The sequence below is a fragment of the Furipterus horrens genome, unplaced genomic scaffold, assembly GCF_987537825.1.
Source record: "Furipterus horrens unplaced genomic scaffold, mFurHor1.1.pri manual_scaffold_1, whole genome shotgun sequence".
In the NCBI taxonomy this organism is placed as follows: Eukaryota; Metazoa; Chordata; class Mammalia; order Chiroptera; family Furipteridae; genus Furipterus; species Furipterus horrens.
Window position 1 is genome coordinate 33,071,078 of NW_028327171.1, and position 144,179 is coordinate 33,215,256.

A 144,179-nucleotide genomic window follows, 5' to 3' on the forward strand; every position below is an offset into this window, starting at 1 on the left:
CTGCGCCTCCTTATAAAGGAGTGGTTGCGGCCTGCACCCATTGGCTGAGGCCCATCCGCCACAGCTCTCGCGAGATGCGGCCTCGTGGAAAAAAAAAAAAATTTTTTTTTTTTCAGAAGTTCTACTTCCGGCAAAGAAGTCAATCACGCCCTTCCTTCCCCCTTGTCCGGTTAAGGGAAGGACGCTTTGGGTCTTTTCTTCAGATGTACTTTAAAGGTGAAAACTGATTTGTACTTCAGAGTGCCGTTTCCCATCCGCTGCGGACGAGGCGCTATGCACCTGACTACCTTAAAAAGAGTTCACAGAAAAATTGAAAGGCGGGAGATAGGAGAACAGTGATTCTCAATGCAGATCGTGTCATTTAGAGAACTTTGATTCTCAGGCAGCACTGATTAAATCACAATCTTGATTGACTTCGTGGGTTGGCTCCAACTTCCTGCCCTGGTCCCTTCTCCTAAGAATTATCTTCAACATCTTGAGCAGAGAACGGGTTTTATTCAGTATAACTACTTTGTTCTTACAGTAAGGACTAAATCTACCTTTTGTCCGGAAGGGCTTTCAAACATTGGTTTTGCTTGTAACATTTTGTAAGAACGATCCACCATAAACAGTGGTGGGAGTTTTATAATGGTCGGTATAATAATGTTTTACATGTAACTGGCTGATCTTAATTTTTGAACTTCTGTTCAGTTGGGTGAAATCCGTGGAGTTTGCTACCGGTGCCTCAATCTGAGAAGAAAAGTAAAATGTTAAAGGGGGTCGATTCCAAATGATTGTAAGGGCAGGGGAAATATAAACAGAAATTTAACATTTTACTCCCTATTCCTAGATTACCTGATAAGGAGCACTTGTGACGTGTTAGAAGCTGGAGTCTACATAATATTCCAGGCTGGTTGTTGCATTAACTACATAGACTCCAGGATTAAGGACTGTGTGCCTGCCTAACCTGGCAAGCTACTTGAGGATCACTTTAAACTTAAATCTCTTAACTTGTTTAAATCTCAATTTCTTGATTTCATAAAATAGGAATGATACTTGTATATCTTTCTGGGATGTTGAAGTTTAAATTAGGTAAATTATGATTATTCCTATTTTAGAAAAAAAAGCACTTTAAGAATTCTAAAGTGAGTGGTTGTGATCAATCTCTCTTGAATGCTTGTTAATCTGTTGAGTGCAGCATTAGTTGTTTAAACTGCCCTCAATTTCTGTACCTTATCCCATCTAGTGTTGCTTACAATTACTAAAATGGGAGACACATACCAAAAATTTAAATGCACCTCCTCACAAATCCTTAACTCTAGCCAAACTGAGTTACTGCTTCTTCACATGCCTATTATTTTTATATCTTGGAGCCTTTGCCCTAGTGTTCCCTCTGCCAGGAGTGCACTTCTGGTTAATTCACTACATCTGTATACCTACTTGGAGTCCACCATAGAAGGCATTAGGGAAGGGAACAGAGATGAAAAGGGGAAGTCCTCAATCCCTGTCTTCTAAGAACATACCTAATGAGGAAGAAAGACAAGCAAACCAAATAAGACTGCATAAGTAAAATGGTCAATATACATATCATACGTGTAATATAATGTGCTGAAGGATGCAATCAATTTAGGCTCTGGAGAGGAAGTAGCATCTGAACTGGACCTATTCATTCACTAATTCTATGAGTAAAAAAATTCCTTTAGGGACATTATTTTATTGGAACCTCACAACAGCCCTGTGAGAGATTGGGATTAGCAACCCCACTTTATGGATGAGGAACTTGATTTTCAAGATGTTTAAGCAATTTGCTTAAGTTGTACAGTTGGTAGGTAGGTGGCAGGGCCTAGACTCAACCCCACATATACTACCCCTAAATTTAGAGGGAAGGGCACTCCATTGCATTTAAATTCCAGCTGTCCTTCAAGCCCAGCCCCAAAGCCAAATCTACTAGAATGTCTTCCTTCAGTCCTCAAGGTATTTTCCTTTCTATGAAACCCCAGAGTATTTTATACTCCTCTTAGGACACCAAATCACTTTCTATCTTGTATTATCATAATTAAGGTACAGATTCTTCTGTTATAGTAGACTACTGACTTCCTTGGGACAGGATCTGACTCCAGATTTAGTACACTGATTTGCATAGAGCAGATACTAAATACTTTGTCAATACTGCCATCGTTCTTTCCACTACACAGGTCATTTCAGACCTTTCTTTCCCCTTTAGACCTATCTAATTAGACACCAAGACTTGTCCATTTTTCATAAATTTCTTCTTTTAAATTCCTATTGCCTATAATCTTGAGTATAAGGCTAAACTACTTTTTCTCTAGTTTTTAGCTGCATCAAATCCCCAGGGCCTTCTCAATACAATTTATCCTCCAAATTATTGCCACATTCATCTAATTTCCTTATATCTCCTGCTTCTAAATCTTTGTTACCTTTTGCTTATAGGACATTAAACACAAGCCTTCCAGTCCCTGGTTTTAATTTATCTTCCTAGTATTGCTCTTAGTCTGCTCCATATGAGCTTTCTTCATTTTAACAAAACCATTCTGTTGCACATGCCTTGAATATGCTTTGTTCGTTTTCATCTCTAGGCCCTTGCTCATTTCCATTATACTTTTCTGGATATCTGCCCTCTTCTCCTCTCTCCCTACCCATCCTAAAGGCACCCCATCCACGATGGCATATCTCTGCTATGAAATTTTTTCTCATAGAAACCTTTCCTGAAACTTCATCGAACTTAAATCTGTGTCATTCATTTAGCACATAGCATGTTGCATCGCAAATTGCTCTGTCTCCAAGGGAAATGTAAGACCTCCAAAGTCAAGAATAATTATTTCCAAGCCCTGGTTGGGTAGCTCAATTGATTAGAGCATCATCCTGTTATACGAATGTTATAGGGTTTGATCCCCCTTCGGAGCACATATGAGACTCAATCAATGAATGAATCAATAAGTGGAACAGCAATCCAATGTTCCCCCCTCTCAAATCAATATATAAAAATGTTAAGAAAAGAAAAAGAATGTTTCCTCTAGCATTTAATTTGGTCCATTTGTTGTTTAACTGTTTCACCATTATTTTACCCCATTACAGAAATGCAACAGAGACATGGACATTCCAATAACTGAAATATTTTCTCTTCTCCCAGAAACATAATATCCAAAGTTTTCTGTCCCACACACTGAAAACATTTTCTTCTAGCCATTTTACCTGTATTTAGAAGCATCTCTGATGTACTATGTTGGGACCAACTTCTTTAAATTCTGCAGCACTGATCCACATGTCCTGGAAGGCAGACAAAGATGCAAGAATAGAGCCTCCAATCCATACTGATAATTTCCTTTCTGGGGGAGCTATAACTTGCACAGGAGTATTGGCAGGTGCCACATTTGCTATATCTTTAACTAGCCGTTTGTCTAAACCAGGGAACAAGGTTGATCCCCCAGCAAGGATAATGTTGGAAAAAAAGGAGTTCCTCAAATCTGAATCGCATTTCATTATGCTGCTGAAGCACATCTTATCAATGCTAGGAGTCTCAAGGTTCATGAGAGATGGAGAGAAGAGGGCCTCTGGACATTTAAAGAGCTGGTCATGGAGCCTGATCATCTTCCCATCAGGTAGTTGGTAAATTTTCTCTATACAACCAGGTTTCTTGGCTATTTCCTCTTCATAGTTCATTGCCACATAACAAGCGGTTTCCTTAATGTCTGCGACAATCTTTCTGTCTGCAGCACTAAGCAGGATAATGCCATGGTCCTTCAACAGCATCATGAGGTAGTTAATGAGGTCAAGGCCAGCCAGGTGTAGCTGCTGGACACCATGAGGCAGGCAGTAACCTTCAAAAATGGGGACACACTCGGTAATCCCAGCACCTGAATTCATCACAAAGCCAGTTGTGAAGCCAGCAGCAAAGAGAGCCAGTACCCCCTGAATAGACATATAGAAGGCAGGAACTCCAAGATGCTCAAAAAACACTTCAGTGATCTGTTGTCGTTTGGCCAGTGGGTTCAGTGCTGGCTCAGTAATCAAGACTGGAACATCACAGGGCTTTAGCTTCAGGTTATGGTCATAGATATGCTTCCATGTGATCTCCATGTCCCCCCACGAAGTAATGAGACCACGCTCCACTGGGTAGCTGTAGGAAGAACAATAGCATAAATGGCAGTTTCTACCATATGGGCATTTCCCCATATTTTTCACCAATCTCCCTTTATGGACAGTGACTGCCAGAGCCTCTCAGAAAAGGTAACTACCAGCAAAAGTAGAGCTACCTTCCTCTGCAATTTCTGTTGTTTTCCATTCTCCCTACCCACTTTGGAAGACCTTTTGTGGCTTTTAAAAAGTTGGGGGGGGTCATCTTAACAAAATAGTTAATTGAAAAAATAACCCAAATGACAAAAGTACCGTGAATTAACATTCTTAAATGAATTTGTATTTTATGGATAAGTTTATATGTTTGGGTGCATTTGTATAGCTACATAAAGCAAGTAATATTCACTCATTAGATAATTGGTATCCTCGGAGATTGGTGACCTACGCATCTCCAATAACGCAGGCTCGCTGAGACTCTACTAGCTTGCTTACCTTGTCTCTCACCCTTACGCACCCCACCAAGGTTCTCGCTCCTTCCCCTCTGTGGGTCCTGCCAGTCAGAAAAAGGCGGTACCTGATGGACAGCGAGCTTCTCCTTTCCTGCGCTTGCTCACCCACGTACAGCTCCAGCGCGCCCTCAGCCGCCCAGCTCCGTCCTTTGACGCGGCCGATAATGTTCGGGTAGATAAACTGAGGCACCCGGGATCCAGCCAGGCCCGCCTTGATCACTCCCGAGCCGTTGTCGATCACCACCGGTAGCGGGTAGTTGCTCATGCTGCCCACACCAACGCCACCTCCGCCGCCTCCTCCGGTTGCCCGGCCGGGCCGCTCCAGCTGCCCTGGCTGCGGACAGAGCCAGGAGGATGGAAAGTGCAGAGCGCAGCCCCTAGGCGGCCTTACAAGGTGCCAGTGATGCGCGGGAGCAGACGACCTGGAACGCGGTGTCACAAAGGCCCCCACAAAGACCTTAGCGCCCAGGACTATAGACTGTCCGAACACACAGTGCGCTCCAAAGGACCGCTCACCATTGGGTCTCATGGTGGCTTCACTCCCTCACCCCTGGAATCCCGGAATACCCTTATCAGGAAAACCCGATTTTCCTCCCCAAAGATATAATCCAACCCTTCACAGGTGGCTTTCTCTAATTGCTCGATGAGCTATAAAAATAGTTTTATTTCCCCAAACCATTGAATTCTGGTTACTAAGTGTCGAACCAGGGGCCTGAGGAAAGCTCTGGAGTACGCTGTTGAAACTGGGAAAAGATGGAGAGATTAGACAAAGGAAAGTTGTCTCAGCAGTGGAGGTACCCTGTTTCCCCGAAAATAAGACATCGCCCGAAAATAGACCTAGTGCAATTTTTTTTCAAGCTCAGAAATATAAGACCTCCTCTGAAAATAAAACCTAGCGGCAGTCATTGCTACAGCTCCCCCCAAATTCTTGATGGAATTCAGAGTTTGGCTGGTTATGCTGATGTTTATGATGACATGACTGCAGTATATTAATACATGTTGATTTTTTGTTCAACAATAAATGTGAATTCTTGTTCATGGAAAAATAAGACATCCCCTGAAATTAAGACCTAGCGCATCGTTAGGAGCAAAAAATAATATAAGACACTGTCTTATTTTCGGGGAAACACGGTAGGTCCCTGATTTTGAAAGCTTGTCGACTTCTGAAAAGAGAAGGGGGGGGAGGGAAATGCTAGGACTTAAAGTGAATTTAAAAAAATTTTTTTTTCCCCTATATACTGGGCAATAGTTGGTTGTTTCTTTCCTGGGGTTTGTGAGCAAAATGTACTCAAAACTAAAATGGTAGAATCTCACATTTATTTATTTGTTTGTTTGTTTGTTTGTTTAAGCAATCTCATCGGGTTATATCCTGAGGTAATTAACTCTTATTCCGAAAATTTCTGGATTTTTAACCTAAAGGTGTGTCTGTCTCTTTGCAGGAAAAGTAATATTCCTTAAGTCATATGAAGCTCAGGTTTAAAAACACTGTGTGCCAAAAAATGCATCTTGGTGTCTGCGCCATCCAAACGCCCCTCCCCTCAACTTTGCACACCCTGTAGAGAGGATTTTAAAATCAGTCCGCAACTTAGAAGCTCTGGTAAAGAAACTCAAAAGCTATTTACACGTCCCTCCACTAGGGGCTTGGAAGAGTCGCTTTCTCGCTGGCTGCGTCCCAGCTTCGGGATTTGGTGACGCGCGCCATTGAAGAATCAGGGACTGAAGTGTTCCTTGAGGATTGCACCGTTTCAGGGTGGCGAAGCCCAGACACTTGTTTGGCACTTTCAAGCAGCCCAACCGCAGGGAAAAGATAGGTAATAACCACGTCTCTCCCACTGAAGAATGTTCTCCCACAAGAAGGGGAACTAGCGGGTGGGTAGGTGTAGGTGGGGGCTTTAAAAAAAAGTACACAGAAATTACAACTTTTGAAATAGTAGCACTGTTCCATTAAACATACGGTTATTTTTCCTTTTCCTGTTTTATTATTTTCTTTCTGTTAAAAGTTACGTTAATGGTACACGGTTTTAACACCAACTGAAATGCAAGTTACAATATCTATATCTAGGACTTTCTGAACTGCAGCTTACAGCCAGGTTTCCGTAGTGTAGTGGTTATCACGTTCGCCTAACACGCGAAAGGTCCCCGGTTCGAAACCGGGCGGAAACAGTGCTTTTTTTGTTTTTTTTTTTTCTTTACGTTTTAGTCCCTCTTAGCAAGGCTTTTAAAAAGCCAGTAACTTGCAGAGATGGCTTGCCATGCGCAAGAAAGGAAGGACTCCAGACTTAATTTTTTTTAAAAATTCAACTGACAACTTGATACTGGGAAAATAATTTAATATACAGCTTAGAAGGGGAGATCATTATGCTACCTAGTTTTCCCCCTAAGACTGCAGATCTTTATAAATGCCGGAGACCATGCTTTATTCGTATTCTATATACAAATTGTCGTGCTTGACACCTAGGAAAGGCTCAGATATTTCTGAATTAATAACTCATCAAAAGTAGTTCAGGCAAAAATTAAAGTGGAATCAGAAAATTATACTCAGGAAGATAAAATTGTTAGATCAAGGGCCTCAAGGTCTGGATCATCCTTACTGTTATTCTTGCTAAATGTTAAATTGTAGCTCAGTATTTTACATACCAGCTGTAAACAGGATGAGCTTGACAGGAACACAACTGGTAAGTGTAGCCAACTGCAAAGAAGAAATCAGCGTGTAATTGACCGAACTGTATATAGGCAATGTGCTGGAGACAGAGCTTTGGATATGAATCCCGTCTTCTTTATTTGCCGGAAGAAAATAAAACTGCCAGGCAGTTTTATTAATTTTTTAATATAGCACCCCAAGCAGCCAATCCCTTGAGTTCAGCAACACAGTTAAGAACCATCCTCAATTTTGTTCCTTACAAACATAACAGTTGTGATTTTATACACAAATACGATTCTGAGTAGAGAGAAATAAGTTATGGAAACAGCAAACAGAATCTGGCTGGAAAAATCTTGGAGAGAAGAAACGAATAAATTCAAGTTGAGATTGTCCTTTAAAATCAAGTTGCGAGTACATTTCCTATGGTTCTGACATAATTTTTAATAATTAATGTTGAAGTTTTGGTTTTCTGATATTTATGATGTCCGCGGGTACTAGGGAAGAATCCGCCTTAACATAACATGACTGATCTTACTGTTTCTGCTCTTTTTGTATATTATGGAAACTGGCTTCCCCTTCCTTCACCAAACAAAATCTGAATTCGATGTAAATAATTGTATTAAAATGTTCCTAGCCCATACTCAGAACCTTTTCCGGTATAACGCCCACCTTCCTCCAATGTTGCGCATGCCCAGTGTGCCCTACTGCTTTGCTCCGCTTTCGTGCATCAGACTTCTGTCTCCAGGTAAGGGTATCCTGGAAACTGGGCTACAGTTGGCCGATGCAAACAAAACCCAGGCGGTCGCAAGACCTTTCGGGTATGTAAACTGAGAAGGGGTGATCAGTGTCAGCTCAAAAATTCCCCATGGCCGAGATCCCAGTACACAAAGCAGTTGTTCATGAGGAAGGGAAGGCTGATGGGAGAAGGCAAGCAACTACAAGCCCCAGCATGCAGTGCGCAGTTCGGCTCCTGGAAAGAGGGCTGCGGTCCTGCTATACCAGGCGTTGGGCCAAATTCTGGCAGAGCGCGAGACACCGACTGGCGGCCAGCCAGAATGCTGAGAATGAGGAAGACGGGCGGGGCGCTGTGAGCAAGTCCTGAGGTCTCCTGTATCTGAAGCTATTTTGGGGGGCCCCTGGAATGTAAGGTGTGTGTCTGTAGGCCAGCCAGCTCAGCCCAGGCCGGTATCAGGCCTCCAGGGTCCTAGAGTCTCCAGTGTTACTAAAGGACACCTGGAGCCGGATGTGACGTTACTGTGGAGGAAGAAGAGAGGTGGAGCGTGGCGTGGTGACGTCCCCCCAAGATGGCGGAGAGAGAGTGAAGAAACAAGTGTTCCCGCTTGGTTTGATAGAGGTGAGTTCTCCCTTCATCCCTAACCCACTATCCGCGTTCTCTTAAGATCCTGGGCCACTGGGGAGCAGGCACCTTGGAGTTCGAGCTCAACTGAGGACGAAATCGTTAATGTGGAAAGCTTGGGCGAGGCAGCATGGTGTTGGTCTTGGTTACAATCTGCTGTGGAATTGGGGGTAGTGGGAGCTGGGGAAGGGCGGGCTGCAGAAGTCGTGAGAGACTGGCTTTCATTGTCACTCTACGATGCCACCTTGAGAACTGGGAGAGTGAGGGGGTATGGCCTCTTCCCGGAGGGGGACGGAACCTTTGACAAGTCTTGGCTTTGGCCTTGCTCATTCTCCACCCCCTGGACACACGCCTAGCGTTTTGAAGCAACTCTGCACCTCGAAAACTAACAGGTTTCGGTGACTTGAGAGCAATTTTAAAGCATTCGTACCGTGTCTTTTCCTCATCTGTCCCGTAGAATCATTTCTTAATGGTTAATTTTTTTCTTAACATGTGTGCCTGCTGAGTTTGGAAGTCTGAAGTTTCAACTGGTGCAAAATCGAGAAATTTTGCGGTGCCTTTTTTTTTCAGCTTGTGGAAGTGTTTTTTCGCTCATTGCCATTTATTGGTGTGTCCAAAGGATTGTGTCTGTTGGCCAAGATGAAACAAGGATACAAAGAACTTACCTCTTCAGCATTTCTGACCATTATCCGTTTGATAAGGATTTCTTGGTGGAGGGATAAAATGAGAACTGACTTTATTGCTGTTCCTGTTATGTCCTATGTCCCTTCTCCCCTTACCAATTGCTTGGGTGAAACATTTGATAAAAACTTAGGATTGCTGATTTGCTATTTCTTTTTGTCTTTTAGAACAAGGGTAAAATTCCACTCAGATATCAAAATGCAGTATTCGCACCACTGTGAGCACCTTTTAGAGCGACTGAACAAACAACGGGAAGCAGGTTTTCTTTGTGACTGCACCATAGTGATTGGGGAATTCCAGTTTAAAGCTCATAGGAATGTGCTTGCCTCGTTTAGTGAGTATTTTGGTGCGATCTACAGAAGCACTTCTGAGAACAATGTCATTCTTGATCAGAGTCAGGTGAAGGCAGATGGATTTAAGAAACTGTTGGAGTTTATATACACAGGAACTTTAAACCTTGACAGGTAAAGTACACATTTTATTTCATTTGTAAAAGCTAATCAACAGTCTTAAGAGTAAAAGTAGATTTGTATTTTTTACATTCAATCCCTAAACTCCAAGTCTTTAAATATTGATGTGTACAATTTTGTTTTTTTAAGAAGTTAATATTACTGATTTTGATGAACAGACTACATTTTTAAGCACAAAAAGCACAGATGTTAATATGATTAAAGCCTTGTTTCTGACACATTTGATTTAACTACTGAAACAAAGCCTGTGATTTCAGTTACATAAACTTGAAGATCAAACACAATGAATTCTAAGTGAATTCTAGTCTCCCCTTGCTCTTTGGTCTTTATGTTTCTCTGGTCTTCTCTCTCCCTCACTTTCTGTCCCTATATATTAAGGTGTTTGGGGTGAAAGTGTAGATAAAGACCTGCCTCTGTGTTCATTTAATAGTGTTCCCATTCAACTATAAATAGCAATATGCAGGACCTCTTCCTGATCTTGACTCAGGAAAATGACTTCATTGGAGTATAAATGGCAGTGACTTCTATTATTTCTGTAAAGTTACCGATATTAATGCTTAAGTCAGGTCCAAGGCAGTAGAGTGCTTCCCCATAGGCTGACTGCTGTCACTGCACTAACAAGGAGTAGTTACTGGGGACTTTGAAAACACAGGTACTATGTGTCTCCCATACATAATGATCTATATAATTAGCTTAATAGCAATGCATTTATTAGTTTGTGGGGAAAAAGGTGAAGCAGATTAAAGGAAAGAGAATCCAAATTACTATTTTCCACCTCTTGTGAAAGTGTGAACATGAATGAAATCATAATCTTCTGACAGAAAGAACATGGGCTTTTGAATTAGATCTTGCCTGTCAGTTACTATGTCTCTTGAGCAAGATGCAAACTCTTTGGGCCTCAGTTTTCCCATCTGTTAAAATGAGATGGTAATACTTGCCTTGGTGTTACTGTGAAGGCCCATGTCCCAGTGAACGTTAGTTTCCTTGATTTTTCTCTCCTCCACCCTCTCCCCCTTTAATTCTACATTTCTTTGAAAAAAATTAGAAAAAAAAAAACTAAACACTTGAAATTCTGCCACCCACTGATAACCAGTATTAATATTTTGAAAAGTAGCCTTTTATTCTTTTCCAGATGATCTCTACGGATATATACACATACACATAAAGCTAAATCCTCCCTTCTTTTTTACATTGCAGCTTATCATGGAAATGTATCTCTTTAAAAAGTTAGAATCATGATGTTCCTTAATACTTTTGAAAAAGGAAACATGCTGTTTTGGAATTATTTTTTAAATGTTGGTATAATGAAATCTTTGAGTCAGTTCTGTATAAATTGAATAAAGGAATAGAGCAGTGTCATAGATTAAGGTGTTTGGGGTGATAAATTATTTAAATTTAATGAATAGTTGACTATATAAGTGCCTGTGATTAAAAATTCAAAATACTTAATATAAAATAACCACAAAACCAGTCAATTTTGGTTGCTCTTCAATTTAGTGTTTTCCCTTTCTCAGTTTGCTGGGAAAATCTTCAGTTCTCTGAAGGGCATCTGACTTGGTGCTTTCAAGCAAAGAACCAGAGTAAAGAAGAGCCAGATGTTGCTCAATCTTTTTGGTATATATCTTTCCTGGGGAGCTCATTGTTTTGAGCCCAGCTGCAAATGTAAGAGAAGACTGTACCAAAAGAAAAAGTCTTTGTAATTTAGTGAATAATAGACTATTAAGTGGACTCAGGAGCCAGATTACCTTGGTCAAATTTTAGTTCTAACACTGTTATCTAGGGAAAGTTATTTAATTTTTTTGGACCTCTGATCCTTCATTTGTATGTAAAATGGCAATTATAACTGATTCCATAGCCATATCCTGAGGTTAAACTACTTATAAAGCATTTAGCTAGATACCTGCAAGATGTAATAACTCAATTAATGCTCAAAAAGTAAAGCAAATTTTTAAGTATCGTAACCTCATGCTGGTAAACAAAAGCACATCAGTTATTGGCATAAACAAGTGCTGATTGGTTCTCTTAATTAAGTGAGATAATAGTCTGTCTATGAAATGGATAAGTAATTTGTATGAATTAATGTTTTAATATGTGTCTCAATGTTAGTTCGTATTGGTCTTAAAGACTACCTGACCTTGTCATCTGTTCAGTGGTTCATTTTATGGAGCACTGAACACAATTAGAGTATGAGACCAAAGTATAAAAAGTGATAGAGTAAATTTGGCTTTCATTCTAGTGGTGTCTCTGATTTACCTAGGGGAAAGACTCAATTTGCAAACAGATTATGTTCCAAAAGTGTATTTGTAGTATGTTTAGGAACTTGGAATGGATTTTCCCAGAAAATTAAATGATCCTTAAACTGGTGATTAGGTTTACAAAGTAGATTATAAATCTAGTTGATAATCAGCTGGAAAAAATGACTATATGTATAATAAAAACAAATTTTTAAAAGCCATTTTAATGCTAAATTTAAAAAGAGGGAACATATAGGTGGCATTTGAGGCAAAGCAGGTTTAATTAGATTATGAGAAAATGAGTAGAGATTTGTAGATACTGTATTACATATGCTTTCAATGATCTGAGAGGTTCGTGACACTTTTTATTTCAGTTCAAATTTTCTTTTTTAAAAAGAAAGATTATTAATAGTGCTATATTTACATTATTAACTATGACTAAAACCCTTTTTTAGCTCATACATATAACGAATAGGGAAAATGGTTATTTTTTCCTGGAAAATTAAATAAAATTTTGGGGAAATGGCAAGTAGAAAAGTTACTTGAGGAAGGAGTGAGTGAGTGTGTGTGTGTGTCCCCTCAATTAAAAGGGTCACCTTTTTAGTGTTAATACCAACTCATCTCTGATTTTACAGTTGAGAAAATTGAAGCTAGTACTAGAATAAACAACCTTTCACTACATTGTTAATTCTGGAGGGCAGAGTCTATATCAGATAATTTTTAATGTCCCTCTTAGTACCACACTTGGTGGGGCTCAGTAAATATTGACTGGAATGTTGAACAAGGTGACTTAAGTTTTTCTATATAATTCTAATATGACAAACTCCAGCTAGCTTAGCTTGGTGTCTCACACACACACAAAGTGGAAGGGTTACAAGACAGAGCACATTCTGAAACCTGTTCCTCCAAGTGTCATCCATGGACTAGCAGCATTGGCATCACCAAGGTATATGTTAGAAATGCAGACACTCGGACAACCACAGACCTTCTGGATCTGAATCTGCACTTAACAGGATCCCTTGGTGATTCCCATACATAGGAAAATTTGAAAAACACAGTTAAAGTCCCTCACAGAGGGAGGAGAGCAGAGGAAGATAATAGGAAACAGTTTTTTTTAGACTTTTTCCTATTGTCTATTCAGAAGAGTTGGTTGCAGTGTGAAGAGGGCTTGGGGTGAATGGGAGGAGGCAGTAAATTACCAATAGTTACTTTTATGTTCCAAGTATTATTTGAAACAGGTAGAAATTTTAACACTTTATTTTTCTGTAGTGGTACATAGATAGCTGTGAATAACCACTATTTTTCAACTTTTCAAGTCCTGTAAAGCTGGACATTTTTGCTTAAACATTTCTGAGTGAATGAATCAATTTTGTAGATTTGTTCTCTTAGTTATGCCTTTCTCATATTTGCTTCTTTAGGTCTTTAAAAGACATTGAAATACATATGCAGCTCTGTTTTAAAGTTTTATTTTATCAGAATATTGTCATTTAGCCTTGTTTCCTTACAGTTGGAATGTAAAAGAAATCCATCAGGCTGCAGACTATCTCAAAGTGGAAGAGGTGGTCACTAAATGTAAAATAAAGATGGAAGATTTTGCTTTTATTGCTAATCCCTCTTCTACAGAGATATCTAGTATTACTGGAAACATTGAAATGAATCAACAGACTTGTCTTCTTACTCTACGAGATTATAACAATCGGGAGAAATCAGAAGTGTCTACAGATTTAGTTCGGGCAAATCCTAAACAAGGGGCTTTAGCAAAGAAGTCGTCTCAAACTAAAAAGAAGAAGAAGGCCTTCAACTCCCAGAAAACAGGGCAGAATAAAAGAGTGCAATATCCCAGCGACATTTTAGAGAATGCATCTGTTGAATTATTTCTAGATGCAAATAAGTTGTCCACACCTGTAATAGAACAGGTTGCACAAAGAAATGATAATTCAGAACTTGAGTTGACATCAGTTGTGGAAAATACTTTTCCAGCACAAGATACTGTGCAGACTGTTACAGTGAAACGGAAACGTGGAAAATCACAGCCAAATTGTGCTCTGAAAGAACACTCTATGTCTAACATAGCCAGCGTCAAGAACTCTTATGAGCTGGAGAGCTCTGGGGAAGAGCTGGATCAAAGGTATTCCAAGGCCAAACCAATGTGTAATACATGTGGGAAAATGTTTTCAGAAGCCAGCAGCTTAAGAAGGCACATGAGAATACATAAAGGAGTCAAACCTTATGTTTGCCACTTGTGTGGAAAGGCATTTACCCAGTGTAACCAGCTGAAAACACATGTAAGAACTCATACAGGTAAGACTGGTGTGTAGGAGAAATAATTGTTTTTATAATATGACTGAAATAGTACTTGTTACAGAGAATATATTAATATACAGTGACCAAAGTTTGCTATATACTCATATGCATAAAAGGATTTAGCATGTTAAAATATTGAAAATTTCTTTATTATTGTGAGCAGGTATTTAATGGCTATTTATTTTATTGTAACTGATACTCTCTAGTCCTAATACATGAGCTCTTTCCCCAAGTTAAAGTAAACATAAATTTAGGTCTAGCTTACTAAGTATTTAACACGGACGAAGATATTAAAACTGATAACGAGAAAAAAGTAATTACCACTCCGGCCACGTCTCATTTTGCCCACACATCTCACCACCTGTTTCCTAGACTTTGTCACCTTCTAAACATTTATTGGCATTACACAAGATTCCTCCCTCAGCTTCTACACTTACCTGTTTACACTTAGATTTGTGCTTTTTAAGTTGCAATATGTATTTCTCTAACTGATCACCTTTTACTATTAGGAATTAAGAAACGCTAATATTTTTTAACTCTACTTGTATTTTAAATAGTTAATCTGGAAGAATAGACTCTTATTTGCTTTTTTACTTCTAGCAGCTGACATTTTCAGAATATCGAAACTAGTATTGTTGATGGACTCTTGAAAGTTTATGTGACTTAAGCAACTAAAACAGAATCTTTCTAAATATAGATTATTTCTTTTTTTAGGTGAGAAGCCATACAAATGTGAATTGTGTGATAAAGGATTTGCTCAGAAATGTCAACTAGTCTTCCATAGTCGCATGCATCATGGTGAGGAAAAACCCTATAAATGTGATGTATGCAATTTACAGTTTGCAACTTCTAGCAATCTCAAGATTCATGCAAGGTAAAAAATAAAAACCAAATTGTTTGTTCTTTGAGTCTCAGTCACAATAGTCTTATAAATAGACTACTTGTTAGAATTCAGGACAGTAGAGTTCTAGTTGTGGTTCCATCATATAATATTCTTAGCACAGTCAAGGAACCACAAGAAAGCCGTGGTGGCTGGAGGAAAATAAGTGAGGGAGTGGTACAAGATCAGAATGGTAGTAAGGTGTCCAGATGGTATAAGGTTTTATAGGCCATTATAAACCTTTTATTATTGAGATTGAGAAATAAGTGATGTGATGTTGCTTGCCTTTTAAGAGGATCACTCTGGCTGCTATATTTGGGAAAAATTATAGGATTGTAAGAGTGGAAGCAAATTTACCAGTTAGGAAAGTTATAGGTAAAACACACGTGAGAGTGATGTTGGTTCAGTCAGAGTGGTGTCAGTGAAAAGGATAAGTAGTAGTCAGATTCTGAATATATTTATAAATGTAGGACAAACAATTTGTTGCAGATTGGATGTGGGGTATAAAAGAAAGGAGGGGAGGGAGGGAGGATCAAAGATGATTTTGACATTTTGAGCCTGGCCGCCTGAAAAGATGGAATCACCATTAACTCAAATGGAGAAAATTTGTGTAGAGAGTAGGGTAAGCAGGAGTACAGAAGTTGTTTGAATAGAGTTCTGAACATACTAATTTTAGATGACTGTTAGATATCTGAATGGAGATATACAATACACAGTTGGTTATTTAAGTCTGAAATGTAGGGGATTGGTTTGATCTGAAGATATATATTTGGGAGTCATTAACATACATTGAGTTGGCCAAAAGATTTGTTTAGTTAGCGGTCTTTAACTTCATCCAAAATAATTTTGTTAGATTGTACTGTGACGGCTGTCATATCTGCATGCAATAAAAAAAATCAAAATTGGTGAAATTTTGTGCAGCCATTTTATTAAAGATGGAAGAAAATAAGCAACATTTTTGTCATGTTATGCTTTATTGCTAGAGTTTTGAGGAAAGTTTTGAAGAGTGAATGAATGGACAAACAAAAAATAATTGCATGGCAAGTTAGCAGTGCACTTGAGAACCATATAAAGATGATGGCAAACTTTTGAATTGTTTTAGAACTGATGTTTTGAGAGAAAACATTGAAACTGTTGGTTTTAAATACATATACTTGGTCTGTTAAGATGAAATGAAATAAAAAACTGTATGAAAATTGTATGAAAAACACTTGCTTTATAAGTTGACCTCCAAAGTGTTTTATTTATTAACAGAGAACTCTATGTGTATTTACTAACAGGAAGCATAGTGGAGAGAAGCCATACGTCTGTGATAGGTGTGGACAGAGATTTGCCCAGGCCAGCACACTGACCTATCATGTTCGCAGGCATACTGGGGAAAAGCCTTATGTGTGTGATACTTGTGGGAAGGCATTTGCTGTCTCTAGTTCTCTGATCACTCATTCTCGGAAACATACAGGTAAGAATTTGACATGGAGAGACTGCTTAAAATAAGGAAAGTTGTAAATAAAAGAAAAGGGGAAGTTGAGCCTTTACAGAAAGTAGATTAAACTGTAGTTACATATCTGTTGTGTTTGTGCTTTTTGAAGCTTTTGATGTTTATGATTTTCTGATAAACATTATATATAAAAACCTTTTAATAACATAGAGTGGGTGAAATTTTTTATCATGTAACATATACATTAAAATCAGATATTTTTGATAACTTGAGTTGAAAAACTCCTTAGCCTCTTGAAGTTTCATTTCCCTTGGATAAAACTATAGAGTGAAATTAAAGGGTAAAGGTGGGTTTGGGTAGAACATTGATTTTGTAACTTTTTCTACACAGACATTCTAAGAGTTGCATATTAAGCAGATACAAGTATCTGTTTATCTGTAAATGCAAGTATCAGTTTTCAGACAGATTCTATTGTTCAAAGATTTTCATTTCTTTAGGGTACATTTTAATAAATATTTTCTAAATAATTTTATTCCTCTTAATAATAGATAGCAAGAGTTGAAATATGGATTGATGAATTTACATGTTTTAAATTTCTTGCCCAACTCTAGTCTACTAGAAGGACATTTGCAGAAAGTTTATTATGTGAAAAGCATCCGGTTACATAAAGAGTATAAAATATTTACTAATATTCATTTCAGTTGGATCACACTGAAGATACCTCTAAAATACAATATTATAAGGAAGTTTTAATTTAAATATTTAGAACAGCTTACTTTAGATTATTATAATTGATAAATATTATATTGGTATAGTACACCACTTCGCTATCTTTTATTTTCCATCTAGGTGAAAAACCATACATATGTGGTATTTGTGGGAAAAGTTTTATTTCCTCAGGAGAGCTCAACAAACACTTTCGATCCCATACAGGTCTGTGTTTAGGGGGAACATACTATATTTCTGGTTCTCTCTAATTTCTTTTTATGTAAACCTTGACTTTTAAACCACTGTGGACTCTATGGTATCTATATAGTAATATTTTAATGCACAAATATCAACTTTTCATTTGCTTATTTTTGTTTGTTTTTAGTTGTTAGGAGTATGAATTAAATTTGGTCAAGAATTGTGTAATTTTTAAGAGGTATGCCAGATAATCAATAGTTTTTTAAAATGATTTGGATAAATTGCACAGCTATATCAAGAAATGAAAAAGGAATAAGTTAAGATAATATTAGATTTCCTTATTAAACAGTGTTCATATGCCAGTTTTAGGAATAAATTTTAATATTGACATGTTTATTGTAAAAGGTAGTATGTAAGTAGTATGAAGAAAATATTGAATTAAAAAAAATCTTTAACAAAGGAAAAGGCCACTTTGAAAATGTGGTTTTGACTTTTTCTTTTTAAAAATTATCCCTCATAATTCCTGTCTAGAATAGTGTGAACACCTAGGAGACATTTAATAAATTTATTGTCAACTTCTGTGTTCTCATGCTGTTTGGTTTGCATAATAAAGCATCAAAACAGTTCTTCAAAAGAATTACAATTTTGTAGCACTTCATTATTTTAGTTTTTTAAAGGATTTTTCTAGTAATTTGTAAGCTACCTGAGAACGGAAACCGTAATTATGCTCCTCCCCACCCCCCATATGTCTTAGCCAGGCTCTGGCATATAATTGCACTCACTAAATATGTGATAAAAATTAAAGAGTAAGTTTTCTTTTTCAATTGATCAATTTGAGAGAGAGAGAAACATCTGTTAGTTGTTCTATTCATACATACATTCATTGGTTGATTCTTGTATGTGTCCTGACCAGGAAATCAAACCTTCAACTTTGGTGTATTGGGACAATACTCTAACCCACTGAACTACCAGACCAGGGCTGTTCTTTTTTGTTTTCTTTTTTTTTGTTGTTGGTTTTTTTTTAATTGATTTTAGAGAGAAGTTTTTGGTTTTCCTTTAGTTTAAAATTTCTGTTAATGAAAATGCTCGATTTTCCCTAAAATGGGGATGCTTTATATAAAGTAAAGGAGTACACACACACACACACACACACACACACACACACACACACACACATATGTGTGTGTGTGTATGGATATGTAGAGAGAGAGAGAGAGAGAGGTTTTTATTTCACTATATTAGAACCAAGTGATTAAAATGATAATTTGAAACTAAATTTAAAGTATAGTAATGTTTGCCTTGTGTACATAAACATTGATATTTTTGTCTTAGCTTCTAAAATATTGAGGTTTTAAACTTGTTTTTCAGGAGAAAGACCATTTATCTGCGAATTATGTGGAAATTCTTACACTGATATTAAAAATCTAAAGAAGCACAAAACAAAAGTTCATTCTGGTAAATGCTTATGTTTCTTAAAAACTTGGTGTACTCATATTGGTGATCTTAAAATGCTGAGATACACATTATAGCTGTTTAAATTAGATTTTTTTACAAACTAGATATGTATAAGGAAGGTAGCTTTGGAATTTGCACTCTGAATTTCTCTTCATATTGCTCTTATAATATTGAAATATTTTTTTTAAAAATCTGATTTATGAACAGTTTTAAAAATGAATACATAAGCAAACTGTATCACTATTCCCCATACTAGAGTCTGGGTTGCCTAGAGTTTACTGTAGTTATATGAAGAAAGGGCCATGATGAACACTAATCCAGATATATGTATGGAAATAAGGAAATGAGAAGCTCCCAATTTATAATATAGAAAAATAGGAAGCCAGACAACAAAATTTTAAGTCTTGCTTAAAATGAATCCTTGAAAAAGTTTCACTGACCTTACCATTTTCTTCTGTCTTGATTAGAAACAAAACAAAACACCAGGCTTCTTCAGTAGTAGAAACATTAGCGAATCTTTGATAGTAAATATAAATGTAAGGATTTAGTTAGTAGCATCTGAAAACTGCATTGAGTATAATTCAACAAAAAATTATTAAATACATCTAAAGTACACATAACTGCAGGGTATATGAAATTGAACAAGGCATAGTCTAATCTTCAGAGAACCTAGAGTCTGGTGTGGGAGACCAGAAATCTAAATGAATATATTTATAAGACAAAATGTAGGCTATAACAGAGACACAGAGGTGCTGAAGAAGAGATTAAAGACTTCTCAGGTATTGGAAAGGCTTAGTCCTAGGGAACTTGCAGGACAGAGAAGAGTTCAGAGGATGGAAATGGGAAAGGAAGGGCTCATTCCAGGCAACATTGTGGAGAGAGTTACTGGGACAAGAAAGTGCAGATTATATTCTGGTTGAACTGAAGAGTACTCTGCAAGAACCAAGTTACAATTTTATAAAAGCAAATAGGCAGTTTTGTCTAAAGAGGATAGTGAGATTGAAATCTTGTCAATACTTTGGGCTGTCAGGGAAATGGCGAAGCTAGTGGAGAATTTGAAGGCAAGATGTATCTTTAATCAGTATGATAATTATTCCCTTGAGTAGAGCAGAATTTCTAACCTCTGAAAATGTATGAATGTGCCATACCTCTGAACTTGTATGAATGATTTATTAATATAGTCAGTGGACAATTAAGAGTATTATGTGTATAGCACCATTAGGTACTTCAGTTGAAGATTGAGACATACCTAAGTTGACTGTTAAATATGCACTAAGAGGATGTCACAAGACAGTATATGAAGCATTGAAAAATGATAAAATAGATAAGAAACAGCTCACTCTAGACTAGAATAATTAAGTCCAGTTTTATCATGGAGCTGGTGTTTGAACCTAGTCTTGAAGTCCATATTAGATTCGTATAGATAATGAGAGCAGTTCAGCAAAAGAGAAGTAGCCTGAGTAAAATTTAGTATGGTGGTTGAAATGCAAGTTCTGGGAATGGTAAGGGGTTTTGTAAAGTTAGTATAATTTTTTTCCCCTTCCATTTCAGGGGCAGATAAAATTCTAGATTCTAGTATAGAAGATCATCCCTTAAGCGAACAAGATTCCATGCAAAAAAGCCCTTTATCAGAAACTTTGGATGTGAAACCTTCTGATATGACTTTACCACTAGCCCTTCCACTTGGGACTGAAGACCACCACATGCTTCTGCCTGTCACAGATAATCAGTCTCCTACATCGGATACATTGTTGAGGTCAACTGTGAATGGGTATTCAGAACCACAGTTGATTTTTTTACAACAATTATACTGACTTTGTGAGGAATATGGAATTGCTAAGACATCTCTGGTAGTAAACATAAACGTCTCTGGAAAGGTGCATATATAATGAACTTAAATTACCATTAATGTGAGTTTTGGCCATTATTATTCATTCACTGAAGTAACAGCACCTGGTGCTGCATCGTAACTGCAATGCCTGTTTTGAGTTTTGGCTTTTATGTCTAGATTACACATGCAGCTTTTTAAGAAATGAATTATACTACAGTAGCACTTGTTTTGGGTGGTTAAGTTTCATTTTCTTTTAGAGCTGTCTTAATTCCATTTTTATTTTGCATTTTAGAATTACCTTTCATTTATTGAAGTAGATCCGTCAGTTTATATGACTCAGTTTGACCTGTGGGATTTAAAACTTTTATTCCCCTCAAAATTTAAGCAAAATCCACGATGGCAGTAGCCCAAGAGTGTTGCTGTTACTGAGCCCCATACACCTGTGCATAAACTATAGGGGAAAAAATAAAATTTTATATTTCTGCCTACAAAAATTTAGGTACTAAATAAGAATTGTGCTATTTCTCTATTATAATCCATTGGAGGTAATTTTTCTAATGAAAAGAAAAGTCTTGCTCTTAAAAGCTAGAAAACTGTATATGAATTTTTGTTCATTTTAGAACTCAGTATTCTGGAGAAAACTAATAGTACTTTTGATTTGAGTTACCTGAGACTGCATTTTCAAAATAAGTTTATAATAGATATTTGGTGTTTTTACCTTGTTACAAGATAGCTTCAATATTTGACTCTGGTTGTGTTTTAATAGGTTTCTAGATTACTGAAGATGAGAAAAATATACTGAGTTTAAAACATTTTTAAGCCTCTTGTTACGCACTTTTTAAAATATTAAATTCTAAAAAGAATTTTTTAAATGTAAACTTAATGTATACTATAAATCACTTGGCTTCTGAATATGATTCATTATATTACATAGATTTAAGAAATTCCATTATAAGTAAACATTTGAGTTATCAGAAAGCCAGTGTATTAAACGTTTTATATTTGAGTTTTCTGTAAGTTTGGAGATTTAAAATTTTATAATAAACCACAATATTTGGTGGTGGTTGTAGCCTCACAGTAGCCCTTTTGCTTCCTAATGAACATAGACTATTCAGTATTATTTTATTTGCTACCGTTCTTCCCCATCCTACTTTTCCCACACGTTGGTTTATTTTACTGCCTGATCTTTGGACATTAAATTATCAGTTTCACAAAGTCAGTTCTTACACTGCTGATTGAACACCATGGTGACATTATATTTTATTTCTGCCATGCATTAGTTATGGCTTGTTTTTGATTTTAAACTATACCTGTAATAAAGTTAATGTATTTTCTGTTGTTATTGATTTCTTTAATTGTATTTTCTCTGGGGTCCTGGTCATAGGAACCAACTAGAGGACATAATAAAAACTGATTAATTCTTGTAAACTGTAGAAATCATCACCATTTCACAGCACACTGAGCATTTTCACAATAAATTGCCAGCAATGGGACTGACTTAATTGAATAGAGTTTGAAATATTGCCTTGTAATATATTTCCATCAAACATAGTATTTAATTACTTTTTAAAGAAATCTATGCATGTGTATTAACCAAATATACCAGGTTTAAATACAATTTATAGAGTTATAAAATGTTCAGCTAATTTATTCTGGCTTAAATTCAATAAAAATTTTTTGGAATGTGAAAATTTTAAAGAAAATTAAAAGACTCAGCCTTTTTAAGAAGCCTGCTGGAATGGAGAGGTTATATTTAATTGACATCTTCATTAATCCAAGCATCTAATGAACAGTATTTCTTTTTTAAAAAACTACAGTAATGTCATAATTCTGTGAGGACAGAAGTTACCAAATTTCATCTGATGTGATAATTAGCATTCTGCCTTTGAATGAAATAACTGTTCAAATTTATAATTTTTAGTATTGGATTAGAGTGGCTATGATTGATTTGCTGTGCTTTTTACATTACATTATCTGCTTCTTAAATAATTTTATTTTAAATTGGGATGGCTTGATGCTCTTCCAGAAAGACAGGTAAAGAAAGATTGAAAACTGAATATACTGACTTGACTATCTTCTCATACCACCATTCTATTCTTTATCATAATATGCATATATTTTAGTTGTATCTGGTATCATTCTAACACTTATAATTATCATTTTAGTTTAGTTCACCTTTAAATATATTTATTGTAATGCAATGTGCTGAGAAAGGTCTACTAATTGTTTAAGTATTACCAAGTATTTTGAAAGTGGGATGCTGAAGATCTTACTGAGAAACAAATTATTTTCTAAATTTTGTTTTATATTTGTATTAGATTTTTCTTACTGTAGTGTTAAGAGATTAGACTTTTCAAAAAGAAACCATAGATAATATATAAATGCTTTTTTAAAATAGTACTTGTTTTATGTTTAATTTTATAGGAGGATTTTGATAACTTAGAAAAAATATTTTTTCAAAAAGTTCTGTCAGTTCTGTTGCAACAATAGTTTATCACTTTTCTGTATGTTTTAATTCTACAGAAATTGTGCACACATACTCATATAAAGACGTGTATTTGTTTTAAATATCCAAGAATAATAATTCTAACATTTGATGCATATCAAAAATATATTCATAGAACAATGATATCCAAGCCCTACCCCAATTTAGCCCTACTGAATCAGACAGTCTTTGGGACAAATATATGCTGGCAAAGCCCCATGGATTATTTTAATGTATACTACCCACTGAGAACTATCAACCTATATATTTCTTCACGTTCTTCCTTTGGGAAGCATTTATAAATGAAGCTCTTGATATGACTTTCCATCTTTTTCAGAGATTTGAGTCTGTGGAACTTAGCTAGAAATACTACCAATAAAAAGAAATTGTATTTTAATGCAATATCTGTAAATTTTACCATTTTACTCATTATTTATGAACAGTATTGAGATTTACTTATTGGAGTATTAATTTAAGACAATAATTCTGTAGTCCCTCTATATCACAGTTCACTTATCGCAGCCTCACTGTATCGCAGGATTTTTAAAAATATTATATTTAATTATTTATTGCAGATTTTTCACTATATTGCGGGATTTCGCGGTAATGTATACATATGTTAAAGTTACGTACTTTTAAGAGTGTAGAATATGTTTCAGAATGTAAGTAGTGTTTATAAAAGTGTGGAAAAGGTTAATAAGGGAGTGGCAAAGGTTAATAAGGGACTGGGAACAGTTTTTAAGTGTGTGGGAAGGGTTTATAAAGCCTTAAAAAATATATAAATACTAAAATAAATGTAAGGTTCCTACTTTGAGGATTTTCGTCTATCGTGGGGGGGGGTCTAGAACATAATTCATGTGGTAAGTGAGGGAATACTGTACGGTTTATTCTTTTATCTTCTGCAACTCCTTCCCATTCAAGTGAGATTTGGTATATTTGTTTAAGGAATAAAATAATTATCATAAAGTGTAATCATCCAGAAAGAGTGTATTCAATATCAAGGAGAATAAGCTAAAATAAACACCATGGATGTGAACAAATATTTGGGTTAAAATACCTGGCTAATATTTCAAATGCTGGAAAATTACTCAAATCATAATACATAAAGCTACAAAGATAAATAAGACAAACTCCACCCTTAAGTTTACAGTCAAATGGGAAAGACAAGCTTGGCTATAACTAGCAATAAAATAAGTCAATATCAAGTACTACAGGGGAGGAAAGCAAGAAAGGAAATGCTGAGCAGTCAAAGGGAGTTGACTGGACAAAGAAAGGGTCGTTGCTCCCCTGGATCTGCAAACGAGGAGGTGGCTGATGGGAGCAATTTGCGTACAGCTGAGATAGGCAGACTGGGGAGAAAATATGAAATGGGGAGGAGGTAGAAGTCTAAGACTAGTCCAGCTCTACCTGTACTTTTCTTGCCATAGTCCTCTACCCATAGCCTGTGCTAAAGGAATGAGATTTATAGCTAAGTTTATAACCCGTTTTAACACACACCGAACTATAGTTGACTGCTGAGGGGAGGGGTTAGACAGCCACATTTGTGACACATGATTCCATACTTAACAACAACAGCTGACTGAACACCTTACTAGGGAGAAACAATTATTAGGCCAGACTGAGCTAGTTAGGTTCTTTCTGTGAAATTGAAGCCATTATGTATGCACATAAATTAAAAGATTATAAGTGGCCCAGAGTTGGTAAAGCAAGCCAGTAATTTTTGCCTGTTAAATCCTTAGAGTAAATCCCATTTTTGTTAAAAGAGGCTTGAGTCAGTTTCTGTTCCTTTCAGTTAGCCCGACTTAGACTCCTAAGTTTTGATCCTTAGTGATTGAAATTGTGATACCAAGGACATTTATGAAAGCGAAGACTATTTTGGATGTACTGAATTTCACTGGTAGTGAGCTATGCATGTGAAACTAACAGTAGTTTTAAATGGGGCCTGAGGGGAGAGGTTAAAACTACAGATACAGATCTTGCAGCTTAAGACTGATAATTATTGTGATAGAAATGATTAAGGCAGCGCTGGGAGATGGTACAGAATAACAGAAGATGAGGACAAAATCTCGTGGAAATGCATTTTAAAGAATGAGCAAAAGAAGAAGATGGAAAGTGATAACAGGAAAAAAACGGTGGTGCGGGTTTCACAAAGACAAAAGTGGCTTTGTACTGGTCACATGATAAAAAGAAATTAAGTAGTGTGCCCGTCAAAGGCAACACTGGGTTGGGTAACTGGGAGTAGAAGCCAGGTGGATATGGTTTGAGTAGTGGATAAGACTTAATGAATACTATTTAGTTTGAACAGCAGAGCATGTGGCACAAACAGGATCATTATCAAATACCTAAAAAGTATAAATCACTATTCCTTGCCTTTTTGCTTAAATTTGAAACACTGTAAAATGAACATAATGTAATCTGCAGCACTGTGATAGGAGGCTATATCTATCTGAGCGGGGTTGTAAAGGATTCCTAAGAGGAAAATGGAAGGAAACTTAAAACATATATATGGTTTCAGATTTGCTCATTACAGTGCACATGTGCAGAGGAACTAGTTTTCCTACAGAACTTACATGTCCTTCCTCTTGACCTCCCACCAGTGGAAGATCCGGAAAAAAAATTAACTTTTAGTCCTAACTGCTTTAAAACCTAGCCTTATACTATCTTAAAAGTAATGCTTAAACTCTTGGAATATTGTCTTATTTCTGCCCTTTGCCTTCTCACCAAAAGGGTGTACAGATACATAGAGGAGGGGCCTCTGTGACACAGTGGCATCAAGAAAGTCCATATCTTCAGCTCTTCCGTTCCCCGGGCTTCTTAATGGCCTCTGATGCACTAGGCAACGGCTTAAAAATTTTGTGATCAGCGTTTTCCTCGCCTGGTCAGAACCCCAGTAAGTTGTAGGCTAAACTGGCCTCACCTTGGTTCTGTTAGATATAAACTTCTGCAACTCTGTCTCCTGAGTCTCCTCTTGGGGGAGAGAATATGGGAACCTGTGGGACCCCACAGTAGCACACAGGAACAGAAAGAGGCCTGGAAAGGCAAACCACATTACTAAGGTTTACTTTGATGTGACTGTCCTAGCCTGAGAGGCTATCTTTCCAGAATGCTGTAGGCTCCTCTACTACCCAGCATATTATAGAGTATTTCAAAGCAATAAAAGATGGACTATGGCTACATTAAACAACAAATGAATCACTGATGTTGAACAAAAGAAGTCACACAAAAACATATGCACTGCTTGGTTCCATTTATATAAAATTTGGAAATGCAAAAGTCAGGATAGTGGCTGTCTATTGGAAGAGGGTGGGAGGAGCTTCAGGGAAGTTTGTGGATTAACACGGGTGGCTAGCTTTGTGGTAATTCATCTAGCTATTCACTGAAGATTTTTGTACTTTTCTGCATGATTGTTATCCTTCCATTTAAAAGAGGTATACATATATTTTTTAAAAACCAAAAATTTGACTATAGTGAGATAATTGGTAACCTGGATTGTAAAAATACGGATTCCACAGACTGCCTAGAAATGTTGACTCAGTAGGTCTGACTCTAATAATCTGTATTTTAAACATTTGCCACTGGTGATTTTGATGCTTCACACTTTAAAAAAATGCTAATTTAGTATCTATAGTTTGACAGACTATGCTAACTCTGGACATATTTTTCAAGTATAAGAAGTTTGTTGTATTGTCACTGAAGCTTAAGTTTGTGGAATCTTTAATTGCTAGGAGTAACATTTCCTCACCAGCTTAATGTTTTCCAAATGTAATGACAGTTGTTTAAAATGTTCATATTTTTTCCTATAGCATGGTTTTATTGGACCTATTGAAGTCTGCAGTTTTTCAAATTTGATTAAAAATGTGTATTCAATTCCTATTGTATTAATTATTACAGAGACACTTTGACTTTCTTGGGACATACAGCTTTTTAGATACAGATATTTAGTTCTAGATATATTCAGCATGTAATAATGTGAAAGAACTTTGTAAAAAAACCAACTAGTTTTTATATCTGCAGACATGAGATCTTAAAATGGAAAGAAAAGCTTTGAAACATATAGAGAAGAATATTGCCACTTAAGGTTTGATAAAACTTAATAACAAAGCATAAAATCAGTATAAGTGTCAGGATATATCTTGTGATCTATACAGCTTTATTCCATTGTAAACATTTATTGACAGAAATTATTCAATGTGGATTCTTTTTTTTATCAGTGGAAGGTCATATCTAAAATTCCATCACCAGATATGCTAGTGATTTTTAATATATAAACAATATTTATCTTTTTAAAAAACCTCAAAATCCATTTCACATGTTCTGTTACATGAACTATTGAGTGTATATTTTCAACCAGTTGCAGATGTTTTAAGATTTTGTCTTTCAGCACAGACTCAAGCTGATATCAGCCATCTCTCCTGGATGATTCCAGTTTATCTCTCTGCAAGCATGAGAATGAATTTGTTAAGGTATTTAGGTCTTTTCTGGCTCAGTGACTCTAACATTAAATGAAAATAATGCCTGATACAATTTATTCAAATGTTCTTCCCATTTTATAACCACCACCACCATCCTTGCCCCCTTCTGCAGCACCCCCTTCCCAGGGAGTATGGAAAGGTGCTGAATATAAGGAAAGACCCATTAAACTTTAAAAATAATGAAATAGTGAGTAGGGGATATTTATCTTAATTGTTTAACCTACTAAAGGAATGGACAGTGGCAGATATGTTTTTTTGTTGTTGTTAAATTTTTAGACTACAGCTATGACTTGAATTCACAATACTTTAAATGAACATCAAAACTTTGATAACTATAAGGTTGACCACCGCCTTTATTCCACGTCCTTTCTCAACATTTAGAGATAGACTGTTATTTTCTTTTAGATTGCAGAACCTCAAAGTACCTTTTAAAAATTGTTCACATACTTTTTATACTTTGTCTTAAGATGTAATCATTCAGATTAAGTAGCCTCATCGTATGTATGAATTAATCAACTTGTGAATATAGGTCTCTAATCAAAGGACAGTAGTGTCAATTGCCTCTTCATAGGAATCTTAATTTGAAAACAAGATTGGCCACAGGCAACAGTCATTATTTACCATCACATTTTAAATGTTACTGGCATCCTCCAAAAGAAAGAACTATCTTAGGACTTCCAACCAAGATTGAGGCCTAGACAGACACGCTGCGTCTCCCTCCACAACTAAGAAGGAATATAAGTACCTCAAAACTAGAGACAACCAGAAGTTCTAGAAACTCAAGCTGCATGGAAGTCCAACAAAGATAAAAGGAAGAAATACTCATCCAGACAGGTAGGAGGGGCAGAGCCAGGGTGAAGAGGACACGGTGTGGTGACAGCAGGAGCAGCGGCAGTAGCAGGCCAGTGGAAAGCGCAGTCACATGTTTTAAAAAGTCAGGAGGGACACCTGGGGAGTGCTCCCAGCACCACACCAGACCACACAGCTCACAGTCCCAACACTAGGGAAAATAAAGCCTCATTGCTTTTGACTGTGCAAACTGGTGGGGGTTGGGGCAGAGGAAGAAACTGCTGGTCTCTCAGCAGAGTCTGCTTGTTTAAAGGGTCCCTATAGTCCTAGAACGTCCGCAGATCCACCCACTCTGGGAACGATGGCCAGGGCAAGCTAGAGAAGCGCTAATCCCATACAGAGAGGGAGAAGTGCCTGGAAAGGGGGCAAGTGCTGAGCAAGTGGCATTGTTTCCTCTCAGACCCCTCCCACACACACAGCGCCACAATGTGGTGAAACGGGTCACCCTGTACTAATGAATACCTAAGGCTTTGCCCCTTACGATATAACAGGTGTGACTGCTCTACCTAAGACACAGAGGCAAACAAACACAGGAGCCTGTCAAGATCAGGAGACAGAGAAGTATGGCCCAAAAGGGGGAATGGATCAAGGTTCCAGTGGGAGAACTAAGCAACGAGGAGATAGTCAACACAACAGGTGCAGAGTTCAAAACACTGGTGATAAAGATGCTCACAGGCTTGACAGATATGCTTAAGTACAGCAAACACATAAGGGAAGAAGTGAAGACTATGCTAAATGAAAATCTACACAAAACCAATGGTGAAGGGAAGAAAACCAGGGTTCAAATCAATGATTTGGAACATAAGGAAGAAAAAAACAGTCGACCAGTACAGAATGAGGAAATAAGAATTGAAAGAAATGAAGAGAGGCTTAGGAACCTCTGAGACAACTTTAAACGTGCCAACATCTGAATCATAGGGGTGCCAGAGGAGAAGTGGAAAAGCAAGAAATTGAAAACTTAAGGTGAAAAATAATGAAGGAAAACTCCACAAATTTGGCGAAGGGAACAGACATGCAAGCCCAAAAAGCACAGAGTCCCAAACAAGCTAGACCCATAAAGGACCACACCAAGACACATCATAATTAAAATGCCAAAGGTTCAAGATAAAGAGAGAATCTTAAAAGCAGCAAGAGAAAAGCAGAGCGTTACATACAAAGGGGTGCCTATAAGACTATCAGTTGATTTCTCAAAAGAAACTTTGCAGGCAAGAAGGGACTGGTAAAAAGTATTCAAGGCGATGAAAAGCAAGGACTTACAACCAAGATTACTCTATCCAGCAAAGCTATCATTTAGAATGGAAGGGCAGAGAAAGTGCTTCCTAGACGAGGTAAAGCTAAAGGAGCTCATCATCACCAAGCTATTATTATATGAAATGTCAAAGGGACTTACTTAAGAAAAAGATCAAAATTATGAACATTAAAATGACAACAAACTCACAACTATAAACAACTGAATCTAAAAAATAAGAACAAAATCCCACTAAGCAAACCAGAATAGGAACAGAATCATAGGTATGGGGATCATCTGGAGGGTTATCACCTGGGAGGGGGAAGGGGGAGAAATGGGGAAATGGTGCAGGGATTAAGAAGCATAATTTGTTGGTACAAAAATAGACAGGGGGAAGTTAAGAATACTATAGGAAAGGGTGAAGCCAAAGAACTTATATGCATGACCCATGGACATGAACTAACGGGGGTGGAATTGCTGGAGGGAAGGGGGGTACTGGGCAGAGGGGAGCAAAGGGGAAAAAGTCGGGACTACTGTAACAACATAATAAAATATACTTTAAAAAAACTCACTGGCAGTGCTAACTTGTTTGGAAAGATACTTTTATATATATTTGTATATGTTTATATATATTTGCCTATGTTTGTGAGAATGTATCAACACCCATCTGTAATACCTTAATAGGACATATAAAATACTTCTTCAAACTCTACACCCACTGGAATTCTCTAAGAACCTGCTACCTGAAACCATTTGCTACTTCATAACAACTTTCAGTTAGCAGACCTATAGTGACTTTCCTACTGCTTATTTATATTTTTCTTTCTAAAAATAGTTTAGTTCCTTGATTTTTTTCCTCCAGGGTTAAATTTTATTATCTATTTTGTCAAATCTCTTTTAAAAATTACACTACTCAGTTTTTTATAATGGATAGTTATACAAAGTTTAATATATCTTTACATAATTGACAAAAGTAACTTGTTCAAATTTGTGAAAGAAATTTAATAGGCAATAAAATACTAACCTGTGAATGTAATAAGACAAATGTATGAACATTATTTAAGAGCTGTTTTTCATAACTGTTTACCTACTGGTACAAGACTAAAACCTGCATTAGATGAGAGGCTGCAAGCTTCTCCATAAGCTGGTGTCCAGTAATAGTGCTTTTTAAGGCCATTGGAGACTTCTGCAAGATGCACACGACCGTCAGCCACAAATGGCTCCACATCTGTATTGTCTGGTTTCAGACGGTCCATTTGAATTAAGTCTGAATATGCCTAAGATTTTTAAGAAACGAAAAACTGTATTATTAAGAAAGTAGTGTATTCATTTTACAATGCTTAAATCAGTTGTACTAATTTGAAGTTTATAATAAATACTCTGAATAACATTGATGAATTTTAATATTTTCCAGGTACTTTGGTTAGGTTTTTGTTATTTTTAAAAAATTGTTGTTCTATTGTAGTTGTCCCAATTTCCCCACTCCCATTGCTCTCCCCTGTCCTGCCCACCACCCCCCTTCCCCCACAGTCAGTCCCCACCCTGTTGTTCATGTCCGTGGGCCATTTATATTAGTTTCTTGACTAGGTCCTTCCCCTCCTTTCCCCTCCTCTCCTCTTCCCCCTCCCCTCTGGTAACTGTCAGTCTGCTTTCTGTTTATATGCTTCTGGTTCTATAATATTTTGCTCATTTGTTTGTTTTATTCATTAGGTTCCTTTATTAGGCGAGATCATATGGTATTTGTATTTCGCTGCCTGGCTTATTTCACTAAACATAATACTCTCCAGTTCCACCTATGTTATTGCAAAAGGTAGGAGTTCCTTCCTTCTTCCTGCCACATAGTATTCCATTGTGTAAAGGTATCAATTTTTTGATCCACTCATTTGCTGATGGGCACTTAGGCTGTTTCCAGCACTTGGCTATTGTAAATAGCGCTGCTATGAACATAGGGGTGCATAGATTCTTCTGAATTGGTATTTCAGGATTCTTTGGGTATAATCCCAGCAGTGGAATCACTGGATCCAAAGGCAGTTCCATTTATAGTTTTTTGAGGAAATTCCATACTGTTTTCCATAGTGGCTGCACCAGTCTCCATTCCCAACAGTGCACCAGGGTTCCCATTTCTCCACATCCTCCCCAGCACTTGTTGTTTGTTGATTTGTTAATGATGGCCATTCTGACTGGTGTGAGGTGGTATCTCATTGTGGCTTTAATTTGCATCTCTCTGATGGCTAGTGATGTTGAGCATTCTTTCATATGTCCATGGGCCCTCTGTATGTCCTCCTTGGAGAAGTGTCTGTTCAGGTCTTTTGCCCATTTTTAAATTGGATTGTCTGTCTTCCTGGTGTTGAAGATTTTTATGTATTTAATTTTACACAATGAAATTATTATTTTGTAACAATTCTCTGTTATCAATTATTTTGGATCAAAGATCCCATTGTCAAAATTTTCAAGTCCCACAGAGGTTCTTAAATGAGGAGTTTAGGTGGGGGGCTATTGTATATGTCCTTGAAGATCTGATGATAGAGAGGAAATCATTTCTCAGAAAAGTAAACAAGCACAGATTTTGTCATAGAACTATGTGGAGTTCATGAATCTGCTGAAGCTAATTACAGATTTAGGCCAGGAGAGATAATCCCCATAGTATTAGATGATGACCTGGATGGCTGCCTAATTATTTCTTCATTGTAGAAATTACCTTATATTATCTCTTATGAACCATTGATATCTGTGTAAGGGTGTCATACAAATAGGTTAAACTGTTTTGTCAATAAGATTGCAATTATAGAGAAGGGCAAAACTTTAGACAGTAAAAGATTTAAAGGTCTAGCTGCTTTCTGTTTTAGCTTCTCATTATTAGTTCTAAACTCAGCTTCCAGTGTATAATCTTCATATTCATATGTAGTTTGATATCTTTTGCTATTTCAACCACCAAATTTCCAGTAGCTAATTTTTAGGAGTTAATGTTAAAATTTATCAAAACTGTAGTGTGTCACTCTACTTTGCAATCATTGCTAATGCACTTGTAAACAATGTAAATAATTATAATGCCTGATGTTGTAGAGAATACCCCGGGAAATAAACTTCAGTCAAGAAAAAAAAACTTACCATACATGTAGCTTCATCAAATCTGTTTCCCCAGATGTAGATATTACAGAGTGTGGGGTTTGTTTTCATTGACTGTGAAAGGGCAACAAGTCCTTCTCCCTCTATGCTGTTGCTGACTACTGACAACCTATGGAAAAGCAAAGTAATAACTCTGGAAACCAATATTTCCATAAAAAGAGAATGCATACGTTAGCAAAAACATTTATTACAAACAGGTTACTCTGTAATGTTTTAGCCTTATTCTTAAATTGTTTAATGTAGTACTCAAATTACTGACCATGTAATTCCTAATATCCAAGAAACTTTGTTTCCTAATTATATGCTTCATGTACCTAGTAGGACTAGTTACAATTTGGAAATTGTTTTTATATTATTCAGTGGATTACAGATATATTTTTAAAGATAAAGTCACCCCAGTAAGATTTTCTTTGACACTCGTTCTTCATTGTTAGTCGATCAATATAAATGATTATGATTCTTCTGACAGAATTCAGGATAAATTATATAAGCAATAAGAATTTTCTCATTAATTTTAAGCAATCACAACTAGAATCAAACTATCTAATTTTTAAGAATACTTTTGAAAAAATTGAATAAATTGAAATATTTACTACAAATTTACTATGTCAGTTTCGAAAATGAGTTTACATATTTTATCATGAATCTTAAAGTGGTTTGAAATTACATTTAAGTTTTTATGTTATTTTGATGAAATATAAAACCATACTAACGCTTTAAGACTCCTGTTGTGTGAAGCAAGAGTGTCACTGAGTTTCTTTGCTCCTACATTTTCTATTCTGTTAAAAGAAAGATCTATTACTTCCAAGGTGGTATTGCTTTTCAGTACATCAGCCAAAAACACGATTCCATCACGAGTTATTTTATTGCTGGGAAAGGACAAATATGTAGTTATTTTTGAAAATATGAAGTATTTTATTCATAAGGATAACATGCTTAAAAACTTATATAATGCCCTGACTGGCATGGCTCAGTTGTTGGACACCGTCCTGCAAACTGAAAGGTTGCTGGTTCAATTCCTGATCAGGGCACATGCCCAGGTTGCAGGTTGGGTCTCTGGTTGGGGCATGTATGAGAGGCAACCAATCAGTGTTCCTCACATTAATGTTTCTCTCCCTCTCTTTCTCTTTCCCTTCCAATAAATAAATAAATAGATAGATAGATAGGTAAACAGTACTTCCTAATTTAGTAAAGATTTGTTTTAATTTCCAAAACTAACAAAAATTTGTGATAAAATGTTACTTCCATTATGGTTTACATAATTAAGTTGCTCACTGGAGATATTAGGTGATTAATATCAGTATAAACTAAATTCTAAAGCTTAGGATAAAAACTTGACAACAGTGGTTGTGTTTTCTAACATCTGGAATAAAATAATCTATATACTATGAATATTTACAGATTATTCCCATCACTTAACTTCTGAATTACTTATTGTATAAATTGTCACCTACCAGCTGACATCAAGGTAGCGCAGGCTTTTGTTCTGATACAGGGCGTCACACAACTGTTTTAGACCACAGTTTCTTACATTATGCTTACTCATGTATAGTTCAACAAGGCAGTGGTTTTCTTTTAACATGTGGCCTAGGTGAACTGTAGACTCTTCCTAAAAATCGATAAAATTGTTTTTCTAAAGTATAATTTTGAAGTAGTACATGTTTATTCTGAACATATGCTAAGTTATTTAAATTAGCTTTTTAAAAAGATTATTTCAGTTAAGACTTAGTCCATAATTTGCATTTTGTTTGGCCTGGCTTTTTTTTTTAAAGCCATTTTTGCCATAAATGGTCATTTTTACCATCTTTGCCACAAATGATATCTTTACTGTCTTTGAAACAGGCAGCAGGCACTTGTAAAATGCAGTGACTAAGGGGTGTAAAGGCCAGTTAAAAATCATCATATTCAAAAGAACTCATGCACCCCTATGTTCATTGCAGCACTGTTTACAATAGCTAAGTGCTGGAAACAACCTAAGTGCCCATCTGTAGATGAGTGGATCAAAAAACTGTGGTACATCTACACAATGGAATACTATGTAGCAGAAAGAAAGAAGGAACTCCTGCCATTTGCAACAACATGGATGGAACTGGAGAGAATTATGCTTAGTGAAATAAGCCAGGCAAAGAAAGAAAAATACCATATGATATCACCTAATACAGGAAACTAAAGAACAACACAAACAAAGGAACTAAATAGAACAAAGAGCAGAATAGCAGTCAATAGGGGGGAGGGGGGAGGGAGAGAAGGGGGATAAGTAAGGGAAGGGTTTAGTCAAAGAACCTGCATAAAAGACTCATGGACATGGACAACGGGGAGGGATATGATTGCGGGAGAGGGGGTGGGATGGGTGGGGGAGAGAAATTAGGGGAAAAGGGGACAACTGTAATTGAAAAACCAAAATTAAAAAAAAAATCATCATAGTTATGAAAAATAATTATTTCAGAAGGGAAAAAATCAAAACAATTGCTCCCATGATATATTGAGTTTATAAGCTCTCTCTTACTGCTGTTCTCAAGAATCTCTAAACCATTCTTGACCTTCCATAAGTTCCTAAATTTGTTCTTAACTTCCATGCTTCATATTAGACAAAATACAAAAATATTTCCCAGTCTCGATTCTATTTTAAAATACACTCATTTTAACCAATTGATATATCTGACTCCTCCCTTTTATAAAAATCATCCCAAATGTCTAAGTATGTTTACTCTAGTTTTCTGGTCACTGGAAGACTTTTATTTAATCCCCAAATCTAGCTGCTTCCAGGCAAAAGGTATGTAACCTCAATGAGTATTTGAATACCAAGCACTTCAAAATTTTAACAAAATCAAAATGTGTTTTTAAATGAATGGGCCAAAGTATTTTATGGTCCTCTTTCTTGCTTGATTGTTGTATTTGTAGTAAGAGAGTCACTGGAAATACTGATCATAAATATAGATAATCATATATAGGTCTGCCTGGAAAAAGTCCAGCCATTGTTAATATAAGGAGAGCAGTTTGCACAATATTGATGTAACCTGGCAGCCAGGGAGAGTGGACTGGAATGGGCATGTGTGAACAATGACTTCACTGTACTAGTCAGTGGAGGCAGGAGATGATATTGAGTGAGCATGTGTGGCCATTGCATTCAAAATGACTTGAGTGAGTAGAGCAACCAATCTACACCAGATTTTGCCTTAAGCCTGAACATTCCTCTGCGGAAACTATTCAAATAATTCAGAAGGCCACAGCTATGGGCAACAGGTGACTGGCAGCTTCATTATGACAACATGCCTGCTCATGCATCATGTCAAGTGCAGTGTTCCTTGCAAAACATCAGATCACCCAAGTGATTCAGCCCCTACAGCCCAGATTTGGCGCCCTGCGACTTCTGGCTTTTCCCAAAACTAAAATCAGCATTGAAAGGGAAGAGATTTCAGACTATCGATGATATTCAGAAAAATATGGTGGGGAAACTGATGGTGATTGGGAGAACTGTGTGAGGTCCCAAGGTGCGTGCTTTGAAGGGGACTTTGAAGCATCATTGTCTGACGTACAGTGTTTCTTGTATCTTGTATAATCTTCAATAAATTCCTCTATTTTTCATCGTACATGGTTGATACTTTCTGGATAGACCCCCAGAAAGTACATAAGACAAATTTTAAAAGTTAAATGAAACCACACAGCAATAGCAGATAGTACATGAGCTCTATAATAAAACTGAATGCTAGCTTTACCTTTTATTAGCTATATGACTGAGCATGTTATTTCATCTGTTTCCTTTTCTGTAAAATAGGTGAAATTATACTTCCTACACAGAATTAAAGTACCTACACAAAATGAGTTCTATAGAAAACTACAAAGCATTTATTACTGTTCAGTACTCTATAATCCTATATCTGGTTTAAGTTATTGCTTTGACAATGAAAATATATACTCAAGGGGAAGCTGTAGTCTGTGATCTTAACAAATGCAAACTGATCACTTAGGAAATCCAGTACTGCTCTGTATGGTACCTGGAATGGAGGACATACTCAAAATATATTTGAGTTTTACAACTTGATTGCATTTTTAGGTCAAGAAGTTTAAAAGAAAGAAGTAGTGTCAGAAATAGTAAAGGGTTTTTTGTGTGTTTAGCCCCCTTCACTGAGTTTGTGACTTACTATGTCTAGGGTGGCACCTGGCATTGATAGCTTTCCAAGCTCCCCAAATAATGAACCATAAAACCTTTAAATAGAATAAGTTTGTAGGCTTACATTTCGGAACCGCAAAGCATGAGGAAGCACAAGAGGATTCTATTCCACAAGCTATTTCAGAGAATACTCAGTGATAGAGAGGGTGGAGGCCATCTTGTAGAAAAAGAGAAAGCAGGCTAGAGTTTAGCAAACTTTCCAGAAGCCCCAGACTGAGAGCAAGGGCCTGATTCTGAGAAAGCCCTGGGCTTGTATTAACTCTTCTCGGGTAGATTTGGGCATAATGGATGACACCACTCGATATATTTAAAAGAGTAATTGTGCTTCTAATGTGATTTCATATGGTTTAACGTATTTATTTCCTTAGGGCTTTAATCCAGAAAATGTTTAGCCTTCATATCTGTCATGTCCTCAATCTGAGAACCTTCCCAGCCACCTCTTGTCCCCCTGTATTGTGCCCCTTTCCCCTGCTCCCAAGGCACCCTGAGCATATCACCCTCCAAACTTGATCTCACTCCCCGTAGATGGAAAGCTCTTTGAAGATAAACAGCTATGTGCTTTGTTTGACTTCTTATCTCCAGCACTCAGCACTGTGTCTGGTTTAGGGTTGCATTCAAATACTTAAGTGAATGAATCACGAATGAAGCAATTCTCTGAATTCTTACTTTGAGCCAGGTATTTTGCTGGTCTTTAAAGAAAAGTTGCTTGTATGTGAGGATTCTGGATGACTTGTTGAACAGATTAGATCTATGTACATGAAGCAATTAACATGCATAATTCCAGAAATTTTGATACAGAAAAGGGCAAAGATAATTCAAAGGGAGAGATCTATGTAGGCAAAGAAGGCAAAAACACTTGTGAATATGAAAAATACTTTAAAAATATGATTAATTCTCAGTGACTCATACTAATGGGGAACAGTGGGGTAGATAACTTAAAGACAATATAAAGTACTTTGAACATTTTAGTAGATAATCTGTTTTTGTTTAGATCAAAAGTGCAATGAGTTCTTGTTCCCTAGCTTTTCACAACTGATACGAGAGGAAAGCCACCTACAAGAATGTTAAGGAGCAAGGAGAAACTTTGAAAGTAGGAACCACATTTTTCTTCATCTTTCTGTCTCCAGCATGCAGCTTGCCAAAGGATCAAGTCCAGACTTCCTGGACTACCATTCACATACATTTTGCAATTATTATTCATTATTTCAATATAACAAGAACAGTTCACACCTAGCTTATAATCTAGCCTTTAAATTTTTTAAATCTTTTACTCTTTAGTTGTTACTACTTTGCCTCTCACAAGTTTACTCATTGAGAATTTGAGTTTATGAGAGGGGAAAAAATGGCATGTTACTATTTAAATAAGCAACCTCTAAAACATTTAGTTTTAAAACTCTTATCCAGAATTAATAATTTTCCTTTAAAGTTTTTTTGTAAACAGTTTACAATTCTAAAAATACAATACATTTGTGAACCTTGACGTAACATTTAGTAAGTAGTACCTTCATTTTATTCACATGTGGTAATATCAACTACTATCATTTTGAACACATACCTGTTCACCATACAGTATAGGTCGGTTTAGGTTTATTCCTTTAATTGTTTGGTTTTGAGTCAGAACTGTAGCAAATGCTATCACACTTTGCATTCCCTAAAAACAGGTAAATTCATTAAAAAAACTGACAAAGCATATAAATTAATTTCCCTATAAGTAAATATTTCAAGATTAGTAATCTGGAATCTAATAAATTGAAATCGTAGTTTTAAAAAGTTTAGGCATTTCCTGCTCCTTGAATTCTAAGTTGACCAAATTTAGAAATGAATTGTTACGCTGTTTTCTCCTTGCCCTGACACCTATTGACAACATGCATGGGGAGTTTCAGTATCCTTTTCCTAGGGTGTTTGCCTGCAGGTCTGCTTCTCAGGTTCTATATGATGCAGACCTCAGACACACATACACATACGGATCTCAGCCGGGGCTCCATACTACTGAGGACACACATCCTTGTGGCAGTGTTCCTCTGCATTCATACTCATACTTTTAAGTGTGTGTGTGTGTATGTGTGTGTGTGGCGGGGAAGAGTTACTAATGGCATTGTCACCACTCGCACGGGCCTCCCTCTTGACCTTACTAGGTGGGCCTGATTGTCCCCCATCTCAGTGATGGAACCCCACGCCTACCCAGTGGTTATGCCATGAAACCTGTGTCTCCTCTCGCTCCACCCTCCTGCTGCCCTCCCATCCAGTTAATCAGTAAGTCTTACAGATTCTGCCTCTAAAAAAGGTATCAATTAGTCCATCTCTGTGGCCACAACCCGACCCCCAGTCCTCATCTCCCACGTGGACTCCTGCACTCACTTCCTAAGTGGTCAGTAGGCTTCCTCTTGACACCCTCTAATTCCCCACAGAGAAACCAAGATGATTTTTTGAAAGCATCAATCAGATCATGTCACCCCTCAACTTAAGGCCTTTGCACGCCTTGCATTTACAAAATCCCCTCCCCTTCCCATGGCCCACACCCACAGCCCACACAGCCACTGCTGAAACTGGCCTCTGAACCTCTCCACCCTCACTGTGAGGCGCTGTTTTAACTCCCTCTGTCCAGCCACTGGCTTTTCAGTTCTTAAAACCTGCCAGACTGGATATTTCATCATTCATGTACCTCCCTCCTGATTTTTGCTGTATCTGAACATCAGTTTTACTATTTACCTAATACTTTTCCATGAAATCAACTCACTTTTTCACTTCATTTTAAAACCCTGTATCACTACCACAAATGGAAAACCACAACCCGTTGAAATAAACAAAAGCATCTGCAAAATATGTACATGAGTATTAAAATTACCTCAGTCTGTATCAGTAATAGTACCTATACCACACTTGGAGAAGCACTATCAGAGTCTGTGTATTGGACCCCTTGCCTGGGATGTTCTGCCAGAGACCCTCTCCAGGCAGGTGTTTTTCATCCTTCCTGACTCTTAAGTATTACTTCCTCGGGTCTTAGGCAAGGATCCGATTATGCAAATTACCTCCAGCCCATTATCAAGAGTACCTGGCCATCTTCATAGCATTTTCTCTGCTTATTGATATTTTCCCAACTAAATATGGGCTTTATAAGGGCAGAGATCATATCCAATGCATTCTTGTACCCTTAGAATCTAGAGTTGTGACTGGTATGTGTAGAAGATATATATTGAATTGATGCTTTCCCAGAGCCATACTGACTGCATCTACTACTTTTTAAAGCCCCAGATCCTATCATCCCAAAGTTTCCTGGACCATCTTACTGTTTTCATGTTCCAGTGATTTTCATTAATAGCTACAACAGGTTCTCAACATTAGGCTTCAATGTCTCATTTGAAAGCATGTTGACAAAATGAAGCCTGGAATTTGAAGACATGCAAAAAACACAGTCTTCTCATCAGGCCAGATGAAGGTCCAGAGCAGCTTTTATCATCATCATTTTAGGTTTTTATGCTACAATATAACTATTCACTTCCAAATGTTTTCAGAAGTAAAAATTTATATTACAGTAATAAAGTAGTATTTGTTTAATTAAACTGAACACTGTCTTTTAAAATACCATACAGACTAAGTGGTTATGGATAGAAGTTTAGTAAGATTTTCATTATACTGGGAATTCTTCTATAATATTATACACTACAATCATTTTATTAAGCACTATTATGCCTAGGTTTAAAAAAAAAGGAAGAAGGAGGAGGAGAATAAAGAGGAAAGAAGTTTTTCTCTGATATTCTCTGATACTAGACATTAGGGGCAAGCCTAATTATTTGTAATAGTGTCATTTAGCTGGTCTCTACACTTGCTTCCAGGGAAAATGATCCATTACTTGGGTGATTTTCTCATAACCAATTTACTCACCAGATCACAGTCACCCAGATCTAACTTCTCTATGGATAAATTAATCTGTAGCATTGCAGCAAAACACATTCCACCTTTATTTTCAACCTTGTTTCCAGTCATTCTTAGGTATTTCAGAGTTGTATTCTTCTGAAATGGAAAACAATCAAACCTTTGTTAAGTTTTTTTTAACTGTATTTTTTCTATTACCATTTTAGTCCCCTTATACCTCCATCCCCCCAAAATCACCACACAGGTCTATGAGTCCTTCTTCTTTTTGGGCTCATAAATTTTTCATGGAGATAGCATATATTTCTTAAAGGTAACATGCAGTTTTCCATAATAGGTCAAAATCTAGTTTAATTGTGTAGCAGAAAGAATGCTCAGGAAACAGATGCCAAACAGGGACCCATAAGTGAAGCAGACTTTTAATAAACTCTCCTTTCATTGGAAAATCAAAAGGTTTAACTTCTAAGAAAATTATACCACTTTTTTAAAAAATTGGGGTGAAATTCATGTAACACAAAATTAACCATTTAAAAGTGAAGAATTCACTGGCTTTTAGCATAGTCCCAGTATTGTGCAGCCTTCATCTTTAGCCGGTTTCCAAACATTTTCATCACTCCCAGAGAGACACTGTGCCCATTAAGCAATCACTTCACTGTATTACTTTAAAAAATATAGTTCTCAGACATTTGCAAAGTTTAATTCTCTCTCTCATTTCACTTTTTGGATAAATCTTTCACAAAGAAAATTACAGACATTTTATTGTCCTAATGAATAACTATAAATATCAGGATGTGTAAGTGCACATAATTATCTTTAAAACTAATTCAAACTCCCCTAAGAGCAGGAAGAAGGCAAATAAACCTACTTATCAACTCTATTTAACATTGTACTGAAGGTTCTAGACAGGACCATTAGGCAAGAAAAAGAAATGACAAAGACATCCAAATTGGAATAGAAGTAAAGTTTCTCTGTTTGCATATGACATGATCTTATCAATAGAAAATCCTAAGGAATATACACACACACATGTGCACACACATACACACACACAAAAAAACCTATTAGAATAAATGAGCTCAGCAAGACTGCAGGACACAAGATCAATATATAAAAATCAATCATATTTCTATACCCAATTCAAAGCTGAAATTAAGAAAATTCCATTTACAATAGCATCAAAAAGAATAAAATATTAGGAATAAATTTAACAAAAGAAGGGCAAGACTTGCTCATTGGAAACTACAAAGCATTATTGAAAGAAATTAAAGAAGACCTAAATAAATGGGAACATCCCACATTCATGGATCAGAAGACTTAATGTCATTAAGATGGCAATATTCCCCAAATTGATCTAAACTTTTAAAACAATTTTTCTCAAAACCCAACTGCTTTTCTTGCAGAAATTGACAAATTGACAAACTGACCTTAAAATTCATATGGAAATGCAAGAGACCCAGAAGAGCCAATATGGTCTTGAAAAAGGAACAAAGAACTCACACTTCTTGACTTCAGAACTTACTACAATACTATAGTAGTCATGACAATGCGGGATTGGCACAAGGATAGGCATATAGATTAAAAGAATAGAATAGAGAGTACAGAAATAAACCCTCACGTTTATAATCAACTGATTTTCAACAAGGGTGTCAAGAAAATTCAGTGAGGGAAGAATAGTCTTAACAAATTGCATTGGAACAACTGGATATATCAACAGGCAAAAGAATGAAGTAGGACTTCTAGCTCAAACCACATACAAAAATCAACTCAAAATGGATCAAAGAACTAAATTTAAAAAGCTAAAACATAAACTTGTGAGAAGATAACTATAAATCTTTGTTACTGAGTTAGGCAAAGCCTTCCTAGATATAACACCAAAAGTACAAACAACATGAGAAAAAATAGATAAACTTTATCAAAATTTAAAAATTTTGTGCTTCAAAGAACCCTGTGAAGGAAGTGAAAAGGCAAGCTACAGAATGAAAAATATTTGCAAAATATTTATTTGACAAGGGACTTGTATCCAGAATATATAAAGAACTCTTACAGCTCAAAAGCACAAATAATTCAATTTTAAAACGGGCAAAGAATTTAAATAAACATTTCTCCAAAAAAGATACACAAATGGCTAAAAAGCACATGTAATACATGTAAATATGCTCAATATCACTATTTATTAGAGAAATGTAAGTCAAAACAACCACAAAACCTATTCATACTCACTAGGAGGGCTAAAATCAAAAAGATAATGACGAATGCTGGTGAGGATGTGGAGAAACTGGAACATTCATAGATTGGTGGTGAAATTGTAAAAAGGGACAGCCACGTTGGAAAACAGTTTGGCAGTTCCTCAAAATATTAAACAGTTACCAAATGATCCAGCAATTCCTCTCCTAGGTATATACTCACGAAAAATAAAAACACAGCCAACTGACCTGGAGTCTGCACGATCCTTCCCCATGTGGGAAGGCCACCCTCCCCTCCACACCCCGACTCTTATTAGGGATTTCTGGACCCAAGGGTAGGTAGGACAATGACCATGTCCAGCTTGAAGCAGCTACAGGAGCTTGAGACCTTCGCCCATTGTCCTTTACAAGATTACAAAGGGTCTTAATATCTGAGAGGGAGGGATAGTTATTTTTTACGAACCATGGGTATGGACTTGGGTGGGGGATTGCTGGGGGAGGGAGATGCTGGGTAGAGGGGAGTAAAAGGGAGAAAATTGGAACTATTGTAACAATATAATCAATAAAAAACATTAAAAAAAAACACATGTGCACACAAAATGTGTGCAAATATTCATAGTAACATTTTTCATTAGAGACAAAATGGAAACCCAAATGTCCATCAACAGATGGATGAACAAAATGTGATATACCCATACAATGGAATATTATTTGGCAATAAAAAGAAGGAACCTTCAAAACATTAAGGCAATCACAAAAGGCCACATACTGTATGATTTCATTTATATAAAATGTAAAGAATAGGCAATCTATAGATGGAAAGTAGATTAGTGGCTGGTGAGTAGGGGAGAGAGCATGGAGAGGGATTGCTAATGGGCACAGGACTTCTTGGGATGACAATGTCCTGAAAGCAGTGACACTGGCGACAGTGGCACTACTCTGTGACTATAATGGAAACAAAAAAACAAACACTGAACTGAACACTTTAAAAGGGTAAATTTTATGTATGGGAATTATATTTTAAGCTATTTCTTTAAATGAGTTCAAAAGTGCTCATATAATGTTCACATTTTAGTAAACTGAAGTGTAAAAATACATATTTATATTCCCATCATATTAAAATAATTTAAATCCACATTAACATTTGATTGTTGATTCCAAGATATCAGAAGTTAAAATTCCCAAATACAGTGTTAGTTTGAGGTACCTAAATACTCACATGTAGTGCTTTAGCAATCAGTTCTCCACCTTTGGGCCCAATATCATTAAACATAAGGTTTAAGTAAATGAGATTGTATTGTCTCTATAATAAGAAGAGAAAAGATGCTATTACACATGTATTATTATAAATCAATAATATATAAGTTGCTTTGAGAGTGTTCACTGCTAAAGAAAATCTGAAAGTCTAGCAAATGAAACTACCATTAAGTGAAAAAGATCACTATTCTCACTTAAACATAAATATAATTGCAATATAAGTGAAAGAAAAAGACTAATTTTAGTTTTGACCAATGATTCAAAGTATGGATGTGCTCTATGGAATTTAACCATAGTGTACAAGTTTGTAAAAGATGACTCAGGAGCCCTGCTTATCAGCTTTACTGAGACCAAATGTACAAACACGTTTTTCAACATATTTCAAGTGTTATAAATATACCATAGTCAGGACTTGACATTTTGCAAAACAAGTGTTTTTTGTGTGTGTGTGTGTGTGTGTGTGTGTGTGTGTGCCATTACACTTAGCGACTTCACTGTAAAAAGAACTAAGAACATTTTGATGATTTTGCAGCATTTTTATGTGTGATTGCTGAGAATAACATTTCTTCATCTTTTAATCTTCACTCTGCCCTTATATTGTATGCCATTTTAACTCATTAAAAGCACTTTTAGAACATGAAGTTGGGACAGGTAGTTGCAAAATTAAAAAGCCAATGTAAGGAAAGAATCAAAAAATGATATATGCTGCTTTAAACATTTTTATTTTAACTGAAAATAGAGACGAATACATATTGCTGATCTTCTGAGGTTGAAACAAGGCCTTCTTTTTTTTTTTTTTTTAAAGTGCACCTTCTCTAATTGTTGGACCACACTGTCTTTCTTAGATAAATTGCAACCATAATGCAGCACTTCAGTTCCAGTGTCTCCAAAGTGAATATGCAATAGAGGGTTAATTTAGAAGGCTTAGCTGCTCAAACCCTGCACATTCCAAAGAAATGACTGGTTCTTAATTGGCCTCTGGAAGAAAAAACAAGACATATAACATTTCATAGTAAAACAATACCTGAAGCAGTTTTGCAGCATAGAATGCACCAACATCACTTACGAGGTTATATCTAACATCCAAACCTGAAGAACACAGATGAATAGAAGCTGATATTCCTAATAATGAATACTTAAAATCAGGAAAATAAAAACATGAGTAATGATTCTTAAAGAGGCATACCATTAATATAAGGATTCTTTTCTAAAATTCTGGAAAGAATCCCAAAATCTTCACCTGTTACTCTTTCCACTGGCACTGAGTGATTGTTACCAGCCATGTTTAATGTGATTCCTTCCAATCTGTTAAAATACAAGTAAGAAACTCAGTAAAGAAATCAAAGTATTTTTCTCTTCATGGGCAGCATTTATCTGAACCATATTATGTACTGCAATATAAATTTATACCAAGTAACTTAAAACTATGAATTTTCCAGATTTTGCTAAGCACTTTAATATATACTATATAACCTACTGGGCTGGCCAAACAGTCCATTTAGTTCTTTCCATATGATGGCTCTAGTAGTACTTAGTTGTCTTTAATGTCATTCGAAACAATTTTGTTAGATTGTATTATGACAGCTGTTATATCAGTGTGCATTAAAAAAAACTTATCAGAATTGGTGAATTTTTGTGCAGCCATTTTAATATTGAAGGTGGAAGAAAATATGCAACATTTCTGGCGCAGTATGCTTTATTATTTCAAGAAAGGTAAAAATGCAACTGAAACACAAAAAAAGATTTGTGTATGGAGAAGGTGCTGTGGCTGATCGAACATGTCAAAAGTGGTTTGCAAAGTTTTTTGTTACTATTTACATTGTGACCAAGTAATTCTTTGCTGTGGGGCTGTCTTATGCATTGGAAGATGTTTAGCAGCATCCCTGGCCTCTACCCACTAGAAGCCAATAGCAGGAGATAGCCAACATACTCAAAATATCCCAATCAATAAAGTTATTGGTAATAATAAAAAATGTCTTTTTATTTTACAGAAAAAAAAACTAAATCCAGTAAGTTCTCTCTCACCACAAAAGTATCCCTACTTTATATGTAATAACACTGAAGACTTCAATGAGTTGTAGAAATAACCCAAGCTCACAGGAGTGAAGGACCAATCTGGAGCCCACATGGAGAGAATGCTGGTCTAGCACTGCTCCTCGAATACCACATCCACTACCTCCGAGCCCTGCTAACAGTCTTAGCCAACTTCTTCTCTGAACCAAGAGGTATGTCCACTTTACCAAGCATGTGCAAGTGGCTTTGAATTCACTCAGTATTCCAGGATTTTCAGACAGATGAATAGAATCAAGTATTTGCTTTTCTTACCCTTTCTCAATTTCTTCATCCACTCCTTGGAGTATATGCAATATAAAAGGATTAATTTTCTGGGACTTTTCCACACAAAGCTTATTATAATGTTTCTGGAGACTGCCAATAGGTTCTGGAGCTTTTGAAAAATAAATGCATTATTATTACCCTTCATCACATATAAATTATCCCAGGATCCCCCCTAAAAAAATTACACATCTTTCAAAGATATGAATGTGTGTGCATGTGTATATAGAGTTGGGTGGGGAAGAAAAGGAGACCAAATTAAGAACAGAGAAAGAGGAAAGAAATAGACGTTAGGAATAGGAGAGAATAAAAATGCTGTCTGGAGGACCAGGGCCAGAGAAGCGCCACTGAGGGTGGGCAGTCACTAACTTGGCAGTGACATAAAAGGAGAACTAGCCTCTGTATGTAACAAGGCTGGCAGCTGAGGAAAATAATGTCAGAGAAATTTAATATTTTGTCCAAACTCATGCAGTTTATAAGGGCAGAGTGCAGACCCAAACTGACTCCAAAGCTTCCTTCCACTCTGCTCTATTGGGTTAAGGTAAATCTAGGTTTCTTATGATGGCTTCAAATAAAGACAATTTTATCAGGGAATCCAAATACAAACGAGATTCTGAAAAATCCCCAAGTCCCTTAGGCTTCTTGGATACCCTCTACACCATGCAAGTTGATGGCGTCTTTGAACGTAGGTCTATCAGTTCTTCTTATCACTATATTGAGGCCGGACTTGCAGAAAGAAGCTCTTCATCTACCCTGCCTTCCAGTTCCTCTTTCTAAAGGTGCTTTTCCCCCTGTTCAGTCCTTAGTAAAGAAGACAGAGACAAAGCAGTAGTTGAGACCTCCTTCCTCTGTTATACCTGCAGCTTTCCTTTATGGTCTTATTGTTTTGGATATTACTTTAAAAGCACATTTTTTCAAGGTCCAGGTCTTCTGGGGTACAAGTTACCTATAAATGTCTTTGTTTTCTGTCCTACCTTTTGTGTCAAATCTCTTTTAAAAGTCTGTGCTCAGGGATCTCATTACTCAACGAGGCTGGTGTTTTCAGGAGCCACTTCCCTAAATCTCTACATCTCAAAGATGTCCTTTGCTGAGTGGATTCTGCACTGTGCAAACTAAAGAGTATGCTAAACAAATTTTCAAAACAAAATTTAAGATAAGAAACATTTATATTAAAATCAAAAGCAAGTAAACTATTCTTATAATTTTAAAAATAAGCTTTAAAAAGAAATTAATAACCCACACTTACCAGACAACTTGGAAATTTCAATATCAAAAAGAAGCAGTTCTGGTCAAGATGGTAGTGTAGGTAAACTCTGTGTGCTTTCTGCCACAGCCACATCAAAATTACAACTAAACTACAGAACTACCATCATTGAGAACCACCTGAAATCTAATTGAACAGAAGTCCTGTAACTAAGGATATACAGAAGCCATGTCAAGACTGGAAGGAGGCCCAGAGACACAAACTGGCAGGTTCCACACCCACATGTGATGGTTAAAAAATCAAGAGGGATATCTCAGTTACAGAGGTCCCCCGTGAGGAGCAAGGGGTCCCAGCGCAGGGTTCCAGTGCCAGAATGAGAAATCTCTATGACTTCTGTCTGTGGAAACCAGCAAAGATTGCAGCTGAACTGCTGGGGTCCCGGGTATTCCTCTTAAAGGGCCCCTGTACGCCCTTGCTGACAGACTCACTCACTCTGGGATGGCAGCTCTAAAAGCACCAAGGGTGCATGAGGAGGAATCAAATAGTCTGACTTCAGGGTGAGGGCTGGAGGGGCAGCTTTCTCCCTGACAGAGGTACTGTACCTTTGCTGAGCCCTACCTCTGAAGGCTTAGGAGAGTGCCATAGCTGAGTGCCCATCAACCTAACACCTTTCACCCCACCTTGAGACCTTGCCCCACCTAATTTTCAGGTCCAACTAACCCACTTCAAGAGGGGTTTCCTTCCATACAGATGGCCTGTTTTGGCTCATGCTTTGGAATTCCCTCAAATTTCTGAAAGCCCCACAAACCCAGACAAGCAGCATCTGGCCTTAGTGTGCCCCTAACTCTTACTAAGCAGAGCCAAGCCCAGCACTAGGGGTAACCAGGCTCAATTTGCAGCTTATACTCTCCCAGGCACTGCCCAAGCCCAGCACAAGTGGCAACCATCTGCATACCACTTTATATCTCACATGGGCAAGGAACAGGCAGCAGCTGACCTTGGACTGCACCTCCAGGGAGGTCCCATAGCTAGCGCACCCAGGACAGCTTCAGACCATGCAAGAGAACCACCCAACCACCCTTCAAGCCACACGCTCAAGAGGTGGACTTGGCAGACATCAGAGCCCCAATGAAGTGAGTCCTGTTCCATGGGACTGGCCCCTGCACAGCAGCTCCTCTGCTGTAGCAGCAGCAGATCCTCAAAGCCAATCAGCCCAGGGGTCAATCCCTCTCACTGACATGCCAGCTGCAATCAAAACTCACAACAGGAGGGTGCACATTGCCCACACAGGGTGGGGGGCACATCTGAAGCACCATTCTTAGGTGACTGGGGAGGCTGCACCACTGGGCTCCACAGGACACCTATTACATAAGACCTCTTTAACAAGACAAGGAGACACAGCAGCCCTACCTAATACATAGAACCAAACAGAGGGAGACAACCAAATGAGGGGACAAAGAAACATGTCCCAAATGAAAGAACAGGACAAAACTCCAGAAAAAGAACTAAATAAAATGGAGATAAGCAATCTACTAGATGTGGAATTCAAAACACTGGTTATAAGGATGCTCAACAAACTTAAGGGAAGAATAGATCAGCTCAATGAGAACTTCAACAAAGAGATGGGAAACATAAAAATGTAGATAGAAAACATAAAAGAGAACCAGTCAGAAATGAAGAATACTATAACTGAAATGAAGAATCTGCTAGTAGGAATCAACAGTAGATTAGATGAAGCAGAGGACTGAATCAGTGATTTTGAAGGTCAGGTAGTAGAAAACACCCAATCAGAACAGCAAAAAGAAATTAAAAAAAAAAAAAAAAAAGATAGGTTAAGGGGCCTCTGGAACAACATGAAGCATAGAAACATTCACATTATGGGGATATCAGAAGGAGAAGAGAGAGAAAACAAAGAATTGAAAACATATTTGAAAAAGTAATTGGAAACTACCCTAACTTGGTGAAGGAAATAGACACACAAGTCCAGGAAGCACAGAGAGTCCCAAACAAAATGAACCCAAAGAGGCCCACATCAAGAAACATCATCATTAAAATGCCAAAGGTTAAAGACAGAGAATCTTAAAAGAACTAAGAGAAAAGCAGTAAGTTGCTTACAAGGGAGCTCCCATAAGACTGTCAGCTTATCTTAACAGAAACTTTGCAGGCCGTAAGGGATTGGCAAGAAATATTCAAAGTGATGAAAAGCAGAGACCTACAACGAAGATTACTCTACCCAGCAAAGCTATCATTTAAATCCAAAGGACAAATAAAGAGCTTCCCAGACAATAGAGAGCCAAAGGAGTTTATTGCCACCAAGCCAGCATTACAATAAAAGTTAAAGGGTCTTCTTTAAGAAGAAGGGAGGAAAAATAAAAAATATGAATAATAAAATGGCAATAAATACTTATCTATCAACAACTACTTTAAATACAAATGGATTAAATGCTCCAACCAAAAGACACAGGGTACCTCAATGGATAAGAAAACAAGACCCATACATATGCTGTCTATAAGAGATTCACTTCAAAAGACACACAGACAGACTGAAAGTAAAGCAATGGAAAAAGACAGTTTGTGAAAATAGAAATAAAAAATAAGCTGGGGTAGCAATACTTATATCAGACAAACAGACTTTAATCAAAGGCTATATAACAAGAGACAAAGAAGGGCCCAGAAATTCCACTTTTGGGTATTTATTCCAAAGAAACCCAAAACACTAATTCAAAAAGACATATGCATTTGTATGTTCACTGCAGCATTATGTAAAATAGCCAAGATATGGAAGCAAACTAAGTGCCCTTCAATGGATGAATAGAAAAAGAAGTAGTACTTATATACAATGCAATATTACTTGGCCATAAAAAAGAATAAAATCTTGCCATTTGCTACAACATGGAGGGACCAATAGGGTATTGTGCTGAGTAAAATAAGTCAGACAGAGAAAGGCAAATACTGTATGATTTCACTTATATGAGGCATCTAAATAACTAAATAAGTGAACAAACAAAACAGAAACAGACTTATAGATACAGAGAACATTTTGACAGTTGCCAGAGGGGAAGTGGGTGGGGGGCTGGGTGAAAAAGGTGAAGGGATTAAGAATCACAAACCATAGTTACAAAATAGTCATGAGGATGTTAAGTATAGCATAGGGAATATAGTCAATAATATTGTAATAACTATGTATGATGCCAGGTGGGTACTGGAAACATTGGGTGATCACTTCGTAAATTACATAAATAACTGATCACTGGGTTGTACACCTGAAACTAATATAATATTGTATGTCAGCTGTAATGAAAATGTTAAAAATTATTTTAAAAGAAATAAACATTCATCAGCAATCTCACTGCCAAAGAACCACCACAATTGAGGTCTGGGGCTATTTCCTCTCTATTGTTTTCTTTAATATGTATTTTTAAATAAAACTGGAACATTTAAATATAGTTATATATCCTTTTATTTTCAGTTAATATATTGTGAGTTTTCCCTAGTCATTAGATAGCCTCTGAAAAATTTTAATGTCAACATCTGTTTTGTGGATGGATGTACCTAAGAAATCCTTCCCTTATTTTAGGAAATTTTCATCTATTTAAATAATATTTTAGCACATTATTTCCTAAACTATATTCTGTAGAATACTAATCTTTTACAGGATGATCAAAGATGTTCTAATTACAATGGGTTTTATGGTCAAATAAGTTTGAATTAGAGAAAACTAAACAGACCCTAACTCACACCACTTCTCAGGACACTTAAAACACTCAGGTACACAAAGACTCATCAAGTTTTTGAGCCTGGAGGGGTGGAAAAAAAATGCTCCATTGCCCAGACATGCATGACCACGGTTCACATGAAATCTAGAAAATGCTACTTCATGTCCTAGACAGGAAACAAAGTAAGTAGGTCTCACACAGATTTACTTGGTGAAGCTGGGTTCACACTGGATTTCTTTCCTCCCTTCTGGCTACCACCTTCCTTGATATTAAAATTTGGACAGGATTGCCCTGAGGATCTGAGGATCAGTGCCTGCCCTCAGCTGGCAGCACCGCACCCAGGCCATGAAGAAATGTGTCAGACTTACAACTCATGTTTTTGTGAATGAAGAAATCTTAAATTACAAGCATATTTCTTTATTTAACTGATCATGGATTTAAAGTATTTTCTGCTACTCTCTTTTGTTTAAAATTCACCTAGGCAGTATGTGTGTCAGGACTAAATGGCACTAATAATTTATTTCCTATACTGTGTAAGAAAAATAATAAATCAGTCCTCAAACTGTAAAGCAAAAACTAGGAGTAACCAGCCACACAGGAAAATGTCAAGAATTTAACGCAAATTTCATTTTTCATCCATGCCTAAGCATTGAATTCCAAACAATTTTCGCTTAGCAGCATATTTTAATATTTCTAGAGAAAGAGTTCATTTTGGAGGCGGTTCTGGCCCTCCTATTCTGGAACAGCCAAGTACTGGGAAATCCAAAGGTCAAGAGCAGTCAGATTTGGGTGCCTATCTAATTTGAAAGTTACTTAAATTCTCCGAGCTTAAATTTCCTTTTTATGCTAAAGTCAGAGCATAACAATGCCTGTCTCACATAAGGCTTCTAGCACAGTTCCAAATGTACATGCACACGCTTTAAAACAAGCATCCAAAATGTAAACTGTGAGGGGAAAGGGGCGCGTGCTTACTCTGCTAGATATAATTCATGGACGCATAAGCAAAACGTAGGTGGCATACAGGTACAACGTAAGAACGGTTTCAAGAGCCTCTTACCCACCTGGGCCCTGCTCTCTGGAGCTTGCACAGAAAGGGGACCAAGAAGAGCACCCAGTCACCCGGCCCGGAGATTGTTAAGAGCAAAGTGACAGACGGAAAGACACACCTTCTTTCAGGACAGCCTATCGTGCGAAGGCCGGACTAGCCGCGGAGGCTTGGGGCTCCCCTACCGCCCGCATTTGGAGGTGCCCCGAAGTTCCCGCCAGAGCTGGGGTTCCCGGGGCACCCTCCCACCACGCTGCTTCCGGCCGCAGCCTGCTCGCAGTAACGGGCTGGTACGACCACGCAGCTCGGGCTCTCTCCCTGCTTGCACATTTCGGGCGATGAAGGATACCCTATTTCTTACCCCTACCAAGGGCCTGGGCCATGGCCGGAGTAGTAGGGCTCCGAGTCGGGGGCTGGAGTGGGGAACGGCGACTTGGCCCCCGTGGCCTTCTCCCCGCTGCGCCTCATGCTCCTCTGACCCTGCGGGATGCAACAGCAGTGTTGTCATGACAACCGCGTCTGTGCGCCTGGCCCCAGGGTGCTGTGCGTTCCCGGGGTGGGACCAGAATTCCGCAGGACCCTGAAGGGCGCACTACGTCCAGATGGCTGGGATCCGCAGCCATTACTCACCTGAACCATGAGGCCTGACTAGATAGGCAGTGACTGCCCATGCTCTGGAGGCTCCTTGGTCGCCATGTCTGCGTCCAGATCACTCTCCTTGCCCCTAGAGATTAAAGACACACCGATGGTGGGCTCCCAGCAGCCTTGCAGGGAGACCTTTTCCAGGTTTAGGGGGCACTGCTGTTGGGCTGGGCCTGGACTACAAAGATGATTATGACACAGTCCCCTCCCCAAAGTGTGCACATACCTGCGGAGGCCAGGTGCAGAAGGAGGTGATGGTAGCATGGGCTCGGATAGAATAGGGCAGATAGGACAGGACGCTGAGCTAAGGGAGCATAAAAGGATCAGTCTTGTAGAGGGTTGGGGAGCATCAGGGAGGGCTTCTTGGAGAAGGTAACATCCTGACTTATGGAAAGAATCTGCCAGAGGGTGGAACTGTTTGGTGCATGCTTGAGACGTGCTGGGGACATGCAGGTACTTGGGGTCCCCCAGATGAGTACAGGGGGGTAGGGTGGGGGGACAGGCAGGGCCAGATCCACATGCGGCCCTGTGCACAGCTGTTATAGAGCAGGACACTGGGAGCCCTCAGATCTGGAACAACTGTTGGAGAACGGATTTGACAGAGCCTAAGAGAGATGAGGTCTGAAGCAGCTGCAGTAGCCCAGGAGAAATAATAACACCTCAGCTAAAACTGGACTTGGAGGGAATGAGGAGAAAGGGACAAAACCCAGAGATAGTTACAGGATAACATGATCAGGATTTGGCACTTGGACATGGGAGGGAGAGGAGGAAGGAAGGTAGGAGAGGCCTTCTGTTTGGGGTCGCTATGGACCCAAGAGAAGGAAGGCTAAGGCCCTGTAGAGGACTCCGGAGCCAGACAGTGACCGTCCCAGTGAAACCAGGCTGTTTATGAACATAGTTTGAAGGTGAAAAACAAAATATCTGATTTTTTTCTCCCTCATGCTACCCTACTAGGCAAGTCCAGACCAGCACTCCACTGCCAAGAAATTGTTGAGCTGGGCAAGGCGTAGATCTCTTAAAACCCTGTGTCGTCCACAGATTTTAAACATCATTTGAAATATCATTTCTTCAAGTTAAACACGATGATGATAGAAAACAGGCAATTATGTGTGCATTTACCCTATGTGCGACCAGCGAAGTTGAGAGGTAGCTTGAAACACTCAAGTGTGAGTGCAGGTACAGTTCAGCATCTGCCCTTCCCTACACCTCCCTTAAGGTGTTTTTGAGGTAAGAAGATAGGGGAGAGTAAGAAGAAGTTGAGGATTAGTTAATTGCTGCTCTAGCGGGAGAGAAGGATAGTCTTCCAAGGGAGCAAGAAGTACAGAATCAGATTTTTGTTTTAGAGAGTGACTAATAAATACGGTCAGAATAAAAGAGACAGAAAGGAGCTGTTTTAACCAGATAAATAGCACTATTCTCCCTAGCTGCCCTAACAAAACAGAAACAGTATTTATACAAAAAATACAGCCTGCAATGTCAAAATGCATGTTAAACAGATGGTCAAAAAGATACTGACCACATGCACAACTCATTTCCATCAGTACATTTCTCACTACCCGGCAATGATTTCCAGATGGAGGAGGGATGTATTTGGAGGGAAAACCCCCTCCCCTTGAGAATCACTGAAGGGTAAGGAAGGTCAGGGAGGGAGATGTTGCTGAGCTGGCTTCAAGGAAACTTAAGTGGATTCATTGGGTGCTTGTGTGTCAAGAACCCAGAGTAAAGGTCTAACTTGAGTCTGAGCTTTCTAGAAGCCAGAACCAACGAAAATATGAAGGTATATAGTTCCCTTGCTTCAATAAAAGGCAGTGTCTACATTTCTCTGGCGCCTTCTAGTAGGAAAGTTTAATAGGTATATCTTTATATAAGCAACTTAATAGACATGTCTTTGACTAGTTTTGTAGATGATACAGAAATATTTTTCAAATTATTGTTTCTTTTATTGTACCTCTATTTAGAAAGCCAATAGCATGGTGTTTAATTATGATAATAATTTCTAGGTAAGTTATTTCCTGAAAATATGGAGATAGAACTCAAAGGCTGTGGGGAAATATTTAACATATCCATTAGCTATTTTCACAACTATCATGTGCCTTAACTGAGGTGCTAGCAAGTGCTGGAACAGAATAAATTCCTGGTTGGTATTCTGACAAGTATCTGAAGTGCTGTCTTCTAGAGTTGTTCATGCATGAATGTTTAGGTATGGAATATGCAGATAGAAAAATGAGTACTTTGTTATTTTAAAAATTATTTTGGCCCATGGATAAAAGTGTGAGTTTTATTAAAAGTTTACATTCTTATTTTCTGATGAAATGAAAAACTATGTCACTGATTAATAGTGAAATGGTACCCAAAACTTTCCTGCTTATTATACAAGTAACATTTTGAAAAACTGGATTCTAAAAACAGAAGAAAAATAAAAATAAAGACTTTGTCAATGAGTTATCAGATCTATAGTTTGATGGTAGGGGTAAGGAACTGAGGGTGAAACATTTTTAAAAACAGATAAGACGCAACTTTTGAGTCTATTTAAAGGAAACAAGCCCTGAGAAGCTATTTCAGATCAATAATTTGGTGGCAGTGCAGGTGGAAGCACACCTTCAATTTGCTTGCTTATAAAATGTTTTCCACTGATGTCTGAAGTTTATACGGAACTTCAGTTCAGTATTAGTTGAAAGGAGATAACAGTTTTTTTCAAGGAATTTTGTGGTTTCCAAGAAAATCTTATTAAAGCAAACGGTAGTGTTACCTTTACATAATTTTCTAGTCCTAGGTCAGTTAAAGCTACTTTTAGCTTGTCTGTATTAGAGGAAAAAGAGCTCCAGGTGAAGTTTTAAGCAAAATCTTGAAATAATTTTAACTAAAAATGTAATCAGAAAGAGTCACACACCATATTAACCTCAGGACCCCAATTTTATCTATCCAGTTTGTGTGTAATTAGACATGGAAACAGAAGTGTCAACACTTGATGTAAATTTGAGAGGGTTGATAATTTTCCTTAATTTGACCACTTTCAGGTAGCAATTTCTAGGGGTAAAAATAGCCAATAAGGAATCAATCTTCCCCATTTTTATTAACTGTGGCTGAATTACTGACAACCCTGTTGTAAATCCTGGTAAAGCCAGGTATTTATTTTCAATACTATTTTGTATTAATTTCAGGTGTACAGCATAGTGGTTAGACAATCATACACTTTACAACGTGTTCCCCACACACTCCATTTATTAAGTCCACTCGTCGTAGTCGGCAGCCGTCCGTCTCGAGAGACGATAAGTCCACTAATGATATACTATATATATATATATATATATATCTTTCAGAGGGCCATGAAATTGGTTCTAGACACAAATGGGATATCTGATTAAGGCGAGATAGTATATATACACATACATTCTGATGTTCCAGTCAAGTTTCATCATGGAACAAGACAAATGTTAGGAGAAAGAAGCTCTTTTATGTGTCTGGAAGCCCAGACATATTGTGTTAACCCTAATCAGGATGGCTAGTCCCCATGAATTTCCCCCAGATAACTGTTGGAAAGCTGAGAGAGAAAAATCAAGCCTGAGGCTTCACACCCAAGAATTACTCTAATAAAAATCAGGCTTCTTGTGGATAAATGATGCTAAAAACTTATGTGAGGTTAAGTAAGATTCTCTGCTTCTGCTCGCGTTTCCTACTATGTTGTAAGAAGTGCCCTGTTAGTTATTTACTTTATCTGTAAAACAGGAATCATAAGATACCTCCTTCTTAGGGCTCTGGTGAGGATTACATAGGTTAATTTAAGGTCTAGAGCTCATAAATGTCTTGGTGTTACTGGACTAAAGGGGTCCATTTGCCTACTTGCATCAAAGCCCAATGGAATGCAGAAAGAAGTTTGCAGCCAAGAAAGCAAGGGTTTGTTATTTGAGAAAATGGTACCAAGCCTGCAGTCACAAGTAAGCTAATGTCCAAAGACCTAGCTCCCTGGTGGCTTTCAGGGCATGGATTATATGGGGGTGGGAGTGGGGGGATCACTAATTATGGTGGCTAACAGGATTGGGGTCATAGACTGTACTGATTGGTTGGGTCCAGGGCAGGGGGTAGTTGATCATTGTATCTGGTCCTGATGTCAGCCATGGCAGTGTTCTGTCTGGTTTCATGAGGATGTAGTCCCTAGAACCCTTCTGCTTTCAGGGGCCTGGATCTGAAACACAGCTGAAGTCAAGATGTTACCTTTAGCTTGACTGAAACTCTGTTTCTGTGGTCAACAGACCTGAGTCTTGTTCTTAAGACAGTTTGATGCTGACCAGAATCTGATGTCCTAAGGGCTTAATGACTAAGGAAGGGAGTGGGCAGACAGAAAAGAGAAAGGGTCATGTTAATGAAATTGAGTTTCTGTGTGTTACACTGGATGTTCTTTATTTTCATTTATGTTATCACCTCAGTCTGAATACTGTAGATTATCTAGGAGCCTTCAGCATTTCACTAGTTTGTGTTGAGGAACCTGGAGATTTTATCCTACAGGACAGAATAGTATTAATCTGTCTGATGACCAGAAGACAAAAATGCTGCAGACAGCTAATTTTAGTATATTAATCAATGCTACATCTTTTTCTTTATTTAAACAACAGAGAGAAACACCACCCCAGAGCTCTTTTTGAGGGTATGTGTATAGTAACAAGGATCTGAACCACATACTGATATATTACATGCAGCGGTAATATTAAGTGTGGGGCTGGAAATGCACCCCTTCTGTCTAGGGACTGGGCCTCTGTGCTAGATGAGGGCCAGTACAGTGGTCCCTCTCTATATCATGGTTCACTTATCGCAGCCTCATTGTATCATGGGATTTTAAAAAATATTATATTTAATTATTTATCACGGATTTTTCGCTTTATCGCGGGATTTTGCAATACTGTATAAGTATGTTGTTAAAGTTACAAGGTTTAAGAGTGTAGAATGTTTCAGAACATAAGTAGTGTTTATAAAAGTGTGGAAAAGGTTAATAAGGGAGTGGGAAAGGTTAGTAAGGGACTGGGAACGGTTTATAAGTGTGGGGAGTTTATAAAGCCTTAAAATGTATATAAATACTAAAATAAATGTAAGGTTCCTACTTCGTGGATTTTCACCTACCGCGGGGGAGTCTAGAATGTAATACCTGCTATAAGAGAGGGAATACTGTACTCTAACAGGAAAGCCCTCCACCTCACCCCCCCCCACCCCCACAACACAAGTCAAAGTTGCAACTACAATTAACCTGGCCACCATCATATGTCTTCTCTGTCTTCTCCTTTGCGCTGTGTGTGTGTGTGTGTGTGTATACTAATTATCAAGGACTTAGTCTTCCATAATACAATACTAACAGCTTAGATTTATAGGCCTTATAAATCTAGTAGTGTAAGTCTGCTAATTTAGTTCTTATTATTCAAGATTGTCTTTTGCAATTTTATGTCTTTTGCATTTTAATAGAAATTTTAGAATCAGCTTTTTAACTTCTACAAAAAAAAAAAGAAGAAAGAAAAAAGCTTGTTGAGATTTTGATTGGGAGTGCATTGAAACAATAAAGCAATTTGGACAGTATTGGCATCTTAATGTTACTGAGTGTTCTAATCCAGGGACGTGATTTATCTCTTCATTTAATTTCTTTCTGGGTTGCAGATTAGTTCATTTTAATTCACTGCAATTTCAGATGCATTGCTTAAGGATTTAAGCCTCTCCCCCCAGTCAGGTTTAGGGATATAAGGCCATGGGAGATCAGGATCTCTCTCTGCTTCTTAGTCCAGCCTGCACCCTCCCATAAAGCCACTGAGTTGTCCCGGTCTAATAGGGGACAACTGGCTGGTGGGAAGAACTGACTCTGCACTTGAGGCTCCTCCAGATTCGAATCCACCATGGCTGTTAAAAGTTTGGCTGGCTTCTCCTTGTCCCAAAATGTTCTTTGCTATGGCTCTGGAAGGGTTGCTTCTCTACCTGCCAGTCACCAAACTTGAAAATGCCACCAGGCATAGACGTGCTAACTGGTCTCTACTTATTTATGAAGGACTAGTACCTCTCTCAAATTTAATTCTTTTGACCTTCTTTGTATTCAAAACTCACTGGTGGTCTTAAGAAAAAAATACTACATATGAAAATATTAAATTTTCCTAGTGTTTTCTCAGTGTTTGTGGTAAGACCAATAATCTTTTTCCAACTTGTACTTCCTACCTGGACATAGAATCAAGATAGACATTTTTAAAAACTGAAATTAGATACTCTACTTTTGTTCGTATTAGTCAACTTGTTAGGAGAAAGAGGAGCCTACACTTTAATTCTTCTCCCGACACAAAAACCTACATTTTATGTTGTGTCATAATGTCAAGAACTAAATTTAATCAACTAAATTTTAATTTTGCCTCTCTTAAGGTTACCAAGTCTTGTGGCAGGTAAACTGGTTTTTTCTTTGTGTAATATTTCAGATTTTGAATATTTGAATTTTTCATCAAAATAATGTCAAATGACATAAAATCAGTAAAACAGTCATCTACAATCCATCAGAACTATGACCCACAGCAAATCTCTGATAGAATATTTTTCGTGGATGCTTCTCATCAGAACCTGGCTACCATTCCATCGAAGATCTTAGAATTAAAAGAATTAGAAGAAGTGCATCTGGAAAATAACCAGATTGAAGAAATCCCTCAGGATATTCAGTATTTAAAAAATGTCAAAATCCTTTACCTGAACAAGAACAAGCTGAGGGAGCTGTGCCCCCAGCTGAGAAAGCTGGACAACCTGGAGGGCCTGGACCTGAGCGACAACCCCCTCCTCCCCTCCTCCCTTCAGGTGGTCAGCTGCCTCCGGACACTGCGCCAGCTCCGCCTCTACCGCACCCACCTGAGGGAGATCCCCGTCGAAATCTGCAAACTCCTGCACCATCTCGAGCTGCTCGGCCTGTCCGGAAACCACCTGAAATCTCTGCCCACGGAAATCGTGAACCACACCAAACTGAGGGAGCTCTACCTGAAGCAAAACCAACTCGAAGTCCTCCCGCCGGAACTCTGCGTTCTCTGCAACCTGGAGATCATTGACCTGGATGAGAATAAACTAACGGTCATTCCCGAAGAGATTGGGAACCTGACCAAGCTGCACAAGTTCTATGTGGCTCATAACGGCCTACAATGTCTCCCCGAGTCCATGGGCCAGTGTAGCAAATTGTCGGTGCTGGATTTATCCTACAACCGCCTCCACTCCATCCCACACACCCTGGTGGAGCTCTCGGAGATGACGGACATTGGGCTGAGCGGGAACCCCCTGGAGAAGGTGCCGCGCCTCATCTGCAGGTGGACCTCCCTGCACCTGCTCTACCTGCGGAACACCGGCCTGCGGGTGCTGCGGCGCTCCTTCCGGCGGCTGGTCAACCTGCGCTTCCTGGATCTCAGTCAGAATCATCTGGAAAGCTGTCCATCGCAGATCTGTGCGCTGAAGAACCTGGAGATCCTGGCGCTGGATGATAATAAAATACAGCAGGTACTGATTCCCTTCCTGGCTGTCACTATGCATTCATTAAGGGCCCTTCCTGCCCTAAGCTGGTGTAATTCTGTGTCTAGACAAATTCTAACTGACTTTATGGGCAAAAATCCAGGGTTAACAAATATATCCAGCAAGGTGATCATTTATATCACTTCCCCCAAATAACAATATTAATCATAAATAGTAGCTAGTGTTTATAATATGTATGACAGTCACTGGGCAAAGTGTTTCATGTGGAGTATCTCATTTAATCCTCACAAGGATTTTTGATGTGGGTAATATCCTCAATGATATATGAGGGAAATGAGGCACAGGGAGCTTAACTAACTCGTCATAGCCACACACCTATAAGCAATAGAGGTAGGATTCCCACCCAAAGCTCTGGGCTCCAGGGTCTATATTCCTGACAAAGACCACCTACTAACAGGATTTCCTTAAAGAGCAGATTTTTCTGACTTATACAACCTTAGATCTTAATGATTCCTTAATGGGAGACTGCAAACACAGCTTTATCCCTAGGGAAACTTTCTCCTATATGTGCAGGTTGTTATGTTCAGAAATGTTTATCATAGCATTGTTGATAATCATGAAGTAATGGGAGACAATCTAAATGTCAGTCAGTAGAGGAATGAACAAGTAACTTGTGGGTATATGTATTCACAAAGTACAATACTATAAGACAATTTAAGTAAACTGGAGCTATAGCTGCCAATGTGGATAAATCTCAAAATTGTAATGTTTATTAAAAATTAAAACAACAAATTGCAGAAAAATATGATGCCACTTATAAAATTTTAATTACACAAAAAATGCACATACACATGTGACCAAACACAGGTCTGGCTGCCTGCCACAATGAAAGCCAAATTCATGACACAGGTGCTGGTAGAAGGAAAGTCATTTGTTGAGATGCCAGCAATTTGAGAAGATGGAGAAGTCTCATCTCAAAGCCGATCTTAACATCTCAGTGCAGGCAGAGGTTTTTATAGGGAGGGAGAGGGAAAACAGAATAAAGAGATTGAGGGAGGGGGTTGAAAACTCTCTATGTGCAGACCAGCACAGTCTGTTCTGATAAGGATCTAGGAACGGTCAAGCGATGGTCTGGTGTGTGTCATCCTGGTTTTACATTTGGAGGTCAGCAAATCTCGTGGGGCTGGAATGCCTAAAGTTTGAAGTCTTTATCTTTTGAAGTTAGTTCCTAGGTTTCTTTTACAAGTATGCTCTTTATCTACAAGCTACATATTAGTCAGAGTCAGCATTTATAGAAACAATGTCAAAAAATGGTGAGGTGAGTTACAATTCCCCACTGTTACATTGAGATATATATACACTAGGTCTGTCCAGAAGGTATCCAGCCATGAAATATGAAAAATAGGGACATTTATTGAAAAAGATACAAGGTACAACAAACATTGTATATAGGACACCAACATGTCAGTTCCCTTCAAAGCAGGCACCTTGGGATCTCACACAGTTCTTCCAATCACCATCAGCTGCCCTGTCATATTTTCCTGAATCTCATCGATGGTCTGAAATCTCTCCTCTTTCAAAGGTGACTTTAGTTTGGGGAAAAGCCTGAAGTCTCAGGGCCCCAAATCTGGGCTGTAGGGGGGCTGAATCACTTGGGTGATTTGAAGTTTCACAAAAAAAGAAAACTCTGCATGAGACATGATGCATGAGACATGATGCATGAGTGGGTGCGTTGTTGTTATGAAGCTGCCAATCACCAGTTGCCCATAGCTGTGGCCTTCTGAATCATCTAAATAGCTTCTGCAAAGGAACGTTCAAGCTTAACATAAAATTTGATGCTCTGTTCGCTTGGTCATTTTGAATATGATAACCACACAGTATACATGTTCAGTTAACAGCATCTACTGCCCCAAATGACTTGTACAGCAAAGTCATCCTTGTTCATGTATGCACATTCCAGTCCACTCTCCTTGGCTGTTTACATTGATGCCACACAAACTGTTCTTGTTATATTAAAAATGGCTAGACTTTTTCTGGACAGACTTTGTATAGCTAAGCTTTTGTCTTCCTACAAGAAAATCAGCATCTCTAATGTAACCAATAGGTGAGTGTGTCACACATTTTAAGAATGAGATTTTTCCATGTGGTTCCAGAGGGCCAGAAAAACCAATAGTTAGACATAATAGTGACACTGACTTTGGCTTGAAAAAAGAAGAAAATCTGATAATTAGAGGACTTCATCAAAGGTAATGAGCTTTTCATTCCAGGAGATGGTGTTTAAGTATGGGTTGGATGGTTAGCTATGAAACGTATTCAACCACCATATGAGAAGGTTAGAATAGAGGACCTTCCAACCCTGAAAGTCTGGGAATCTGTAGGAAGCCTACTTAAAACCTGCACAGGGCACACAAACCTTGTATTCCCTGGAGGGAAGAAAAAGGACAAGATACAGAAGTCTTCATTGTTTGTGTCTCACTGAGAATTCAACTGAAGCTTCAAAGTTACTGAGTTACAGCCATAGAAAAAAAGAATGAAATATTCCTATTTGTGAGAGCATGGATGGACATAGAAGGTATCATGCTATGTGAAATAAGTCAGACAGAGAAAGACAAATACCATATTGTTTCATTTGTATGTGGAATCTAAAGAACAAAATATATGAACAAACAAAATAGAAATAGACTCATAGATACAGAGATCAGACTGGTGATTGCCAGAGGGGAATTGGGCTAGGGGACTGGAGTAAAAGGGTAAAGGGATTAAGAAGTACAAATTGGTAGTTACAGAATAATCATGGGGATGTAAAGCACAGAAAAGCAAATATATTCAATAATATTGTAATAACTATTTACAGTGACAGTGGAAGCAAAGTTTCTTGAAATATTGGGGAGACCACTCTGTAAAGTATATTATTGCCTAACCTCTAGGCTGTACACCTGAAACTAATACATAATAATACTGAATGTAAAAGAATGCATAAGTGTAATTGCAGCTACAGGGCTGTTGAATGCCACCATGCCATTTTGCACCCTTGGACTTGAGCAGTGCTCAACCTATATATGACAGGACTATCCAGACACTATTTCCTGATAAAAAGATAATAGTACTTGTAAAAAAATGCTGAGTTAAAGCCTTTTAGTGTGAGATCATGTCACTAAATTTATCAGTTCTAATAACTTAATTATGAATATTATAATTGCAATATTACAATAATAACATTTTCTTTAAGTAGTGTCAAGCATTTGCTACCCTACAGTTCAAAAATTTGCAATAAAGGTTAAAAATTGCCCCAACTTAAAGCAGTGCATAAAAGGGAAGAGCAGAGAAGCTCAGGGAAAAAGTAGGACTCCAGACTTTAGATCTACAAGTATAAATACTATATATGCAAACATATGTGCAAACTTGTCATCAGTCAGAATTACTAAATTGTGCTATTTTTATGTTTAAAAATCTGTCTCAAAACTAAAAGCCCAATTTATTGTCTTACTGTTAAAAATAATCTTGACCTGAAACTTTTCTTTTCTGAATACTTCTAGTTACCTTCAGACTTCGGCTCACTTTCCAAATTGAAGACACTTGGATTAACTGGGAACCAGTTCTTTTCATTTCCAGAAGAAATCTTTTCTTTAGAGTCTTTAGAGAAATTATACATTGGGCAAGATCAGGGAGCCAAGCTCACCTATGTGCCAGAACACATTAGGAAACTACAGGTAAGCATCCCCAAATGAGCAATTAAAGAAATACATACCTATTGATACCTTAAGTTGGCTAATATTGAGAAAATATGGTGATGTCCCTACAGGCTGTGCCTGGAATCAACCATAGTAGGTTTCCAACTCCAAACAAGCAGTCGTTATTACACTTTGAGCCTTCCATTTTCTTCCCAAACAACCCCCAAACTTGTACCCTAAGAACATTTTATTGTGATTGCTACTGGGTATGTTATGCCATATTTCTTTCCACCGTGTGGTTTGTCATGTTTTATTTGCATAAATTGAGTGATACTGCTTTTCACTTGGTTTCCACTTCTTTATAAGTTGCCCCTGAAAATTGTTCTATTTTGTAGTTAAAGCATCATACAGGTGACATGGCTGGGAGCCTGCATTTTGGATGGGGCAATAAGTGCTCTCACCCTACATAGTGGAAGCAAAGTACGATCTATTTCACTGTCGCATGAGATTTGCTAAAGATAGGCCCACAGCACTGTGCCAAATCCTAGCAAGGCAACAAGATAACTTCATTCAAAGTAGCCATACCAGTGTGTCTTAATCTATATACATACTTTAAAGAATTGTTGTTGTTTTTTCATGCTCTTAGTACTGCACTCTTAATACTGATAAAGTAGGTGTGGGCTATGCATTATCCCCGTCACTAAATTGAGCAATGATGTGTATAACAGATACTTCTCACCTGTGACACAGGGTTCCTATTCCTAATTCTCCATTCCTTTGCTCTGTGTTCATAGAACTCCATTCATCATCTTGTTCCTTGTACATGTCATGCCACACTCTTCAAAATCTTAGGGTGAAATACAAACAAATTTTTGCCCAGTGAATTTGGAAGTAGTTAACTTATTATCTGTACATTTGGCTACTTCCACTTGGGCAATGTTGGACTGATATTTGAGGAGATAACACTTCTGAGGCTAATTATCTTCTGAGATAATTAGCTATTGAAAGGGAGCAAATGATGTGTGTAGTTAAATAGTCCAAATTATTTTTCCATTAAGTTCTAATGAAACAAAGTGACACTAGATTCTCATATTCTCTTTTTCTTACATAAATGGGATCCACATCCAATGGCTTAACTCAAAAATAACTTTATCTTTTTATGATGGCCCTTTAATTTTTTTCTCATTATTGTTATGCATAATAACCCTGATTGAAAGAGCATAGGAACTCACAGGTGATTCTAGTTATTATGCCATTTTTCTGTGTAAGGATCATTACGGTGTACTGTCATATTATTTCAGAATCTTAAAGAGCTGTATATAGAGAACAACCATCTGGAGTACTTGCCAGTAGCCTTGGGGTCAATGTCTAACCTGGAAGTTCTTGATTGCCGCCACAATCTGCTTAAGCAGCTTCCAGATGCCATCTGCCAAGCACAAGGTGAAGAATCTTAGTAGATCTGCAGCCTAGTTTGAGGCCAGCATTTCCCATGATGAAGACTTCTTTGCTTTAGTATTTAGAGAGCTGCGACCTTCTTGCAGGGCTCACCAGTGATGTGGGGAAGGTCAGGTGCCTGACTAACACAGCTAAAAGCCTCACAAAGGCAGATTATTTATTGGGAATTGAAAATAAAAGTAAATGGCAACTACTAAGAAAATTAGCATTTATCCATATAGGCATTAGACCACCAACAATAACTTATTGAATATCTACTACATGCCAGAGTTGGGAATTGAAGTGCTGCAGTACATTCACATTAGGTCACTAAGTCATTTGAAGAAAAGGAAAATATTGAATCAGGTGATGAAATCAGCAAGGTGCAGGGGGGCTTTTGGAGTTACATGATTGACATGAAAAGTCATATATGATTCATATTTAAACACTCAAACATTTTCCACCAGGCTAACCCATGATTTGTTCACCCATTAATCCATTCATTCATTTAACAAGCTTTTGCTGAGTTCCAACTGGGGCCAGATTTTTCTTTAAAAAATTTCTCCATAGTGTAGTGAATCTTCAGGTTTATAGATATGTTTTCAGACTATGACTATTCTTCTCTAATGAAAGGAGGATAAGGAAATATGAGTGGAAGCTGTTGCCTACCCACACGATATCCAAAGATTAGAGGCTGGGGGTGGGGGGTATGAAGTACTCCTTAGCAGAGCTCCTGATCATACACCTTTATCCTGCCCTTGGTCCCTGGAGGAGTGAAACATTCTCAAAATATTTTAGTGTTTACTAATTTCCTGTCTCTAACACTTATTTACACTAGCTCCAACAACTTGGAGTTGTTTAAAAGAAGAGAACTTGGGTTTGCCTCATTAGAGCTGATGTCTTTTGTGACATGGCACAGTAGGAAACAACATTTCTAAGTGCCTGGACTAAAAAATTCTTATTTTAATCTTGCCTGTTTTTTAAAGATATATCTATCATTTAAACAAATTGTTTCAGCTCTGAAAGAATTACTGCTTGAGGACAACTTGCTCACCCAGCTTCCAGAGGATTTAGATTGTCTAGTGAATCTAAAGGTTCTGACACTGATGGGCAATCCCATGGAAGATCCCCCAATAGAAGAGTGCACCAAAGGCATAGAGGCTGTGTCCACATACCTTAAGGAGAAAAGAAATATGAAAATCATGGTGACAAAGGTAAAATCAGCAAAATTTCTGGATAATATATTCATAGTTGCTTTGGAGGAGGTTGCTGTTAAACACATTACAGATTATCCAATGAGGCTGCTCTAGACACATCCATACCTTGTCCTTGAGGGTAGAGGCTCATTTCCTTACCCAGGGCTAAGCAAGAGTATTTTGAAGATCATCCTAGCATTTTTTTGTCTTTTATGTTCCTTATCTCCTTGTCAGATTAGAAGCCAAGCATCAGGCAAAAGAACCAAAATTTCAAATCCTAAAATGACCTAAAATTTTTAGACTATTCACTGGAGTGAAAAGCTGATATTAACCAAGTCAGTAAGATAAGTCTGAAAAATCAGAAATTGAGCAGAGGTCTCGAGACCAGAATACTAGGATCAAAATGCTCAGAGCCCTGTTACTGTCCCCCTTGTCTATCAAGCTCATGGAGACATACCAGGACTGCGTCCACTTCAGTTAATATTCAGTATTCTTTATTATTCAACTGATCCAAGCCCTCATCTTCTCACATTTCTACTTCCACATCTGCTCCTTTAAAATATACCTTCCACTCAGCAGTCAGGTTGATGCTGTCAAAACATAGGTCGATGAGCCTTCCTCTACTGAAATTGACCATTTTCCATTTTCCCTGAAATTAAACTCATAGATAATATAACCTACCAAAACCCACATAATTTTAATAAATCAAAGTAGTGCCTGAGCTACAACATAAAGGAAAAAAGAAAAGTAATTTATATTAAGATATTTATGAAAATATTTATTTTAATATGTATATAGTCAGAAATAGCTACACTGGAAGAATAAAAATAACACTTTTTGGAGACTTTCTAAAAAGATTTTTTAAAAACCATATACCCTCTTGCACATTTTAAAATGGTATTTAGATGTTTTTTGCCACTAAGTTTAAATCATTGCAAAGGATTTACTTTCCAGTGAATTTTAAATATTGACATTTTCAAACAGCACTTAGATCAATATTTTGAATGTATCCAATAGAATCTAAATATCATTTTCATTTGATATGTCAGTCAACATCAATTTACAAAATACTTGAACAAGCTCTTAGTTTATAGGCAGAAATTCCATCATATTTTCATATTGAACATGTATTTTCATTCCATTTCCCCTCAAAATTAACCTTAATGTTTTGTGTGTGTGTGTGTGTGTATTTAAGGTTTAGCTTAAGATAAAATATACATTTTATTAGTTGTATATAATTTTAATTCATTTATATATCACCTTTCAAACTTGTAGGCAACAAAAACATTTGTGTAAATTAAATTTTAAAATTAAAATGTTTTCTGTGACCGTAGTGTTTTTAATGTTCTGGGTTATTAATTTTATTAGTCATTATAATTATTACTGGTAAAAAATTAACCAAAACAATATAACATCTCTTACAAATTTTGATGTTTAATTATTGGAGCTAATGGATTTTTGTGAAGCACATTTACAAGTAAGAGAAACTTTCTCACATAGTTTATGTATCCTTACATAAATATTACTTATTACTAGAATGAGACAGGGCTTGGCATCAGTTCTTCTATGACTGTTTCTCATTTTATAGATGAAATGCTGAGAAAACTTGTTCACATAAATAAGTTGATAAGAAGGGAAGAAGTTTTGGCCCACACTGTGTTTTAAATGGCAATGTGTTACACAGCTCTTGAACTTTCCCCAGATTTATACCCCCCCAAATGAGATAGCAGGCTCTTAGCAGACAAATCAACTGATCTACCTCCAATTTTCTTGAAGGCAAAGAGTAGGAAGGCAAAAGGATCAGTTACTCTGTCCTTCAGGCCAACATCAACAATATTATTTTGAATCATCCCTCTTTTTGGTGTCCCTCTTTTTGGAGTCCAGGGCAACACACCCTAGTCAGACGCAGGTGGATGAGAGGTGTGCCAGAGGGACTTGCTGTGAACGGGGAGGTGGGAAGGGAGAGTCAGCAGGTTCCTAGACAGGTTCATTTCAGGAAGGGGCACGTATGGAAGTTGACGTTTTGGAAATGGATTGCCTCCAAACGATCTGAGCCTGTATTCATTCTCTTGGGAAGCGTTGGTGGACCAGGGTGCCTGCCACACAATTGAAGACCACTGAACCTTCAGAATAACCAAAAGCCATGTAATTTTTAAGAATGCCTCTAGAGGGCAATACTGCTCCCCTGAACAATCACCACCCTAACTGATCTACTTTCACTCCCCATCTCATTTTTCCCGTTTTTACTTTACTTGAGTCACAGGCAGGATCGTTGGTATGTTTCCAATGTTCAAGCACGCTCCTCCCTCAGGGTCTTACCACTGGCTCCTCCTGCCCAGAGACACTTCCCCCAGATATGAATGATACTCTGCCCTCATTTAGTTGAGTCTCCGCTCAAATATCCTCATACCTCCCCTTAATCCGTAAAACAATATACCCCCACCGAACTTAATCATTCATTCAAATATTTATTGAGCTTCCACTGTGTGCCAGGTACTGTTCTAGGCACTGGAAATATATCCGTGAACAAAACACAAATATTGCTGTCCTCATATTGCTTAAAGCCTAGTGTGATGGGAATAAAAACATGAAATATAAAACATAAAATTGTATACTGTGTTAGAAAGCGTAAAGTGGTATTGGAAAAAAGTTCAAGCTGAGGGGAACTGAGATTGCCAGAAGTTGTGTGTGTATATGTTGTGGGATTTTAATTTAAATGAGATGGTCAGGGGAGGTCTCAATGGAAAAATGTCTGCCTTAGTTAGCTCAGGCTACCAATACCAACAGACGATAGACTGGGTGGCTTAAACAACAGAAATTTATTTTCTCGCAGTTCTGGGTGCTAAAGGCTTGAAGACTCTTACTACTAGAGGAGGGATGTGCCTCACTAGGTGGGAGGGAATAGGAGCAAGTGAGGGAACAGGGCAGGGCTGGCCATAGGTAGGTAGGGGTCCAGGAAGTCTAGCCACAAGAAGGAGTGCAGGGTAGAGGCACCCCAATTCCCCTTCCTGTGCACTGTCATCTCCAGGGCACTTAACACATTCATGTGCTTGTTGTCTATTGTCTTTTCCCCTCACTGGAATGTGAGCTCCACAGTCAGCGACATTGGTATTTAACTGCTGTTTCCCCAAGATGTAGAACAGTGCTTAGCTCATAAAAGCACTAAATACTTTCTTAAAATTTCGTGGATGACTGGCCAATTGAGAAAGAGAAAATAAGGCTTAAAATTCTAATCACGTTCCATCTACCACATCTTTAAGACCTCGGTCAAAATAAAGAGATGGAACCTTCCCCAGTTCAGAGCAATACCAGCTGATGCTATTTGGATTTATCTCATTTTCAGATTCAGGCATGGTGGCGTGGAATGATGGTACAGAAAGGATTGGGGAGATTTGATGAACTGGTAAAATTACGAAAGAAAGGAAAGAATTCTCCAAAAGATAAGAAAGGAAAGAAGGATGCAAAAGGAAAACCTGTAAAGGAAAAGAAGAAATAATTTTGTGTATTAATGACCTGAGGTAATTAACCCTGATGGATTAAGGCAGCAAAATATATAGGAATTAGATACCTACCACACTAAAATTATTCATAGACTTATGGTTATGTATAAAAATAAAGACCATTACTTCGGCTGAAATATTTGTGATAAAATGATATGAGGCCTGGGAATTGCTTTCTAATAACATCAGAGAGAGGCAAGTGTAGGGGATCCAAATAAAATAAGATTGGCCATAAACTTACCATTACAGAAGAATCTGATAGGCACATGGAGGCTCAATATAGTATTCTGTCTACTTTAAAAAGTTTTTAATTTTGAAATAATTATATATTCAGAGGAAATTCCAAAGAAATGTACAGAGGTCCATGTACCCTTTAGCCTTCCTTAGTGTTGACACCTTGCATAACTATGATACAGTAATAAAATCAGAAAAGCTACATGGTGCCATCAAGAGAACTTATTCAGATTCCATCATTATACACACACTCACTTATATGTCTGTGTAGGTCAATGCAGTTTTGTCACATGGAGCTTCATGTAGACACCACCACAATCAAGATACAGAATTGTTTCATCACCTCAGGTCTTCACTGTGTTATTTTCTTTTTAGTCACATCTGCCACCTACCCCTCTCTCAATCCTTAAGCTGTTCTCCCTCTCTATAATTTTGTTATTCCAAGAATGTTATGTAAATAGAATCATATATGTGACCTTAAGAAATCAGCTTACTGACATCCACCATGGTCAAAGCGAATGCTGCTTCTGTGGTCTTGGTCAAAGCATTCTAGTTCTTCTTCCAGGGGAGGTGGGAGGATCCATCTTTTCATTCCTATTTCTGTGATCTCCGGAAGTCTGGTCACGGCGCATAACAAGTCTCTAAACCATTGTCCACAATCTCGAAAATTTGATGGCCGAAGGCTAATATCCAGCTCAGTTAATTCTTTGAGGAGCCACACGTTTTGGCAGAAGATGGCCCATCCTGCATCACAGACGCTGTCATTATAGCTCAGGTCAAGCTTCTGCAGCCTGGCCAGATGACCTGTCTGTATTATGGATGCTGAAAAACAAAACCACTATCAATGCTAAAATACAAGAATCCTTTCTCTCATGGCTGTTCCCCACTTCCAATAACACAACACAGTAGATCCAATATTAGTAATGGCAAGATTGGTAACTAGTAATGATTTTTTATTAGCTAGCAGCTTTCTTTAGGGCATCTGAAATTGCTTTAGTCACAAATTTCCTCTTTGTGCAGCCCATGTACAACTTGAAAATGCATGTTTTTATCTTAGTAAAGCCCAACACAAAGAATTTTTTTTGGTCAAGTTCCTGCTTTTTACTCCAATGGCAACCCAGCTCTTCCTGCAGACTTTCTCTAATTAAATGCCAGGAATGATGGCTCATTAGCTTCAACTGAGGACCATTAGTAAACAGTCTCCTTGCTGTTTAACACTGTTTAACTGTTCACTGGTCATTCATTCTGTCATTCTTTAGTCAACAATTATTTAATTGAGCGCTTTCCATGTACAAAATATACCTGGATAATTTCTAATCCAACTGAGAGACCTCTAATACACAATTTTCCCTTTGAATAGCACATATCATTGTACTACCTACAATAACACTTTATAAATAATAATGATGAAGCTAAGAGAAGATAACAACTTTCGCCAAGTTAAACAGTACATCCTTTCCTTTTCAGTCAAAGTCAAAATGTATTATAGAGATGAGATGAGTAGTGTAAAATCTCAGAGTTGCAAGGGACCTTGGAGGTCTCCTAATTCAGGATCCAGATCGATGACCAGAGAAGGGTCCCTTTCATAGCTTCTCTATGGTGACCAGCCCAGTTCTGCCTGAAGCACCCATTTAGGTTGCCCCACAGAGTGAAGCAGCTCTCAGCAGGAGGATGCCCTTCCTCTGGGCCCTCATCTGCCTTCTGGTGACTTGCCCCCATCATTCACGTCAGCCTGCCTGAAACCTCAGCTCCTCCTGCTAGCCCCGTGGTGTTGGACAACAGTCAGGTCCCCTCAAATTTTGCCCCTTTGGGATTAAACACGCCTTGTTTTTTTCAATCATTTCTTATACATCATGGCTTCCTGACCGAGTGGGATACTCCATTCCCATTACTTTCCTTTGTGACAGGTTTGATTCCACAGTGCACTTGACAGTTTAGCAGTATGGACACACAACAGTTACACTCAGTCCCTAGATACCCATGTCCATATGTTTCTTCCTTTCTGTCGTTCAGCCTTGCAACATTACTCACCACGCTCTCAAGACATAAGTCAGTGTGAAAAACAACGTGCATGCTTTTTCTCTTTAGAAAAGTTTCTATTGTGGAAATTTTTGAAGCATACTAAAAGTGTACAGATTAGGAGAGTGAATCCCCAAGCCCCTATCATTCAGCCTCAACAGTTACCTTCATTACACCAATCTTGGCTCACCTAGTCCCATCCCCTTTGCTTTTTTCTTTTCTTTTCAGTATTTTAAAGCAAACCCCAAGCATCATTTCACCTTTCCTATATTGTTTGAATGTTCCAATCAGGTGAGTACTGTATTTATTGTATTTTACTATTTTATATTCTTTATGTATTTTTTAATCTGGGTAATTAGATCACAGGCCATGAAACTATTTTTTTCATAGTTTATTATATGAAAAAATTAATGCTGTTATTTATAAAAAACATAAGCTACTAGTGGTTTAAAAATATTAAAGAATGTTTCTGATAGAAATAATAGCAGCAATATAAAAGTGACAATGGTGAAAACCACACATAGTAATACATATTACCAGGTAAAAACTGAAAGGAAAAAATCCCTTGACAAAATGTAAAAGTATAAATTTGATCTAAGAATAAAAACTGGTAGTAAAAATTTTTAAAGCATATAATGGCTGAGCTATGATTAATAAAATTTGATGCAGACAAAATAATTGAAGAAGTAAATTTAATTTATAGACTTTAAATAACATATCTGTTTATTAGTGTCCAAGTCACTCAAAAAATAAAAATAAAAAATAAAACCAAAGGCTGAATCTTTGAGAAGGTTGGTAACATTGATAACCTCTCATGGTAGTCAGAATTCTAAGGTGGCCCCAATATTTTCACTCTAAGCCCCAGGGCAGTAAATATAATGGATTTTACTCCCATGATTAAGTTACGTTATATGGCACAGTCAATTTTAAGAAATGCAGATTATCCAGGTGGGTTTAACTTAATGACATTTCTCCAGCTGACCGCAGAAGAGAAAGGGGGACACAGAAAAGGTCAGAAAGATTTGAACTATGAGAAGCACTGACACCCAATGCTTCTTAGACATCAGGAACCATGTATTGAGGAATGTTGGTGGCCTCTTATAGCTGAGAGCTACCAAGAAAACAGGAACCTTAGTCCTGCAGCTTCAAGGAACTGAATTATGCCAACAATAAGAATGAATTGAGAGTGGATTTGTCCCCAACCTTTAGATGAGAATTCAGCCTGGTTGACAGCTTGATTTCAGCCTTGTGACACCCTAAGTGGAGAACCCAGACAAGTGGTGCCAAACTTCTAACCTACAGAACTGTGAGCAAATAAAGGTATCGTTTTAAGCCACAAATTAGTTTGTTACACAGCAACACAAAACTAATACACCTTTAGGCAGATTAGCCAAGAAAAAAAGAAATATAAAAACATGAATGACCAATATCAGGAATGTGAGAGGGGGTATCATTGCAAACATTAAAAGTATAATAAGAGAATAACTTTATTTCCGTAAATTTAACAAGCTAGGTGAAATGGGCTTTGAGAGATGATGTTCAACCAACTGAGCCACACTGGTCAGGGCAAGACTTATCTTTAATTCATTATAAGACCTCTTGCTAGATTAGGATTCCTTTACCTGATAAGGGCCCATCCATTTAAAAAACAATAGCTAACAATACCCTTAGTGGTGAAAGACTAAATCCTTTCTTCTAATATTGGGAACAAGGCAAAATGTCTGTTCTCCCTACATCCAACATCTGCAGGAAATTCTAGCCCATTAAATAACCAGGAAAAAAGAATAAATGATATGCAGACTGGAAAAGAAGAGGTAAAACTGTCTCTAATTATAGAAGACATGTAGGAAATCCTACAATGTCTACAAAAACAAAACAAAACAAAAAAACCTCCTAGAACTAATAGACGAACTTAGCAAAGCTGCAGTAGAAAATGTAAATACACAAAAATCAATTGCATATCTACATATGTACTACGTCAACGACCAACTGGGAATCAAGGTTCTAAAATAGTACCTTTTATAATAGTATCTTTATAAAAAATGAAATACTCAACAAAATCAAGGAACAGAGTAACAGTTATTAGGGGGGAGGGAGAGAAGGAGGGTAAGTAGGGGAAGGGTTTAGTAAAGGAACTAGTATAAATGACCCATGGACGTGGACAACGAGGTGGGGATTGACTGTGGGAGAAGGGGTGGGCTGGGTGGGGGGGAGCAATGGGGGAAAAATGGGACAACTGTAATAGAAAAACAATAAAAATAAATTTAAAAAGTAAAAAAAATAAATATGTATAGGATCTGTATACCAATGAAAGAAATAAAAAAGGACCTAAATAAAAAGACAGTTGTACTGTGTTCATGGGTTAGAATGCTCATTATAGTAGAGACATAATTTCTCACTGAATTTATCTATAGACTCAGTGCAATCCCAATCAAAATGGCAGCAGGACTTTTTGTAGATGTTAACAAGCTGATTCTAAAATTTATATGGAAATGTCAAGGAACTAGAATAACCAGAACAGTTTTGCAAAAGAACGAAGTCAGAATACTCACACTACCTAATTTCAAGTCTTAATATAAAGCTTCAGTAACATATACACTATATAGCTACTGTATTTACAAAACAGTAGATAAGTAGATGAGTAGAAGAGACTAGACAGACTAGAAATGGGCCCTCACATATATGACCAATTGATTTTTCACAAAGATGCAAAGGGAATACAACAAACAAAAGATAGTCTTTTCAACAAATGTTGCTCATATGCAAAAACAACTTTGGTCCATATCTTACACCTTGTACAAAAATAACTCTAAATGAATAATAAGTCAAAATATAAATATAAAACTTGTAGAAGAAAATATAGAAAAAGTCCTTGAGAACTTGTGTTTTGCAAAAAGCTCTAAGATGCAACACAGAATGCTCTATTCATCAAATTAACAATTTGATAGTCTTCATCAAAACTGTAAGTTTTGCTCTACAGATACTGTTAAGAAAATGAGAAGACAAGCTATAGAATCAGAGAAAACATTTGCAAAGTACAGATCTGATAAAGGACTTGTAAAACCTAAAGAACTCATCAATCCAATTTCTAAACTTAGGAAAAAGATTAGAATATATACTTGACCCCAAAATGCATACAGTTGACAAGTAAGTACATTAAAAAATGCTTACCACCATTAGCCATTAGGGATATGCAAATTAAAGTCACAATGCTTTGTCCCCATCTTCTAATTATAATGTTTTGCCATAGAATTTGTTTTAAAAACAAATTTGTCCCAACTAGATTGAAATATCAGGAAACAATGTGAGTATAATATAAATTTTTTGTTTGCTTATGTGTAATACCTCCATAGAAAACACTAAGTAAATACACAGAACTGTACCCAACTGCGCCAAGTCAGGTCTAGCAATAAAGAAAATCCCCACACCCACACAAACCTCCGAAGGACAATGAGCCTCACCCATCCACATCCAGGTTCAAACTCTCCATCTGACATGAGCTAATCCTTCTTCCACCATTTAAAATAACTCACAAGCTGCAACCCATGGCTGCGCAGCCCTGAGCCTTTGCCTCTTCAATTTCCCCCTTCCTCTCAGCCAGTTTTGTCTTGTTCTTCTCTGTTCTCTTTTTCTTCTTCTTCCCTTTCTCTCTTTGTTCTTTTCCTCTAGTGTACAGGCTGTTAGGTGTGGGACAGAGAAGTAAGCCAGTGAGAGTGCCCACTCCCACAAATCTTAATTCTCTTTCAAGATAAAATGCCTATTTACTGTAAGTATTTATGTATTTCTCAGCCATTTTACACAGATAAAACTGACTAGCATTTTTATTAGTTGCCTATTTTTAAAAATGTGTCACTGATGACGTTTTTGAGTGTTGCGCTTCTAATCATAAGCCCCGTGGTTATTATTGTGTGATTTTTGCATAGTGCGTGATTTTTTAGGCACACATGTCATGTTAGAGCAGAACTGACTGCATGTACACGGAGGACACAGGTACAACTAGCTGAAGTCATTGTTCTGGACCCTTTATCTGGAGGGTTCTCACTGCTTCAGAGACTGGCTGCTGGTGGCTGAGTAGTGATGGGTAGATACCATGTGTAGACGAGGGTAGATGGGAGACAGATGTACTCTCCAATTCACTGTTTCCCAATGGAAGCTGGACACGTAAAGGTGCTTTTAGAGGATATTTGGCTAAGTGTTGAATAGCCTGGAATCTCACAGTGCAAAGATTACTTCTTATTCAATTCTCGTCCTGTCTTTCTAAATTGACATGGAGAAAGTGTCAGACTGGTGCTACAGAATGCCTTCAATCATTACCACCTCTTTTTCTAAAAGAATGAAGGACCCTCTACTCAAAGCCTTCAGCTGGCAACAGTCTAATAATGTCTATCTATGAGTCATGATGATCGGTTTCCTGTTTAAATAAAAGCATTTAAGTTAAAAGAATCAATATAAAGAAAAAGTCAAGTAATAATGCAGGTACCATATGGATAGAGCAAAATTTGTAGAGGTAGAATGTAGATGACTGAAGTTTGGTTAACACTGAGCTGGTTAAGAACACCGAAGGCTCTCATGTATGGGGAGGTGTGGAACTAGTTGCCTGGCAGGAACCTCCCACCACCACATCTATGTCTAGCTCCTTTTATGAAACGTCCTCCACTGTCTTTCTTGTTTTAGAATTGCCTTCATTTGTTTTAATGAGATCTCTCCAAAACAAGTGTTGGGGGAAGGGAAACTGCAAAGAGGGCCACAGGCCCCTCTGCCTTCTCCACCTCCCTGCCCCTGGGCTTGCTGGGCAGGCACATTGGGCTCTGCATACCAGGACTGCTTCGGAACCCACAGATACAAACCCAGGAGAGCCACGTCCTCGGTCACCAGGGAACAGCTGCTTAGCTTAAGCACTTGAAGGGACGTTGAAAGCTTCAGTGTTTCCAGCAGCAGCTTCAGGTTACCACCAACACACTTATTCCAGGAAAGGCTGAACACTTCCAGAGCAGGGAGGTGAATGGAGGCATCAGCTAAAATGAGAGCAATAAGAGCAATAATTTAGGCTTCCATAGAGGTCATAAGCCTTGAATCAGGGGAACCTAGGGTAAAGCAATGTATCAACATAACCAACGTTCTGAAAGTTGTAGAGATTGTTCTCTCCTGCCTGAAATTCATGGCCTCCATTTATGTTGTCTATTTTTATTTGGGAGAAATGTTGGGAATTGTAGAAAAGTAAAAGTTGATTAAATGGAATTCACTGTCACCTGGAATTTCTTTCCTTTACCTCATATTTAAGAAGGAGAAAGAGGCAAAGAGTTTGGGCTGCTGGTCTAGGTTTCCAGCATGTGCTCTGGTTTGACATATTCCACTGTGCAGTTGCTGCTGAAACTCAGAGAGAGGGTCAAAGCTCTCTAGGACTCTGAAACCCCAAATGTGTTTGGGCTTCCTTTACTGTAGTTACAGAGACAAGGAATGGAAATAATATGTTTAGAAAGATTTTTAAAAGAAATTAAAAGAATCTTCTGGCCCTGGCTGGTATGGCTTAGTGGATTGAATGCTGGCCTGTGAAACAAAGGGTCACTGGTTCGATTCCCAGTCAGGTCACATGCCTGGGTTGCAGGCCAGGTCCCTAGATGGGGGCGTACAAGGGGCAACCACACATTTATGTTTCTCTCTCTCCTTTTCTCCCTCCCTTCCCCTCTCTCTGAAAATAAATAAGTAAATTTAAAAAAAATAAAAAAGAAAAAGAATTTTCTGTTTAATTCTTAATTTCCCCTAACATTAAAATTGACCAGAACACCTTATTTACAAGTAAGTAGTTAATTACAGTTTAAAGTTCTTTCTTTCTGCCTTATTTCTAAAAAATAAATTATGTTCAAGAGGAAAATATGTATTCTTTTATAATATCTAGTAAGAAAACCCTTCCAAGACATATGGTACAGAGACCTCTCAGTAAAAAAATGGAATTTTTTCTTCTAAAAGTGACATAGAGAAATATATATTACTTGACTTACTTCTTAATTTATATTGAATTTAATATTGAATGATAAGTTTATGTTAGAAGAGATAGTTTAGTATAATAGTTACTTGATTATGATCTGTTGAATCTGCAGCTGTAATTGGAAAGAGCTGTGTCTTCTATAGAAGATGCAAAATTAAAAACAAAATTCAACATTTTCAAACTAGGAAGAATATTTATAAAATATCATGTTGTCCCCAAATTTATTTGCTGTGGAACTTTTCTAACTGAACATTACTCTTAGAAGTGAAATGTGGTGTGTGTGTGTGTGTATGTATGTATGTATGTGGGTGTGTGTGCTTACCTAACCATTTGACCCCTTTGAGAAGTTAATCTCTCTATCTATATATTTATCTACTTACTTAATATGTAAAAATATCTAAAATATGCTTTGGGTATGCATGAAGAATAAACACAATCCTTGCCTTCAATGTTACAATCTGAGATAACTGCAGACATTAAAAATAAATAAATATATACATACATAATGGTTAATTCTGATAAAGGCTATAAAGAAGATATAGGGGCTTCTGATGTAGATAGTGAGGGGCTGTTAGAAGGGGATGTTTATAAAACCTGAAATCAGAGCTTCCCAGGAAAGAATGGGGGCTAGGGAATTCCAGGGAACAGGAAGGCCTAGAGGCAGGAGAGAACTCAGTGATATGAAGGAACCAAAAGAAGCCAACTGAGGCTGGGTTTGGGGAACAAGAGGGACAGTGGCAGAGCGGTACTGGAGCCACATCACTTGGGTCTTCTAGAGCACATGAAGGAATTTGGATTTTACTGGAGGTTTTTATAAGCAGTATTGGGTAGTGGTAAGATCCATTTTTTAACTGGTAGTGATAAGAGTCAATTTATCTCTTAAATAGAATTTATAGACTCTCTCCTATTAACAGCTAACACTTATTGAGCATTTACTATGTGCCAGGCACTTTTCTATGAACTTTATATGTGTTAAGTCATTTAATTCTTATGAGATAGGATACTGTTATTTAATTTTACATTTTATAGACAAAGAAACCAAAGCACAGACATATTCAGTACCTTGGGTCACAAGACCCAGAGCCAGGATTTTATTTTAGGCAGTCCAATTCCAGGTGCTTTGGAGCCAGAAAATGTGCCATATACCTCCCACAAAATAATTGCAATCAGTTATAGGAAATTCACACAGCCCCATACCCCAAACATAGCTATAGACTGACTCTCTGACCTGGGTTGGCGGAGGGGGGGAGTCCATGATCCCCAGATTAAGAACTCCAGATCTGAAAGGTACATATTCGCTAGTTTTCCTCACCCAGATACGTGGATAATGATATGAGCAATGACTTGAGCAGTACATGGCAAGGACCAAGTCTATGTGAGCTGAATGAAATACTTCGGCTGAAAATGGGGGCAAGAATACCCTAAATCTAGAGTTCTTAGAATCTGGGGTAAGTAATAAATATGCATTTATTTCTAGCAACAGATATTAAAAAATAGCTACTTATTAATATAATACACTTATTTTATTAATAATAGCCTTTGGTCCATAGTACAATTCATTTTTAAGGAAGCATCAACTGACATAACACTTGGAAGGTCAGGGAGGAGGACTTTATTTTTTTCTCATATTTGTGTGTGTGCAAAAACGAGTTAACCTACTAGGCCTGAGACTTCTCTCCCTAGGAAGGCTTGCTTGCAAGCTTGGCCCTTGGCTGACATCTGGCAACTTAATTTGGAAGCATTCCCACCATTCCCTGACTGATAAGGGAGGTTCACTATGCCTAAAGTGTTTGTGTACAAGTAATATGACTTATGCGGGACGCCAGCGGTCCTTCTGTGAGTCTGGAATTTGGTATGTGTTGGGTAGAGGGTGCCTGGGTGGCCAACCCCCAACAAAACCCTGGACGTGAAGGTTCAGAAGAGCCTCCCCTGTAGACATTTTGTACGTGTTGTCACAACGTGCAGGAGGAAAGGAATGTGTCCTGTTGATTCCACCAGTAGCAGACTTTTGGGAGCTTGTGCTTGGTTTCCCCAGGACTTCACCCCATGTACCTTTCCCATTGCTGACTTTGCTTTATATCCTTTTATTGCAATAAATCTCAACATGAGAATGACTATATCTGAGACCTGTGAGTCCTGGCGAGTCTCTGAGCCAGGTATTGGGGCCCCCCACCAGGCACCATGTACCAAATTGCTGGCTGACTGGGTGGTATATTTGGGATAATACTGCAGAATCTCTTTGCTTCGAAATGTCTCCCACTACTTGCTAGTGATACTCTTGTCCTCGAAAAGGCAGAAATGCCAGATTCAGTAGACCCTTGAGGTAGGCTGAGCTGTACCCAAGATCTCCAGGCATGCCCAGGGTCCAGAGAGAGGACAACAAATCCTGTTGGGAAGTGGGTGCTAGACAGTCAGCTGGGCCCACAGGCTACTAACTGCCTCCCTTTTCCCATCAGACTGCAATCCCTATTTATATGGGCACCTCGTTGAAATTACAAGTTACTGTGGGCATGGACCTCCAGAATTGGGTTATATACACTTTAAATTTTAAATGTTAAAGGTGCACATGCCAGAGTTATTCATGTGCCCTTCAGAATGTCACTTTTAAGGAAGCATATTTTCTAAAAAGAAGGCAAAATAGTATGTTACACCTTTGCCTATGGCTGAGTCTTGGAATAATGAAGTTCACCTGTAGGGAGAGACCCGCCTTTCACCCCCATGTGTTACTATAACATGCTTCCTGAGGATTCTCTTACCAAGGGCAGTAAAAGTCTCCCTTTCCAAAGCACAGTTGTTGATTAGTAATGACTTCAATGCTGGTAAAAATCGGAGCCTGCTGAGTAGGTTTTCAGAAGAGCTGCTCATCTTTTTGTTGGCAGATAAATCCAATTCTTGAAGACTCGAGAGTAAAGGAATAACCTGGGCTGTTCAAATAGCAGCAGTAACATGTTTTAGGTACGGTCTCAAACAGAGTCTCTGGTGTTTGGTTCCCACAGTCTCCTTGACTGGCAAGCCCCGCCCTCCATTACACGCTTACACACCACACAAACCAGCCCCTCTTCCCAGTATGCAGTCTGGGTTCTTCCACTTCCAAACCTCTCTCCAAAAACTTTGGAGACAGAGAACTGGGCTCTAATCCTGGCTCTGCTACCGAAGAACTGTGTGACTTTGGACAAGTTACTTAATGTGTCTGAAGTTCAGTTTTCTCAAGAACAAGAATAGCAATTCTACTTCACAGAGTCATTGGGAAGATTAAACAACTTGCTCTATATCTAACGTGCTCAGTACAGTGCCTGGCACACATCAACTGCTTAATTAATATTCAATATCATTATTCTTTTCTCAGAATATAAGTACTAGGAAGGCAATGACATCAAGCAATCAGAACAGATGTCTGTTGGTAACAGCACTGGATTGGGCCTTGAGGGTCCCTGAGGTGTGAAAATGTGGTATCCTAAGCCCTGGTCACCCTGACCCCTTGGTCACTATCACATCACCCTAGTTTATTTTCCTCATAGCATCCCCACTATGTGATGTTTTTGTTTGTGTATTTGTCTTTCTTCCCTCACTGAAGTTGAGTTCTGTGTGTAGGAACTGCTTCATTCCCAGAATGTGCATCAGAACCTGGGACATCAGAGTCACAAACCAAGTAGATAAATACAGAAGTCTAAATTATATAAGGAGGGAAGGAGAACAAGAGAAAGAAAGGTGAAGGAAAGGCAAGCACTTGTGATCCAAATAGATGCAACAATTACTCTTTCTTTGAACCTCCACAGCACTTTGTAGTTCACTGTGTAATTTGGATATTTATTGGATTATTACTGCCCATAGCAGGGTGAAGCTCCTTGACTGTGAATTTTCGTAAGCCCACAACACAGTTGTTGACTAAATAATCTATAATTCCATTTCTTTGGAGCTGTCTAGGATGATCAGATAAAAGAATGCTTAATTAAAAACAAAAAAACAAAACAAGAAAAACATGGCCCTGGCCAGGTAGCTCAGTTGGTTAGAGCACTGTCCTTATACAGCAAGGTTGTGGGTTCTATCCCTGGCACATACAAGAATCAACCAATGAATGAGTAAATAAGTGGAACAACAAATTAATCTCTCTCTCTTTCTCTCTCTATCTCTCTCTCATTAATAAAAAAGAATGCTCAATTATTTAACATATAAAGTTCTCTGCATTTAGTACATACTACATCAACAGAATGAATTTTAATTTCCTTTTTTTTCAAAAGTAAGCAGAAGGAAAACAATGCAATTTGCTACAGCTTTTAAATAATTATTAACTTTCCAGGGCCATTCACCCATGTTGGTGGTTGTGAAGCTACATAAGAGAAGCTAATCCCTCTGTTATATTAGTGGTAACAGTTGAGGTCCTCCAGCAGTTTAATCTCCCTCTGAGCAACAACGTGAGATGTGATATTCATGTTGTTCAGGTGTACCAAGGGAAATGTATTATTTGGAATCTGATGGACTGATAACTCAGGAGAGCCAGTCCCAGGTATGACACGCACATGTAGAGTGAATAGTTATACCTTATAAAGCTCTAGCTGGAGCTCAAAGGGGGGTTATTTTCTTACTTTAAAATCTGAAAGCCTTGAACTCTCATTTTCCAAAATTGAGGGATAAGAGCCTAAGAAATAATTAAGCAGGTTTTAAAGATAGATGTTAGACCTAAAAACCTATTTTACTGTTTTCCTCCCCAAATTGTACTAAAAGCAACTAAAAAATTTCTTTTTATTCTTCTTCATTGAGTCATTCATTTATTCAATCATATATTAAACTAACATTTTATGGGTACCACTATTTGCCAGCCCCTGTATTTGAGCAAAGGGGAGATGCTGAAGGTGACACACCCCTACCCAGGAGGAGCCCATGATCTGAAGAGAGCGCAAGGGCAAAGCCCCCAGGGACAGAGCGTGGCCAGTGTGTATGAGGATGAGCACAGAAGGTGCGGCTGGAGTAGTGCCAATGAAGGGAAAGCGTAGGGAATGAAGTCAGAGTGACAGAGGAAGAGGGCACCCATTCGAACTCTTGGGATCATCTAGGCATGAGATGACCATGGCCTAACCCAAGGTAGCAGAGGTCTAGATGGTGAGCTGTGATCAGGTTCTAGAGGTACTTTGAAGGTTTATTGTGTTTGTAGGTGGAATAAAACCCTTATTCTCAAGGCTGTGCTTGCTGTGTGCTATGGGAAACTTCATTTATACATTACATATTGTAGTAATAACATTATTATGTCCAGGCTAGAAAGTAAGTGTATTAGCTAGAGTTGTGATGTACAACTGTTATACACCACTCTACTGACTTTTTCTGTAAGTTCATTTGTAGCTAAGCAACTTAACTTACTTGTTAATCTGCAAGGCTCAATACCCTTTGTTTTGGCTTTCTCTCTATACTCCTCTCTGTAATGAACTTGGTGACGCTAACAGATTTGTTTCTAAACAACAACATAAATCCAAAATGCTCTCCTTCAAGTGCCATGTCTACCATTTACAGACATGTATAGGAGGACTTTAGGTTCACTAACGTTTACTGGGCATTTAATACATGCCAAATACTATACTGGGGAATTCACAGAACTTTTATGATTTAAGCCTCCCAGTTACTTCATAAATAGTAAGTTTAAAGGTATATCTCAAATTTGCTAAGATTCCAAACATATGTCAAGGTCCCAAAGGCCTTCCTTTGTTCTGCGGCACATACTTAGCAACAGCACATCGCCTGCTGTTAGTGAGCACTGGTGAAGATCCAGGACTTCCAGATGCTCCAGCGTGGCCAGCTGAGCTGGCAAGTCTTCAAAACCTCCACCCAGCTCCCTGTTGCAGGAAAGGTCAAGTTTCCTCAGCTCACCCAAATATCTAAAAGCAGCATCTACAAAAAAGTCAAAATCCCATTCTGACATATTACAAGGTGGTAGGCAGGCATGGAACAGGGGAGGGGATCTGTGTGCAAAAGGGAGACTGAGGAAATACATTAGAAAAAGGCCAACGCTGAAGAATAACTGTAGACTGCAGGTTCCCTACCATCCTCCCCTCTTTGGATTTGACAATGACTTCAAACATACAATGATTCTGCCATTAATGGTTCTCTTACTGTACTTGAGCTTTGGCGTTTTCTTAGAATTCCAGACTTACTCAAACTGTCAGTGAGAAGAATATTATGGGCTCTGTAAGTCAAAGGGAAAACTCAATTTCATTTCATATTTTCCCTTAACATGGATGCTCTGACTATGGATACCACTGAAGCCATGCCTTTTATCAGCACCAATTCCTACTTACTACTGAGCATAAAATAATGCTGACATTTTCAAAAGTAAGAGAAAAATGAAGTGCTTTAATAGCACAGACACTTTTGCCCAGTATCTATCTTAAAGCTAAAATATCCTGGCTTTTTCAGATTCAGCCATTTAAAAAGTTTATTTTTGTAGTCATGAAAGTATATGCTCACTGTAAAAGAAAAACTACATAAAGAAGATTTAAATGACCCATAATCTTATTCCTCAACATAACCAGTTTATATTTTATATAAAATTATAAAAATATAAAAAACATGAAGTAAAATGATATGTACACATAAACACATACAATAAAATTGTATACATAAATAAACTTCGGCCATTGCTAACTTACCCAACAGCGTGACACTCTGTTGCGATAATCCACAGGACTGTAACTTCAGTACTTTCAGATTTGAGGTACTTTTTAATCCCTGAGCAATACTGTTTAGACTGCCACCAATGTTTCTGTTAATGGAAAGATCAAGTACCTCAAGACTTTGCAGCATAGGTAGCAACTGACCTGGAAGGAAGGAAATTCAAACAGAAGAGCAACTCAGTAAAAATGCAGGTGTGCGAGTTGGGGCACACAGGAGGAGATGAAAGCCTCGTGGGCCTTGGGATGGAGTGAGCCACTCATTCAATTCAGGGTGAAGGGAAGCACAGCCAGCTTAGACTCCCAAGTCATCCAATCATGGGCATCTTCACTTTTTGGGGTGGTGGTGGTGAGACTCTTCCAAATTCCACTTACCCACAAATGTTCCATCTTCTGATGTGAGGGTGCAATCCACAAGCTCCAGCATCCGCATCTTGCTCCCTGCTTGGAACTTCTGGAGGATCAGGGGCAAGTTTCCTCCCACTTTACTGTTCCAGGACAAATTCAGCTCTTCAAGTTCAGGTAATGCTTTAAGTGCTTCCCCTGTTACAAAGTGGTCCAAAGATTGATCACTAGTCCACAAATCAGATAATGTATTTCAAAATGAATCCAACCATTACCTATGGAGCATCGAAGCTGGCCAGGTACTGGTTAGGTGCTGAGGAACAAGGAGAAGCAAGGGGAGTGTCTATATGTACAGATCCAGTATACTACTCCTTCCAAAGTTCTGAAGCCTTGCTTATGAACAAATATTATTTTTTTAAAATCCTCCTGTCAGCAGGGTGTTTTTTACTGAGTTGTTTTTGTCCGCTGCTGGGCTTGGACTTCTACCATTGGTTATTCATTGTATGGATTAAGGCTTTGGAGTCCAGGGGCCCCATGTTAAAATGCATGTTCTTTCCACATAGGTGTCATTTTGTGTGTCATCGCCAGTCAATTGGGGGTGGCTTTCTATAGCCATGAAGTATCAGGATCAGGGAGAGAGAGTATAAGATTGATTAGCTTGCTTGCACTGCTCAGGGTCCTGGAGTGTTATGCATTAGCCATCTTGCACTACATCACTGTAACAGGTGTAACGGTGTGGAAATGCCTCCTGACTTATGTTATCTTACCAGTACCACATTTACTCTACACCCCATCTGCCATTAAGGCTAAGAAAAGCCCCTTCTAACAGAAGAGGGTGCAGGAATCCATCCAGAGAGGAGAGAGGCTCTGGGACAGGGGAAAGGGCACAGGAGCAACAGAGATGCACACTCTCTCCTGGACCAAATAAGTTTGGAGTGGGTCCTCAGGGCAGAAACTTTATTTCCTGGTTTCTCAAGGAAATGGAAGATCACAAAAACGATTAGATTAATCAAAGAAAATAAACTACATTTGATTTTCATGCCCAAGTCACAATGCATTTAATTTTCAATTCTGCTACACAATAACCAGCTGCTAACCAGTGGGGCTAAATTCCTCATGTGAAACCACAGAAAGGAAATTTGGGATGAGGGAATAGGGAAAGGAGGAACTACTGCTTACTGGGCACCTATTATGTGTCTGGTATGTAGTAGGCACTTTATAGAAACTATTTACTTATTGAATCCTCACAATAATTTTTTGAGGTAGGTATCACACCCTTTCAGAGATAAGAAAACAGAGGCTCAGAAAGGTTAAATAGTTTGACCATGGTGACAAAGCTAGTTAAAAGTGGGACCAGAATATGAACTAGGATCTGGCCAACCCTGAAATGTCTGATGTTTCTCCTCAGCTATAGGAAGGGTGGGCCAGGGGGCAACAGCTGGCCATTTTGTGGGGAGGGGTTAGAGAGAAGACATTGGCATGAATTGTGTTGTTTTTAAAGAATTCTTTGCAGAGACATAAATGATCAAAATACATCATTGAAATAAGAAACTTCAGATCAAAAGAAAATTTTTAAATATTAATGTCATCGAAAACCAGCAAACAAGTATTTTAGTAAGAAATGGGGTTAGTAGCATGACCAATTTTATCTTCTGCTCTGTTATTCTATGTTCAGCATGTAAACTAACAATTGAGCTTCTATGCTACTTAAACCTTTGCTTTTAGTTGAAAAATCTTGTTTTGATCATTTTTTTATAAAACAAAAGTGGAAGAATAGAAGAGATTATTTTGGAACTGGAGGAAAATTTAATTGCTATCTATTTCAACTCCTCTATTTTACAGATGAGGTAGCAGACTAGAGGAAGCAAGTTGTACAGTTATCTGCATTTAAAGTCCATGACAGCAGGTACCTGGTCAGCCTTCTCTCCTTCTCCAACCTGGAAATTAGCCCAATGCTAGGGACAGGTTGCAAAGCTCTTTAGAAGTTATGCTAATGCTCAACACCACAGTGCCTCAAGCACCACACACTCCAGGAGCAGGTGGGAGGGGTGACCCAGATAGTTTGCCCCTGAGGGTGATGCTGCAGAGGTGCGTTAAGTGAAGTCTTTTACAAGAAGCATTCATCATACCCAGTACTCGAACATCATCAGAGGTAAGTCTGCAACTACCCAGACGCAGGCTTTTTAACTTGTTGACAAGATGCATTTGCTCAGTGATTAAATGGAGGGTTCCACCTACGAAATCATTCCAGGAAATGTCCAGTTTTTCCAAGTCTGGGAGAAAAGGCAGCGAAGAAACTAGATGTGAACAAAAGAAAATACAGATTAGCATATGAAACTTGTGAGGCGTAGTTTTCTATTTGTCCAAATAATATCACTCTGAAAATACAATGATATCTCTGTAAGATTTTATAGAATCTTCTATACTGTTGAGGAAATGGTAATTTTACTGTTCCCACCACTGTTGCTGTAAAGTGTATATCAGTCCTTCCATTTTGCAAAACCCTCAGGCTGATGGCCTACACCGCTCTCTGGGCCAGGATTGCTGAGGTTGCAGGGTCCTATTACCTTTTCCTTTTTGTCTTGATTACCTGGGCATCGCCACTTAAGAAACTGCTGTTATACTTAAATGGACTAACATGGAGATTTCGACTGGCACAAAGACTGATCAGAACCTTCTCTGAGTCTCTGCCATTGCTCATTAAAAGTGAAGTTAGTCTCTGTGAAAAATATTCTCCAAGGCCATCTTTATGTCTGAAACAACAAGAGTTTTGAGCGGTAATGCCAACACAGAGGCGGCAAAGCATGTTTGCTTTCCAATATCTGTCTTGCACGTTAAAATGGAGGCAGCAGTCCGGAACAGGATGCTGAGCTTCTATAGTTACAGACACAGCAACTCCAGACCCTCCAAAATTCTGAGGCCATGCTCAGAAGCGGAAAATTGTTTGCTTTTCACTAGCATTCAAAGCATGGTAGCAATTTCATCATGTTCACGATGACCCTAACTTTATGAAGCATGAAGTCTATTGAACATATTGAGAAGGAAAAAAAATAAAATAAAATCAAGGCTCCTGGGGCCCACTCTCAGAGATTCCAAGTTGATGGGTTTGCGTTAGACTCAAGTGCCTGCATTTCTATAAGCTCTACAAACGATTTTGACACGCGGGCATTTGAGAACCCTGGGCATGGTTCGAGTTCCCTCTTAGAGAATTGTCCAAAGTATAATGGCATGGATTTCAATGAAAATAGCCAAGGACTCCTCATTCAAAATGTAGTCCTTTTGATACATTTTTGTTGGTAGACAGATCTAATTTGATTAAAGGATTGATTTCAAGTTTCTGAGAAAAAGAGGGGGAAAAGGTGGTGATGGCAGAGTGGGCTCCGGGTTCTTCACAATTAAACTCGTGCTTGGGTGCAACAAGCAGTCATTCCTGGTAGTTATACTTTTCATTCCACAGATAACTAAACAACACAATTCCCCTTTAAATTCCCAAGAAGTTTCTGTTCTATGGCTGAGTTTCATGAATTTATAACAAATGCAAGAACAGATGTTTTTCAGGGAGCCAAAGGCAATCAGTAGGGAGGTAAAAATGCTCAGAAAAAAACCAAGCAAATGAACTTTCTCAGCTCAAATCTTTGAAGCTTGAAGAAGGATAAATTAACTTGTTTTTTTAAAAAATAGTGGTGCGACTGCTGTTCCTGAGTAGTCTGGGGCCACCCTGCAGACCTTGGGGAGCAAGTGAGTTTTTGCCTTGTCATTTCAACCTACAGGCCCCATGTTCCTCTCTGTGCAAAGTCAACTGCATACAGACCCATCTCCCTCACGTCTGCTGTCGTTAATCTGCAGTTATTCAGATCTAGACACTTGTCGACAGCCTTTTTGCCCAGCTTCTGCAGGAACTGCTCATTTTTCTCCGTCCTGCTTCCCAGTTCCATTTCTGAAGAAAGTGGCTTAACTAAGAATAAAGAACAACTTGCTGTTAATGACAGACAGTATTAAAGATGCATCATGATCACAATAAAACAAGTGAAAAGACTGACAACAACACTGAATGGGTCCCGTGTGAAACCTGAAGCATTTACCAGGGCCCAAACCTGTGTTCCTAACTCCAGGTGCTCAACATTGACCACTCCCATGATCCTTTTCTTACGAAAGAGCCCAAGGAACCTCGGTGGCTTTTCTTTCCTGGCCTGACCTGGGCTTCTCAGCATATAGACAGAGTTGTGTTCCTGAAGAAGAGGCAAGCTTGCTAGCACAGCGTTTAAGGCGAATGCTGCTGGAACGATGCACAGATAGATTTGGTGAATGCAACTGCCAGGTGAAGCACAGGTATTTGCCTCCTAAACAAGCAGGTGAGCAGGGGAGGCCTTGCGATCACTACCCATGAGCTTCAGAGGCTACAGGGAGTGAAAGAAACACTTGCTGCCCGTTTCCTCCATCATTTAATTCACAAATCCTGAGAGCCTAGTGCCTGGGAAAGCTTTATATTTTCTGAGCGCCTGCCAGAGAATACATTCAGAAAGCCTCATTTGTCCTTTCTGTAATTAGGAACTACTTATGAGGAATCTCACCAAGTTCCTGTGTAATAACACTATACTAATGATATCACTACAGTGATTTAAAAAGCTGTAATTTTATTGAGCATCTATTGTGTACCAGTTCTGCATCTACTGCATGTGCCTGCAATTAAGACGCATGTAAAACATATGATGCTTTTGTAAGGAAAAATCAATATGCATATACTGACAGTGACTTTAAAGAGGTTTTGTAAGTGAAAATGTACAACTTAAAACAGAGACAAAGAGTATGCTGGAATCCAGTAGGAAAACATGTTATGAATGTGCAGTAATATTCTACTAATCCTGACAAAAGCATAAAACTACATACTAAAAATATATACATATATGAGCATACTGGTACCAGTGACATTAAAAGGTAGTAGGATTATAGTAGTAATGAATTTAGACTGAAACATTAGTAAGGATAATAAAAACTTAATCTCTCCTCCACAAGGTGTCTTGAGACTTGCTGTTTTTAAGAAAGCGACCTGCAGGGTGTACGTCTTTGCTGGGATGGTCTGCGTTGGCACATCCACCAGCAGGTGGCAGCACCTTCCACCAACTTACCTCTCAATTTTTATCAGGACCTTCAATTTTTATCAGGACACGTGATGCAAGGCAAGGTATTTTATTTTGGGTAGGGTTGCCAGATTTAGGAAAAACAAAAACAGCACGTCTAATTAAAACTTCAGGGAAACAAGGTACCGTTAAGTGAAAATATGTCACAAATATTGCATTTATTTTGCCCAGCAATCCTAGTTTTGGATGGAACAGAGAAGAGCGGGGGATGGGAGATAGGGAAGGACTGCCTCTTACGTGCCAGTGAGTACAGAACATTTTGTTTAAACTTAATGCAAGTTGTCACAGTTGTACTGTTTCGTAGATTTGGAAACTCAGACTGTTAATAACTAAGTAGCATAGTAAGAATTTGAACCCAGAACAGTGTGCTCCAAAGCCCATTGTGTGGGTGTTTTAAATTTGGGGGGTTTAAAAATTTCTGTGCATGGTGTCCTATTGCTTTTTTTTATCTCCATAGGCTCAACCTACAATCATGCTCAAGTTCCAGCCCCAACAAGTCTTTTTCTTTGTGTTCTCAAACCACTTCCTCCTGCTCACCTGTCAAACGTTTGGGAAGGATGGTTTGTACTTGCTCCTCCCACTTCTTCATCACATTTACCAAGTTACCCACTACATTCTGGCTGCCACACTCGCCTACTCAAATAGTCTCAAAAGTCACCAACAGTGACCTACCAATTAACAGATTTGCTCTGTCATGTTTGATACGATTGGCAAGTCCAAGACAGTACAGTTGAAAGATCTGGTTAAAATCATAGGTCCACTGGGTGAGCAAGTCACAACTTCTCTGAGCCTTGGTTTACACATCTATAAAATGAAGACTATAATTCCTGCCCAGTTCCTTTCTCCGGAGTATAGTGACTTATCTTTACTGGGGCCTCCCAGGGAGAGAGGACTCGCAGAGTCTTTTATATGAGAGGTACTTGGTAAATGTGTGGTGAATGAACAAATAATTAATTGAATGAATGAGTGAGTGAATGAATAGTAGCTTTACGGTTTTTTAATTACCAAAATAAATCAATATGATAAATCTCAAAACGCCTACATATGAGTACCAACTTATGAGACTGTGTTTTTTTGTTTTTTTAATCTATGAAACCCTCTCTTTGAAGAATATCTTATGTCACAGTTAACATATGAAATTGGTGAGTCAGAGCTGCTGCAGGTGGGCTGAGGGCCAATGTAGATCCACTGAGGTGGGAGGGCTGGCACTCCATTGGGGGTACAAAGCGATAACATAAGAGCAGTCTGGGGAGTGACTGAGGTCTTTTACCAGCTGCTTTACCACTGAACCAAGCTCTAGAGTCTCCATCCAGGTGATTCTGTGAGCTAAACAGTATCTTCTCATTATTTGCCAACTTAAATCTGTATCGGTTCCTGTTGTTTATGACCAAGAATCCCAATGTTTTCATAAAACATTATTACATGTTTGTGATGAGATCACAAGTTCTTGTTTTCAAGAAGCTACCTGTCTAATGGAGGGGACAGACAAGAACGCCACAGTCACAATACAGAGAAGTGCAATGATGGAGGCCTGGAGAGGGTGCAGGGTAGCACACAATAGTGAGCGACAGTAAGTACCTCTGGTCTGGTGGATGGGTATTGGCAAGCTTCCAAGAGAAAAGTGGTGCATGATTGGCACCTTAGAAAACCAATGGGAGTCAGCAAGATGTGTGGGCATGAGGGAGGGGTGTACAGGGGAAGGGTGCAGAGGGAGGATGGTGAATCAAGGGAAGGTCTTTCTAGGCATCCCACTTCAAGGAACACGGCCAGTTTAGGAAACTGCAAGTGAATCTGAATGTCGGGAGTAGAGGATGGACATGAGGCTGGGGGAAGGCAGAGGCCATGGAGAGATAGCCAGTGGATCCTGAACAACTTGAAGACCATTCTTGGGAGTGTAGACTTTCTCTTCAAGGTAAGAAGGGCTCAGTGAAGGATTTTAAGCAGATGAGAGACACCATCATAAATGTGTATACAAACAGCATCCAGTCGCAGTGTGCAAGACAAGTTGGTAAGAGAACAAGACTAGAAACAGAGGAACAAGTTAGGAAGCTGTCACAGTGGTCCAGGGAAAAGATGAGAACCAAAAAGCAATGGAGAGGATGATCCAGGTCTGAGAGCCATTTGGGAGGCAGAATTAACATGACTCCAGGAGCCACTGCATTTTGAGAGAAATGGAAATAAAGGAGCCATGACTGACTTGAGCAGCCAGTGTTTACCAGCAGGATAACCAGCTGCCTGTTGATTTAATCATGGTTTTAGGTATTCATTAACCATGTTCCTGAAGCTCCAAACCACAATTTAAAACAAATAGCAACAATTTTCTAATAGAAATTGTCTTCTTTTAGAAGTATACTTTAACTTCCTATTGACAAAAATGCAGTTAAAATACATCTAACCTATTTATAGGCAACATGATCTTTAATACAAATAATCTGATGGAAGTAAGGGTAGGAATAAATGAAACAACACTGGCCATGACAATTGTTAGAGAGGGGTGATCATGGGGACTTACACTGTTCTAGATATTTTTGTGTATGTTTGCATTAAAAGTTTTAAATGTTTTTAATAAATATTTAATTTTATTAATAATAAATTGATGGCATTGTACATGCCATCATATTGACAAATAATACAATGCTGTCTTTGGAGAGCAATTTAACAATATTTATTTTCATAACCCTCAAATTTGTAATCTCTATTCTGGGAATTTATGCTTTAAAAGAAAGCTAAAATTCCATGAAGCAGGGAATAAGGGAGAGGGAAAGCCAAATATAACCACTGAAGGGCAAAATAGGAATTTATTAAGTAATTATGGCAGATGTGGGTAATGCAATATTATGGAGCTGTTAAAATTATGCACAGGAACATCATGAAGCATTATAAGAATTGAGCAGTATATGTTCCAGAAGCAGGATCACTGGTTCATTCAACAAAAGAGGGATTTGTGAGCTACTGTAATTGCAAAACATGCCCATTCTGGCCCCCAGCCACCTCACTGACTTGTCGCTACTACTCTCCCTCTGCCATCTCTCACCCTGCTTCAGCACCCCGGACTTCCTGGCTGCCTCTCAATACTCCGGGCTCAGTCCCACCTTGGACCTTTGCATCTACAATTCCCTTTTTCTGGAAAGCTATTCCCACAAATATCTATGTGGCTGGCTTTGCTCCTCCATTCTACATAGCTGACTTTATTCAGACCTCTGCTCCAATGCCACCAATTGAGAGACTTCTTTCCTCCACCCCTGTGTAAAATAGCCCCTCCATCCCATCATTCTCTACTTAGTCTGCTTTACTTGTCTTCATATCACTTATCAGCACTAAAGTTGTACCTGCATTTGGTTCTTTGTTTACACAAGGTCCTGTTTTTCATGGCTGTATTGTGAACACTTACAAAATACAGTAGCAGGCACATAGCAGGAACTGGATTAATGGTTGTTGACCGCGTAACTGACCACAAATGCATGGACATTAACAAAAGATTGAAAAGAATCTTGAAGAAATGATCATTTGTGTTAGAATAGAAAGAAATTAGGTATCTTCTCTACACCTTTCTGTAGTATTATAGTACTTTTTGACAATTTAAAATAAAATTGGCCAATGAAATCATTTAAGTAACATAATAAACATTTCGCCAGAGATTCATACTAGGTTTAGTTTAACCCAATGATCTCTTTAGGGGAAAACATTATTCTAAAAAATAAAGAAATAGCAGCAGTCAGAAGTTTACCAGTGTCTAATGGGGCAGGCTTCCGGGTCTCACCGCTGGGCTGGGTATCAGTCGTTTCAAAGTCATTGCTCTCTTTTCTGCTTTCAGCTTTGGAGCACCTGAGTTTTGAACCCCGGAAGAATTGGCTGATAAACGAAGTCTGGGGTTTAATTTCTCCATCTGAGGAGTTCTTCTTCCTTGTCTGATTCATGGTCAAGTTGAAGGAGGTCTTTTTCAATAAGACATCTTCTTGTTATTTTCTGTTTTCTAGGACTTCTGAGAAAAAAATAAGACTGTCAAGCCTGGGTAGAATCAGAACTTTCTGACACGAGTTTTCAATTCCACCTTTTCCTTATGTTTTTTATTGCTGGTAATGTTTAATGTAACGATAAGAATGATGTAACCCAGGATCCAGGAACCAACAGATGGTAGCAGATGTAAGTCCAAAGCAAATTTGAGTTTTTACCTTTGCCCTATTTTACTGTGTGAGATACAGGTCATTGAATACCACTTTGTCAAGTGCATCAAATGTGTCAATGGATTTTACATTTCAGCAGTCAATTAGTTACCTTCTAAGAAAGTTAGTAAAAGACTATTTAATAAGGGGACTAAATGGTAATGAAAAAAATACAAAGAAAAAAATGATTGAACATGCCACTAAGCTGTCTGAACCTTCGCAAAACTGTCACCCAGAAGAGCTTGCTTTCCGTGTCCCCGGCCTCCTCTCTCTGCACACTACCGCTTTCTCTCTTGGCATTCTTACTTTCTCTACTCCAGCCCTTTAAAGGACATTGGCAGTCAAGAATTCATTCATTCCCTAAACAGAACCTACTATGGGCCAGATATTATTCAAGATGCAAGAGACTCAATGAAGAACAAGACACAGCTCATGTCTTCACCTGGTAGAAAGACAGATCTGTATGCCAATGATTACCCTGGGAGAAGGGCCATCAGGGAGGAGACCCCAACAGTCAGAGAACCCACAACTGGACTGAGCCTGCTTTGGAGAACAGACGTGGAGCAGTGAATGTCTTTGCCTGGGTTTTGAAGAACTGGGAATTAGCTAAGAGGAAAAGTAAGGGCACAGTATCCTCGGCAGAAAAAAAACAGCAGGCTCCAATGCTCACAGGCATGTGGAACATAATGATTGGCTCCAGGAGTGAATTCTGGTTTGTGGGTAGCAAGACACACAGGGAGGATGAAGGTAAGTGAACAGTCTGGTATGGTTGAAGGCTAAAGATTCATGAAGGTCACCCTGCTATCCCTCCTGGGATTTGCTTACATTTTAAGAGAAGTTTAAAGACAAACTAAAGGAAGTTTCAGATTCTGTTAATAGAATTTAGATCCTGTTCTTGGGCCGGGACCCAATATTCTTATATTCTTCAAACTATAATGTTCATGACTTCCTTCCTATAAAATAGGTCTTTCTGTAATATTATGTTCCAGAATGGGTCAAGAAACATTTTTCACAGGGGATCCTAAAAATGACCTTGCAGAACCCACCTTCATGCCTGTGGGATGGAATGTTCCATACACCCGAGCACTATTTTAGAAGTCACAAATGGGCATCCCTTTCTTTTTCAAATTTTCTTCCCTAATTAAATCGAGGTCCACTTGGCTCAGATTTACCCAGCACTAGAACTGAACAGTTTCCCCAGGCCACAGCCCCACGGCTGACCAGAGCCTTCGTGGGTTGGTTGAGAAAGAAAGACCTTTTAGCTCATGAATTCAGCCACAACCTGCAGCCTTAGCTGCCCCATCGTGATTCCACTGTCACCCCACCAGCGTTTCTCCTTTTGCCCCATCCCAAGACTTACCTCCATGGTCATTTTCACTCAATTTCACCTTTTGGAGATATGTGCAGAGCCATTCTCTGGAGAGCCATCCCAGTAGATGTTTCACTTTCCCCCCCTACATGAACTGACTCCAACTCCAGAATCTTAAGAAAACACTACTGATGGTGCTCCAGGATGTGGTAATTTACCCGATGGAAACCCCACCTGGCTGGGAGGCCCCGTCAGGTCCCCTGTGCAGATGAGTTCACTGCGGGGCAGCGTGGGAAGAGCCAGGCAGCCAAGGAAGGCAAGAAACCGCACCAGACTCAAGGGAACAGAGGAGGAAACAAAAGAATGGTGGGCAAACCAGGAAGGTAGAAAGTAGAGAAACACAAGAGAGGCTAACAGGGAATCAGAAAAGGAGCAAGTACGGGGAAGGCAGACATGTGAGCGCAAGGGGGAAAGCATTAGCAAATTTCTTACTATTAAGTGGAAGACATTACCATGCCCACACTCAGTAAAAAAAGAAATTCCAAATGTGTTTGGGAGATGCCTCTTTGTATACAAGCTTCAACAAGGACTTGGACTTCCCACGGTAATTCAAGCTTTAAGATTGGCTTACACAAAGCTTTTATTTTCCCCTCATCTCCACACTGGGTTTAACCTTGGTACAGAAAACCCTGAAAACTGAGTTTGGGGAAATTTGCAGATCACAACATAACAGCTAGACCACAGCAGCTAAAAACTGAGGTTTTGTCTCTTCTCCCAGGATCAGAAACATTCACTCAGGAGCCCTTTGGAAAAACTAATGGCTGGCATTTCAATTCAACTTTACTATGTTAATTGAGCAGTTACTTTTGATCTTTACCATATTATCTAGAGGCAAGGCTATTGGTCATGAAATACCAAGGATAATAAACATATATGACATGCTATTTCTCTTGTACTTAAGTGGCTTTTATTTATTTATCTTTGCAGAAGTGAAGAATAGCTTTTCTTTCTTTTCCATCCTTAGATTTGAACTTAACGTACACTTAAAATTTTTAAGGAATGCTTTCAAAGCCTTAAAATCTTTGATCCAGTTTCAGAGTGAATCATATTATCAGTGCTTGTGAAAGGGAAATGCATTTTTCTTTCTCCACAAAATTTCACTGAAAAGGAAGGAAATCATGGCACATGCTACATGATTGAACCTTGAGAACGTTATACTAAGTGAAATAAGCCAGTCACAAAAGGACAAGTACTGCATGATTCCATTTCTATGAGGTATCTAAAGTAGTCAAATTCATAGAAACACAAAGCAGAATGGGAGTTGCCAGGGGTTGAGGGAGGGAGAAATGAAATGGGGAGTTGTTTAATGGGTGCACAGTTTCACTTTCACTGGATGAAAAAGTTCTGGAATCTGTTGCAAAACAGTGTAAATGTACACTTAAAAATGGTTAAGAACTGTACATTTAAAAACAGTTATGGCTGGTGTGGTTCAGTGAACTGAGTGCTGACCTGTGAACCAAAAGGTCACTGGTTCAATTACCAGCCAGTGTACATGCCTGGGTTGTGGGCCAGGTCCCCAGTTGGACGCACACAAGAGGCAACCACACATTGACGTTTCTCTCTTTCTCCCTCCCTTCCTCTCTTTCTTTTTTTTTTTTTTTTTTTTTTTTAAATATATTTTATTGATTATGCTGTTACAGTAGTTCCAATTTTTTCCCCTTTACTCCCCTCCACCCAGTATCTCCCTCCCCCAGCATCCCCCCCCAAGTCCATACCCATGGTTCGTAAAAAATAACTATCCCTCCCTCTCAGATATTAAGACCCTTTGTAATCTTGTAAAGGACAATGGGCGAAGGTCTCAAGCTCCTCTAGCTGCTTCAAGCTGGACATGGTCGTCGTCCTACCTACCCTTGGGTCCAGAAATCCCTAATAAGAGTGGGGGTGTGGAGGGGAGGGTGGCCTTCCCACATGGGGAAGGATCATGCAGACTCCAGGTCAGTTGGCTGTCTCCGGACAACGGCGTGCTTGGTTTAGCAGGCTGGCATCCTTGTTGTGTTCTGGGGGCAGCAGATTTGGCAAAAAGGGTTAAAAAGCATCATTCAATCCATAACTACTAGGTGGCAAAAGGCAGGGATTAATTTTTCAATGTTCCACATTAGGAGAAAAAAAAAAAAAAAAAAAGGGCTTCTTTGGAGGAAGGTGTGCTAGGCACATCTCTCCTGTCCAAAACCCTTTTGCCCATTTTATTTAGTTTGGGCTGAGGGAAATAGTTTGTGTTTCCCCCCTCTCAGACCTCTGGGCCCTTTCTGTCCAAGCCATTAGGATAGAAAAGAGAATTCAGTTTTAAAGTGAAGCCCACAGACCACCCCATTCTTCACCAACTCAGCCATTTAGTTCAGCCAAACTGTTGAGTCTCCGGAGGCAGCGCTGCAGAGAGGATTAAGTGAGGCTTATGCGTACAGACAATCACTCAGGTAATGCGGTCATAGGCTTATGCCCTTTGAAAACAGAAAACACATGTTAATTTATGTAACAAAACCAACAAAAAAGTCTCTAAATCTGTAAGACTGTCTTATTGGGAAGACATACAGTTGCAAGGCACTTGACATTCTACTTGCCTGCAACTTGAATCTCTTTGGTGATATCACAGATATGGTTTAATTTTCAAGTGAAACCATTTTTTAAATGAGAAGAAACTTTTAAGACGGTTAGCTGCCCTACTTTACAGTCTGCCACTGATCATTGTGATTTTCCTTGAATACTGATTTTTCTCCCTAAGATTACTCTCCTTGTCTTTAAAGGGACTACATTAAGTCCATTTTTAATTTATCCTGTTCATTTGCATAAGCATAACAAGAGCAGCAAATGATCACTTATGATCTTTAGTTCTGTTTTGCTGGAACTTACCCAAGGAACATTTAGGGTGGCCCTCAGTCTGCTCTTCAGTGCACAGAAGCTGGGCCACATACCTGGCATTCATCCTTGCCTGTACACACCTGTCCTTTCCAAGTCTTTCTGGTTTTCCATTGTGCCTTAAGGTCCCTTCTAGCCATCTTTCAGGAAAACAACCTTCGTTCCTTCCCTGGAGAGATTGCTGTGGACCGCACAACCAACCATGGCAGCAGGCCTTTTATTTCGCGGGCTTTTATTACCTTTGAAAGTCATTCCCAGTTCCTTAGGGATTTTTGGTAACAACATGAGCCCAAGCATGTCTCCTTTAGGCTTGACATTCCAGTCAAAGGCTTGCTCAGAAAAAGGAACCTCTATTAACAACTGGTCTTATTAGGTCTATGCAAAGAAACTTAAGTCATTACTTACTTGTTTAGAATGCCAAACTCTGGAGAGATCAAATAGGGAGAAAAATATACAACGTGAAGGAAAATCTTTGTCCTAATATTCACTGAACTGGCATTTCCATTCTTCATATTTTCATTTTCCCCCACTAAAAAAAATTTTTTTGTTTGTTTTTCCATTACAGTTGTCTCTCTTTTTTTTCCCCTCTTGCTTCCCTGTATCCTGCCCCTCCCTTCCCCCACATTCAGTCCCCACTCAGTTGCCCATGTCTGTGGGTCATTTATACATGTTCTTTGATTTTACACTTCCCCTTCTTACCCCCTTTTCTCCCTCCCCCCTCCCCCCTTGTTACTGTTAGTCTACTCCTTGTTTACATACCTCTGGTTCAATTTTGCTCATTTGTTTGTGTTGTTCATTAGTTTCCTGTAATAGGTGACAGCATAACGTATTTTTTCTTTCGTTGCCTGGCTTATTTCGCTAAGCATAATTCTCTCTAGTTCCATCCATGTTGTTGCAAATGGTAGAAGTTCCTTCTTTCTTTCTGCTACATAGAACTCCATTGTGTAAATGTACCACAGTTTTTTGATCCACTCATCTACAGATGGGCATTTAGGTTGTTTCCAGCACTTGGCTATTGTAAATAGTGCTGCTATGAACATTGGAGTGCATAGGTTCTTTTGAATTGGTGTTTCAGGATTTTTCGGATATAATCCCAGTAATGGAATTGCTGGTTCAAAAGGCAGTTCCATTTTTAGTTTTTTGAGGAAATTCCAAACTGTTTTCCATAGTGGCTGCACCAGTCTGCATTCCCACCAGCAATGCACCAGGGTTCCCGTTTCTCCGCATCCTCTCCAGCACAAGTTGTTTGTTGATTTGTTGATTATGGCCATTCTGACTGGTGTGAGGTGGTATCTCATTGTGGTTTTTATTTGCATCTCTCTGATGGCTAGTGGTGTTGAGCATATTTTCATATGTCTATGGGCCCTCTGTATGTCTTCTTTGGAGAAGTGTTTGTTCAGGTCCTTTGCCCATTTTTTAATTGGGTTGTCTGTCTTCTTGGTGTTGAGTCGTATGAGTTCTTTATATATTTTGGAGATCAATCCCTTGTCTGAGATGTCATTGGCGAATATATTTTCCCATATGGTTGGTTTCCTTTTCATCTTGCTGATGTTTTCTTTAGCTGAGCAGAAACTTTTTAGTTTGATGTAGTCCCATTTGTTTATTCTTTCCTTTATTTCCCTTGCCTTAGGAGATATATCAGTGAAAATGTTGCTACGTGGGATATCTGAAATTTTCCTGCCTATTTTTTCCTCTAGGACTTTTATGGTATCACGGCTTACATTTAAGTCTTTGATCCATTTTGAGTTTATTCTGGTGTATGGTGTAAGTTGGTGGTCTAGTTTCATTTTTTTGCATGTCCCTGTCCAGTTCTCCCAACACCATTTGTTGAAGAGGCTCTTTTCACTCCATTTGATGTTCTTTCCCCCTTTGTCAAATATTAGTTGACCATATGAACCTGGGTTTATTTCTGGGCTCTCTATTCTGTTCCATTGATCTATATGTCTGTTTTTATGCCAGTACCAGACTGTTTTGATTACCGTGGCCTTGTAGTATAGTTTGATATCAGGTATTGTGATTCCTCCTACTGTGTTCTTCTTCCTCAAAATTGCTGTGGCTATTCGGGCTCTTTTTTGGTTCCATATAAATTTTTGAAGTATTTGTTCTAGGTCTGTGAAATATGTTGCTGGTATTTTAATAGGGATTGCATTGAATCTATAAATTGCTTTGGGTAGTATGGACATTTTAATGATGTTGATTCTTCCCATCCATGAGCATGGTATATGCTTCCATTTATTTGTATCTTCTTTAATTTCTTTCTTCAATGTTATGTAGTTTTCTGAGTACAGGTCTTTTACCTCCTTGGTTAAGTTTATTCCTAGGTATTTTATTTTTCTTGTTGCTATGGTAAATTGAATTTTTCTTTCAGTTTCTATCTCTGAGTTTTTATTGTTGGTGTATAAAAATGCCTTTGATTTCTTAATATTGACTTTGTATCCTGCTATTTTGCCGAATTCACTTATTAGGTCGAGTAGTTTTTTTGTGGAGTCTATAGGGTTTTCTATGTACACTATCATGTCATCTGCAAATAATGACAGTTTTACTTCCTCTTTTCCAATTTGGATGCCTTTTATTTCTCTTTCTTGTCTGATTGCGGTGGCTAGAACTTCCAAGACTATGTTGAATAGGAGTGGGGAGAGCGGACATCCTTGTCTTGTTCCTGATCTCAGGGGGAATGCTCTCAGTTTTTGCCCATTGAGTATGATGTTGGCTTCAGGTTTCTCATATATGGCCTTTATTATGTTGAGGTATGCTCCCTCTATTCCCATTTTGCTGAGAGTTTTTATCATAAATGGGTGTTGTACTTTATCAAATGCTTTTTCTGCATCTATTGATATTATCATGTGGTTTTTGTCTTTCATTTTGTTTATGTGGTGTATTACGTTTATTGATTTACGAATGTTAAACCATCCTTGCATCCCTGGGATGAATCCTACTTGATCGTGGTGTATGATCTTTCTAATGTGTTGCTGGATCCGGTTTGCCAATATTTTGTTGAGGATTTTAGCATCTATGTTCATCAGCGATATTGGCCTGTAGTTTTCTTTCTTTGTTGTGTCTTGACCTGGTTTTGGAATTAGGGTTATACTGGCTTCATAGAATGAGTTTGGCAGTCTTCCCTCTTCTTGTATCTTTTGGAATAGTCTGAGAAGGATAGGAGTTAGTTCTTTCCTAAATGTTTTGTAGAATTCACTTGTGAAGCCATCCGGTCCAGGGCTTTTGTGTGCTGGGAGTTTTTTGATTACTGCTTCAATTTCACTAGCTGTTATTGGTCTATTCAGACTTTCTGCTTCTTCTTGATTCAGTTTGGGAAGACTATAGGTTTCCAGGAATCTGTCCATTTCCTCTAGGTTGTCAAATTTCTTGCCATACAGTTGTTCATAATAATTTCTTATAATCCTTTGTATTTCTGTGGTATCAGTTGTGATTTCTCCTCTTTCATTTCTGATTTTATTTATTTGGGTCCTCTCTCTTTTTTTCTTGATGAGCCTGCTTAAAGGCTTGTCAATTTTGTTTATTTTTTCAAAGAACCAGCTTCTACTTTTGTTGATCTTTTGAATTGTTAGTTTAGACTCTATGTCATTTAATTCTGCTCTGATCTTGATGATTTCCTTCCTTCTACTTGATCTGGGCTTTGCTTGTTGTTCTTCCTCTAGATCTTGTAGCTGTAGGGTTAAATTTTTTATTAGATATTCCTCTAGCTTTTTTAGGTAGGCCTGTATTGCTATGAACTTTCCTCTTAGGACTGCTTTCGCTGTATCCCATAGGTTTTGGGTTGTTGTGTGTTCATTATCATTAGTTTCCAGAAACTTTTTGATTTCTTCCTTGATGTCATTGTTAACCCATTCATTATTTAATAGCATGTTATTCATTCTCCATGAGTTTGAATGTTTTTGAGTTTTTTCCTTGAGGTTGATTTCCAATTTTAAGCCATTGTGATCTGAGAAGATGCTTGATATAATTTCAATTTTCTTGAATTTGTTAAGGCTTGTTTTGTGTCCTACCATGTGGTCTATCTTTGAAAATGTTCCATGTGCACTTGAGAAGTATGTATATTTTGCTTCTTTGGGGTGAAAACTTCTATATATATCGACTAAGTCCATTTGATCTAGAGTGTTGTTCAGTGCCTCCATATCTTCGGTGTTTCTTTGCTTCGAAGATCTGTCCATTGTTGACAATGGGGTGTTAAAGTCCCCTACTATGAGTGTGTTGTTGTCTATATCTTTCTTGGCTGAGAAATCTGATGATAGCCTTATTGGAGTACCCTTGTATGTTATTAGTTGTTTTTCTCTTGCTGCTTTTAGGATCCTCTCTTTGTCTTTGAATGTTGCCATTTTAATTATGATGTGTCTTGAGGTGGGCCTGTTGGGGTTCATCTTCATTGGGACCCTCTGTGCTTCCTGGACTTGCGTGACTCTTTCTCTCGTCATGTTAGGAAAGTTTTCTGTCATTAGTTTTTCAAAGAGGTTTTCTATCCCTTGCTCTTCTTCTTCTCCTTCTGGAATTCCTATGATACGGATATTATTACGTTTCATGTTGTCCTGCAGCTGTCTTAGAACCTCTTCAGTCTTGTTCAGTCTTTTTTCATTTTGTTGCATTGTCTGGGAGTTTTTGTGTAGGTTGTCCTCCAGCTCGCTGATCCGATCTTCTGCTTCCTCTAGCCTGCTTTTAATTCCTTCTACTGTGTTCTTCAATTCAGAGATCGTATTTTTCATTTCCTCCTGGCTCTTATTGATAGCTTCTATGTCCTTTTTCATGCTCACGTAATTTTCTGTGAGTTCCTTGTAGTTTTTCTGGAGTTCTTTGAAGTTTCCGCTGAGCTCATTCAGCTTCTCCATAATCCATGTTTTGAATTCCATATCTGATAGTTCGCTCCCCTCTATTTCATTTAGCACTCTTTCTGGGGATTCTACCTTTCCTTTTGATGGGAGGTTGTTTCTCTGTCTCCCCATTTTTTTGACTCCTATTGTTTGTTGGTGCTTCTTGGAATGATCTGCACTTCCTGGATCTGCCTCTGGTGGCGTCAGATCATGTACCAGTCTGGCCCTAGGCAGCCTGTTGGAGACTTCCAGGGATCTACTGCTGTTGTCTGTCTTCTTTGATTGTTAATCTATTCAATCTGTGATTAGCTGTCAGGCTTAAGAACTGTGGGTGTGGCAGCTTAATTCCTGTAGGCAGGGCTTTTGCTTCCCCTCAGGCTGACGCCACTTGGAGGGGAATGGTCTACCCGCAGTACTGGGGATGAGTCAGCACTGGGACCCAGTCAGCTGCTCCTCCAGTTCTCCCCTCAAAGCCACCGTGCCAAATTCTCCCCAAGTGTCTCCAGTCCTCTCTGCCTTCCCTCTGCTTGAGCCCAGGGTAAGTGGTGGCCAAAATATTTTCGTATGTGATCCACTTAAGAGCTCTTTTTCTCCTGCTGTTTCTCTCCGGCTAGCAAGAAAGCCTGTGGCTTTTCGCTTTTCACAGCTGATACTATTTTACTTTCCACTCTGTCGCTGTAGGCTGGGAAGCCCAGCTGGGGGTTTAGACCCTGCCCTTCTCAGGGGGAATCCCCGGCTGCTGAGCTGTTTCTCAGTCCCTTCAGCAGCCACCCGTGTGAGCCCAGCCAGCCCTTCCGCGTCTCCGCACTCCCTACCGGTCACGTTGTGATGTAGCGGCCTTTTCTGTCTCTCCGTGGTTATAAGACTTCTTTCCAGCTAGTGTTCCGTTGGTTATTCCAGATGATTTCTCCAAAATTAAGTTGTAAATCCAGACTGGTCCTGGGAGGAGGTTAGTGTAGCTTCCACTTACTCCTCCGCCATCTTGGATCCCTTCCTCTCTTTCTAATAATAAATAAATAAACTCTTTTAAAAAATAGTTATGATGGTTAATTTTACGTATATGCTTTTTTATCACAATTAAAAACTACATACATATAAAGCAATTCAGAGGACAAGGGCTCTCTAAATAAAAAGAAGTTTTAGGAATGTCTTAATCAATTTCTACTTATTTTCCTTTCAATGTATATACAGTGTGAGTTTAAAAAATCTATGCTTAAATATGTCTAAGTAGGTTTTAATAAGTATAAAATAAAAATCAACTTCTGGCCAATATGGAGGCTTAGATGGACACGTTCAGTCTCCCTCTACAACTAGAAGGGAATACAACTACCTCAAAACAAAAGATAACCAAAAATTCCAGAAAATAAAACTACATGGAAGCCCAACGTATAAAGTTATAAACCAGCGGTGCTCGCCTGGATGGGTAGGAGGGGTGAAACTGGAACCGGAACAGAAAGATCGGGCAGGGCTGTTTGTGGTAGCAGTGGGGAGCACGGCAGGGGGAGCAATCCCAGCTGCAGTTGAGTCCCGGCAGCTCGAGAACCCATTGCGGGGAAGGCAGCCCCTGCCCCCATAGCATCAGACGATGAGGCCCAGAGGGCGGGAGGACGGATCCCGATCTCCCAGTGGAGAATAACAGCAGGAATCCATCTTGGACACCCGCCCCCACACAAAGCACCGCAGCATGGCGAAAAACATTGAGATCACTGCTGGTCGCCAGGTAGTGACGAATACACGGGGCTCCTCCCCCCACAGCCTGCCCAGGAAGCAAAGCAAAACATGAATCTGTCAAAATGAAGGAGACAACGATTGAAATCTCGGTGACACAGCTCATCAGGCAGCAGATGAAGACCCTGACAGATGAACAAATAAAAAACCTTTCAGAGGCTCAGTTCAGAGCGATTGTTATAAGGTGGCTTACAGAATTAACAAAAGATTTGGAATAGGACAGGGAAGGAAAGAAAACCAGTCATACTGAAAAGAACGAAAACACATACAAGACAAGTGGTGAGGAAATAAAATCCAGAGATCAAATCAACAAACTGGAACATAGGGAAGGAACAAATAGTCAACCAGTACAGAAAGAGGAAACAAAAAGTAAGGAAAGTGAGGAGGGGATCAGAAACCTCTGGGACAGGTATAAGAGATCGAACATTTGGATTGTAGGATTGCCAGAAGGTGAAGAAGAAGAAGAACAAGAAATTGAAAAATTATGTGAAAAAATAATGAAGCAGAACTTCCAGAACTTGGGGAAGGAAATAGACTTACAGGTCTAGGAAGCACAGAGAGTTCCAGAAAAACTGGAACCAGGGAGAACCACTCCAAGACACATTATAATCAAATTGTCAAAAATTAAAGAGAGAATCTTAAAAGCAGCAAGAGAGAGGAAAAGAATCATGTACAAAGGGGTCCCAATTAGACTATCAGTTGACTTCTCAAGGCAGACCCTGCAGGCAAGAAGGGACTGGCAAGAAATATTCAAAGTAATGAAAATCAAAAACCTACAACCACGAATACTTTATCCAGCGAAACTGTCATTCAGAATAGAAGGGCAGAGAAAGTGCTTCCAAAACAAAATAAAACTGAAGGAGTTCATTAGATCCAAACCACTATTATATGAGATGTTAAAGAGACTGGTTTAGAAGAAGGAGGATCAAAACTATGAACATTAAAATGAAAACTGCATCAAAAGAACCAACAACAGAAGCTAGGGAATTGAAACAAAGGCAAACTAAATAGGCAATGAGAGTGGAAAAAGAACTATAGGTATGGGGAACATATTGGGGGGAGGTCAGCAGGGAGGGGGAAGGGGAAGAAGGAGGGAGATGGTACAGGAATTAAGAAGCATAGTAGGAGGGAATGGAATAGACAGGAAGAGGTTAGAAGAACTATATGCACAGCCAATTGACATGGACTAAAAGTGGGGGACAACTGAAGGGAGGGGGGCCACCGGGTGGAGGGGAGCAGAGGGAAGGGAAATTGGGATAACTGTAACAGCATAATCAATAAAACATATTTAAAAATAAAAAATAAAAAAAAATAAATAAAAAATCATAATTAATAAAAGTTAATTCAGTCATTCAGCTCTAAAGCATTCTGGTGGCATTCGGTGCCTTGAGTTACATGTTTAATAAGTTTAGTTCACCCCTATCCAGAACCCTTGTCCCAGAATTTCAGTTAGTACTATCATTCTTAGTTAATTTAAGCACAAAAGGAATTTATTAAAAGGATGACAGAACTTCTATTAAAGGGACAGCAGAGATTAAAATATCCACTCCTTTTGTACCCATTTAAACAATGATTAAGGGATTAAAAATACTTCACAAATCTGTAAGGATAAAGACAACTAGGTAGATGCCAACAAAATTTCGAAATCTAGAACATGAGGATGAGTTAAACTGACTTCATAGTAAAGTGCCTACAAAGGTTGGGGTAACAAATTTTTCAAGCTTCAGAATCCCAAAAGTCTCAGTAATTGAATCCATGTTATACCAGGCAACTCTGAAGAAGAAGGTGCATAAAGGGTGGAGTTGAAAACAGGGTGATTAGTTAAAAATTTGTAAGTTATAGCATTAAATTCCATTTTTCATGCAAGAACGACCAGGAGACGGCCTTTTCCTCACCCCAGCAAAAGGTAGAAAGTTTCTTTTCAGGACAGATTGAAACATAGAGGATCTGGACTCATAGACACTGGTCATGTTTTAAGCACCTCATGGGAAAAGGCGGTTAAGTAAAGTCTGTATACTGAACCATGAGCCTGTTTTTCTTTCTCCCTTCAGTTCCTCTAAGAACACAATGGCAACTAAGTTTAACTGCCCTCTTCCACCACCCAGTAGAGGTTTATGGGAGATCACCTATCTGGGGAAACTGATCAGCCCAAAAGCAAAACCTATAGATATTAACTGTTGAGAATCCTTTAACTAAATGACTCTGTCTCTGTGAGACTAATTGACAAGTCCTGCATATATACATAGAACTGCCAATATAATGCCAAATTCTAAATATGCTTGAAGGGCCAAAGATCTCAAGATAGTTGAGAAAGGGCATTGACGTGAAAATATGATGCAGAAACAATAAGAAAAGGCAACTCACAGAAAATAAGGGCAATGAAAGGAGAAGAAAGGAATTCTTAAAATCACTATTATACTTTAAGAGTTAAGGGTCCATAAACCATGAACAAGAAGATTCAAGAAAGGAAAATCCAGAGAACAAAGGAACATGTAGAAATTTAAGATGTGATTGTTTCTGTGTAAGATTTAAGTGGTAATTGTATACTTGTGAAGCTATCAAATCCTCCAGCAATAACCACCTCCACAATAAATGCACAATTGTCTAGAAGTAATAAAGTATTCTGTGAATTCCAGAATACAAAGAGAGGACTGATTTACTGACAGCCACAAGACCCCACATGGTATCAGCAAATGGGCAGGAAGAAGTAAAAAGCCAGCTAACGGTCTTCTAGTGCACTGAATACCAGCAAACTCATAGTCAAACTGCCCAAGGTACTTGCCCCAAAATCTAAATGTCCCCATTCAACATAGAAAGCTAATTGAGCTTTTTGGGGAACAATGCCAGAGCTGGAAGGGTATTCTAAGGGCAAAGGCAAAAGAAAGATTAGATGGTGTGGAACTGTCTGGGCTGTATTAAATCTCAGAACTAACTAAATGAATCTGCTTTCCGGGACAAAGTTCCTCACAGAGGAGAATATGCTGGGGCTAGAAGCTAAGTTGAACAGCAGAGAGACACTATGGGAAAAGGCAAGAGAAGATCCAGATAAAAAAACTGAAGAGACAGAAAAGTAGTTTCAAAAACCAAAGGCAATGGCACTGAACTCTTCATGATAGCAGCAGAAAAGCCATTGAGCTAGGGGAGCAGTCCTGATCCATCCTCCTCTACCACGTGGGTCTCTTTACAGGACTGCTTGAAGTTTTCTCAAAAAATGGCAGTTGACTTCCCAGACTGTGTGATTCCTGATCAAAAGCAAGAAGACTGTGACCTGGTCACCCCCCCATCCATGCCACTGTATTCTGTTCGTTAGAAGTGAGTCAGTGAGTCCAGCCAGCACATGTGGGGAGGGAAGTTAGGTGCCACCCTTTGAAGGAAGGAGTATCAAAACATCTGTGTTCATTTAAAAACTGCCTGCAATATAAAAAAGATCTAAAAAGAAAGAAACTGTGAATAGAAAGTAAGAGATGTGAATAGGTAAAGACTAACCAACAGTTGCATAAGGGAATCCCCTGAGGAAGAAACTCAAAGCAAATACTAAAACTTCTAATTTATGAAACAATTTCTGAAATAAAATAAGACTTATACCTACATATTTAAATGGCATACTGCATAACTAGGAAAATCTATCTGGAATGAGTAACACCAAGACATATTCAAGTAAAATTAATGAGCTTTAAAGAGAAAGAAAAAAGAAAAGACAGAAAGACCAAGTAATTTGTAAGTTTATTCTTTTTTTCCACATAGTGGAACAACAGTTAAAATACTCAAGAAAAAAAAATGAGCTAAGAATGCTGTAGTTAACCAAACTGGCATAGCTACTGTGAACATTTAAGAATTCAGAAAATACTGTCGCCATGAACTCTTCCTGAGGAATCTTAATCTAAAGACTGATCTTTAGACAACAAAAGTAACAGAAGAGACATCATCATAAGGGCTGACTGATGTTGATCGCTAAATATATACTTACCTGTGGAACTAAGAATAGCTGATATAGTTAAGGAAGACCAAGTATTTAATGGCTTTGTGTTCTGACATTATGGATATTAAATTATGAAACTATTAAAAAGAAACAGAGACTGTCCTGGCTAGGCAGCTCAGTTGGTTGGAGCATTGTTCTGTAAACCAAAAGGCTGCAAGTTTGATTTCTGGTCAGGACACATACCTAGGTTGCAGGTTCAATCCCCAGTCAGGTGTGTAAGGGGGGCAAACGATTAATGTTTCTCTCTACATGGATATTTCTCTCTCTCTCTCTCTCTCTCTCTCTCTCTCTCTCTCTCTCTCTCTCTCTCTCTCTCTCTCTTCCTTCCTCTCTCTTTAAAATCAATAAACATATCTAAACATATCACATAGCCTTAGGTAAGAATTAAAAAAATTAAAAAAGAAAGGAACACATAGACAGAAAGGCACGTGTTTTAACCAAAGCAAAAGAAGTGGAGAAATACACACTTTTACAGTGATTTTACTTTTTTTTTTAATTTTATTTTATTTTTGATTTTCAGAGAGAAGGGAAGGGAGGGATAAAGAGAGAGAGAGAGAAACATTGATCGGTTGTCTTCCACAAATGCCCTGCCCAGAATCAAACTGGGGACTTAACCTGCAACCCTGGCATGTGCACTGACCTGGATTGGGAATCAAACCGGCCACCTCTTGGTTCCTGGGGAAACTCCCAACCAACTGGGTCACACTGGCCGGGTCCAGTGATTTTCTTCTTGATAGAGGAAAAGACAATAGAAAGAAGAGTGGCACTAGGTAAGTAAAGGGTTTTAAAGAGCTGAAATGAAAAATGGAAGACTTTCAAAAGCAGGGATCTCACTTAACTTTGATTCTTCTGATACGTGGTGTGCCAAACACTATGAATTATACACCCACAATCTCTTTCAAGCCTCTTCCAGTGGGTTTTTCCTACTGCAGAGAATACAAACTTAAAACTTTTCCCAGCCTCCCCTGAAGCTGGGTTCTAAATGTGATTTAGTTTCTGCAGATCACTTGCATAAGCACAAGCCTTGACTTTGCAACTGGGGTACATGGGGGAGGGGCAGGTCATGTGACATCCAATTTCCTGACCTGTGCGGTTTGGAGCCAGCAGCTGTGGCAGTTGCTTCCAGTTTCAACAGGCAGCGTCGTGATCATGATAGGGCACAGCTTTCTTGGAGGCCTAATTATGTGCGGTGGCTTTGAGTTTTTCCTGGAAACACAACTTAGAATCCATTTCTCTATGATTCTGTGGCCAAAAAAAAAGGACCACATACTGAACCTGACAAGCTCAGGGGAGGCCTGCATGGTGGGTTTTACCAACTCAAAGACCTATGGTAACCACATAGGATGGTCTGAAGTGAAAACGTCTTAACTAAAAGCAAGTCAGGTTGGGTAGTCATGTGCTAGGCCTGTATCTTCCTCGACAAAGCTCAGTCTTTTCCTAAACTGAACCTGTCTATTGTCTTTTTGCATCTATGATAACATACCTTTGGACTGTCAGAGTAATCCCAGTTTTCCAGACCCCCAGGAAACAATCTCTCAACAGAGCAGGAGACCAGGGAACCCCTCCTCGCTGTCGTATTCCTCATTACCATCTCTGTGTGCTGTAAATGTTAACTGTGAGGTAGCCTATACCCACCAACGTAAAAGAAGTGTGTGTCTGTCTGTTTTACTTTTTATCCAAACTCAGAGATTTTCCCATTTTGCTTCTTTTCACCTCCCTAACCTACCACCAATGGATTTCATGGAACCCTCCTTATCTTTCCTCTTTGAGTCTAATGTATAAAATAAACTGCAAAACTGCCATTCTCTGCAGCTTTTTCTCAGTCCATTGAGACTTCGCTTCCTGGCAATTGTTGGCAGTTCGGCTCAAATAAATTCATAAAAATTCTCTACAGGTTTGGACATTTCTTTCTTTTTTTTTTTTTAAGTATATTTTATTGATTATGTTGTTACAGTAGTTTCAATTTTTTTCCCCTTTGCTCCCCTCTGCCCAGTACCCCACTTCCCTCCAGCAATCCCACCCCCTTAGTTCATGTCCATGGGTCATGCATATACGTTCTTTGGCTTCACCCTTTCCTATATTATTCTTAACTTCCCCCTGTCTATTTTTACCAACCAATTATGCTTCTTAATCCCTGCACCATTTCCCCATTTCCCCCCCTTCCCCATCCCAGCGGATAACCCTCCAAGTGATCTCCATACCTATGATTCTGTTCCTATTCTGGTTTGCTTAGTCAGATTTTGTTCTCATTTTTTAGATTCAGTTGTTGATATTTGTGAGTCTGTTGTCATTTTAATGTTCATAATTTTGATCTTCTTTTTCTTAAGTCCCTTTGACATTTCATGTAATAATAGCTTGGCAATAATAAGCTTCTTTAGTTTTACCTTGTCTGGAAAGCACTTTCTCTGCCCTACCATTCTAAATAGCTTTGCCGGGTAGCGTAATCTTGGTTGTAAGTCTTTGCTTTTCATCACCTTGAATACTTCTTGCCAGTCCCTTCTTGTCTGCAAAGTATCTTTTGATAGTCTTATAGGCATCCCTTTGTAGGTAACTCTCTGCTTTTCTCTTGCTGCTTTTAAGATTCTCTCTTTATCTTTCACCTTTGGCATTTTAATTATGATGTGCCTTGGTGTGGTCCTTTTTGGGTCTAGCTTGTTTGGGACTCTCTGTGCTTCCTGGACTTATGTAAGTTAAAAATAGATGCCTGCCCACGAGAGCAGACACTGTGCCTTGTGCACTAGCATATCTGCAGCATCTAATAATGCTTTGCATGTGGTTGATGTCCAGTAAGTATAATGTGAGTGAATACACTCCATCTCCCTGCTCCAATTTTGTTACCTCTGTATCTGAATATGTGTTCCCATGATTGCTGCTAGAAAGAAAGATAGCTTGGGGAATTGGGCACCAATTTTTAAAAAATCCTTACCCAAGGACATTTTTTCATTGTTTTTAGAGAGAGAAGAAAGGAGATGGAGAGAAAGAGAAACATGGATGTGAGAGAAGAAACATCAGCTGGTTGCCTCCCATATATGCCCCGACCGGGGATTGAACCCGCAACCTTTTGCTGTATGAGATGGCACTCTCACCAACCTAGCCGCACCAGCCAGGGCTGACCACTGATTCTTAAAAGCTTCTGCTTGGGAGTAACATATCATTTCCACTAACATTTTATTGACCAAAGCAAGTCATGAGGCCACCTCCATTCAAAGGATGAGCCAGGAAGGGGAAGAGAACTACAAACACCGGTCCGCTGCAGCCCCCTTACCCAAGAAGTTGACCTAAACATTAATGTTGGTTCAGAAGGAAGTATTGATTATCTATAACTAATGATTTAAATTTTTCTTCTTAAAGCAAGCGCATTGTATTCTTTTCTCTGAGGCCTATTATTCCCATCCCACTTTTATTGTGATGTTCTCTACTGGCTAATGCAGTGCATCCTTATCTTGGCAGCTCTAAGCTCAGGGCTTTACCAGAAATGTCCCTGTGAAAAGGAACTGTAGGTCAATAGCAGAATCTGCTTACTCAGGCTGGCTCATCATCTGTTCATGCCTTAATGAGGACAAGCAGAATGAGTCCCTTTGTTACACATGAACTATGGATGTGCTGTTGGTCTCATTCATTTGCCTTGAAATTAACTGCTCTTGGAGCTCTGCAGAATGGGGCCTGCATCAATCATCAACTGCACATTTACTCAATGCCCGTTACCTATAATTCCTTTACCAGGTATTGATAGGTGCAAAGAAATACAATTTGTGTCTCTTGTCCTCAAGGAAATAAACTTCCAGCTGAGGAAACAACGTGTATACCTACCAAATATTACCAAAATTCATGACTGTGTGAGTTTCAATACAGAATTGGTGGTCAGGCAATAAAAGAATTCCAGAGGCAAGAAAGCTCCACATAAGTGGCCGTGTAGTCAGGGTCTTTGAAGGGTGTGGAGGGTGAGCCAGGTTTTGGGTGGGGGTGGTCTCAGGGAGTGGAGTACAGAGCTCCTACTAGGCCTGGGCATTTCTAAGGAAAACCTGAGAGAGGAGGAGAGAGGAACAATATCAACAGCTGCAATGGAGGAGAGAGAGCATCGATGGACATGGGGAGGATACTGCTGAGAGAGCAGGAGGAGAAATATTGAAAGCAGAGCACTGCCCTGGGTCCAGTGATCTCAATTCCAACTTCCAACTTTTCCTCAGGTCATAACTGTACCTGGGATTCCAGAAATTCTACATCCTCTAGGAAGTCTAGCATTTTTATTAATATCAGAATTCCATTCCACATTACACATTTTTGTGTCCTATCTGACATTCTTATAATTTAACAAATTATTTTAGTGATCTTTTTCTATTAGCATACAGATATTTGAGTTTTAAAATAATATCCACTATATGGAATATAATTTATATAATCAGTCCTCTATTCACTCATATGATAAATACTTCAATGAACATCTTTCTGAGTGCAGTATGTCCTCTTTCCCCATCCTGCCTTTAATCTTCATTTTGATGTGATTTCTTCTGACCAAAATGTTAAGAGAAACAGCCTAGAGTGCACTTTATTAGGACAGGCCAGGATTGATGGACTTCAGGCAGTAAAGCTGAAGTGGTAGGGATTTTTGCAGAACATACAGATGTACATTTATTTATACCTATGAGAGTTGAGCCAACTGAGAAGTTAGAAGGAACAGTCCACATAAAGACTACCCTCAGTGCTTGCTTTGGCAGCACATACCCTAAAATTGGAATGATACAGAGTATATTATAATGGTCCCTGCACAAGGGTGACGCACAAATTGGTGCAGTGTTCCATATTTTTATTTTCTTTCAAAATACATTTTGGTAGATAAGTAGGCTTACTGCTCTGAGGATCAAGAGTTTTGTGTCATATTAAAACCATTCTAGAAAATGTATTAATTCCATTCTAAAATGACTCATTTTGATAATAAAGCTTCAGATATGCAAAAGAGAAGGAACTTGCGGGGAGGTGGGGAGAGACAGAGACTAGCCTTACTATTGACATCAGCTGCAAGTTCAGGGTTCCTAAGACCACTTTTAGGGCTGATAATTTCCTGGAATAACTCACAGAACTCACTGACAGCTATTTTACAGTTATGCTTTAATAGAGCTAAAGGATACAGATAGAATCGGGCAAGGGAAGAAGCACATAGGGCAAAGACTAAGAAAGTATAAAATGCTGAGCTTCTATTTTCCTCTCCCCATGGAGTCATAACACTGTCACTTCCTTGCATTGATGTGTGACTATATGCCTTGAGTATCACCAACCAAGGAAGTTTACCCAACCTTTGATGTCCAAAGTCTTTACTGGGGTCTCATCCAGGAGGTGATCTCAGGTTCCAGCTCCGCAGGAGATTGACCATATGACTCAAAACCCAGAACCATATCACAATGTGACTATCTGACTGGCCCAAGGCCCCAGGCAAACAGAAACACTCCTTTCAGGAAGCTGAGGACAAAAGCCAGACCTCTTTTTGTAGTAAAGGTTAGATTCTTTATTACACAACACCAAACATTCAATGAATTCCATTAGACTTTTCTCGGGAAAAATCTAATTATTAATGTCCAATTTCTTTCCTAAGAAAGTTACTTAAACAAAATGAGAACAACCACCAATATGTTTGATAGCAAAAAGTATCCTTGACTGCAATTGGCTAAATTCTTTTTTTTTTTTAATTTATTGGGGTGACACTGGTTGACAAAATTTTACAGGTTTCAGGTACACAATTGCACAACCCATCAATCTGTACACTGTATTGTGTATTCACCACCCCAAGTCAAGTCTTTTTCCATCACGAAGCTTAATTTTAGATTCAAAGTTCTGTAACATCAGTTTCATAAAGCCCTGAGGAGTAGCATTCCACACCTATAAATCACCTGTCTTCTGCACTGCACTGACAGGATGAAATTGCACAGGGATAAATGGAAACAAACAATCGGAAAGAACTCTTGGATTGTGAGAAAGGAGAGATTTGGCCATCAGGATTTTGCTCTAGTTATTTTTATTCCCTTATTAAAAGGTATACAATTAATCTCAAGAACCCATGCACAACCAAAACCTACTGACATTTTTGTTCCATAAATCCGCTTTATGTAATTTATACATTAAATGAAGTTAGACCTTTTCTGGAAGCACAATCACCACCAATTCCAAAATTATGTGACTGAGAGCAGTATAATTTACACACAATACTGGTTTTCTCCTACATAATTACATTAAATTAATTCACTTGTTTGGGCATGAGAGGAAAACCATTTTCTGCCCTAAATGAACTTTTGATGACTAACTTGTTGTCTAAGAAAGTAATGGAAACTGTTGTCATTCAAGAAAAATGTGGTCAGGGGACTGAGTTCCCTTGATTGCTAAAGCAACTCCAGGTGTTCTATTTAGTGGGCCAATTTTCAGAGCATTCTGGCAATGAAAAGGATTGTTTTAAAAATCCAATAATAGATGCACTGGTATTCTTTACGGCTTTGGGGACAAAAATTAATTAGATATATAAAAACATCCCTTGTAATCTTTGGCCTCATACCCATTTTTTCAAGACTAGAATTTCTGAGACTCCAGCTATTTGATATGATAAATATTTTGTAAAACTCAAAAAGGTATTGACTCCTTTTCAATGGTACTCTTGTAAAACAGATGTTCAGTTGTATGCCAGGACTTAAGTGTGGTCCAGCAAGACATGGGCTCAAGGTCTACCCCAGAGAAGAGATTTTGGGCCAACAAAAACCCTTTCACTGAGGTCCTTGAAATGAAAACAATTTCATAATAATACTAAGGTGTTATTTCTTTGTTCACTTGCATATTCTTGTGATTGTACAGTGGCGTTCTCCAGAGGCTACATGACATCTAATGTCACAACAGATTAAATGAAGAAGAGAAACAAGAAACGTCAGTGTTCATGCTGCTTGTCAATACCAGAACCAATAAGTAGAGACAAGGATTGAATCTTTATGGGCGCTTTATTCAGATGGGTGGTGGTCTGAGAAGATGGCGAGGTTATGTGCCCCAAAAGACCATTTTACATCTCGTCTCAAGCTGACCTTATTTACAGGAAGAAGAAAAGTGTAGGTAAGGAGTTTGGAATTCGGGAAAAAGAAAAGCTGCACTCTGGCAGTATTCCTGGCATTCTTTCATCTGTTGAGTGATGATTTTTTATCTGTGTCCTGGGCAGTGGCTGTCTCTCCCTGGAGCACAATGATTGCTTGCATTCCTCTGGGGGCACAAAGGTTGAATTGCCTGCGGTCTCTTGGAGTCAGGGTGGCTCACACCTTCAATTTCTGAAGCAATACCTTTTTACATGTATTAGTTATTAATCTTATTAACTATAAGTTAAAACTAAAAATTTTCCAACACTTGAGTTCCCCAATCAGAAGCAGACAGGAGAATCCAGCTGTCTTTTTTTAAGCCAGACATTAGAGAAATTGCCAAAAATGGAAAACAACTAAATTATTTTGGAAAATATATTTTTTCTAAAAATACGCTATTTATATTAATATATGATGAGTTTATGACTTTAAAAATTAATTGCTAAATATTTTTAATCTAGGTTTTAATTTCTAAGACATTAAAAGTTATTGCTATACAAAAGTTTTGGGGGGCACTCAATATATTTTAAGAGAAAAATGAATCCTGAGACCAAAAACCGTTGAGAATTCCTGGCATAAGGGAAATAGCAATGACTTTGAATGAAAACATCCCTACTAGCCTCCTCTCCACATATTCCCCTTTGAAAAGCACACAACATATACACATACCAATCAAGCTCTTTTTCATCTCTACTTAAGAAAAAACGAAGTCTAATTCAATAAGTAATTTTAAGTGACTCAACAAAGCAATTAAAAGGAAAATAATTCTCCAACTGAATAATGCAGATGGAGGAAAACAGAATATGTCACCCAAAAATATGCCTCTTTGAGGTAAAACTATTTTGAGCTGAAACAGCAAACACAGGCAAAGCTCTCTCTTATACATCTTTTCTGCGTAAAAGCAGGACATAAATTCCCCTTTACTGGAGATGACTCTAGACTCTCACCAGCCCAGAGATGGAACCAGAGGAATCTGCAAACCAACCTTAGTTCATTAGTTCCCTCCCATAAATTTACCTTCTCACAGTTTGCTGCACAGGAAACCAAAAGCTGCTTGCCTTCAGCCTGTCATTTCTCTACAGGAGATTGTTCTTTGTTGAAAATGCTATATAAGCAGGAGTTCTAAGCCACCTTTTAGTTACCCTTTCTGTTTCCCTGAGTCTCTCCCATGCTTGTATGGGATATACATGTTAACAAACTTCTGTTTTTCTCCTATTAATCTGTCTTTATTACAGGGACCCCAGAGGAGAACATAAAAGGCTAGAAAGAAAGATGTTTCCTCTCCTGTAATCACACTTAGTTTGGATATGGGAACAAGAAAGTAAAACCACAGAATAAGAACTAAATGCAAATAATTTTAAGATTATTTTGGTATTATGCTATATTTGCATGCATACTCAACTGTATTTGGACATTCTAAAAATTTAGCTTTTCTATTAGTTTATTATGAATGCTTTAAATCCTTTTGTTTTGAATACATACAATTATTTTCTTTTTTCTTCTCCAATTTTATTAAGCTATATTTTATAATAAACTGCACATATTTCAAATGCATTGTTTGGTGAGTTTTAACACATGCATATACCCGTGGAACTATCACAAGATAATAAACATATTTGTCATCCCTCAAAAAGTTTCCTCATGCATCTTTTAAATTCATCCTCACACCCCGACTTCCATCCCCATATTCTAATCTGCACTCTGTTCATGAGAGTTTACATTTTTTAGAGTTTTATATAAATAAATCATATAGTAGGTACTCTTTGGAACATTATTTTGAAATTTATCCAATTTTTATTTATTATTAGCTTATTGTTGAGTAGTATTTTGTTGCAAAAAATTACCAAAACATGTTTATTCATTCATTTGCTGATGGACACTGCATTGTTTCCAGGTTTTGGCTATTGCAAATAAAGCTATATACATTTGTGTACAAGTCAGTATGTAAATATGTTTTTATTTTAATTCAATCATATAGCAGATGTGTGTGTACTTTCATAAGAAATTGCCAAGTTGCCGAACTGTTTTCCAACATGAACACACCATTTACCTTCCTATCAGCAGTTTGTGAGAGAGTTCCAGTTGTTCCACATCCTGACTAATCCCCAGTGGGTCAGTCTTTTAAATTTTAGCCAATGATAGGTATGTAGTGGTAGCCTGTTACTTTTTCTCTACTTCCTGACTGCCCTATAACACCACTGCTTTCTGAATTTTCTAAATATTATTCATCATTCAAAGCCAAGCACAATGTGGTGTGTTCTTCAATGAAATATTAAGTATTTGTAAATATATAAATTAGTTCATTATTTGTGCTCATAAGGAAAATCTCTAAGATGCATTAAGTGAAATAGTAATGTCTGACCTGTATTACAATGCTTTCTATAGGTCAGGCACTATTCTAAGCATTTAATATAGATTAGCTCATTTAATCCTTACAATGACCTTAACAGGCAGGTACTCATATTTACCTCTATTTTAGAGATCAGGAAACAGCCCAAGGTCACATTAGTAATAAATGACAGAGTCAAGACTGGAACGCAGGCTCCAGAGCTTCAGCTTTTAATAGCTCTACAATGCTATGGCTTTATGTGTTAAGGTACAGAGAAGCTATCATTTGTAATTCTCAAGGGGGAGGAAATCTCTATTCACATTTATTTATATATGCATAAAATATCTCTGTAAACATACACAAAGAGGCAGCAACATTGATTGACATCGTGGAGGAAAGTTGAAGCTAAAGGACAGGGGAGAAAAGATCTTTGGAATTTTAAACCTTGAAGATAACATTATTTACTCAAAATATAAAATAAAATTTAAGTAATAAAAATACAACCTATGAGTCTAACTTCTTGTCCAACTTCTTTCCAAAGTGCTTTCCAGATTCTCATTCCAGATCCACATTCTCCAACAAATGACGTTGGTGTTGCCCCGTTTTTTTATGTAACTCATCTTTCTCTACCAGATTTTAAACTCCTTGAATGGAATACCCTCTTCATACTTAATATCTTGGTGTTCCCTGCAGTACTTAGAAGAGTACTGGAAGTTAGTAAATGCTTAATAATAGCCTGTTTATTGACTGGTAAGCTTGTTCGCAAGGGACTGAAATCCTGGCACTGAGCCAACTCCATGTAATAGTAAGTTGTCTTTTGTAATGAAAATATGTGGAATTGGGTCAGCCAAGGGGAAAGACCAGGTACAAGCTGACCAATTTACAGAGAAGAACCAAAAACCACTTTTTAAAATTTTAATATTTGAAAAAAAATTCAAGTAGTCATATGGGAAATATAAATCCTTTTCTGGATTCTCTACAAGAATTTTACAATTTGGAATTGTTTTCACTTGTTTACATAATAGCAAAGAGCCCTGTCATCTCTTCAAGGCTCCGGGTGTCTAAGAACTTAATCCAGCTGGGAAATCAAAAGGATGGGAAAATTTTCCATGATGATGTAATGATCTATTTGTGTCCTTTTTCTGGATAGATTGCTGATGCTGAGCATTAGTAGAAAAATCATGTAGCATCCCAAGGTGTTTATAAGTGAAGCAGTAGGACGGTGGGGTAATATCACATAATTGAAGAGCTAGACAGCCTTTTAGGTGATGTGAAGGTCATTGTGATAAGGTAAAGGCTCTTCAGGTTTCAGCTCAGCCTTTCGTTTTCAGTTTTGAGAATTGAACTTTAGGGATAAATCTCTAGAATAGACCCGAAAACTGGTGATATTTTACATTTTTATTTTTTCAGTAATTATGGGTAGCATTACTAAAACAGGGCTTAAATGCTCACATAGAAAGAAATTAATAAGTGAAAAAGTTTCCCATTATTTGAAGGGGATTTCACCCACAGGTTGCAAAGTGTCTCTGCCTGGGCCCTGTCAAATCAATAGGAAAACACAATTCACAGAAGACGTCGGCAACACAATGATGTTCAGTTTCCCAGGCACATCTGCATTCTTCTAAGGCCAGCAGTCCTTAGACACACCAGAATGACTAACTCGAGGAAAAATTTCAGATGAGAAACTATTTAGAAGTTTCCACTTCCTTTAAAGATTATCTTACTCTCTGGGGTCCTTGTAGCTCTTAACTTTCTTTGCTACAATTGCAAACAATGAGCAAAGTTACATGTTTACATTTAGAAATTTTAAGAAGAGAAATTTTTATTCAAGTTTGCAGGGAAATGTGGCCATTTCAAAAGCCAAATGCTGTTCTAATTTTTTTATTATTTTTGAGAACAAAAGTCTGGCTTTTTGTTGGAAACATCAGAGTTGATTTTATGTAGATACACTGAAGAAATAACAACAGGTTTCCTGCATCTATCACCATTACTTCCAACACCAGCCTTTCTGTCAGATGGTTTTGGATTTTCAAAACATCTTTCAGAGTTATTGAGAAGCACAAAGGTTTGCAATTTAAGTGGATATCAGAACAATTTGTCAGTAAGAGTCCTCACATTTAAAACTGAATATCATAAGAAGACAATGGAGGAAAATTACTGCTGGTGAGCAGCAAAATATTTACTTAAGAGTTTGTCTCAACCAGCCTGAATCATAAATACTATTTGTTTATCCTGTGGCTTCGTTTACCAGCAAAAAAAGGCAACGAAAATGTACTTTTATAGTAATTTGTTTTATCAATTCTTTTGAATTAAAGTCAATTCCCTTTCTAAAGGAAGTTGAATTTTCTAACTTCAGATTTTTTCTTCTCTGGAGAGGGTGGATATGGTTCCATTTGCACATCCATGAAGCCAGCCTATGTGTCTCCTCTCTTGCATGCTTGTTTATCAACTCAGGACTGCTGACCAGACTGTTGGACGTTGAGGAAGACTGGTGGGATGCCAACACACTTGAGGAATCTCGGCCTCTCTCACAGCCAAACCCTTGGCAGGAAATTGGGTTGCTCTCTCCAGGCCCCAGTGCTGGAGGCCAGCAGCCTCGTCTCTTTTCAGAGGCCTGGCTGGCCTCTTGCCAGCAAACGTGCAGCTCTCTCCCAGGGCTGAGATTCTCCCCTCCTCCCTGTAGTGCTGGCTAAGAGAACTCTATCCAGGGACTTCCTAGATGACTATGATTTTAAAAATATTCAACTTTGCCCTGACCAGTGTGGCTCGGTTGGTTGGGTGTCCTCCCACAAAGCAAGAGGTCACTGGTTGGATTCTGGTCATGCACATGCCTGGGTGGTAGGTTCGTTCCCCGGTTGGGGCATGTATGAGAGGCAACTGATTGATGTTTCTCTTCCTCTCTTTCTCCTGGCCTTCCCCCCCTCTAAAATTAAATAAATAAAATCTTTAAAAAATAAAGACATTCAACTTTATCTTATCATTTAATATTTCAATTTGGAGGTGTTTACTATATAGATAGTATATTAAATAATAATATATGTGTATAATTTATAAATTAACACATAGACGGAAGTAATGCTTGAAAATATGGAAGTTCACAACCAAAAAGGTTTGGACACCACTGCTCTATGAATAAAAGTTCTAGAAAGGGCTTCTACCACCCGTTCCCAAAAGCAGTTAAAGCTTATGTCCGAGACTCAAGAACCAACTTGAAACAGCTCCAAAGGCCAATGATCGGACAGTTTGAGCATTAACACAAGCAATGGATTAAAACATATGAAACAAAATAAAATATCATGAGTTCATAAATATATATATTTTTAAAACTCATTGGTCACCTTTGGAAGATATTATGAGCCAATTATTCTAAAACAAATCAAGCATTGAACTTGCTTTTTCTGTGTGAACTGTACCTTCACACTCGAGGAATAATAGAATTTGATTTATCATTATTTGGCAAATCTCAGATGAAATAAGATCTACGTTGTGACCATCCATAACCACCAACATCAGAAGAAAATGATTGAACATGGTATGTTTCCTGATGGAAAATCCAAAACCATCTTTATATAAAGAGGTCCTGCCAAAATATTAAACCTGAATCAGACTGAGCAACTAAATTTAACATTTAGGAAATATGGAGGCCTGTGAAACATGTTAACAACAGCAGGGGAATGCAATAAGCAAAACCAGACTGTGGGAGACGTGATAGGAAAGATAACCTGTTTTCTTAAATGAATATATTTCAAGGGAAAAAAAGGGAAGGGGAGCCTACAGCTTTACAGAAACTTAAGGCACATAAACCAAATGTAACATGTGGATGTTTTTTGGATTCTCACTTAAAGAAATTTTTTTTTTTAAATTATGATACAGTCAGGAAACTTGGACATTAACTGGATAATAGATGATGTTTAGAATTGTTAAAGTTTGGGTGTGCTCATAGTTTCATGGTAATTTTTAAAAATGTCTTCTTCTTTTAAAGATACATACTGGAATATTTGTTGATGAGATGATATCGTAGCTGGCATTTGCTTTAATATACTCCAGTGTGGGGAAGGAGAGCCAGAAGGCAAAAATGAAACAAGAGGAGGCACGAATTTGTAATACTATAGCTACATAATTGGTACATACAGGTTTACTGTTCTAGTGTGTCTCCTTTAGCGTATGTTTGAAATTATCCATAATAAAGAAATTTTTAGAAAGGCCCCATCCTCTGGTATTCCTAAACCACACACCAGAGAAAATGTTCCTCAGAAACAAAAATTGCAAATGCTCTGTGGAATCCAACAAAATTAGTTTGAATGAACCAATGAATTTATGCTCCAATTTCACCTCTAAACAAAAGCAAAAACAAACAAACAAACGAACAAATAAAAAACAAAGAGGCCATGGTTATCTTGATCATTATTCCATACAGGATTTCTACTCTAGAAAGGGAAATCTCGTAGGGGTTAGTGCTCTCAATTAAATATTCCATACAGGAACCATAAAGTGGTGTTGGAACAAGTGAAACTTGTTTTACGCTCAGACGTGCTAGGTCAGTCTCCTCTCCATTCCCACCTTACTTCTGGAGGACGGGCATGGGCGGCAATACTGGAGGTGGTTTCAGGGGATCTGTGTGTTAAAAGGATTTTTAAAAGGAAATGACTGTTTAATCCAATTTTATTTGTCATTTGTTTTAAATCTTTTTTAAGTATATTTTATTGATTATGTTGTTACAGTAGTTCCATATTTTTTTCCTCTTTGCTCCCCTCTGCCCAGTACCACCCTTTCCTCCAGCAATCCCACCCCTCTTATTCATGTCCATGGGTCATGCATATAAGTTCTTTGGCTTCACCCTTTCCTATATTATTCTTAACTTCCCCCTGTCTATTTTGTACCAACCGATTATACTTCTTAATCCATGCACCATATCCCCATTTCTCCCCCTTCCCCCTCCCAGCTGATAACCCTCCAAATGATCCCCATAACTATAATTTTTTTCCTATTCTGGTTTGCTTAGTTTGATTTTGTTTTTATTTTTTGGATTCAGTTGTTGATAGTTGTGAGTTTGTTGTCATTTTAATGTTCATAGTTTTGATGTTCTTTTTCTTAAGTAAGTCCCTTTGACATTTCATATAATAATGTCTTGGTGATGATGAACTCCTTTAGCTTCACCTTGTCTGGGAAGCACTTCATCTGCCCTTCCATTCCAAATGATAGCCTTGCTGGATAGAGTAGTCCTGGTTGCAGGTTGCCTTTCATCACATTGAATACTGCTTGCCAGTCCCTTCCTGCCTGCAAAGTGTCCTCTGAGAAATCAGCTGATAGTCCTATAGGCACCCCCTTGTAGGCAACTCTCCGCCTCTCTCTTGCTGCCCCCAGGACTCTCTTTATCTTTCACCTTTGGCATCTCGATCATGATGCATCCTGGTGTAGTTCCCTCAGGGCCCAGCTCGCCCGGGACCCTCTGTGCTTCCCGGACTTGTATGTTCATCTCCTTCACAAAATTTGGGAAGTTTTCCTCATTTTTTTTCAATTCTTGCTTCCTCATTCTGCACTGGTTGACTGTTTTCTTCTTCCTTATGTTCCAAATCATTGATTTGAACCCCGGTTTCCTTCCCTTCACCGTTGGTTTTGTGTGGATTTTCCTTCGTTTTACTTAGCATAGCCTTCACTTCTTCTCTTATGCGTCTGCCATACTCAAGCATATCTCTCAAGTCTGTGAGCATCTTTATCACCAGAGTTTTGAATTCTGCATCTGTTAGGTTGTCTATCTCCTCATCTGTGAGGTTGGCTATCTCCTCATCGCTTATTTCTCCCACTGGAACCTTGATTTGTTTCCTCTTTTAGGCCATACTTCTCTGTCTCCTCATTTTGAAAGTCTCCTGTGTTTGTTTGCCTCCGAGCCCCAGGTAGAGCTGTTGCTCCTTTTACGTTGTAAGGGGCAGAGCCATAGGGATTCGTCAGTACAGGGTGACCTATTTCACCATGTTGTGGTGCTGTATGTCGGGGAGGGATCCGAGAGGGAACAATGCCGCCTGCCCAGCACTCGCCCCTTTTCCAGGCACCTCTCCCACTTCCGCATCAGACAGGCGGCCCTCTAGCTGCTGCCCTGGCAGTTGTCCCCACAGTGGGTGGGTCTTCGGATGTTCTAGGACCAACTCAGCTGAGAGACCAGCAGTTTCTGCCTCCACCCCAACTCCCACTAGTCTGCACAGTCAGAAGCAATGAGGCTTGATTTTCCCTGGTGCTGGGACCATGAGCTGCTAGGTCCGGTGAGTAGCTGGGAATGCTCCCCAGGTGTCCATCCTGAATTTAAAACGTGTGACTGAGCTTGCTGCCAGCCTGCTGCTGCTGCCACCACCACACTGCATCCTCTCTGCCCTGGTTCCACCCCTCCCACCTTTCTGGATGAGTATTTCTTCTTTATATTTTTGTTTGTTGGACTTACATGCAGTTTGATTTTATGGAACTTCTGGTTGTTTCTAGTTTTGAGGTAGTTGTATTCCTTCTTAGTTGTGGAGGGAGACACAGCATGTCTGTCTACGGCCTCTGTCTTGGCCGGAAGTCTGTTTTAAATCTTAAAGGTTGCTGGGCACATAGTAGCTGCCTGTAAGTATTCATTTAATGAATATGTGTGCATATAGTGTTTTATAGAATATACACTTCTGCATCAGGGGGAAAGGACATTCTAGTCATTCCTCAACACATGGCCTGATGAAAGAACACAATATAAGGGGCATAACATCACTGTGATAGTGGGAGCTGCCATCCCTTCAATCCCAGATATTACAACTGAAATGTTTCAATACCTGGGGCTCTGAGGGCTTTGCTGCCATAACAAAGTATCACAAAGCATGTGTCTTAAGCAACAGAAATGTACCATCTCTCAGTTTTGGAGGCTGGCAGTTGGAGGTCAAGATGTCAGCAGGGTTGGTTCCTTCTGAGGGTTATGAAGAAGAATCAGTTCCATGCTTTCCACTAGCTTGTGGGGTTTTGCTGACAATTGGTACCATACCTTGGTTTGTCAGAATGCTGTTACAGAACCCTAGCCTACGCTGTTCTGGAACAGCTGTGGGGTCTGATTGCCCACCGCCAAGTAGCGCGACTCCCAATACAAACGTCTGGTGGAAAAGGAAAGAGGGTTTATTTAAAAGTTTTACAGATTCAGAATAATGGCAGGTTTCTACCATTAAGTCTCACCCCCTTTAAAACAGCCAAAAACACATAGTCCGGCCTCCCCCTGCCAAACCAGGACAGTTTCAGAATATGCTAGTCAGAGGCACCATCTTTCAGAAAAGCAGAAGTCTGCGGCTCAGCATTCCCAGTCACAGTTCAGTATGTCATGCATCTCCCACTAATACACACTTGGTTAGACAGGTCCCCACAATTCCAACCTTATCACCCATGCTGCTGTGTTCTCCAGGCAAGTTTCCCAGTGGGTCTCCTTTTTTTCACTCTATCTCTTAATTCAAATAACCGCATGGCACCTTCTTTCACACCAGACCTCATGGCACACGGTGGGGGCCCTTCTTCATTCTTTCAAATAGCATGGCCCCCTTCCTTATCACCTGTTCCATTCCTTATGGCTCTCCCCTTCGGAAAAGGCTTAGCTATCTCCTTGTCATTGATATGCCAAGTATCTTACACAGTATCCTCTGCCCTTTTACCTGCCCTAGCTACCAGCCTACCATATATATGCAAAGTACCTTAAAAGCTGGATTATTTCCTTTCCCCCACCCCCAAAACCATGGGCTGTGGGGACTTTGGGGACCCCAGTGTTACAGTACCACTCTTAATTTTCACCTTCATGTACATATGGTGTTCTCTCTGTATGTATGTCTGTGTCCCAAATTCCCCTTTTATAAGGACTGCAGCCATTGCATGAGGACCTAGCCTAATTACTTGATCATTTTAACTTGATCATTTCCATCAAGGCCCTATCTCCAAATAAAGTCACATTCTGAGGTCCTGGGGGTAGTAGGACATCTACATATAAATTCTGGGGAATGCAAATCAACCCAGTACACTCCCTGTCCTTGGGGATGATTGCACTAGCTGAGACTCTGAGTTTTCCAAGGAAGTCACTGGGGTATGATGCCCTAAGCTCCCCTCAGTCTCCTGTTGGCTCCAAGGCAGCCCTCCTGGTCTCATTCCTGGAGTTTTCTCAACACAGTTGTGGTTCATGTTGCCTGCTCTGTCTTTTAGTGGCCTAGTTTAATGCTGCTACTTCCCATCACTGGTATATGGTTCTCAGCTTTCTTCTTTCATGGCAATAATCCTTAAAGCTGAAGAACAGTTTCTCCCCTACCAGAAACAGCTTTTTTGTTTTTTTTTTAAACTTCCAGTGACCTGGCCTTACACTGCTGTTAGATTCTCTGAGCTCCCTTCAAAAGGGTAGCCTGCTCCTTTTGGAGGAATTTGGGATATATTTCCCAGATCTAAAGAAATGTGGGAAGATAATAGAGTGCTTCTCCCTTATTGCCCTTGAACTTTTTCTCCAGGAATCGATTTTTCTTCCCCTATGCAAGACATGGAACATTCTTCACTTCTCAGTGTACCCGAGGCCCCCTAAATTAAGGGCAGCCTTCATCTGGATCTCTAGGAGTTCATAACTTCCCAAAATCACTACCTCATTTTTCCAATATCTTGAAGGGCTCTCATGCAATTATTACTAGAAGTCCTAATAGCCTGCTGTGTGGCCAATGTGCAAACGAGGTATCCATCAAGCTCTCAGTACAATATATGAGAAATATTTTCACCTGCTCATTGGAGCCTGTGGTCTATGCCCAGAACAAGCAAAGAAAAGCCTTGCCCTTTCAGATATGTAAAACAGACTTCCAGCTAGACTGGCTGCATTCTTAATCACAGTGCTTCCAAAATTAGAGCTGGAGGGATGAAGCTATGGACTCATGTTCCCTTAGCTAAATAGTGCCAAATATTGTTAGCAGAGGACTTTTAGAAAGTTATGCTCACCTTGTGTTTTCTGAGAGTGGACGGTCATATTCCAGGTCACCAGACAACAGTAATAATTACAAGAAAATGTGAGTAACCTAGGGAGACAGGACCAGAAACAAGAGAACCAAGAAAAGGCCCAGAAATTCCAATGGTGCCAGACAGACTTGGGTTCAAATCCCAAATTCTGTCTCTTATTACACAGGCCTAATTGTATCTTTTACCTCAGCAGCCTAATGTAAAATGAAAGTAATAACAATACTTGCCTCATAGGTCTGCAGTAATGAACACATGAAAGGATGTGTAAGGAGTACATAGCGTAGGGCTTAATAAGAGCAAGTACTCAGTAAATGTCAGTGGTCATCATTGTTATTGTATTAAGTCTGAGGAGCCCTCCTGCCCCAAAGCTCTGTTCTGCTGAAGAAGCAAAGAGAACTCCTTTAGCCTTAGCAGCTGCATTTATGGACAAAGAATTCCCTCTCCCTAAACTCATACTAGCACCTTCCAGTCAGTGTTATCCTATGAAAGACATGCTGGTGGCCCCTTTCTCCCAAAGGCCAGGACAGAACTGTCGAATTCCTCTGGCATTTTGTAAGAGGGTGGCTCATTTTCCAATATTACATTTCATAATCACCTTCTCTCCCTCCCTGTCTTCAGCAAGTCAATAGATTATGGCTAGCATGTCACGCTCACCAAATAAAACAAATGTCCACAGAAGTGGAACTGTGTCCCAGAAGGCATGGCTGGACAGACCCAAATTCAAAGCTTTCTCTGATTGTAGGTGGTGACAAGGCAGCCTTTTCCTCAGCAACCAGGCTGAAACTCTAGCTGCAGCTGCCCAGGTCAAAAGGCCGTCGCCATGGTTTCTGAGGCAGGAGCAGAGGCAGAAATACCATTTTTGCACTAATAGATGGAGAAGATAAGCTATCACCCTGTTTCTCTTAGTGTGTCTTTAGAAGGGCAGCAGCAGGTGAAGAGAAAATAAGAAATACTAGCGAGAAGCAAAACAAATGCACTCACCCTAGGGACAAAAGAGAAAAATTACTTATGTTCTGTTATACCTAAATAATTTATCATTCCTACCGGAGAAGTCGCTTGACATATTGGCAGTAGCCTGTATTTGCAGTTAACTTCTCTCCTTGACTGACTGGTTTTGGCTTGTGCTGCTGGCCCCAGTCTCTCCTCTGGGCGCTCCTTCCGTGGGTGAACTGGAGGAAACCGTGCTCCTTTTTAATCAGCAAGGTGACCAGCTGCAGCTTGTTTTCCCTGGGAAGCCGTGTTTGCTCTTCCAGTCAGAGGGCCTGGGTTTATGGCCCCGGGGTGTGGCACAAAATATATATCTTTGATCGGGGTTTGTCCCTGTTACGTCAAGGTAATTTTGTTTAGTTAGATTAGCTAATAGTGGGGGTATTGGGTTATTAATTTTTTTTATGAATCTCAGCTGCAGTTTTGACCCAAGAAGAGGACACTACAAATAAATGAAAACAGAACAGTACTTGTGCAAAATGGTGACTAACGTGTTTGTGTCTGTGCATGTTATTGGGGGTGGGAGAGGTAAGGGGATGGGGAGGCTGACAGGGAGTGCGTTTGCTGAATAATAAGTGCCAAGCTATGTTCTTCTCAAAATGTTCCTGATACATTTCCAAGCATTTTTTCTCTCCTCCTTTTCTAAAGCATGATTCAAAACTACAGGGTACTTAGAACCTATGTTTAGCTGATGAGTTTTAAAACCTCTATTTTGTTGTAGGAAACTAACTCTGACCTGAGAAGAAAAAGACAGGAGACACTAAAATTTAGCTTCATTCCCCTGGGAACTAAATTCCAGCTTTTAAGACTGCATCTAACACCAAAGACATTATGTCCTTTCCAGGTACCATCCTTATGAGTTGTAAGTGACACGCAAGGAAAGCTGTCCTTTTATTTGCCCAATATTTCTATGACACTTTGCAGCCACAATTATTTCAGTATCCGTGAGATTCAAAAGAACACAGACTCTGTCCCAGGGGCCCAAACACTCTCCAGGAGGGCAGGAGGGGAAGCAAACTCCCCACTGCAATGACAGCAGAGGGAGAAACCCTCGTGGTGACTTCAAGTCCCCTCGGTCCCGCAGAGCAGTGGCCATTTTAATAACAAACATTTTGGAACACCCCCTTAATATCCTGAAGTGAAATTCATAGATAATACAACCTGCCTACCCACTTCCAAAAAATCAATGTAATGCCCTAATTGTAATATAAAAGAGAAAAGCAGGGAAAGTAAACTAAAAAAAGTGTATGTGTTTTAATATACAAATACCTTAGCACAACTATACTAAGATACATGAAATGCCAGCTGAGCTCTGGCTGGTGTGGCTCAGTGGATTGAGCGCCAGCCTGCGAACCAAAGGTCGCTGGTTCGATTCCCAGTCAAGGTACATGTCTGGGTTGCAGGCCATGTCCCCAGTTGAGGGCCTGTGAGAGACAACCACATACTGATGTCTCTTTCCCTCTCTTTCCCCCTCCCTTCCCCTAACTCTAAAAATAAATGACTAAGAATGCAGAAAAATACAATATGTTGATTTGATGACTCAAATAACATAAATGGCATTGCTGTCCATGATGTGACTTCTTGTTTTCTAATGATGAACAGCCCTCAATAAAGTTGGAATAGAAGAAAGACATTTTTCCTCAACTTATATCATAGTTAGATAACTGGAAAATTCAGGGTATGCCAACAATCACGCAAGAGAATGCTTTATGCTTCATGTAAAGCTCAGTTTTAAGCTCTGCCAATTATAATTTACCTTCGTGAATTCCCAGAAAACCACTTTAAAATTGTTTGTGAGGCAATACACTTCTTTGTTGAGCAGGCCTGTACATGCATTGCAGGATGTTCCCTGTCCCTGTAACCATGCGTAAATCTCATAACATTTCCTAAATAAGTGAACAGCCAAAACCCTCCACAGGGTTCTGAAAAGCCCCTGTTGAGGTACCATTGTCCTCACTGACAATCCCTGGCCTAAGCTCCCTGATAGTTTTGAAGTTCAGTGGTTCTATTTATATACTTCATTCCCAAACTTAATCTAATTAATTATATTTAATGCCTCATGTGTGCCTTGTCATTGAGGTAGGCAAAGATGAACTTGTATCTTGTTCCTTTACAAAGACTTGTACAGGTTTATCCCTAATAAAGTCCCTGACATACTAGGTGCTCAAGAAATATTTTTGAATGTATGAATATGCATAGAGAAGATACTCAAAAAGTATAAAACATGAGTCTTTTCCTTATTCTAATTGGAGATGTCATACATTTTCAACATTGTAATCAGGAAATTAAGAACAGACTGGGACATCCCAGTCAGGGCACATGATTAAGTTGCACGTCAGGTACCCAGTTGGGGGCATGAGCGAGAGGCAACCACAGTGATGTTTCTCTCCCTCTCTTTCTCCTTTCCCTCTGTCTAAAAATAAAAAAAATAAACAAACAAATAAATAAATTATTTTAAAAAAAGAACAGGCAGGGACAATAATAAAAGATGAGGACAAAGTAATACTTCATTATGGGGGTACATCTTGTAGTTGAAGCTGTAAGTGTAATAAAGTGATAAGAGAAATTACGGAGGGTACCTAGAGAAGGTTTAATAAAGTCAATGGCATTGAAGCTGGGCCCTGAAGGAAGGGTTAAAATTGGGTGAGAAGGGGGAAGGCTTTCCAGAGAAGCTGAGAGGATGCAGGACCCAGAGTCAAGAATGTGCAAGGTCTGTGCAAAGAGCAGAGCAGAGGCACCTGGCTTGACCCAGAAGTGCAACAAGATTCACATTAATAAGGTGTGGAAATGTAACAAGGTGCAGAGCATAACACACACACACACACACACCCCCAGTCCTTGATTGGGGCAAGGGGGGAGTGGCTGATATAGTGTTTAAGACACATTACATAACAATGGCAAGTTAATAGCCATACCTTCCTGAAGGGAAGAGGGCTGCCTGCTGCTCAGGGCAAATTTATACAAGACTCTGAGAACATTCAGTGGCTTGGGAGACATAGGGGTGGGGAGTGCTCATATAGCACCTGCTCAAGAGGCAGGGGGCAGATGCCCACCCCAGATGTCTGTGTGTCACTGAGAACTTTTACCCTGACTAAAGATGGCAGCCAAAAGAAGGTAAAAGATATGGGGGAACTGGCAAAAATGGAGGACACTAATGCACCATAGGAGGCGCCAGATATGAGATCATGCAGGAAGTTCTGGGCCAAGCATTTAAATGAGAGAAGGCTGAAAGAGAAGAAGGGGAAGCCACATGGTCTGGAGTAAGAGAATGGAGGTCTGAAAGTCAGAAGTCTAGTTGGTCCCAGAGCTGGTGGTGCAGCAGGAGACTTGCCCAGCCACCCAAATTCGAGTCTGCTTGGAGAAGATGGCAGCAGAGCAAATGGAGCTGTGGGGGGACCTGCCTAGCCACCCGGATTTGTGAGAGATGCTTGGAGCTGAACTGTGACTGGAAGTGCTGAGCTGCAGACTTCTGCTTTTCTGAATGACAGTGCTTCTGAGTGTCATATTCTGGAACTGACTTGATTTGGCAGGCGGAGACAGGATTATGTGTTTTGGGTGTTTTGAAAAGGAGCGGGAGTTAATGACAGAAATCTGCCATTTATTCTAAATCTGTATAACCCTTAAAGAAAAAACCCCTTTCCTTTTTCACCAAACTCTTGCAGTAGGAGTCATACTTCTTGGTGGTGGGCAATCAAACCCCACAGCTGTTCCAGAACAGCATAGGAGGGGTTTTGTAACAGAAACACTGTGATTAGGGGTGCAGGGGCCAAATTTAGAAGGACTTTGAATACCAATTAGTTGAGACTTATTTGAAAGATTTTAAAGAAAGGCCAAAATTGTATACTGGTTTAGAAACCCAAGCCAAATGCTGACATTATTGGGGGGTGCAAAGAGTGTGGATGACTGAGGGCAGAAGTGGTCTGAGCAGTGATGTTCTGAGGCCAGCTCATACCAACTCACAAGAGCCAATTATTAAATTTTCAGGAATTCTGCAAGTTGGTTGGTAAACACCGCATTATTAAAAATCTACTTATATAGCACAATTGAATCAATTCTATTAAAATAAAGGTAATACATACTCCAAACTCATCATTTTCTAATTATTTTACCACATTTTACTATTTCTATTTTTTTTAGGTTATTTACATCTACTTACCGGAATGGTGGAAACTATGTGGAACACTGGGCTGCTGTGTGTCTCTTCAGTGATGGCAGTGGCTTGAGGTCAGCTATGGTGGAAGTATGAACACCACAGAAATCGGAAAATGCTACAAATCAGAGCTTGATAAATTGCTTTGTAGATTGTAGACTTAAGAAGGTGATGCAGAAAATGTTAATAAGCTAGATGAAAACTTTAAATGTGTGTCATGTCTCTAAGAGCTGTTGCTTAGAGAATACCACAAAAAAATTGAGGAAATATTTTTCCAGTATTTAGAAATGTTTTTTAGCTTTATTGAGGTATAATTAACAAAATTATAAGGTATTTAAAGTGTACAAAGTGATTATTTGATATATGTATACATTGTGAAAGTATTTCCCCATCAGCTTAATTAACATGTCCCTCATCTCACATATTTGTCTCTTTTGGGTATTAAAAACTTTTTTTTATTGAATTTAGTGGGGTGACATCTGTTAATATGATTATATAGGTTTCAGGTGTATAATTCTATAATACATCATCTGTATATTGTATTGTGTGTTTGTCAACCAAAGTCGAATTTTCCATCACCATTTATCCCCCCTTTATACTCTTCCACAACCTTGTACCCCTCTTTCCTTTTGGTAATCATCATACTGTTGTCTGTATCTATGAGTTTGGGGTTGTTTTTTTTGCTTAATCCCTTCACCTTTTTCACCCTGCCCACAACTTCCCTTTCTTCTGACAGCTGCCAATCTGTTCTCTGTATCTATGAGTCTGTTTCTATTTTGTTTGTTAGTTTATTTTGTTCATTAGATTCTACATAAAAGTGAAATCATATGGTACTTGTCTTTCTCTGACTGGCTTACTTCACTTAGCATAACACTCTCTAGGTCCTTGCATGCTGTCACAATATGTGCCCTTTTTGTTGTTGTTTGGTGAAAATATTTAAGTTCTGCTCTCTAAGGAATTTTCAATTACACAATACAGTGTAATCAACTATAGTCACCATGATTGATGTTAGATCCTCAGACCTTATTCATCTCATAGCTGAAAGTTTGTAGCCTGTATCAACCTCTCCTTATTTCCTCCACCCCCAACCTCTGGTAACCACTTTTCTACTCTGTTTCTATGAACTTGACTTTTTAAAGATTCCACAGATAACTGATACCATTATATATGCGAGGAAAATACTTACAAATTATATATCTGAAATGGGTTATATAACAAGAACTCCTACAACTTAACAACAAAAAAACAGTAAACAATCTAATTTAAAAATGAGCAAAGGACTTGGATAGACATGTCTACAAAGGAGGTAAACAAATAAGCAACAAACACATGAAAAGATGCTCCACCTCACTAATCATTAGGGAAGTGCAAATCAAAACCACAATAAGATACCACCTTATACCCAATAGGATCACTATTATCAAAACAACAACAAACCCAGAAAGAGCAAATGTTGGTGAGAATGTGGAGAAATTGAAACCCTTCTGCACTGCTGATGGGAATCTAAAATAGTGCAACTGCTGTGGAAAACAGTATGGTAGTGTCTCAAAAAATTAATAAAATTACCACATGATCCAGAAATTTTACTTCAGGGTCTTTTGCGGGGGGGAGCAGGGGTTGGTTGCAGAATACTTGTTTATGATGCATGTTTTCAGCATGGGGCTCTGATATTAACTTTAGCCCAGACTAAATCAGAGAGGAAGAACTTCATAAAACAATTTTTTCCTATATTATTCTTTTATTTTTTTACTTTTTAGGGATCCCTGCTCTGTCTGATTTCCCCCTCTCAGACTTAAGACCCTTTATAATCTTATAAAGGACAATGGACAAAGGTCTCATGCTCCTCTAGCTGCTTCAAGCTGGACATGATCATCGTCCTGCCTACCCTTGGGTCCAGAAATCCCTACTAAGGGTGGGGGTGTGAAGGGGAGGGTGGTCTTCCCACATGGGGAAGGATCTTGCAGACTCCAGATCAGTTGGCTATCCCTGGACAATGGCGTGCTCGGTTTAACAAACTGACATCCTTGTTGTATTCTGGGGGCAACAGATTTGGCAACAGGGTTAAAAGGCATCATTAAAACCATAACCACTAGATGACAAAAGGCAAGGACTAGTCCTTCAATGTCCCACATTAGGGAAAAAGGGCTTCTCTGGAGGAAGGTGTACAAGGTATGTCACACCTGTCCAAAACCTTTTTGCCCACTATACTTAGTTTGGGCTCAGGAGAACATTTTAGGCTTCCCCTCTCAGACCTCTGGGCACTCTCTGTCTAAGCCATTGGGATAGAAAAGAGAAACCAGTTTTAAAGTGAAGTCCATAGACCACCCTATACCCCACCAACCTAACCACTTAGTTCAGCCAAATCATTGAGTCTCAGGAGGCAGCAATGCAGAAAGAATTAAGTGAGGCCTATATGTACATACAATCACTCAGGTAAAGAGATCACAGGCTTATGCCTTATGAAAAAAAGAATACACATGTTAATTTACACAGCATAACCCACAAACCAGTCTCTAAATCTGTAAGACTGTCTTATTGGAAAGACATCCAGGTGCAAGGCATTTGACATTCTTCTTGCCTATAAATAAGCATCTTGAATGATGTCACAGACTTAGTTTAACTTTCAAATGAAAACAAACTTTAAATGAAAATAAACTTCTAAGACAATTGCACTAAGTTATAGTCTACCACTGAGCATTGTGATTTTCCTTGAATCGTGATTTTCCCCCTTAAGATTACCCTTTTTGTCATTAAAGGGACTGCATTAAGTCCAGTTTTAATTTATCCTGTTCATTTGCATAAACACTACAAGAGCAACAAATGATCACATACTATCTTTTAGTCTGCTTTGCTGGAACTTACACTAGGAACCTTTAGGCTGACTTTCAGTTTGCCCTTCAGGGCACAGAAGCTGAGCCACATACCTGCCATTCAGCCTTGCCTGTAAACACCTGTCTTTTTCAAGTCCTTCAGGTTTTCCATTGTGCCTTAAGGTCCCTTCTAGCCATCTTTCAGGAAAGCAACCTTTGTTCCTTCCCTGGGAAGATTGCCATGAATCACACAACCAACCAAGGTACCAGGCCTTTTTTCTTGTGGACTTCTATTGCCTTCAAAAGTCAATCCCAGTTCCTCGGGGCTTTTTGGTAACAACCAGAACTCAAGCACGTCTCCTTTAGGCATGATATTCCAGTCAAAGTCTTGGTTAACAAAACCTCTATTAACAAATGGTCTTATTAGTTTTATGCAAAGAACCTTATGTCATTACTTACTTCTTCAGAATGCCAAATTCTGGAGGTATCAGGTCAGGAGAAAAATATAAAGTGTGTAGGAAAATCCTTGTCCTTCTAATATTCACTAAAATTGCATTTCCATACTTTACATTTTCTTTTGTTCACTTTCCTACATGTGAATTTTGTTTGTTTGTTTGTTTGTTTTGGTGGGAGGATTTGCTGGCTCATTTACTTATTTTGCTTTCATTTTTTTTCCACTAAAAATTTTCGTTTGTTTGTTTTTCTATTACAGTTGTCTCACTTTTTTCCCCATTGCTCCCCCCTACCCCTTCTCCCACAGTAAATCCCCATCTCATTGTCCATGTCCATGGGTCATGTTCTTTGACTAGACCCTTCCCTTTCTCTCCCTCCCCCTCCCCCCTTGTCACTCTTAGTCTACTCCTTGTTTACATGTCTCTGGTTCAGTTTAAGGGCAGGGTCTTGAAGAGATATTTGCACACTCATTTTCACAGCTGCATAATTCACAATAGCCAAGAGATAAAAGCAACACAATTGTCTTTTGATGAGTGAATGAATAAACAAAAAATGGTATAAACATACAATGGAATTTCACTCAGCCTTAAAAAAGGAAAGAAATTCTGACAACATGGGTGAACCTTGAGGATATTATGGTAATTGAAATAAGCCAGTCACAAAAGAATAAGTACTCTATGACTCCACTTAACATGAGTTACCCAGAATAGTCAAAATCATGGAATCAGAAAGTAGGACGGTGGTTGCCAGGAGTTGGGGTGAGTGGGGAATGAAGAATTGTGTAATGGGTATAGTGTTTCAGTTTTGCAAGATGAAAAAAGTTCTGGAGATTGGTTGCACAGCAGTGTGAATTAACTTGCTATTGAACTGTTCACTTTAAAGTGGGTAAGATTGTAAATTTTATGTTATATGTATTTTATCACAATTAAAGATATTTCATGCCATGTGGCACTCATAAAATTAATTCACTATTTGGGTATAAAATATTGACATTTGAGATTGCTTTGAAACAGGATAGTACTCATGCCAGGAGGCAAAACACTGCAATGGAGGGATGAAGGAGCCTGAGGCCACTTCTAATTTCATCACTGATCCACAATGTATGAAACGCAGTTATTTAACCTTTTGAAGCCTTGATCAAATGCTGTGACCACCTTCTAAAAAAAAGAGATATTTTAGATATGGGTGAGTAATATTTGTAAAACTACAGAGGCTCTTCACCAAAAAAGAAAAAAGTATTATTGTTAGTATGATTATGCTACTTCTGTAAACATTGCTACATTGTTCAAAGATATTCTGTTCATTTAACTGATCTGGGCTAGATATCTATTAATGATAGACCCTTTGTCACAGCAAATAATATTTAGTTTCCTGAAACCAATCTTTAAAGGTCTGCTTTGTACAACTGTTGAAATCTATCATTACAAGGACTTATTTTTGGCACTGGGTACTGGAGCTTTGGCTAATAGCAGTCAACTGAGGTAATTCTAGCTTAATTTTGCAAGTGTTCCAGTAGCAGGGAAAAAAATGTTACCCATGAATTATAACAACACTCAGCAAAACAGCTAGACATTTTATATAGCCATAAGAACATGGTTAACTTTAGTTCTCACTTTCCATAATCATCCTTTGTTCGGAATATTTCTATTATTTGGAAAAATGAAAATAATTTGGAGGAATCAAATTTCATTGCTATGAATACCCACATAACAAAAATGTGTTCAATTTTGGAAGTTCTGTGGTATGGCCAAGCAGTCTAGATTCAAATTCCCTGGAGAATTTTTTGTTCTGTGATGTTGGTACAAACAAACAAACAAAACCCACGAAAAGCCACCAAAAATAAGCAATTTATAAGTGCAATTGTTGAATGATACTTTAAAATTAATTTTCCTGTTTGAAGATAAAATGTCATTTCTTTCTGTTTCTTAGTCTACGTTCTTGTCTTTACCTTGTTGATTATTTTTCCTGCTTAGTTCTTCTGCTTTGTCTATAGTGAAGAGGGAAGAACAGGGGAATCCTGGAGAAGAAACAAAAGTCATTTACAAAAGACAATGACAAAAATTATAAGCAGGAAGCAAGAACCATGTTTTCAGCATATAGTTCTGATGGTGCTCAGCACTTTATGGGCATTAAAATCAAATGATGTTTTAAAAGCACTTTGCCATGCAGGAAATAATTTTTGAGTGTTACTTTTTTCAGGGTTCATGGATTTCTAAATCTTAGTGAGTTTTTAGTGATAATACAAGTAAATAATTAATTTTATGTTTTAATGGGGATATTAAGGTTAGTGAGACATTTTTAAATTAAGGAAAGTGACAATTAAAATTAGTATCTAAAGAAACAAAAACCTCTATTGATTGTCTTTCTTATCCTACTATTTCCAAACTGTTGTCCTCTTGTGCAATATATACAGGGTGGGGTAAAAGAAGGTTTACAGTTGTTTGTATGGAAAATAATATAATAATTAATCAATAATAATACAAGAATAAACTGTGAACCCATACTCACAACTGTAAACCTACTTTTGCCCCACCCTGTGTGAGCAAGAGATGAACCAAAGTTCACTGATTCAAGGCATTACCTCTATAACGATACAGTAATATGCTTCATAGATATGAATATATGCAAATTGATGTAATGTATGTTATAGTAATTATTTTAAATTTTGCAAGGCTTATGAATTGTTAGAAGTATTATAAAATAGTATATAACAATTTCAGAAGTATGTATTTAATGCTACCACCATATTTTTAACAAATGAGTCACAATATCATTAAGCTAGAAATTCCAATTTTTTTTAGTTTCCTTAGATCATGAAATAATCTTCTATATTCTGGGCAAAGAAAGGGAAGACAAATGAAGGAGTACTTCCCATTCTTTGAAGTCTTGTTACATGGAAAATGTGTTCTTGGAATAAATCCTATTATACCCCATTTCTATACTTACATGACTAATTTCCAGAAATTGAGCACTCAGCCCTATAGAAGAAAATAATTTCAAGTGCTTGGTGGATCAGAAGTGTGTCTGTATCAAAACAAATAATGATATAAAACAGTTCAAAAATAATTTTTATTTTTCACTGTAGTCTCACCACACTCAGAGAAGTCACTGATGTTAAATCAGCAAGAACTTAGTAAACAAAATTTGAAAGCTAACTCTATATTATTTAAGTAGATAGAAATGATACAAAGATGTGAATCTACAAAGGCCACCTGTTAAGGTGGCTTAGAGGTGAGGCCATGAGGCTTAGTACCACAGGAAAGGAGGGGTTGAAAACTTTCATCAGTGAAGAGTCTGGGGTCGACTGGCTTTGAGTCCTACACTTTCTCTCTTTTTTTAAAAAAAGATTTTATTTATTTATTTTTAGAGAGAGGAAGAGAGGGAGAGAAACAGCAATGTGCGAGAGATACATGGATTGGTTGTCTCTCATATGCCCCCAACTGGGGCCTTGGCCCGCAATTCAGGCATTTGTCCTGATCAGGAATCAAACCAGTGACCTTCTGGATCACAGGCCAGCACTCAATCCACTGAGCCACACCAGCCAGAGCAGAATCCCACATTTTCTTTTTTCATACAATCGAGACATTTGTCCTTAAACTAGACTGTGCAGAGAGAATGGATAACTTAATTCCAGATCATCACCATTAGTTAGCATATCCAGGGCCAGGACCAGAGACCTGCTCATAGTCGTAATCGAGAAAGCCCCAGAAAGTCAGGAAGAAAGTGGCCTACCCCTTAATTCCAGGGGCACCATGGTATTCCAGAGTCCAGGAGAGGGATGCAGTATTAGCTGAATAGAAGCGAAGCTAAGCACAGAAGAACCCTTGCTACACATCTCATGTGGTTTCCTAGGAGATCACTTCCCAGCGAGATGCTCTAGGATAGTCAAGAAACCAGGCAGAGAGAGACCCAGAGTTAGCTTCTCTGAGTGACCCTGAGTGGCATGAAAGGAAGGATCTAGAAGTGCCTGCATTCCCTTGGGTGATAGAAGAGTAGTAGAGACTATGTCTGGGAAGCTTGATAGAGGGGGTCATGAATGCCAGGGCAAAAAACCCTCTGTGGTCAAAGGCCACAGAGGATGAACAGCCAATCCACAGGGACTCTGCAGTGTCAGATGCTGAGGCAGCAGGTAGGGCCTCCTGAGAGGAGAGCCTGCAATGATGTTGGAATGGGAAGCCAGCAGAGCCCCAGCCCAAGAGAGCACCAGGACAACAGAAAGGCAGAACATGGTCCCTCAGTGCTCGCTGAGGTCCCCTCCCCTACTCATCTAACACAAGGTCACCACGAGCTATTCACCCCTCAACTCATGTGCCATGTCAAGGAAGAAAAGGAGATGGGGGGGTGTAGGAATCCAGAGATCATTTATGAGAGGGAACTCAAAGAAACCCGAAATTTATTTATAGAAAATTGTGTATTTACTCTTAGATGTTTAAACTTCAATCACCTTCAAAGTACTCTGCATTTGATGCAATACACCTAATTGAGACTTTTTTTCCAGTACTCAAAAGTTTTTTAACTCATCAATGTTTATGCCTTTTAGTCCTTCTGGTCTTTTTTAGTTTCACCTCTTCCGCATTGGCAAAACATATCCCTTTGAGGACTTTTTTCATCCAGGGAAACAAAAAAAGGTTGCTTGGGGCAAGATTGGGTGAATAAAGAGAGTAGTGGATAGGAGTCATGCCATTTTTGTCAAAAACTGCTGAACACTCAGCACAGTGTGGACAGGTGTGCCAATAAATCACACATCATGAAATGGGCAAACATTGAAAGAGTGTTCAAAAAAATTTACTGAAGCTGGATGCATCCTCTCACAACAATACCAGCTGGTACACTGATACAGATGGGTTCCTCAACACTCACCTGGTGGGGAAAGCCTGAAGTACCATGGGCCTGCACTCCAGAAGATAATTCTGTTTTTTGGGGGGGGTCTCCCCTCGTAATGTTGGAATAGACAAAGTTACCTGAGAAACACTGATTGTTTATATTACTGGATAAGTTTTAATTTACCAGATTGAACTAAATAGTTTCTCATTTCTTACCCAGAGAGTAGGACCTTTGAAGGAGACTAGATAGGCCTATAAGAAAATAAAGAGGCTTTTCTTTGTACTGAGCATAGGGTGCGAATTTACAACACTCCTGAATGATTAACAACCCTCAAAGCCACTGCTAGTCTCTCATCCTCACCCATTCCTCCCTTCCTGTGGAGATTCCTCCAACCATTTCTGAAATAGCCAGGGTTTTCGAGCCCACCATTCCCTCTCCTTCAGCAATCATCACTTTTAGAGAACCCCTCTTCAGCACTGTGATCCTTGTCATTCAGCGACAGTCACCCCAGGACAAGCTAATCTGATTGAATTTTGGCTGAGGTGCTAGAGCAGGAATCTGCAGGCCCCATGCTGTGTTAGGAACTATCCCTTCAGATGCTGTTACCAGTGTGTGTGAGGGGGCGCATCTCAGGGGAGATTCTGGAGCAACTGGCTTGGGGGAGCACTTGGAGGCTCAGGGCAGTGACTACTTTCCAACCACTATGGCAGAATGTCAATATTTTAACAATCAGCAAAGCCAGGCTGGTGAGTACTAACTGGGTACCCAAAGCTCCTATGTTCTCTCGCCCTCTTTCAGTCAGAGCCCGGACTCTCCAGAAGCCACTGTTTCTCTTACTCCCACCATGTCAGGGCTCCTAGCCTCCCTTCCTTCCTTCCTTCTTTCCTTCCTTCCTCCCTTTCTTCCTTCCTTCCTCCCTTCCTCCCTTCCTCCCTTCCTCCCTCCCTTCCTTCCTTCCTTTCTTCCTTCCTTCCTCCCTTCCTCCCTCCCTCCCTTCCTCCCTTCCTTCCTTCCTTCCTTCCTTCCTTCCTTCCTTCCTTCCTTCCTTTCTTCCTCCCATCCTTCCTTCCTCCCTTCCTCCCTCTCTCCCTTCCTTCCTTCCTTCCTTCCTTCCTTCCTCCCATCCTTCCTTCCTTCCTTCCTTCCTTCCTTCCTTCCTTCCTTCCTTCCTTCCTTCACATAGCCTCAGTCCCATCCTCATAGCAGGAGCTAGTTGGAATAGGGGAGTAAGAGCAGTAACAACTGCAAGCAGGGATCTGGAAAGCCATCCAGGGTTGGATCAGGAGAAACCATGTCGTTCATGAGCCCCACTGATACTCTGATTACACTTTCAGAAGAACAGGATTATAAATGGTAGATCCACATTGAAGTGAGGGCTGCTGTTACACTATTAGATGGAGTCATATGGGCTGGTCAGGAACGTAGTTACCCTTTGGAATGCTTTTGTAAGTTCCCGGTGAATAATTATAAGTAAGCATTTCTGACACAAGCTCTCCTAATTTGAGGATTGCCAGAGTAATGAAATTTCTATGCATTTATTATTTGCTTGCAGGAACTTCAAACTATACATATAATATAATGAGAGAGAGAGTTTAATAAAGAAATTAAAGCAAAGGGAAACAACTGTTAGAAAAAACTAGTTGAAGCCATAGATAGTTTACAGTTTTAAAATGCATGCCTAAAGGCAGGCCAAGCTTACTACTAGCCAATGCAAAGAAAAAATTCACTAGTTACATGATTCCTAAGATTTTATTTTGGTCTGATTTCCGTGGAAAATGTCCAATTATGCTTAGAACTGCAGGTTGAGAAAAATTTCTCCCATGGATCCTCAACAGAGGACTTTATGTAATGTAGTTATCTAACAGAATAGCTAACACTTAGTAGGAACTATCCAACTACTTGTCTGCATTGTTGCCTTTGCATCTCAGAAAAACCCTCTGAGGTTCTTCTGAGATGAGGAGAAGGTGGCTCAGAGAAGTTCAATAACTTGGCTGGGTAATACAGGCGATAAATGTTGGGCCTGGGACTTGACTGGGGCTGTTAGTCATTGAAGTCCCTGCTGTTGACCACTGCTTTATGAACAATAACCCTAGAGTGAAAGCAGTAAGTTCTTTCTGGAATTTCTTATAATGACCTCGATAGCCAATGACAAAAATATGTATCAACAAAGGAACAAATTATCCTCAAACTATAAACCTAAAACATTACTTGTAACACTTTAATTTTTTATATTAAATTTTGTACTTTCCAGTAGTAAATTGGTAGAAATAAAAATCGAATGATATTTTTCAAAGCTACAAAGTTTTTATTTCTCTAGTAAATAAAAACAGGTCAAATTTTTAATGTTTCATGTTTTTTTCTTTTGTGTAGATTGCAGTTCTCACACAGACTCTGAAGTGTTTTCTCACTGTCTGTGAGAAGTAAAGTACAGCTATCAATTCTAGAAGATTCTTTCATAGTCTGCCATCTTTTGTTTAATTTTGCAGCTCTTTGGAAAACAACTTAGTTTCTTCACTACTTGCAAAAGAAACTTTTCCACTAAAACCCATTGGAAATATGAAATAAGTTCTTTTTCCATCAAAGAAAAGCTTATTATTTATTTGTATAGTATTTTCCCTTTGTGTTGAAGAGTGGCATTAAGT

At 38.8% G+C, this 144,179-nt stretch overlaps 5 protein-coding genes and 2 non-coding genes across 8 annotated transcripts; 4 read left to right on the plus strand and 3 right to left on the minus strand.

Annotated features, from left to right (window-relative positions):
* Window positions 1–3,036: 3,036 nt before the first annotated feature.
* On the minus strand, window positions 3,037–4,848 carry ACTRT3 (actin related protein T3). The gene is made up of 2 exons (XM_090275504.1): window positions 4,649–4,848; window positions 3,037–4,117 (listed from the first exon to the last, which is right to left on the minus strand). The coding sequence occupies exons 1-2, from the start codon at window positions 4,846–4,848 to the stop codon at window positions 3,199–3,201; spliced, it is 1,119 nt and encodes a 372-aa protein (XP_090131630.1). The 3' UTR covers window positions 3,037–3,198.
* A 1,825-nt stretch (window positions 4,849–6,673) lies between these two features.
* On the plus strand, window positions 6,674–6,746 carry TRNAV-AAC (transfer RNA valine (anticodon AAC)). The gene has a single exon. It is a non-coding gene; the product is annotated as a tRNA-Val (tRNA).
* A 1,320-nt stretch (window positions 6,747–8,066) lies between these two features.
* On the plus strand, window positions 8,067–21,339 carry MYNN (myoneurin). Of its 2 annotated transcripts, XM_090273642.1 has the most exons (8): window positions 8,068–8,578; window positions 9,430–9,726; window positions 13,474–14,267; window positions 14,985–15,144; window positions 16,431–16,609; window positions 17,438–17,521; window positions 18,863–18,949; window positions 20,501–21,339. In XM_090273642.1, exons 2-8 carry the CDS (start codon window positions 9,461–9,463, stop codon window positions 20,761–20,763), a joined length of 1,833 nt encoding a protein of 610 aa, XP_090129768.1. In that variant the 5' UTR covers window positions 8,068–8,578; window positions 9,430–9,460; the 3' UTR covers window positions 20,764–21,339. The 2 variants fall into 2 exon arrangements, with proteins under 2 accessions (XP_090129777.1, XP_090129768.1); XM_090273651.1 differs by lacking the exon at window positions 17,438–17,521 and having other exon boundaries at window positions 8,067–8,578.
* A 4,839-nt stretch (window positions 21,340–26,178) lies between these two features.
* Window positions 26,179–53,050, minus strand: LRRC34 (leucine rich repeat containing 34). The gene is made up of 12 exons (XM_090285952.1): window positions 52,906–53,050; window positions 46,747–46,867; window positions 45,608–45,726; window positions 45,446–45,510; window positions 44,384–44,467; window positions 40,994–41,122; window positions 38,667–38,762; window positions 34,395–34,549; window positions 33,654–33,809; window positions 32,923–33,049; window positions 30,906–31,091; window positions 26,179–26,295 (listed from the first exon to the last, which is right to left on the minus strand). The coding sequence occupies exons 1-12, from the start codon at window positions 53,048–53,050 to the stop codon at window positions 26,179–26,181; spliced, it is 1,500 nt and encodes a 499-aa protein (XP_090142078.1).
* A 6,777-nt stretch (window positions 53,051–59,827) lies between these two features.
* On the plus strand, window positions 59,828–70,617 carry LRRIQ4 (leucine rich repeats and IQ motif containing 4). Its single transcript, XM_090275583.1, has 5 exons — window positions 59,828–60,847; window positions 64,357–64,530; window positions 65,793–65,931; window positions 66,943–67,139; window positions 70,465–70,617. Exons 1-5 carry the CDS (start codon window positions 59,828–59,830, stop codon window positions 70,615–70,617), a joined length of 1,683 nt encoding a protein of 560 aa, XP_090131709.1.
* A 109-nt stretch (window positions 70,618–70,726) lies between these two features.
* On the minus strand, window positions 70,727–95,036 carry LRRC31 (leucine rich repeat containing 31). The gene is made up of 9 exons (XM_090275651.1): window positions 94,727–95,036; window positions 89,673–89,816; window positions 87,991–88,158; window positions 85,892–86,059; window positions 85,496–85,663; window positions 84,570–84,737; window positions 81,617–81,784; window positions 77,722–77,889; window positions 70,727–71,677 (listed from the first exon to the last, which is right to left on the minus strand). Exons 1-9 carry the CDS (start codon window positions 94,914–94,916, stop codon window positions 71,346–71,348), a joined length of 1,674 nt encoding a protein of 557 aa, XP_090131777.1. The 5' UTR covers window positions 94,917–95,036; the 3' UTR covers window positions 70,727–71,345.
* Window positions 95,037–114,610: 19,574 nt separating this feature from the next.
* Window positions 114,611–114,717, plus strand: LOC150020855 (U6 spliceosomal RNA). The gene has a single exon (XR_016513455.1). It is a non-coding gene; the product is annotated as a U6 spliceosomal RNA (small nuclear RNA).
* Window positions 114,718–144,179: the final 29,462 nt, after the last annotated feature.

Bases quoted from the DNA above. Each gene is read 5' to 3' on its own strand.
- ACTRT3 (XM_090275504.1), bottom strand. From the start codon at position 4,848: ATGAGCAACTACCCGCTACCGGTGGTGATCGACAACGGCTCGGGAGTG. The intron at 4,118-4,648 runs GTACCGCCTTTT...TTCTTCCTACAG, and splicing joins AGAAGCTCGCTGTCCATCAG to CTACCCAGTGGAGCGTGGTC.
- MYNN (XM_090273642.1), top strand. From the start codon at position 9,461: ATGCAGTATTCGCACCACTGTGAGCACCTTTTAGAGCGACTGAACAAA. The intron at 16,610-17,437 runs GTAAGAATTTGA...TTTTCCATCTAG, and splicing joins TCATTCTCGGAAACATACAG to GTGAAAAACCATACATATGT. The intron at 18,950-20,500 runs GTAAATGCTTAT...CTTCCATTTCAG, and splicing joins CAAAACAAAAGTTCATTCTG to GGGCAGATAAAATTCTAGAT.
- LRRC34 (XM_090285952.1), bottom strand. From the start codon at position 53,050: ATGTGCAAGCAGGGAGAGAGCCCGAGCTGCGTGGTCGTACCAGCCCGT. The intron at 41,123-44,383 runs GTGAGTATTTAG...TTTCCATTTCAG, and splicing joins TGATTGCTAAAGCACTACAT to AAGAATACAACTCTGAAATA. The intron at 34,550-38,666 runs GTATGTGTTCAA...ATCGATTTTTAG, and splicing joins CTATACTGTATGGTGAACAG to GAAGAGTCTACAGTTCACCT.
- LRRIQ4 (XM_090275583.1), top strand. From the start codon at position 59,828: ATGTCAAATGACATAAAATCAGTAAAACAGTCATCTACAATCCATCAG. The intron at 60,848-64,356 runs GTACTGATTCCC...GAATACTTCTAG, and splicing joins ATGATAATAAAATACAGCAG to TTACCTTCAGACTTCGGCTC. The intron at 65,932-66,942 runs GTGAAGAATCTT...AAATTGTTTCAG, and splicing joins TGCCATCTGCCAAGCACAAG to CTCTGAAAGAATTACTGCTT.
- LRRC31 (XM_090275651.1), bottom strand. From the start codon at position 94,916: ATGAATCAGACAAGGAAGAAGAACTCCTCAGATGGAGAAATTAAACCC. The intron at 84,738-85,495 runs GTAAGTTAGCAA...ACTTTTTTGTAG, and splicing joins ACAGAGTGTCACGCTGTTGG to ATGCTGCTTTTAGATATTTG. The intron at 77,890-81,616 runs GTAAGAGAATCC...CTCTCATTTTAG, and splicing joins GGAGACTTTTACTGCCCTTG to CTGATGCCTCCATTCACCTC.